This window comes from Fistularia commersonii, chromosome 17 (assembly GCF_037954325.1).
Source record: "Fistularia commersonii isolate RoL2024-O1a breed Wild chromosome 17, RoL_Fcom_v1.0, whole genome shotgun sequence".
NCBI lineage: Eukaryota > Metazoa > Chordata > Actinopteri > Syngnathiformes > Fistulariidae > Fistularia > Fistularia commersonii.
In genome coordinates, this window is record NC_141300.1 from 5,445,001 (window position 1) to 5,561,815 (window position 116,815).

At 43.0% G+C, this 116,815-nt stretch overlaps 3 protein-coding genes across 15 annotated transcripts in view; all 3 read right to left on the reverse strand.

The window, feature by feature from the left end:
- Positions 1–40,515, reverse strand: part of mob2a (MOB kinase activator 2a) — a 64,087-nt gene extending 23,572 nt beyond the window's left edge. Inside the window, exon 1 of one of the 4 annotated variants that reach the window (XM_086162640.1) lies at positions 40,006–40,515. In XM_086162640.1, coding sequence (XP_086018766.1) covers positions 40,006–40,022 — 17 coding nt within the window. In that variant the 5' untranslated portion in view covers positions 40,023–40,515. Of the gene's footprint in view, positions 1–10,265; positions 10,633–13,186; positions 13,408–40,005 lie in introns of those variants that run through there. The other 3 variants (XM_086162636.1, XM_086162635.1, XM_086162639.1) reach the window with 3 other exon arrangements.
- Positions 40,516–56,178: 15,663 nt separating this feature from the next.
- On the reverse strand, positions 56,179–100,155 carry dusp8a (dual specificity phosphatase 8a). 5 transcript variants are annotated; one of them, XM_086163615.1, is made up of 7 exons: positions 99,791–100,155; positions 93,410–93,820; positions 83,808–83,946; positions 60,885–61,051; positions 60,623–60,782; positions 60,137–60,260; positions 56,179–59,866 (listed from the first exon to the last, which is right to left on the reverse strand). In XM_086163615.1, the coding sequence occupies exons 2-7, from the start codon at positions 93,644–93,646 to the stop codon at positions 58,606–58,608; spliced, it is 2,088 nt and encodes a 695-aa protein (XP_086019741.1). In that variant the 5' UTR covers positions 93,647–93,820; positions 99,791–100,155; the 3' UTR covers positions 56,179–58,605. The 5 variants fall into 5 exon arrangements, with proteins under 5 accessions (XP_086019741.1, XP_086019742.1, XP_086019744.1 ...); XM_086163616.1 differs by lacking the exon at positions 99,791–100,155 and adding an exon at positions 99,557–99,668; XM_086163618.1 differs by lacking the exon at positions 99,791–100,155 and adding an exon at positions 96,694–96,713.
- A 1,158-nt stretch (positions 100,156–101,313) lies between these two features.
- On the reverse strand, positions 101,314–115,169 carry ptpn5 (protein tyrosine phosphatase non-receptor type 5). Of its 6 annotated transcripts, none has more exons than XM_086163419.1 (14): positions 114,848–115,169; positions 111,762–111,867; positions 110,133–110,400; positions 109,395–109,517; positions 109,193–109,288; positions 108,720–108,976; positions 108,434–108,626; positions 107,915–107,999; positions 107,623–107,702; positions 107,344–107,481; positions 107,123–107,233; positions 105,830–105,990; positions 105,487–105,600; positions 101,314–103,655 (listed from the first exon to the last, which is right to left on the reverse strand). In XM_086163419.1, exons 3-14 carry the CDS (start codon positions 110,391–110,393, stop codon positions 103,562–103,564), a joined length of 1,713 nt encoding a protein of 570 aa, XP_086019545.1. In that variant the 5' UTR covers positions 110,394–110,400; positions 111,762–111,867; positions 114,848–115,169; the 3' UTR covers positions 101,314–103,561. The 6 variants fall into 6 exon arrangements, with proteins under 6 accessions (XP_086019545.1, XP_086019547.1, XP_086019546.1 ...); XM_086163421.1 differs by having other exon boundaries at positions 110,133–110,416; XM_086163420.1 differs by lacking the exon at positions 114,848–115,169 and adding an exon at positions 114,607–114,711.
- Between the last annotated feature and the right edge of the window lie 1,646 nt (positions 115,170–116,815).

The window sequence follows — 116,815 nt, forward strand, 5'->3', positions numbered from 1 at the left end:
TTTTCCCAGGAGAAATGTTCTTATTTCCTACTTAGACAAACACTGAACTTCAGACTTTCTGGCATTTAAGCTAAAATCGGTGGTGGTTTTTTGATTTGTCGCTTTGCCCCCGATGACATCCATGTTGCTCTTTAACCTTGGGAACATAGCGCAAACTGTCAGGGTCTAAACTCTCTGAATGGAGGAATAAGTTAAAGTTGAATTTTGCAATTCAACCAGCAAAACAACAAATTTACCAATTTTAAAACATACATTCTGTAAACAGCCTCAAGTATCTATTTAATTATTGAGACATTTCAATGAGATCTAAAATTGTTTATTTAAACTGGAATAAAGGACCTGTTTTAAAATATCTACCCAAGAAATATAAAATAGCTGTGACACTGCTTAATTATTTTATATGATTGAACAATAGAGCAGTTGTTAATTAACTTGAAAAGTTCTTAAGGAGAATAAAGTGATGAATATTCATCACTTTTACAAGTGTAATTTATTTGGGGATGTCACAGATGACTGTGTTTCAAAATGGAATAATAATGATATTAATTACCCCCAGGAAAAATACATTTATTTATAAAGTGTTGTTAAAAGAACATGTTTTAAATTGTATTAAATCCTTTAAATATAACATTTTGTCTGGTGAGTATAGTGTGTTGACGTAGTAATCTCTCATTTTTCTAGTACAGATCGTCACAGAAACACCATTACCATAGTAATGTGTTTACAGATGAAAATAAAGAAATACAGGTGTCTCCAATATTGCAACTGCTATACCAGACAATACTTTGTTTGATAATCTCATCCCTTGTTCTTAAGAGATGAAACACTGATTGTCCTTGCTGCCCCCTTGTAGTGACTGCATCCATTCATGCATCATTTTCTTTGTAAAAGCCAGACCACCGAGGAAATCATCATCCGGTGCTATTGCATGTTGATAAATAACTACACTAGTTAGGGTGAGTTTAACTAATCATGGCTAGAGTCTGCTCACTGCAGCTGCGCCCTTGGTCTTTGCGTCAGCCCTGAGCATCCTGTATACATCCGCTGCTCTGCTCACCACCCATATCCATACAAGTAAGACAGATTTGCAAGCAGAGTACAGCCAATAACCCCATTCCAACTAAATTGTTCTCGCTCAATAATCACAATCAAGAAACACAGAAATCATTATTTTGCTTCTGCAGAACTGTTGATTTTGTTCCGTCTTAATGCAGATGACTCAGTGCTGGGACTGTAATAGAATAAAGAATGACACCATCTGACCACCAAGATGACTAGACGAGATCTCACCAATATCTGATTGCACAGGAAATATCTGGTCCATTGTCCGAGTTTGATTAACACTGGGAGTGGATCAAGGCGGAGGAAGTGGTCACACCCGAAGGCTTGGGCATAGTGAAGAAAGGAATGTGACTGACAAGGTCCAATGGCAAAATAAATGGAGAACCAAGCTGGTGGAAATTATGAGCGAGTTAGCGCTCCCTGTAGGAAGTGAGAGCATGTATGACTGTCCACTTCTAATCCGATTCGAGGCAAAACAGCAAAAAATGAGCATGTGCAAGTGTTTGTGGCAAGAACAAACAACTCTTTTGCCAGAGAGGAAGTCTGATCTCTGGAAGGAAATCCCTTTGAAGAAGAAAGGGATAACACAATCTGCCACAGTTGTTTTTGCAGCTAGTTCATACACCAGTGGCAACAAGGACAGTTAGCATATAGACCGGAAAGCTAGTATCCAAACATGTATGATTGGAGGGACTGGATTCCCCTCTAATTCCAACAATCAGCAATCTCAGCAGATCATATAATGCTGTCGGTAAATTTAAGTCTCCTGAGGTTGATCAGAAGGAAAAAGAAAAAAAATAAAACACTGTATGTGTTAGGCCCAAGGTCCAGTCACTGCACATGCGGTGGTGTTGTCGTGATCAAGTGAGGCTAGAGCATCACATGTTCCTGTGCGACTGGGAGGAAAGGAAGGAAGGTGGAAAAGACAAAGAGTAGAGGCAGCACGTGTTGTGAAGATTCCTGGATGTTTTTCTGCCTTAGTAGCTTGGTTTGAAACCACAGCGGGGCCCTGGTTCATTGTCAGAAGCCGCTGCGAAGAAACACACAAGCTGCTGAGAATCAAAGCCTACCTATAGAGGCACACAATACAATTATCTGCTCTCTCAATTCTTAAGGTTGCACAATATACTGTGTACTAGGGTTCTTCAGTTCAATGGTTTAACACCTGACACAGTCCAAACAAAACGAGACTCTTTCGGTGCCTTATCAACATGGAAAAAAAGTTTTTGTTGTAAAGCAAAAATAGAATAATGTTTTATATCAATGCAAGTGCTGTTTCAACAAAAAATATTGACTATATTACAATGTACTTTATTACATTATAGATCGTAGACAAATCATTGACTTATGTTTTCTTGTTTTATAGCCTTTTTTTGCTTTCTTATGTCACACAAATGCCACATTTCCGTGACCATTTAAGGAGTTGGGTTTTTTCTTTAAGAGGGTATCAAGCCTTAATCAAGCTTTGAAGAGAATGGGGGAATGTTCTCAAACATGTATGAATACTATGTTGTAACAGTTGTAACGGGGCTCTTCTTACGCTCTCCTCAGAGGTAGCGGGCAGCAGAAAGCCCGAAGCTTCATAATAAAACTAATTGAAAGACAAACTCTTCATTTCCCCATTCAGTTCCACAGGACAGACCAAACCGAAATTTCCACCACGAATAACAATTCTGATCATTTTAAGATAAAAACTTAAAAATAAAAAATCACTAGTACAATTTGGTATGTTAACAGAAAGCTTTCCATACATGTATGACCCAGTGTGTGTTGTACAACTAAATTTAAAATAATTGCAGCCTTACAGTCTTCCAAATTTGGAGGTCTCAAAGCAATGTTGCAATGCACTTAAACAGCGTTCTCAGTTACTTCCAAACAATACCTTGTTTGATGGTTTGAGGAAATACATTTAGAACCAATGTGGCTTGTTGATAAAAATAAGCCAACAGTTTAGAAATTCTAGAATTAAAAGCTAGTTTATTTGATACACATTTTTTATAAATAAGTCCAAAATTTCCATCAACTACAATTTTTTAAGCGAATTTGCAGGGCAGTCACATCAAATGAATTGATGTGACCTGTAACTCTTATAGCAGCCACAGGCTGGGGATTTGACTGAAAAGTACATTTCTTTTTAATTGCAGGTCAGTTTGTGGGAACTTTGTGACAATTAATGGCATTTGATAGATAACCTGTTCATTGAAAATGTTAAAAAAGGCACTGACAAAGTAATGAAGTCCTGAGAATTTGACAACCTTATTTGGAAACGAGAGAAAAAAAAAAAAACATACTGTTGCCGGCAGGTGGTGTGTAAATGAGCAAGGGAAGGAAGAGGGTAAGGGCAGCTGCTGCCGGAATCAGGATGGGAAAATAAAAGAGATGGATGTAAAAGGGGACACAAGAAAGGTCAAATCAATAGATGTTTTGAAAGTGGCAAAGGAGGGGGCCACTGCTGTAAATACGCTCCACTGATGACTGTCCAGCAGTCTGTCACATCCTGCGGTAAAGGATAATCTGTGAAGAGAACAATCTATTCTGATCCTTTGATGCACTTAACTATAAAATGTTCAGCGTGCGTTGCCCCGAGAGATTCAGGTGTAAGCAAGTCTCTGATTGGCTGGGAGTAAGGGAATAACTGGCTGCCACCTGGGAACATGAGCTTATGCAGTGATATCATCTCTCTTGAGAAGATGATGGGGCAGATTACTGATGCAGTGCACATCTGTCCTCAACACAACTATTCAACCGCTGTCAAGTTTGATGGACCCAACCCATTGTGGCCATGATCCACTTTAGGATAAATCAACTAGAACAAAATTTTGATACTGCGATATTCTAGAATGACAGCGAGTTCAAGATGAGCACAAGGGCAAAGAAGTGTGCTTGAACCTTAAATGCAAAGCTGGCCAGAGCAGCAGCCGTTAATCTAAAAAGAGCCTGGAAATTTTAATGTGATGAAGAGACCTTATTTGCATTGTGTTAGCCACAAAAAGTCCACTGCTGCCTCTTAGCTCCATCGGTGTGAACGTTCAAAGACATGGTAAGTCTTAATTGCGAGTGGAAAAAGAGTTCACCATTTCTACAAACAAGAACCTGCCATAGATTTCTTTGAAGGTCATGTTGTTTAAGCTTAGAGGGTTAATAAATGAGTAATTTTTGTTCGTATTTAGTTGGTTTGCTTACGGATCACATTTAATAGAAAGAAATGTCAAAACAAAGCAATTTTCAAAAATGAGCATTGTTTGTCAATGACGACCAGAGATGTTTGAACTGTACTGTTATGAATGAAAGCTGAGGGATGTCAAAACATTTTAGATTCATTACAGATTGTAAGATCCTAAGAAACAATACTTAAATAGAATACCTATCATTAACTTCAGCAGCCTGACATAAGGACACAATGGAAGGACGGAGAATCAAATCAGTGATACAAAAGAGGGTATTTGAGGTTAGCCTGTGGCTGGCTCACAGCCTCGAAGTTCTGTAAGTCGTTGTAATAAATGGTACGAACATGCTTGTGTCAGCACTCTACAGCATTTCTGTTTGCTCCTGTGCTGGCTCTTCCCCACAGCTAGTCTGATTAAATACCACCTCACGAGGATGGGGTTCCAAGTGTGTGACTCACTAGTATGAACCTGACGGAGATCCAACGGTGCAGTTCAGGGGTGAAGTCTAACGATAATGTTGTCTCTGTGGAAGCTGCAAACTTCATTTTTTTCCTGCCGTCCTTGTCTGTCTATCCTTGGAAACAGCGCCTTGCTAAATGGCAGCTAATTAAAACAAATGAGGGGGCACAGCTGCCAAAGGCACAACAGCACAGAGGAAATTACACAGCTATGCAGGCAAGGGTATGCTTTTTTAGATTTCAGACAGAGAGCAAAGAAGACACACCTACTCACCACCATCTTCCCCATTCTATTAGACTGCATCAGACCACCCTTCCCTTGCACTCTCCTCTGGGACATGCTTGATAAACAGAAAGCAAGGCGCCCAAGCACTTCCTGTCTCCCTTGAAAAGGGCCTCTTGTTCCCAGAGGCTGCACCAAGAAGCCACGGACTGTTGCAACAACCACATTCTCAGCAACCTTCAGGGCCCGTTCCGAGCTTCCAGGCCCGTGTTTTCGTACCACATTCTGTCTAACTCTTTTCCTGCCACCTGACCAAGTCACAAACCGAGCAAAACACAATGAAACCATTATCAACATGCCAACTGGGCCACCAAGCAGCTGTAACGACTTTTTCCATGCCCATACAACACCTGCTTCCAAACACTCATGCACGCCAGACACAAACACAGAGATTACACAAAACATTTGTCATTCTAATATCATTGATAATAAAGGAGATGCAAATGTGTATGATGCTATTTTTCTTAGGTGTGTGCGTGACTGCGTGTGTGCTGACAGTGTGAATTTAAATGCGGAGGTGAAGTTAGTGCATGGCCATCTCTTTCTCCTTCTCCTGAGCCAGCAAGATGAGGCTGCTTCTGAACACACACACACACACACACACACACACACACACACACACACACACACACACACACACACACACACACACACACACACACACACACACACACAGTCAGTGTTATGCAACGAGCCCTGTGTTAGAGGTCTGCAGTGACTGAAGGGCAGGTGAAAGTAGAGAAGGACAAGTCAGTTAAGTCACAGCTGACTGATACACACAAATGCATTGACCAGGACTCCCACTCCCCCAAAATCTAATCTTACACATTTCCTGATTGGATCCAGTTCCTGTTTCAAACAAAATACAGTAATCTTCTCGACTACTGTCAGAATCTCATTCAGTCAGGCCACAGAGCAAAGTGTGGACCGAGGTGCCCTTCTATTGCTTGGGAATAATCTTCACAACTTGCAGAAGAAACCAGATAACCAACCGAACCACTATGAATAAATGTTAATCTGACACATGCTATTGTGAGAGCAGAAGCTTGACGGTGACAAAAGGCATTTATTCCACCAAGCCTTTTGGAATCCTGCTCTACATTTTGACCTATTGTTTGGGTAGAGTTAAATAGATAAATGATCAACACAAGTTCAGTCTGGGGTTACCAGATCAAAAAAAAATATATACAGATTTAAAATGTTGTAGTTTAATATATTTTCCTCGAGTGCAAGAGGTTAAATTTCAGTAGACCATCAAAACTTTATTTGAAAATGAAAAGGATGATATTGTTTAGTTCAGTGTCTGGGCCTTTCCTTCAAAACCAAATGACAGAGCTGCTCTATTGTACAGCTTAAAAACTACAGGAAATCAAACCAACCAGAGGGCTTCAGGCAAAGACTTTTAAAAGGTAATGATTTCATGAGATTTGTATTCACCAATTATGGGTAAAGCCCCAAATTATGATGGAATTTTCCTGAAAGACTAATGCGTTTTAGTTTGATTCTTTTCAGGCCTATCTGAGTGACCGGCAGCCACACAAGAGGGGAGACTGCTTGGCCGAGGGAGGGAGTGCAGTGGTTATTCGGGGAGAAGGGAGAATAGTGTCCTTGTTGAGCTGCATGTCTCTGCTCTATGGAAACAGCCAGGCCTGCCAAAGATAGCTTAATGGGAGACACATGGCAAACAGTATGGCCTACTCTGCTAATAAAACACACACACACACGCTCGCGCACACGCACGCCGAAAGAGAAAGACAGACAGACAGACACAACGAAAGAGAGAATTATGATATAATCTGCATTTGTTCCACACCACAAATTACTAAATTTACCAAATGATGTACTGTGAGTGAACACATACACAACCTTTTGTTGCCTGATGGAACCTCCACCTATGAATCTGCCAGGTCTTCAACAACAAGGCATCAAATAACTTTTTCACAAACATCAACAGTCATAGCTGAGAAGGCAATTTGATTTTCTCTTGAATGCTGCAATTACACACAGATAAACGATGACCACAGAATAGCCCGCTGTTACCGCAGGGGAGAAAAGAAAAGGCATAAACAGGAACTGATTAAAATCCAAAAGGAACTCGATCCTAGATTCAAGTCCAACTATTGTAGTTACCTCAATACTCATCTCTTGGAGGAGGAGTTTGAAAACCAACCCTATGAATGCGTGTGTGCGTGCGTGCTCGTATATGTGTGTATTTAAGACTCATGACCAAGTAAAGGGGATCCAAAGGTTACTATCAAATCTCATTAAGACTGAAACCCAGCAGTTCTTTGGGCCCCTTCAGCAAAACAAATGTTAAATGCTTTCCTGAAGCTGTCTTATAGAGCTGAAAACTTGTCGCAATCACAGGGTAATGTCAATAAATATTATTATTCCTCATCTTAAAAAGGGCAATTATGGGAGAGCAGGACATAAACGGGAAAATGAATCCTATTCATCAGTCTGACAATACCCTCCAAGGTGGTTATATTTGTCACAAGGTTGCCCATGGATGGCCTTCATGTAACAAAGGTAAACATGAGTAAATGTTTAGAACTAAACCATGATCTTTCCCTGAGGCTGACCATTTGTTCCTGTGCCTAAACCAAACCATAACCACAGTCTTGACACATCCTGAAATGTTTCATTGTAGTGGTGAGGTCAAACTGTCTGAGGCTGCAGTCACTGCTGAATGTCTTAACATTCTGCTAATTATGTCTATATTTCTTGCTAGAATAAAGCTTTAACTTGAAAATAATTCTGTTTTTAATATAGCTTACATAATGCCATGCTCACATATTGTTAAAAGCAGAATACTTCTCCTTGATTAAAACAATGTAGGGGTCATCAGCTACTGAAAAAAGACTAATATGTAATACTAAATAGGCTGCAATTTGTCATGTATTTGTTGATCTGAACATTTATACATTGAAAAACATTGGAAATTATGGCACAAATTTGTGATAGGATTTTAACTGTACAGAATTTTTTTCCTACACAGCAGGGGGTAGATTCACTTTTGTGGAACAAAAATAACCCTGTAAACGTTTTAAATGCTGTAGGAGCCACATTTTGATGCACCATTTCACACTCACGATACTGACACTAAGTTTTTCTGTCAGCTGACTCAAGGGGTTTCCATTAAAATTTCAGTATGCGTAAAAATAACATCATACACATTTTCCACTGCAGTGAACATTAGTTGAGTTGGATCCTTAATATTGGTGTCAAATTCTGAACAGTATTTTAGAATTACAGTTAAATAAGGCCTGAATATTACAGAGAATCCAAACTATGCTATATACTATACTAGACTCTGGATTGGTCAATCTGTCATTGGCCAGCAACCACACAAGGTGCATGTGATTTTTAAAGTGTGTTAAAGTAGTGTCCGGCCATATTATTATGAACTGCTTTAATGATTAAAAACTGTATATGACTTAACGTATTTGACTTAAATTGTACCACAATCTTTGCTGGTTAATGACTTGTAAGCATACCTGTCTTCGCAGTTTACCTGTTAATCGCGCCACAATGACTATGAAGAGAGGCAGGAAACTGCACTGAGCAAACCCACTTTGCTCTTGATAGTTCAAAAACATAATGGAGGCTGGAAAACCAAGGTTAAGTGCATTTTATTTTACTTTCAGTGGTATAGTGACAGATGGCTTAATTGTAACCAGTATGATCAACATTTAAGCTGACATGGTTTGGCGTTGCTCTGTACAGGCACTTTCAGTTCCACACAATGCTACTGTTGAAAGTTGAAACACTAGAGCCCAGGGGACGGAGGGCTGGCTCAGGCCGAGGTCAATGAGGACCTATTCCAATGGGTGTGCCTTCAAAAACACACATCAATCAAGCCATATAACATCACTGCCTGGCTGTCTGATTGGCTAACTGTAATGCAGGGGGAATAGAAAAGCTAAAAATAGACTTGACGGCCCATTTTGGCTTAATGAGCCCATGAAGTACCCACACGCTGTCCAGGTCCCTCATCTACCTGGATCATGACTAGGGGAAATAAAACAGACTAACTGCTGCAGTCACAACCCCTGCTTTCACAAGGCTTCTGTGTGTTCCAAGGCCTACAGTAATCAACGTATGTGGGGACTTTTGGATGACACACACACACACACACACACACACACACACACACACACACACACACACACACACACACACACACACACACACACACACACACACACACACACACACACACACACACACACACACACACACACACACACACACACACACACACACACACACACACACACACACACACACACACACACACACACACACACGACTGTTATTCATACTAAGAGTAGCAGTGAAGTGTAAACAAAGCTCTGAACCATAGTGAAGCCTAATGTAATGCAGCTGTGATGTGTATGTGTACTACAATTTCACCCTTACCGAAATGCTCTTTAGAGACCTGTAGAGTTATATTTACACTTTATACAAGCAACACTTTACAAGAGACTCAGGCAGGCTAACCCCACAACCACAAGAGAGGGGAACCAGATCCTTTCTGCTCAGACTGCCAAAGAGCCTTGCCTAAATCATCTACGCTTTCTACTGAGCACAATGGCCAACTGTATCTGTGTCGGCAAGGCTAATCTTAACACAAATAGATGTGATAATGGTCCATCTATATCAAACCCTTTACAGCTGTTAGCACCCATGTTAATACATAAAACAATTAAATAAATCCATAAAAAATGTAAAAAAGAAAAAAAGGAGTCAAGTGTAATGCAGCATTAACAAAAAACAAGGACCTCCATAACTCATTGTAATGGAACACTGTGTCCAAACAAACAGTGCTGCACAGCCAAAGGGCAGCCAAGAGGACGAGAGGAAAAGTTGGGCAAGCCTGACTGACCACCAGTGTCCTTGCTGCATGGCATGTTACTACAACTCCTAACCTGCAAGAAACATTTAGCCTGTCTAATACATTTGCAGTCAGCTATTACTGATTGTGTACAATCCACTACCGTCCCCCTGTCCTTAAAAGCCTCCTCCTCCCCCTCTCCAAGCCAAGACAACCCGCGTCTGACTTCAGCAGAATCACTGCCCGCTACGGCAGCAATGTCCTCAAATGTCTCCTCCGAACTGCAGCACAAAATTGTGAATGAGGTAGAAGGTGAAGTGGAGGAAATGGGAATCAGATATTGGTGGCCACACAGTGACATTGCTGAAGAATCCTGACAAGTCATCATTATTGTCAGTGACAAATAAAACTTAGGTATAAAGACAGGACAATAAAAGACCAGAAACTTGGTTAACTACCTATAGAAGAAGCAGTCGCAGCACACCAGAACCCCCATCCAAGCGGTATTGAAACGCAGCTGGGACCCTTCCTCTCTCCCTCACCTCCCTGTCCGTGCCGTCGCACACTCAGCTACAGGTGCAGCAGGACAGAGGCTCCGAGCTTCAGCATGGCACCTTGTGCGTTCACGGCTGCTGACGAAACCTCGGCTCAGGTCAGGCAGGATGGGTGCATGCAGGCGGTTTAACGACCCGGCCAAACTAACACGCTGAACACTTCGGAAAACAAAAATCATTCACTTAACCACACACACTTCTCAGAGCATGGTTCTCACTCTCTCTGCCTTCCAACTACTGCAACTGCTGCCTCTCTTCTGACACTCTTGTGCGCTCTCTCTTCCCTCCCTGCCTCCCTCGCTCTCACTCTCTTTCCCTCTCTCTCTTTTTCTTGCTGGCTTCTACTTGAAAGGCGGGAAGATTAGCTTGGCAAATAGAGTACCATAAACAAACTGCTGACTGTTGGGCAGCACACGGTGGACTGCAGAAGAGGAAGAGATGGACAGAGGGACAGCGATGGGAGATTGAGGTAATAATCCTTGGGAGACAGCAATCTCAACCATCTGTATACATTCTCAACAAGAAAGGGCTGCACATCCTACCTCCACCCATTGGTCGTGTTAATTTTCTGTCTGACTTCCCATCAAAGTTAATCAGTGCAGTAAACTGCAGAGCTTACACGGTGATGCATAACCAGAATTTAACAGCAGATGGATAATTGTCAAATTTGCACACAATGTTTAGAAGGAAACAAATGTGTTACATAGTTTTGCTCAGGTTGTGCAATAAAGTTACTCTTCATTCACTCAAATGATGCAGAGATATGTGATGGGAGGGGCCTGCACCTTAACAAGCCCCCAGGAAGTGAGCCAATCACTGCAGGCTGACTCTGGCTGTGGTTAAATAAGGTGAAGGACAGGGTGAATTACAGTCCTTGTTATACATTCAGCTCAAAATTCCTTTTAACCCTTTGCAGTGCACACAAGCACACCGAGAGAGATTATTAGTCAGGTAGAGAAATGCAGTCATATAAATGTATTGCCTTTTTCCAAACACCAACAAGCATTTGATTCAGCACACTGAACACACACACACGCAGGATTACCAGAGCATGGTGAAGGCGAACCACAACACTGACAACTGACTGATGCTCAATGTCAAACAGGCCAACCCAGCACTGTCAGCAAAAACAAATCACATCTGCCTGCCAGAGACAGGACTGAGAAACAACTGAGGCAGAGCCGAGTCACCTTCGGGAGACAACTGTTATTTAACAACCATTGCAGGATGCTTGTCTTGTCCTCTCGATAGCTTCACATTATCCTCTCTATCAATCAGATCAATTAACTGATAACCGGATACACTTGGCATTTCAGCAAATTTAGCTTAGAAACGACAGTGTGGTGGCTCGCCCTCGTCTAGCTCCTATGTTTTCTTTTATAGATAAAAGATGACAAAGAACAACTGCAGCAGCCCAGCAAAGCACTTTTGCATCCAATGACGTCAACCCTCCTCCTCTTCCTCCTCCCCCTCCCCGGAGGCTTGTCACCAGGAGCTGGAGCAAATACACCACCTCTTTCACTTTTAAATGACATCAGTGCTCTCACCTGCACACAAAGAGACAAGTGAAGGCACTCTAACAATGGAGCGCACGTGTGACACCATCAGCCGCTGCAGAGTGAATAGAGCCGAACAAGCAAACACTTTTCTTGTGCCCTCCCTGAGTAACAAGAGAAAGGCAGGGGTGAGGGGAAATGCAATAATGCCCTTCTCACATTTTCAGCTGTGTGATGAAGTAGGTGCTTGAGCTGGGGGCCAATTAGCATTGTTTCAGTACCCAGCATTCAGGATGTGGGTATTGTGTGTCTGCCTTACATAGCGGAAGTCCATGTGCCCTGTTACAAGCGAAAGAGGAAAAGGAGTGCCACAGGAAAAGTGCAAGGAGTGAAATGGCTATTAAATCAACTGTCAAGCTGGACAATATGTGCACGTTTTGATCGTGAGGGTTTGTGCGTGTGTGAACTTCCTCAATATTTTAGCCTTATCGCACAGTCCGGACAAACAAGTGAAAAACATCTGTGCGATGAGAATGGACAAAGAGTGTGTTTTTGTGCTGCAGTGCATTAGTTTGGGAAGTAAAACAATGAGTAGAGAGAAATAGAGGCCGAACCACTGGGGGGGGGGGGGGGGGACTACTCGTGACCATGTTTAGAAACGGCAGGATATGAACAGAGGCCGTTGCAATCATGTCGACGGAAAATGGGCTAGGGTGGGGGAAAAGGGCAGATCATCATGCTGCTGCACACATACAAAGTTGCTAGGTGATGGGACTGCAAGAAAGAGTATTTCTCCAGAGGACATGGAGGGGTTCTTGCTCAGGATGTGGAGGAGAAGAGGAAAACATTCAATCCTTAATGTCACATGAAAACAATAGCGAGAGCCCACCCGCCTTAAAAGCAGGACAGACAGGTTTCTCCCACACTAAACTATGCATGGATGCCATAGGGTGGAATGTGAGCATCCTGCAGAGAACAAGGATCATTTTGTGAGCAAAAAAAACTTCACTTCCAGTCGATCATGGAGGTATAAAATCTCAACATGTTGTCTCTTTCTTCAAACAATAACGACCTTTTTTTTAAAAAAAAAAACAACAACAAACAAATATGACTCATGCTGCAACAAAAGTGTCCCCTTCAGCGATATGAATGGGGATACTGTCTCACCATGGAGGTAAAGAGATGAATGGGTGTAGATGAGGAAGATCCAACAAACGTGAGCTTCCCCCGACAAACACACGCGCACACACGCACACACGCACACACACACACCTCCCTCCTGATCCTCTCCATATGCATAACACATGAAGTTTTCCGCCCCCCTCCTACCTATTCAACGTGTAGGAGCCGTTCCGTTTAAACCTCATCCTGGACGATAGGAACCGGATAAAGAAATCCAGAATTGACGATGACTGGGCGTCGAGCGGATCGAGCGTGACAGTGGACTGCGGGACGAACACGCGCGGAAAAACACGGAGTCGGCTCTCGCAGCCCTCCCTCGCCATTCAACACCTTCCTCTCTGTCCCGATCCTCTTCTCTCTCAGACCCTCCCGCTCCTCCTCCTTCTCCGCCCCCCTCCTCAATGTAGTTTCCGTGGGGCAGGGTTTGCGAACCTCCGGGTGTTTCGGTTCAAGGGGCGCGGGGGAGGGGGGGTCTCGGTGATGATGGTTTGGGCGGGAAATATTAATAATAATAATAATGATAATAAAGAAAAAGATCCGAGTTGTTGTCAGGTCATGGTCGCGGGGGGCTTCGCGTCCTCAGCCACGCCGCCGTACACCGGACCGACTCTTTTAAGACGCAACTCCTACATCCAGCCGAAGTCGGAATCGCTTGGAAACACATGGAGGGGAACGGCTTTCTTTGCGCGCAAGTCTCCCCACGCACCGCTCCCGCATTTCAAGAGACACGCACACACACCGATGTCTCCATGGCCCCGAACACAAACCAGACTCCACCACAACCCTTGTCAACGCTCGCAGGTTGAGACAGATTTGAAACTAAGAATAGACCCTTGGATCCATTAATGCCCGTTAAATCCACGGTAGCCTTTCTTAGTGTTCGTGTGCGACTTTCTGGTGGACACGCGCATGCGCTAATCTCTCTCTCTCTCTCTCTCTCTCTCTCACACACACACACACACACACACACACACACACACACACACACACACACACACACACACACACACACACACACACACACACACACACACACACACACACACACACAACGGACCGCTTGGCAGGTAAACATGCGCCAACTCCAACAGAGACCTCAACTCCCACAGTCCCCTGCTGACATCCAGGTCGGTAGTCACTTGTTGACAGGAAATTTCTTGCCAATTTCATGGCAAGTAACTATATTTTTTAAAATGTATTTTTGTTCATCTCGTTATTGTGCATTTAATTTCAGAATAAATGAATCTGTTGGGGGGCGGGTCATTACCAAATAACATTAGCAAACGAAAATAATTGGACATTATTACCCAAAGTAACATCTTAAGTGAAGAGAAGATGATGAACGAAAGATGTGGGAAAGATTTAACTTGAGAAAAGGGGTGGGGAAGGAGTTAACTTAAAAAGAACATACAATGAAAAATTTAGACCTTATCCTTGAGTTTAGGATGATTCTAAAAACAAAAAATAAAAATCAACAATATTACTACTCATGGGGTCTTTCTGGCATGAAACCACAAATTGTTGCCCATTCGGCCTAAGTCGCTCTTCTGTGATGATCTGTCACAAAATAGAAGAAATATTGACCTGCAGAGTGAATTCTGGTGGCAAACGTTGCACTGCTTTTGTTCGTATTTTCTCAAATATCCCTTGAATGCCCTGAAGGTATGTTACGTCATACCATCATTATATGTTGGTGTAAGGCCTTGGAAAATGAGCTGTGTCAGTTTTGTTTCAATGCTGGTTACAGAGGGTTGATTTCACAAATTCAACGTATCATTTGTTTTCACACAATGAAGTTGTGCAGCCTTTACATTTTCTAGAAAGCTGCAGTGTTTTATAAACTGTGGGAGAGCACATCTTCACTTTGGGATCCCCAGGGAGAGTATTAGTTACAAAAAAGAATCCCATGATTTTTTTCTTTACTTTGCCCACACACCCAGTGAAAACCTCGTATCACACTGGGCGCAGCCCAGATCAGCAGACCTATTGAGAAATGAGCATTATAGTCTGCTCTATTATGTATAAAGATATAAAAACTGCAGCTCATGCATTGCATACGGGAGAAAACGGCCTCGCAGCTTCCTTGCTGACAAAGACTGAGGAGTGTTGTGGGAATGTTAAAACTGCATGGGAACAGAGGAAGTGGTGACTATGAGCAGATGCAGAGGTGACACTGGAATGACTTTACAATGATAGACAGTGATCTTTATGCCTGAGTGCATCTGCCCTTGGGCACAGAGGGCTCATGTCCACATGTTGCATGTGTGTACAGTGGACATAGCAAAAGCTCTTGTTTAGTCAAGTTTGGATTTGTATGGTAAGGGATACCAATAACAAGTTGGTTCAGTGCACAGTCTCGGAGGGAAGAGAGGCTGTGTTGGCCCTACCACAAAGACTGAAAAATGGAAGTAACAGATGTGCATCTTCTATTTTTTATAAGCAACCAGTCAGAGACACCAGGCAAAGTCAAAATTGGGAAAGAGGACTCAAGTTCTAATAATGTGCTCTGAAAAAGTACAAAAAAATCCTTTGACAATTAAAAACTATAATTTCCACATTAAATAGCATAAACAATTACAGGGCAAGCAACAGTTTTCTCAGTGAGCACTTGCTCATTTCCAATATCCAAACATCTTAGAATAATTTCAAAAAGGCTAATAAACAGTGTGATTTTCATCTTGTGGGATCAAAGCAAGGAATCAGGCAAGCAGTAAGTTTAAGATTATTTGGGGTTATTCAGCATTACATCATAGGAGCGCAGTGAGGGTTTTGTGTGTGTGTGTGTGTGTGCGTGTGTGTGTGTGTGTGTGTGTGTGTGTGTGTGTGTGTGTGTGTGTGTGTGTGTGTGTGTGTGTGTGTGTGTGTGTGTGTGTGTGTGTGTGATTCCTCTACTCCCACAAACCACTCAGGGTTGGTTTCAATGGCTCTGAGCGCATTTATTACGATAAGAGCAGCCTGGCACCAGAACTGCTGATCAATGGCTGCTTAGCCAGGCTCTGCAGATACAAAGCTGCCACAGGAGAGAAGAGAAGGAGGATGAGTAGTGTAAGAAGAGGAGATCACTTGGTGTGTTATAGGACAGACATGTTGATGCCTTGAATGAAAAAGGAAGGAGAAAGCGAACTCTGCAGACCAATTAGCCTGTGCTTTATTGATGCTATTCACGACTAGCACCACTCTTTTGCGTGCCGTATTCACTCTCAATCCATTCCATTCCCCTGCACTCATCCATTGCCCCCACCTCAGCTGTCCTCTGTTTTATTGCTCCCTTTGCAGCCCCTTCATTAAGCTAATTTGAGTTTTCTTTCTCCTTTCTTTTCTATTCAAGTCCTTCTTTCCTCTTGCATTGCTCTCCGTTCCAGTCTCCCTTGCTTAATACCTTCCTCCAGCCTGCTCCGGTACATGTTGTGCAAGAATGATGTGAACTTCTGAGTATGTGTCCCTGCATACTAATAGCGTAGACGATGCCAGTCAATGCCTCCTTTTTTCTTGAGACAAAAGGAGGAAGCTGCAAATTCCCTGACAATGTGACAGATTTTGTCTGAAGGTGCTATGCCGAGGATCCTGATAATAAAATAAACTCATAAAACATTGTCTTTTGCGTCCCAAGTGGGAGTGGGACTTCCAAAAAACAGTAATCAGTGACTGTTGTGAAACAGCCCTGGCCCTCTTAACTCCCACACATGCTTTCCAGGAATATACTGCACAAGAGGCAAACGCTGAACCGCAGTGCATAAACACACACAAACTGCACTCCGGCGAAAGCAACTTTGGCGAATGCATGAAAGGAGGTGCCAGCTTTTTGCAGGGACTATGTGAACCTGTGTTGCAGCCTTCCCCAGGACAGAGGTGATACTGACAAAAAACACACACAAACACACTCCCGTCATATTGAGTGCTCCCTGCTGTAAAGCCAAAAAAAAAACATTATGCAACCACAGACATGTTTGTTACGCAGTTTAGTGTACAGGGTTTCACTGGCAAGTATGAAGAACCGACTGTTTCTCTCACACATATATTGAGTACACCTTGCAAACAAACCCGGTGAACACAGAGGTGTTTGTGAGTGAGGTCCAAGCCAAGCTCACACACACACACACACACACACACACACACACACACACACACACACACACACGTGTATATATATATATATATATAAATAAAACTGGAGCCAGACAGTCTGTCACATACAACTTGGAGTATTGTGAGAGGCCACGTCTTAATAAGTCCCTGCCTGTCTATTCAGATCATTTTCACACCTATATTCAGACTTTTCAGTTTGTTCTGAACCATTAACTTGGGCAGGAAAGGTGTCTTTGACAACAGGCTGGAGTAAAGGATCAACATTTGGTCACAAGTGAAAAAGGTGGTCTCAGTCCAGATCGGGCTGAACATTGGGGCCATCATTGTCACATATAGTTATACATAGATAACTTAATTTGACCACAGCATTTAACCTATCATGGATAATCCATGAACAGAAGGCAGCAGACGAACAGCGCAGAGTGAGCAGTTCAGTCTCTTGCTCAATAATACTTCCACAGGCAAGGAGGAACCGGGAATTGAACCAGGAATGTTTGGCTCCAAGAATGACGGCTCTAACCCCCAGAGCCACACCACCCTGAGAAAACGAGTTAGACTGCTACACTGAATTTGAGTATAATCACTAAATATTAACTGTTGGAGAGATTAAACATGAGCAAATGGCTGGGTGGCAAAGGAAACCACAAGTCAATTTGAAAAAGATAAGAAATAATTTCAGAAAAAAAATATATATATATAACTCCTCATATTTCTGTCTTGGTTGAAACCACATATTGTTGCCCATCGGGCCTCAGCTGCTCATTTGTTATGATCTGTCACGAAATAGAAGAAATATTGACCTGCAAAGTCAAACTCTGTTTCCTCAGGATGTTGATGCGAATGAATTCTGGTGGCAGATATTGCTCTGCTTTTTTCCCCATTTTCTGAAAAGTCCCTTAAATGCCCCAAAGGTACGTTATGTCATACTGTCATTATATGTTGGTGTATGGCCTTGCAACATGAGCTCTGCCAGTTTTATTTCAGTCATTTGTTGGAAAAACAAATAGTGTTTTTTTTTTCCTTTCTGTGAAGTCTCGTCTTTTGTTCACTAGCAGCAGGTAAAGGGCTGCTACTTGCATTTTTGCCACTTTCTGTCCTGGACACACCAACATCCCTACAATTCCAGGCTGTTAGTTTATTTTTTCATCCCTATTTGACTGTAAGGAATCCTTTTCTATGTTTCTTCAAAGCAGTGGAAAAAACAACAGCAAAGACTATATCTGATTTGTTGTTAATCTTATATTTTATGTAATTCTTGATTTGGTTCGTTTATAACAGACAATTTACCCAATTGTATCTGGATACTAACAGGTTATAACAATTAGACAAAATCAATCTCATAAAGATGTCATAATTATAAGGATGTCATAATTATTCACACAAGGTTAACAAATATGTATTTTCTGACGTTTTTTGCCCTAAATTTACTATCTTGTCAAAAGATGAAAATCATTTTTAAATATGTCCACAGAGTTGATTGGTAGAAAGGGGCAACAATAGGCAGGTTCCCCTTTGAGATACTATTAAAATATTGAGACATAACTGGATCAACCAGTTGGGTCCCTGTTTTAATTTATTTACTTATTTATTTTTAACTTTTTGTTTTAGAACCAAATAAATAAATAAATAACGACGTAAAAGCTCTTAAGGATAGTGGAACTGTGCCACCATCTACTGTTCACCAGGTGTACTACACCATTCATGTAGAGAATCAAGAACTTGGCTCCTGTTCATTCTTTTCCTGAGTGTTGGACTGAAAGCAGTTGGGGTGGGTGAGGGGTTCCAGTCAGAGGTGAAGGCAGACAGACCTCATGTTGAGTGGAATGCAGTCCTGGTACTGCTGGCATTCAATGAAAGTGATGATGAGAGGTCAAAAGATTCTCAAAAAGGGAAGAAGGGGACAGAGCAGCTCTGATGTCTCTATGACATCTGGTGTCGCTGGCATGCAGCGCACAAGGAGAATATCAAATATTGGAGGGAGACAAGTCACTAGCTTTCTCCCAATAGTGAAATAATAAATTGATTGACAGAATAAATTGACAGAATTAATTGCTTGGTGGAGTTGGTAATTGGTAGAAAAACAAGAAAGTGGGATAAAGACGAGTGTTCATTTAATTGAAAAAGACTATAACTGTACAACCTTCATACATTACAATTTGATCATCATCTGGAGTCAACTTGAAAATGTGTCCTTTCAGAAAATAAAAAGCATGTCTCAGAGCTGAGATGAACAGAGCTATTGATCTCTGTATCTGCCTCTAGTTGGTGGCGGGCCGGTATTGCCGGTTCAATACTGCAGCCGCTTGACACGGTCATGTGATACTTGGCTAGAGAGAGCCCAGAGCCTGGTGCACGCTGGGAGGCCTGCAAGCCAGCATTATGCAATAACTAGATCTCATTTCATGCTCATTGGATAGCTCTCTCCCTCACTCCTTTTCTGTTCCTCTCAGCTCTTCTACCTTTGCTTCGCCTTCTGCCACTGTCTTCTGTAATGCTTGTGATTTTTAATTGCTTGCTGTTGTCATTATGAGACAAGCACACACACACACACACACACACACACACACACACGCACACACGCACACACGCACACACGCACACACACAGTGACACACTAAGACACAGCACTCATATCCTGTCATGTGTGAAATTTTGAATAAGATTAAAAAAAAAAAGACAAAAACAGATCTTCTAATAAGATCAGCAGCAAACTTACTCTATCAAGTTGACAAAGCAAATTAACACAAAGTTCAAGGACATTTTCTTATGACAAATGATAATAATAAAAAGAATAATAACAATAAATCCTGCTTTACTGAAACGGACCATCAGTTTCAAAACGGACTGTTGTGGGAGTATTTTCTCAGTTTACAGATTAGTTGACTGGTCTGTGTAAAATGGCAGCAGATCAGTTTTTACCCAAGGCAAAGAGGTCATCTGTCATACTGGACTTAATGCAGAAAAACAAAGAAACCACACAATCTTTCCTTTGGATTCTTGGCTTGGCAACTTTTGGCTTTGATTTTGTGAAATATGATTTAGGCCTAGTATCACTTAGCTCAATAATTAGTACGATCGTTGACGAATTCTCTGATCCAGCTCTACCTAGAACTTCATTCAGGATATGATCTCTGGGGTGTGGGGGTGGGTGCAACCAGCAACTTGACGTTCACCGCAGACACTCCACCCACAGAGCTGTTCGGCTCAGTTATCGTAAAAACCAACCCTTCTGAAATTTTTTTCATTTCCAGTTCATTTAGAAATGTCTTTGGCTTGGCTTAACTTCACTTGTGCTTCATAGAATGAAAGTCCAGGAGCCAATCTGATACCACCCACTTCGTAAAAAAGATCATGATCTTGAGACATGGGTATTTCTATTTCAATTTTTTCGAACTAGTACACACCCAGCACACCGCCTAATACTGGCTCATTTACAGTATGATTCCCTAAACACGCCTGATCTGGTCCAATGTGTACAAAGGGCCAAGAAATCTTCCTGGTATGCTAATCTGGACCAGGTGTGACTCACATGTGCGGAAACAAAATCGGACCACCTTTTAGCCAATAGTGGCAGGAGATAACACAGCGGGGACTATTACTGAACCATTAATCAACATGAGCTGCTAGGTTATTTTAGTATGAGATCATTAAGGAAAAATGGAAAACTAGCATGAAACGTATGGCTTACATGATACAAGTTCTCCCACTTAATAAAAAGATGCCAGAGGCCTGTAATTTTCATCATAGGTATACTTCAACCATAAGAGACAAAAGAAAAATCCAGAAAATCTCATTGTCAGATTTTTAAAGACTTGATTTGGAAATTATGGTTGAAATAAGTATTTGGTCACCTGAAAACAGGCAAGATTTCTGGCTCTCACAGACCTGGAACTTCTTTTTTAAGAGGCTCCTCTGTCTTCTACACATTACCTATATTAAAAGCACCTGTCTGAACTGGTTATCAGTATAAAAGACACCTGTCCACAACCTCAAATAGTCACACTACAAACTCCACTATGGCCAAGACCAAAGAGCTGTCAAAGGACACCAGAAACAAAATTGTAGACCTGCACCGGGGTGGGAGGACTGAATCTGCAATAGGTAAGCAGCCAGTCTCCAGATCTCAACCCATTGGAAATCTTTGGCGGAAGTTGAAAGTCCACGTTGCCCAGCGACAGCCCCAAAACATCACTGCTCTAGAAGATATCTGCATGGGGGAACAGGCCAAAATACCAGCAACGGTGTGTAAAAACCGTATGAGGACTTACAGAAAACGTTTGACCCCTGTCACTGCCAAAAAGGGTATATAACAAAGTATTGAGATGAACGTTTGCTCTTGCCAAAATATTTATTTTCCGCCATAATTTGCAAATAAATTCTTTAAAAATCAGACAATGTGATTTTTCAGGATTTTTTTTTTTTGTCTCTTATAGTTGAACTGTTCCTTTGATGAAAATTACAGGCCTCTCTCATCTTTTAAGTGGGAGAACTTGTACAATTGATGGCTGTCTGAATACGCTATTGCCCCACTGTATGTTTTGGCCTGTAGTCAAAAGAATGAATGCATCAGAATGTTAGTTGGTCCAGTTTCAGAAAGTTGGATTATCTTATTAAATTTATTTTCATATAACCACATTCTCAGACACAAGGTTGCATGACAACTCATCCAAAGCATCCACTGAGAAAATGAAGCACATCCAGCCTTTAGTTTGGCCCTAAGCAACCCTCAGCTGACGCTGGAAAAAGACCTTGACTAGAAGGCTAATACTGGAAACAGTTCCTTTCTCACATGAGCACTTTCACTTACCCTGCTCTCACAAAACACTCACAATGAAGTGTGTGCACATTGTCCAGCCTCAGCCCCATGAAGAGCTTTGACCTCTAAAAACCTTCAACCACAGCGCCCAACTTCTCGGCTCTAAAGAGATTCTATTCACAGAGATAAAATAGCAGCTTCAGTCAAGGTCTCACTCTAATATCCAGAGGTAATGAGGCAAGATCAACCGCTTCTGGCAGAGGGTGCAACAATCAAGAATTTATAACTTAAAACAGAGGATATTATCTAAACCGTGAATTAATAACTCACACGTTTCATTTCACTGTACATTTTGAAAGCTTCTATAGTTTTTCCATACATTTTGCCCTATGATTGATGAAAAAAAAAAAGAAAAATATATAAATATTTCTGTTCATGGTAAACAGAAAATTTGCAGAGCATGGAAATTGTCGGTGACATTGCAGATTGTTTATTGTATAGGTAGAGAGCCAGAAAAAGGCTGCTGTACAGAGACGTGGGGGGATGAAGTGAGCCCTCACAGGCACATTACAGACAGACACGTGTTTAGACAGAGACCTCATGTTGCTGCATTCTGTTAAACCCAATGACAGACGCCCAGCTGGAGGCCGCATGAAGGAAGCAGGGCTTCCTGTGTTTGTGCATTTTATGGTTCGTGCTCCTTTCGGTGAGTGACAAAGACTTCCTGCAAAGCTCCTGCTGCAGACTCTCTGGCCTTACAATGAGGGGGAGACAAGAGCACGCTGCTGCTCGGGATATGCTGGAGAAGGTGACAAAAGGATTGAAAAACAAACATGCGTGTATCAGATAATGCAATATCAAAGGCATGAATACAGGTGTGGTGATGATCACACCCATGACAAACTGTTAACTGTAATATTCGTAAGAACTGGAGGGAAAAAAGGGAAGTGGCACAAAAAACAGAACAGAACACATGAGCAAAATGTAGACAGAGAAGAAAGATTTTCCAGTGAACCCATGACAGACAGTGACTTATGGTCTGAAAAATCTTTGCTTCTGTCCTTCAGGATGAAACACTGTGCAACAAAGCCTGTGACAAAGCACAGATCAGGATGAAAAGCTAACATACTCTAGATCTGCCTAGCATCTCAGTTTCTGACTCTCAGTGATTGAGTTACATCCAAAATATGCTGCCTTCCTACTTTAGCTCCGAGCGATACATGGATGCAACAGAGCAAACCAAAGCCACGACCTACTGTTCCTCTCTGTAATGAAAAACGGAAGTAGGGAATAACTCTCTTTCTCTTGCTCTCTCACTTTCACTCACTCACTCACACACTGTGACAAATAAGAAAAACTCTGTGAGACAGAAATGGCTTTAAGAGCGGATGTCCCATGCATACAAGCATCTACACATAGCCTCATCCAGAGCCGCAGATAGACCCTCGTCACTTCTATTCTTACTCTTGTCAAATCCTGGCTTTTGACAATTAGTCAAGAAGGTCACAGTGGCTTAGTGTTAGAGGTCGTACAGGACTGCTGTAAAAAAAAAGGATTCATGACACTGATGTTTTTGTAGTTTTTAGGGTATATCATTTTTTTACATTTTGCTTGTCTCTGTGAGAGACATTGCAAGGTGTTGGTGTTTTATCACGATTTGATAAAGGAAAACAAAGGTTGCAATTTTTTTGGGTTCAGGATTCAGGGTTCAGGAAAAACAGAAGCCCAGACATGTCTCTAGTTTGAGTGGAAGGAGGCAACCAGCCTAAAAATAAGGTCTTCAGGGAGGATCAACACAAGGGGCAGGAAAAATCTTTGCTTGTTAAAAACTACATTGGTAACATTTGATTTCTGTAAAACAGAGGCATCAAGCCAAAGATGAAGAATAGGGTATTTCAAATAGCACTTGAGGTACAATAAGGAACGTGCAATGTTAATTATTGTGTTGACAATGAGTATTACAGGTTTAAGACTGCAGTACCATAACCTGCATTGAACATTAATTACTTTTTGCAGCACGTGAAACTACTATTTCATAATAATAATGATAATAATAATAAAATCTTACAGTGTTACCAAAAGTTTTTACAAATAGCTCAACAGATATCAAGGCTGCATATTGAAGAGACATGCCACTTCTGTAGTGAGGACTAAGGGGGTTGAGTAGCAGAGACAGTTGCCAAAAGTCGTCCAGGACAGAGGAACAATATGTCAAAGGCATGAGGTCATCACTCACTGCACTGATTTTCTCCCTCCATTGGTCTTCATCTAGGCTATTCTCTTCCATCTAACCTCCCTGAGCTGGCCAGCACACTTAGCCCCATTTAACCAGCTAACATTGGGTGATAAATCAGCAGCACATTTCTGCTCTGCACACTCCCCCTGATAAATGCCTGGAAGAATGTTGGCTTCCAGCACAGATGACACAGAGTTATCCCTTAACCCCAGGAAACTGGAAGTGAACTACAACACAGGAAACGAGCAAAGGGTTATTCATTTACAAAATCCATATTCAACGTTTTGAAAGTCTCTCCCTTTTTTAACATATTGCACCTTTATTACAAGAAAAGCATGAACTCTCAGTAACATTCAAATGGCTCAAATTGATATTTTATAATGCTTGCGATGAATGCAGTGTAATAATAAAATAACTTTTCCGAACATTCTGATGAAAAGGTCTCAGAACGCATGCTGTATCGGACAAACTAACCACTGTCTACCACTACAAGAGGCACGTGAGCATCAGAACTGTCTCACGGAGCAATGGAAGAAGGCGGCGATTTTGCTTTACATAGTGTAAAGCATAGGTCAGGTGCATGTGACCTACTGACTTGGAGAAAATTTTGAGTGAGGAAAAAAAAAAAAAACTGATGGGAAGTTAAAAAAAAAATACCAGCGTAGGCATTGTGATGACTTCGGACAATGTTCTGCATATAAACTTTGAGTCACTATAACTGTCATTAAAACCGTGTTCAAAATTGTCAGAGCGCTCTTAACCAGCTAATGTAATGAGCCACCTCTCAATAATATTACAGTTTGAGTAATGCAACATTGACTTCAATGCCAACTTGGCCTCCTGTATCTCAATTCAAGTACCTGCAGGACGTGCTCAACAAACAAGTCTAAACCTTGGAGAGCCAACATCACAGCTTAGGAACTTAAAAAGGATCTGCTGCTTACATGCTGGAGCTAGAAATCGCGACACACCTTCAGAGGTCTAGGGAAGTCAATGCCTCAACAGGTCAAGACTGTTTTGATGGTGAAAGTGGAAATAACACATGATTATGTAATGATGTGCAAATACATTAGCTATCTTGGTGTACATCATCCTTCTCTAATACACGTTAACATTCAGCTTTAATAATATTAACCATATTACAAAAATGTTTTTGTCTTTTCTCAGGGTTTTAAAAGTTTAAAACTGCACAAGACCACCAAATTGAGTGAATGACAGTGCACTTTTTACATGAAACAAATTTCTCCCGCTGACAGTGAGTTGAATGTGACAGTATGAAGCCCTTCCTTCCTGCCTTCCTATGGCTTCCTGGATTAAACTGTACAAGAGCGAGCTGCTGGCCTTACTCCCACACCTGCACACCAGCTAATCCCCCTGCGCTGTTCAGCAAGACTTTAACACTGCAAGCTTTAACTTTGCCCGACATGTTACCGGGCTGTTGGCTCTGTGTGAGCACTTATCACGAGCCATCCAGCTCAAAGACCACCAGTGATTAAAAGGGCTTTTAGAAAGGTCACGTTTAGCAGGTCTGATGCTGCTGCTGCTGGGAGCACAGATGAGAGAAGAAAGGGCTAGTGTTATGACATCATGCTGAACAGCTGAGTACATGAGATGTTTTTTTTAATGAGGTTCTGTTTGTGTGCGTGTATGTGTATATGTGTGGGTGAGTGTGTGTATGTGGATGCAGGCACGCTGACAGAGCATACTCCCCCACGTAGGCTTTAGGTCAGTCAGTCGTTACACTGTTTACATGCGATGCCTCCTCAAGGGAGACATTCGAGGCTTTATGGGGTCAAAGACTCAGATATTTGTCTTGTTTTTGGCCTAGTGGTCTTGTCAGCAGCTCCCAAACACTGACCTCAACCCAACAGCGGAAGTCACATGACCCTAAACATCAGCTCCCTTGCTGTCCTCCCTTTGCCTTGATTCCGCCTCCTCCACATACTTTGTGGTATAATCAGGGAATTTTCCATAAGATAGCCAGTGTTCTATAAACAGAACAGTTATTAATATATATTCTGTGTAAAAAATTCCCTTACTGACTGCCATCGTGTTATCATACTGATAAACTTCTAATCACTACACTTTTGAATTTTTTTTTTCAGTCTACTTCTATGAAATACGGCTGATACGCTACAGCCTGTTCATCAAATTTTATCCAGCCTTTATATGCATATTCCCATATCTTGTTAAAAAAACTTGCCACTTTTGCGCTCCTTTTAATCTCGGGTTTTCATTCAAAAGGTTGGCTCATTTGTTGTTAATGTCAAATAGCACCAAGGGAAAGAGCATTTGAGTAGTGAATGTCCCAGATGGTAAATAGTGCTGTAAATGTCAGTGGGCGAGATGTTCCATTTCCTGGCACTATTCAGAGGTACATAAAATTTCACAAGGTAGTGTATTTGAGGATCTACAAGCAATCCATGGAGAATGAATGTCCGTCAAACTCTAAGGAAAGAAGCAACAGCAAAAACAACACAGAAAGAGATTTGAGATTTAATTGATTTTGTGTGTGATTTTTTTTTTTTTATTCAGAGCACACGGCAAGCCAAAGAACAGCTCTAGTTATAGTTGTAGCTTGATGTGTGCTAATTTTATAAACAGTCTATCCACACATTAATATGACATGACCATTCATATGATTTTAATAAATAAGTCGTGATGGATATGTCCCAGATCCCAGTTATTTAACTATGTGATGACCAGTTGAGCAATTTATCAACAAATTTCCATGCAAACTATTGCTTCTTATCTGGTTTCAGCTGCTAAAATGTAAGCATTTGTCGTTTTTCAGATTTCTATCTTGTAACCGTAACTCAAAAAGTTTTGGAAACTGGCAACTGGCTGCATAAACAAGTAAGTGAAAACTTGGATTTGGACAGCTCCACCACTAGATGATCAAGACTGGGCGTGGTATTTACTTCTCTGTGCATCCCGATGTTCAAATAATCCCACATCAGAGCTGAATGACCTCTTTCTCTTGAAGCCTGTCCACATTGCGTCATGGTGGCAGTAAGTTGAAAAGATGCATAGGCCATATGGACTGTTCAGACCTGTGTAGCAAGCTTGTCAGCAAACCTATATGAAACATATGGCCGCTAGTGCAAGTCTGTCTGATCTAACACTGCCTCCCCTCTAATCTCATTGACTGTCTCACTTCTCACTTCAATGGCATCCATATGTGTTGTATGAGCACACACGCATAGAATACAATAATATCGGAGAAAATTACATCGTAAGAATTCATTTTCAAAACCGTCTTTACTCCAACAATGTCAAACTTTTGTTTAAACCTGTCTGACAGACCTGTTGCAACGCTCCTCAACACACCCTCCACCAGTGTTCCTGTACAAACCTGACAATCTTCAGAAAGGTTTCTTGTTTAGTGAGTCTTATGTGTCCTTTGTATTTATCTCAAATTTAATGGAACTCACAATTTAATGCAAGATTGTCTAATGAATTGGCACTTTTCTTATTGTAAGTGATCATTCCCCTCCTAACTTGAAATTTGAGCATTTTTTTTTCATTTTAGCTTGCTAATTTTTTCAAGCGCTTCCTCAAAAATTCATTTCAGAAAATGACTGAACACACAGCTGACTGATGGGAACTGTTGTATGCAAGAGACAGGGGACAGTTGTCAGCAAGAGACAGGGGCATAATTACACAACAATTTGACACACGTTATATCCGATGCTTGAACATTAAGTGATTTAACATTCACATTCCTATTTTTTAAAAAAAAAGCATCGGTTGAATGACTAAACCTGGAGAGCCCCATTCCATGCATAAAGTTTAAACAAATAACAAATTAATCCAATAAGCCACATCACCAGACATACTTAACGACTCAGTTTGAAGAAATCAAGAACAAAATAAATACAAACAAAAACTCTTAGCTCCTCCCAGGTGACTTTTCTAAGACTGATTATTTACTTGACACAAGGTTCAGAGAGGGCAAATGAAGCGATAAGGATGCAAACTAACCATGACATCACCTTCCCCTCCCTATGTCAAGCTGATAATCAGGAAGACTGCTCTTGAATAAATGTTAAGCACAACTTCCTCAGCATGTTTTCACATCCATCATGTTCAAGATGAGGCCCCACATCATTATACGTCCCTGATATATACTTAGTATACTTTATTATTCCCTTGTGACACACACACACACGCACGCACGCTGTACAACAGCCAGAAGGGAGGAGTAAGTTGTTAATTACAGGGAAGTAAGAAAATGTAAGAAATAGGGGGATGCTGATTAAAGAGCATTAGACAGGAATGGATGAGGTAAAGGAGGAGGTGTACAACCTCAAGAGTTAGATGAACTAGTCTCCCTAAGGCAAGAATGCATTTAAAATGGATGTGTGGTATGTGTGTGTGCCCGCGTGTGTGTGTGTCAGGTGAGTGTGTGTGCATGCGTGTGTGTGTGTGTGTGTGTGTGTGTGTGTGTCTGGCTAGCCTGATGCAACGCTGAGATCTCTAATCCAATTACAGTTCAGACCAGCCTAGCGGGCTCGCCTAAACCACCAAGGACAAACCTAGCTATCTTACACCAATACTAGCACCCCACTGCCTTTGCAGATTTAGCAGCTAAATGCTCAGCTGAAGCCTCGCCCAAGGGTGCTGATCACATCGCAGTAAAATTCATTAAATCATAAAATCTCTCAAAATTAACTGCTCCCTCCTGCAAGAATTAGGCCTCTTAACTGGTAGAATGAGTACCTAATGCTTGCTGGGCAAACACTGAAATCAGGAAGGTTTGGAAAAATTACTTTCAGCGATATTATCCAAATCACGTAATACATTTTATGATTCATTATTTTATGGCTACCTCTCAGTGTTCTCTCTCTCTCTCCCTCCCTCGTGCTTGATTCTAACCTTCATCTCTGTCTGCAGCAGCCTAGGCCCCTGCTGTTAAATCTCCCTGTCTGTCCTCTATTGTAGATCTTTGCTGTTTCTAATCTAAGGCTCTGACCCACATTGGCGCCTCCTCATTTATCTCGAAAACTCAACTTTCACCTTTGTGTCATTATCGCTTCCCACCATCCTTTGCTATTCACCCGTGCATTTTTTCCATCCTTATCTGTGATCCTCTCTTCCTCTTTACAATATTTCTTTTTCTCATGCTCTCTGTTTGCATTGCTCCATACCCCTATCTTTCTCTTTTACTACAATAATTTAACAAGAAACTTCCCAAACCTTCTGAAAGAGTTAACGGGATACTGGACATATATTGATCAAGCATGACAACCGGTTCCCTGCCTTTTCCAACATAATGTATTAATTGACATAATGAACATATTCCAAAAAGCTTTACAAAAATCTGACATTAATACACACACCATAGAGGAATACTTAGGAAGTGAGAGGAGATAATTATCCTGTATTATTGTTCACGGTGATAAGATGCTTGATAACAAACACCCAAACACCTACCAGCTGTAATTTGAACAGCCCATATGACCTGGCCAGAAAAAAAACAGTAACTGTTCAGCACCTCTGTCTCACACACCCTGTTCCCAACCTTTAAAATAACAAGATGTCCGGGGTCAAGTCTTGCCAGACTCAGGCCTGAGTAACTGCTTTGACAGCTCTTGAAATCTTGTTGGATGAATAAGGAAATGCCTTTATCCAAAACATGTCAACAGACAAATTCATTGATGTTACCACTCAAAGAGGATATATTTTGCAGTCAAAGCTGAAGCTGAAACACTGCATCCGGTCCAGAACACAATGCAGCAAACAGCTCTGCAGTGCTGTCTAGGTGGGTGGATGGAAACAGCAATTCATAATCCTGCTGCAAGGGGCTCCGCTTATTTTAGATGAACTTAAGACCGCATTAGCCAGCAGCAGCCCATGACTATGATACCATCTGACAGAACAGGATTGGCTCTTGGGCCTGTGGCAACCAATCCTGCAACTCAAGAAACAAGTAAATATCCGGATGTGTGTGAATACAGTTGCCTTATATTTAAACATGTTTGAACAGAAATTGATCAGGTGTGAACAAGTATAAATATGAAGACTAACATGTTTACAACACCTCATCCTGCTTTTCCACCTCACTTCATTGACTGGTTGTGCCAGCTGTATGCCCTTTCTAGGCTGGACTGGCCAGCAAGTAATGAAAGCCAATACAGCCATTCACAGCACTGTGTAACCATCCTGCCAAGTAAAACAGTGGTTGCAACATGAAGACACACAAGCATCTGGGGCCATTAGGCCACTTGAGGTAGCACAGTAGTGTGGACAAAATCAGATGAACTTCCTTAAAAGTGAAAATTCCACCTGTTTGAAGCTTCTAAATGTCTGAAAATGTTTGAGTGGTGTTTCATGAGCAAAGTCTAGATTATTTGGGCTGCTTTTGCAGCCTCTTGATCCAACACAGTATAAGGTTTCCCTTTGCTGAACATATGCATATTCAGAAGAATGCAACATGCAGAGTCATTCTGATATCATACTTATTTCTAGGCCTCTCCGATAAAAGGAACGGAGAAGACAAAACGCTAGAGATCTCTCAGGAGATACACCAGCGAGTTTGGTCAGTGTCTTTAACTGTATGAGTGTTCTTGTATCCAGGCTTTTTAGTCTCTCAAAAAAGATTCAATAGAGCCTTTATGCCTCCCTCAATGATGCCTAAACTGCACACCATGATGCTGTATTGTTACTTCAAGCCTGGGGTGGACACAGTGAATGCTCACCCAGATCTGCTATCAAGGCAGCAGTTAAGGCAAGGATGTGTTTAAGTTGACAGCACAACAATTTAAAAAAGGGCTTAAAGTGGTAAGATTTCAGGCAATAAGTCACAGACATGCTGCAGGACATGAAGCACTGTGTCTGTGTGCTGAAACACAAACACTGAAAACACTGCAGGGTTGGAGTCCACGATGTGATTTGTTATTTGATCTGCAGCTAGGTGTACTCTTCCTGAGAAACTAGAAGTCATCAACACCTGTCAACTATGACAGTGGAGCAAATGCTGTGTGACCACTAACTTTCTATGCAGATAAGCTCAAGGCAAAAACTGTAACTGGTCCCAAAATAACTTTGGCTTTTATTAGGGCATGATGACATTAGGAAAGATGTCATATAGGGGAGCTAAGATCCAATTTGTGTGGACTCTGCCCTTTCAGGGTCCAAAACTATGATGACAGTTCACCATACCCAGTCTTATTTTTTGCTTGACAAGCCTCAATAATATCTATCTTGCATTACAAATGTGTGATGGTTGGGTTGGAAACTAATTAATCCACCATAGAATTTCAACGAGTGTTTAAATAATCTTCAAATTAGAAGAGTGTGTCATCTTCTGCTGACCAATGCCAAACATGGGGATTGGTCATCATCTGGTCAGTCATAGCTCTGGGCTAGATGACCTGTCTGTTTGCTGTCATCTTACTTCAAATCACAGGGACAAATTGGCCCAGCATTAAATTCAGAGTTGTACAGGGCACATTATATAAGCCAAAGTACACGTGCATGTGTGCATGCATGATTAGCGTGTTAACAAATCCACTCTGTTTTGAGCCAGTACAAAACATCTGACTACTTCACTTGAGAAGAACAGGCAATAATCCTTCACAAATATTAGGGTGGAATTGTATGATGCAAACTAAAAGTAAAGTAACTGCCAAAGTAAAAAAGAAATAAGTCAACACAAAAAGAAGCATGCACAAAGCCCATAGAATTCTGCTTGTCAAAGGCTGCCCTCCTAAATACCCAGAAATGTTTGCGTCTATGCCAGCGACTCGGTTTAAGCACGGTGCTCATGTTAACAGGATAGAGCATCCACACAGTATCGCAAGGGCATCACATGCAGATAGCAGTGGTAAAGCTAGTTTAGAGGGTCATAGTCTCACTTATTTTTATGTCAATGCAGATTTGTTTTTTGTGCAAATTTAAAAAAAATAAAATTAAATTAAAAAAATAAAATCTTATTACATGAAATATTTGAAGGACTATGCTGACACATTTTAAATGGCTCTACTCATTTGGAGAGGACATGCAGAGTTTACCCCTCAATGGCTGTTAAAGTCAAACTATGTGAAGACAGAAAGCTGGCATCTGTGATCACAGCAAAGAAGCAGCAGTGATGCTGCAACCGAGTGAGCTGGAGCGAGTCACGCAACGCTGACATGGCACAGGATGTGTGAACCTAGCATAATGCTGCTCTAGGTCTTGCTAAATATTTTTTCAAAGAGGCCTGTGGTTGCCCCTGGCCAGTTCAACTCTGCCTTGCTGTCTCTGAGCAAACATCCAGCTTAGGCAGCAGCCCGGCACGCAAATGTCTCTGTGCATCAGTGTCGGGAGAGTTCGAGGAGAGAGAATTAAAAGGAGAGGGAGGAGAAAGACAATCTGACTCAGGGAGAGACAGAGGGAGCTGGATGGTTGAAAGGGACCAACATGCCCTTTAGAGTGAGTTAAATAAGCAGTGACTCTTCTTATCCAGTCAATTTCTCAGCAAAGGCAGCACATCTCAATAGAAGGCCATGAGACTTGCCTCTAAAGCCAAAGCCAAGGCCTTCCTCAGATAAGGATTGTGATTCAAGTAGCCTCTCTGTGTGGGGTTTGCATGCTCTCTGTGTTTGCAATTTTTCCTTAATACGATTCAAAAATGTGCAGTAGGTTAATTGAAGACTAACTTGCTTCATGTGGCCGAGAGAAAAAAACCTGTCTCTATATGTGGCCCGTGGGTCGACTGGCATCCAGGGTGAACCCCACCTCTCGCCCAATGAGGGCTTCGGATAGGCTCGAGCACACACTCAACCCTGAGAGCAGGACAAGCAGTATAGATAATGGATACATTCTCAATCCAATAAAAAGTGACGAATACTATGAACACTATTGTTGGGGAAAAAAGGATTTACCAAAGATAACATTCAGAGGGGGGGGGTGTCAGTGATACATCTACTGCTTAGAAAACAACAGGTTAACAAACAATGCCAACATAAGTGTTCCCTTCAACTGATTTCAACCCCTAAATATGAGACAAGGTTCATGGATGTAATAATTTCAGTAACTACTCCACTCAAAATTGTATTTTTCCGATGGCACACAACACCTCTTTTTAGGGAAACCCTGGCAAGAGTGTCTCTATCTCTATCTCTATCTCTATCTCCACAGCTTCCTGTTATCCCATTCATAACTAACAAGACGGAAGCTTAAAACATTAATAAATCAATTATCTGGATCACAATGTTTTAAGCAGTGAATCAGCAATTTTATGAACATCCAGTCATGTTTCATAGCAGTTGGTGCTTTGACAAGCATTTGTGGGTTGATACTGGGTTAACTGCTATGCAATACGCAAGGTTAACTTGTAAAACTACAGCACATTAGCGCTTTTTTAGGGGTCTGGCTCATTTAGATGGTCTCTGCCCTCACTGCCATGACTTGTTTAGTCGTAAAGTAACTTGGAGTGCCAGGAACAATAAATTGTTTTTTATACAGCAACACTGTTGCTGGTGGCTCTGACACAAAAGAGGCACCATTTATATTTACAGCAACAACCTCGTTCATGGGTCAGGTGGACGCAGGGGTATAACACACAAATTTTAGAATTTATCCTACTAATTTTTTTCAGTTGGCTCAGGTTTGCATGTGTTAAAAGAACAAGTTCACTTTCGCACGGATGTAAAAAGCATATTACTTGCCAAGTGTACCAAGCAGAGCAGAAATGTTTTGTGTTAGTAGACAGTAGTAGACTGTCAAGTAGACAGTGAAGTAAATCTTGTTGAAACCCACTCCAGCATTGACAGCTGGTTAGCTGGTGTTCCTGAATAGGTGGCACGCACATGATGTCGGTTTGACTTTTGCAGCGTTCATCTGTGGACTAACCAGAGGAAACAGCCACCAGGGCTGCATGATCATAAGTGTGTGCACAATGGGGTCATATAAGGACAGGGTTGAAGTAAAATCCCCACTGGGAACATCTACAACCATCTAAACAGACAGCACAAGTCAGGAATATACAAATCAAAAACCACTGGTCCCCAGACTGCTACCACAGCATTTTCTACTTCTTTTACCCAGGACTCAATGTAGCTGTACGACATATGTGTATTTTCGCTTTTTCCTCCCCTGAAAGACATCAGGTGGATTTTTTTTAATCAATCTGCCCAATTTTCTGTTTTATATAATAAGAGCAGAGTGAATTCTAGACTTTAACTTTACATTATTAAGGTTATAGTCACTGCAACACAAAAATGCAGACAACTGTAGTTTGTTTACAGCAGTTAATCTAACAGGAGAGCTTACAGCTTAATTAGAAGTTGTCTTAAAGAACCCATTAGTGTAGCAGTGAAAAAAAAAACTGCTTTGTTTGTTTGCTTGCTTGCTTTTAGACCAACCACAGAACACCACCTCCTTCAGCAGATGATCTCTATGCAGCCCCTGTAGCTCGCTCCCACATCTATTAAAAATGGGGTCCGGTACTTCAGCCCCAATCCTAAATCTAACCACACAATGCGCTCCCCCCCCCCCCCGTACCAACAAACGCAATGAAATATGTGCAATAACCTGTGATAAGCCTTCAACTTCACAGTAGAGGAACTGTGCTCTCTATACTCAGAATTGTTTAAACTCTTCGAAATTGCTAGCTTTTTCAAACAGTAGCTACACGTTTACGATCTTGCCAAGGCATCTCAATCGTAATTCAATTCAGTTCAGTAAAGAATAATCTTAACTTTATTCTCTTGATCCATTTAGAGGTGGACTCGGTTCAGTCAGCCTTAAAACTGTTGTCCTGCTATAAATGTAGTTTGGTCTTTGAAGGAAAAACTGTTTATTTTCAAGTTATAACTGAGCAGGCTGATGAGAATTCAAAAACTTTTGGGAAAATACGTAACCAAAAACCATGTGAGGAGACTCAATTATGGGAAAAAAAGGTGCAAGAACATAAAAACCTCACAGTGTTGATCAGAACATTGTAAATAGACACTGTAGAGGAAACGCAGCCAACAAGAGACGCCTGTGAATTCCCCTTTTCTAACCGCAGGCTGCCATGTGACATGATCTTCAAAATCATTTGAGTTTTTAGAGCTTTTGAAAATAGCAGCTCCGTACCTTGAGTGACACTCGTGTAAAAATCTTCAATTGCTTAATTCATGAAGAAACACCAAGGCCACACCAACAGACAAACAGCCTTTGATATCATTTTTGCACAAGATATTATATTGGATTTTTGAAATGACGGATGAATTTTTGATCACGGAACATATCAACACACTCACAAGACAAAAAATCTTCCTCAATTGTCGGAGGTCTTCTTATCGTTTTTTTCCTCTATATTTCATTCTAAAGATCGACTATGATTGAGGCCAATTCTTTTTACTTGCTCTAAGCAAACAAAAATGCAGGAGCTATATCTATAAATAGGATTTTATTGAACAAAACATTTTCATATCAAAATGCTATAAATGAGAGGCAGTGTAATTACAAACCTGCCCTTCTGAAAATCCTTTCACTAAAGTGCATTTAACCATAAACAATGATGCCAAAATGCTACATGAAGTGAACCTTGTATAATGTAATGTATCTAAGCCCCCATTAACATTTTACAATTTTCCAATTAGCCAGTGTTAATTAAATAACAGATTCTCTCGACTTCCGGAACCTCAAGCTGTTAGCAATAACAACAATAATAATAGCCCTGTTTAGCAAAAGAATAACAACGTTTAGCTTTATAAGACCAGAAAATGAAACAACCAATTCTCTAATCTGAGGAACAACCAGCTGCGATTTGTGGCAGAATAATATTTGATCACCTAATTCTGTTCATTGGGGTCAATAACTTTTTCTCAAATGTTCACACAACCATCACGGGAGGGGCAAATGCCACAATCAACAGAGTAACCTAGCTGCAAGATAACACAAAGCACAAGCATAATCGTTCCTCAAAATCAGAGTACGTGTTCATGACAGATATCCTTTTTATAACTTGCATATTTTGAGCGATCCAAGGCGACGGTACGCTGTTTACCAGACATGAAGCTGAGGGTATGCGTTGAAAGCTAATTGCACAAGTGAAATGCCACTCCTGCTGGAATTTGACAACCTGAATGGTGTGAAGCTCCGGGCTGCCCAAGTTCCCATTCTGTCACTCTGGGTTCAGCAGGCCCAGTCCATCACTCAAAATCAAAGGGGATTAAACATCTGTCAAAGCCTGCCCATTTCACCAAGCAGCAAAAGACACATTTAGGCATTGCGCATCTCCCCTGTGAAATACTGAGCTGTCTGACTCTGGATCCGGACAAATGAGGTCATTCGGCTCTGAAATAATGCAGTCGCCTGAGCTGCATCTAGCTTATATTTTAGGCAAGTAAACAGGAGATACGTGGGCAAATGTGTGAACACGCCAACGTAAGAGAGGTCATTTATACCCATACGACTAAGTCCGAGATTTGTGAAGCCTTTGGCTAAAAACGGTAGAAAAAAAAGATTCTTGCATTTGTCACATAGCATACACTCCCATTTCACTATCTGCACATCTCCTTCCCTCACTGTGTCCAACATTAGTGTGCTGTCATCTTCAACAGAGCTCTGTTTTATTCCCCCAGAGCTTCATCCTTGCCATCAACTACTCCACCCCTTCCCAGCACCTGCTAATTGTTCCCCTTTTTCTGCCTTATCAACCATTCCATCAAGAGATATGATATCCGTTTCCTCCATCCTTCTTTTCTGTGCACCACTCCAAAAACACATTAGCCCCTTTAGATCAGCAAGTCTTTCCCTCTGTCGTTCGTTTATCAATCCATCCCTGCACTGTCTTTCAATATTTATTCTCCATTCAGCTTCCTTCCTCACTTTGTTTTTCACACCTCCTCCATTTCTGACCTCTCATTTATTCCCCTCTTCCAGCGAGTATTGGTCCTGACAGTAGTGTCCCTAGCTCGGGCTCTGTATTCTGCGTGATTACACACTTGGTTAACTCATTCATGGAGTCGGCTCCTCTGCACTCTGCTTATTCACAGTCTTTCCTGCATGCAATCAATAGACAACATGCAGGTATAAACAACATTTTTCACTGTCAACAGGGTATGCTTGCCCCGTTGCAGTTCATACATAAGAAAAACAAACTTTTTAAACAGAAATTTTCATGTAATGTTTGATGGTTGATCAATGCTGAGTTTTAAAATTGAAATGTATTAAGTGCAATGGTATCCTTCATAAAATCCTCTCATATCAAACCAAGTAAGGCCTCTGCCTGCGCTTTCCCTGTTTGGGGGTCTGTGGCTTTCTTCACCTCCTCTGACATCCAGACCAAAGTGGGTGTTGCTCTTGAATTCCATACAGATCAGTGAGCAAACCAGTGTGACAGCACCAACTGAGCAAAACTTTTATTATTTCAAGAGAGTGACTGAAGGGGGAAGGAGAGGGAGGTCAAGACACTTACCTCACATTTCTAAAAGAGGACTGACACAACTTGAGAAAAATCTATGTTCTCCAAAATATTCACTGAGTTGCGAAAAGAAGGATAATGAAATCTAGCACACAAACTACATGAACACCGCCAATACAGGTTTAGACTGCTCCCGAGTTGCCGCATAAAGGGCAAGGTGTTCTAATGTTGTGCAGCAGTAGGATGGTGCAGGCGTGTGGCTGCACCTACAGGGGTTCAGTCAGCCACTGCTGGGTGTGAAAACAATGACAAACATCGAGAGACGTGACTAGAAAAACAGCTATGGCCACTCCTACAGTGCTCGGGTTGTATTCTGCTATGGCACCATTGCTACTAGCAGATATTCCCTTTAATCTGGAATGTCTGTATGGCATGGAATTCCCAAGATGTTAACTAGGGATAAACCATGTGTAGTAACATGGTACAATTCATGCGTAGCCCAGAAGAGTGAGTATTGTTTTTTTTTGTCGCCTATCCTCAGTGAATGTGTACATTTTTAAAACCACCATTTACTGCCTGAAGCTATCTGTGAGACAAAATGATAAGAATTGAATCAAGCTGATGTTCTAGCTCATTAAAATAACCAAATCTGTATTCAAGTAAAGAATCAATGTTACAATGTTATAAATGTTAAGGATTAAAAAAAACAAAAAGGCTAAGTTTTTTAGACCGTCGCAAACATTCAAATAAAAGAAGTAATAAAAATATATGTATAGAAATATAAAAATGTGCTGAAACAGTAATGACATAACACTAGCTTTTAATCTTTTTAATCTTAATTAAGTTGCTGCTTCTGAAAGGGCTTGTCTTGGCTTTATAAGTTGTGTGTAAAAGAGTCATTACCAGTTATTCTCCAAAGTTCACACTGGCTCTAATATTCATTTATAATCTGCATTCTTATCTATGCATATGACAGTTGTCAAGCATTTAGTTTTACAAAATAATAAATTGATATTTATGACAAATTGTTTATTTTGAAATGGCATCATATCATATCAAACAACTAAATGTAAAAGAACATTGTGGATGATATTTAGTCTGCATTTTTTGCAATGATAGCTAACTTTTACATCCTTGAATATTGAAATCGAAGGGGAAAGAACGCAAAGACGTTACATTTTAGGGGTCGTCTATGAGAATTCCTCCCAAAACAGACATTTTACTCTGTTATGTAACTTCAAACCACTGTGAACGCGACCAACGCAGTAGTGAGAACTGGCTGATACTGTTGTTGCCGGCCTCATGTTGTCGTTATCTTGGAAAGCAAATGTCCCTCTGAAAACCACCCCCAACAAGAGGCCTCCACCCTTCTTCTGCCCTGCTCACCCTCAGGCAGCCGCATGCAACACCTGAAATCCAGGTTGGCTCCTACGTATCGGAAAAGCTCCTCATTCACCTGTTAGTGCCATGTGCATTTTTGGACTTAACATCATACAAGCACAGGGAAATTCACTTTTGTGGCTTTAGGACAATCTAATTTAGTAAAGCAGCCACTAACCTACGCCTGGGAATGTGACTTTAATAAGCCTTTGGCTCTTCGCGCAGACATGTTTGGCTCAGTGAATTCATAATTTCATCGGGGGGCGGGAGGGGGTTACATGAGTTATAGAATTGCATCCTTGGCCGCCGGGGCTTTGAAACTGCTGACACCGATGTCACCTGTCAGTCAGTTCTGCACGCAACAACAGTGGAAATGGAATTCGAGCTGGAAAGAAGGTTATCTCAGAGCGATCTAAGCACCGTTTCTGACCACGAACTCGCAGAGAGAGAGCTTCCTCAACTTCTGCATCATCGGAGTTAAAAAAAAAGTCCTTTAAAATCCACTGAGCTGCGAGTTGTACTTTTGTAATAAATATACACTGTCATTGGACAGATGGCACGGAGTAAAAACACTGAGTCTGGGGGAACTTTGGCACATTTGGCAACTTAGCACGGCGTTTGGTAGTCCCCGTGTCAGGAGCCAGCGAAGGCGCACCTTGCACAAGGAATAAACCCAACCGGGCATAGCCGCGTTAGCAAAAACTGATGGTCTGCTAACGTTAGCCCGCTCGCCTTCTAAAGCGACGCTATAAATAAACAGTCCGTAAAACACAGTGGCATCCACGAAGATGGAATTGTGAGCTAACGCGGGCGCTGCCATCTCGGGTCAAATAACAGCAGGTCGTCGAGACACACAAATACCCGCCTGACCGCGGGGAACTCAACATTAGGTCGCCTTGCCGTTGCAGGTGGAGACCGTTGCCAGCTTTGCTACCATGCTAGCCCCGCAGCGCTAGGCTAGCAAGGCAACAAGCTACCCGCTTAAAGGTATATTGACGTGTTTAAGTGCAAATGCAACGGCATTTATGTCGACAGCACGCCAGCTTGATGCTGACCCCGGTGCTGTCAGTCTCAGATCTGTGCTTTTTGCTGCCAACGTAAGACAGACTGCGCAGTTGAGCTGTCATAAGCGAGGAAGCTAGCTCGGCAAGTTAGCCGTCCGTACTCACCCCATCAACCAATCCATGTTTGTTGCTTGCTCGGCTAGTGTTAGCAGGCAGGGGATAATTTCACCAGGAGTCGGAGGCGACCCCCTAGTTTATCCGGCCACCACCCTCGCTGCCCGGGTCGCCTTGCCCCCGAGTCCCGTAGCTCTCCCCGGTGTCCGCGTCCCTCACGGCTGTCGGCTCCTGGTCGGTCACAAACAAACCGCCGCTTAAACTTTGAGCGGTTGTCCTTGTTGTGTTCCCCAGCTAGCGCGGATCATGAAGCGGCAGGCGGACCAGTGTGTCGGCTGGTAGCGGGAGTGAAGCATTAGTGACTTTAAGCACGACGGCGAGCGGAGGGGAGCCGGGCAGCGGCACGGCTCCGTCCGGGATCGCGGGGTCCGGGGGTTGCTGTGGCGCTCAGTGATGCTGGACCGTAGCGATGCCGCCGGTCAACCCAGTAACCTCTGTCATGAAGCCTTGTGTGGCACCCGTGCTAGCTGACAGGCTGTACCGCCGGAGCTGCTGCTCTCTGAGCAAGTGTCTCATTGGAGTCCGGAAGTAAACACAAACCCGACCCTCTCCGTCTCTGCTGTGCGTGAGTCTCATGCACGGATGGAGCAGAGATACCGACCGCGATACATGGACCGCTTTCCTGTTTTAACACATATCTTCTCATTTATTATTTATCATAAGTTTCATAATAATGTGCTGAGCTGTCTCCTTCCGTTTTAATGCTCTATATATTTTTTCTTCTTCTATGTAATTTCTGGTAAATGAAAATACAATTTGGCGAAAGGAGAGCAGGCGACTATTCAAGATAAAAGATATGTTCATAATCTATTCAGTCACTTAACAATGCCATTAAAGTCAGTATATTGACACATCCATTGCCAGTTCAATCAAAGTTAATATTATTATACACGACAAGACATGCTGTCCCAGCTGTGAGTAATTTCCAAATCAAATTCTAAAAATTTTGGAAATTATATATCCAAACAAGCTAAATGCTGATTTTAAGCACAAAGGTTTTAAAGCAAACCTGTCCTTGAGCAAATCTGGGCCCACCAATTAATCCGTCTGTCTTTTCCATTTACTGAACATTTCACAGCGTTCATCGTTATAACACATAAAGCAGAAATATCCTTTCAACCAAGATCCAGAGGAATGTCACTGGAAGCTATATTTCTCTGTTGGAAGCCATTCATGTGCACTGACCTCTCACTGTGAACCCGGGCAGGCAGCAGGCAGCTACAGTAATGGACAATGTATCACTGGCAACATTAATATACACTATAAACCACACTTCTTTCTCTCACAAACCGTCTGTCCTCAAGTAGAACAGACCGTGTTTCATGTCTGGCTATTATTAATACCTCATGCTCCTCTAGACTGCGTTCACATCCACAGATTACAGTGGCATCTTATCCAACATCTCATCATTTTTTTTAACAAAGACTATGGAAGTCATCACAATGCACAGAGCATTTAAAATTATCAGCCCGACAGAGAAACATGTTACGGGGCGGTTAAATTAAAAATATTGGGAATTGAAAAGGCAGCTCCATTCTGCAGTTTTTAGAGTTTAATTATTATTTTTAAACAATTTACATTAAAAACAGACATAAAAAATTACATTCTTGATGCAGATGAAACACAAATATTTAATAGAGGGATGAATTAGCCACTGCATCATAGCTCAGAGTACAAACCAACAGGGGGCAGTGTCAGTAGAGGGTTTCGGTGTCCAAGCCTGATGTAAGAAACACACTATTGCTTGCTGCTTCTGCATGATCCAAAGGGTGCAGCTTTCACTTTGATTATCAATTTTGCTTCAAACCTTTACCTGTCATAAGGGGTTTTAGTTAATGACAGGCAGGCTTAAATCAGTGATGAATGTGACGTGACCTGTGTGCTCCTCTGTCATGGCACGGTGACTCACTGTCGCTGCCCCAGGTGCCAAGTGGCATGACATGCTGGGGCAGATCAGGGCTGGTTTGTAACTGACATGCATTAGATTTTGGGAATTCCATGGGATAACTGCAATTTTGGAATGTTGAGATAATTATTTGTTGCCCTGAAATGACTGTTCCCCCACCTTTCTAATAATTTTAAACCAAACTACATGATTGATTCTCTTCCGCAGTTCAAATGATGAATCTGCTTCCGCATTGTTGTGCTTCTCAGATTCCTTGTGATATTCTGGGACCGTTGGCTCCAAACAAAATATTAGTGCCACTTTTATGCAAATTTTCAGATCTAATTAGTTTAACTGAGTCAGAGGCTGTCTGCAGCCGGAGACTGGAAGAAGGCACAGACTGTGTGTGTTATTCCCTCAGGAGCCTCCTGCTGGTCTGGTGATAGGTGTCTTTGGGGGCGTGATTATGGGTGTGGGTTTTTGGGCATGCGTTGTGCCTCCAAGGGACTAGAATAAACATGCCCACCAAGGTTTAATTATTACATCACTGTTGTTCTGAGGAAGAGTCAAGCACCCGTGACTCTTGAAACAAGGATTAAAATCAACTGCTTCCTTTCCCAGTTTCCCATGAAGTTAGAGGGCAGATGTCACTAGGGAGCGGGGAGGGGGGTTATTCAGTTTTTACATTTAAATCTGAAATACTATCGGAGCAGAACCAGTGATTGCCATCAAGTCCCGACACTCCCCCTTTTCTGTCTCACCCTCTTCTGCTTCCTTCCCTTCCCCTCCCTTCTAGTCCCATGGTTTGCTCTGCATCCTCAGGCTTCTATAAATAACAGTAGCACATAGGCCACAGAGGGCATTGAGAATAAGAGCCCTGTTAACAAGAGGCAGAGCCTCGTGATTGGCTACTTGAAACTCCAGCGCCCTGATGGCCACCAATCAGCTCCACGAGGGGTGGAGTCAAAACTATGATTGACAAGATATTGTTGAACTGCTGCTATCAGATGTAATGCCACATGTAGCCACATGGAGGCAGTGTGGGATCCTTGATGACAAACCATTGCAATGTAGTCTGATTTTAGTTTTGATATTAACTTTATAAAACCAAGTAGTTGTCCACGAACCACTTAATGTCTATCTATCTATCTATCTATCTATCTATCTATCTATCTATCTATCTATCTATCTATCTATCTATCTATCTATCTATCTATCTATCTATCTATCTATCTATTTATCTATCTATCTATCTATCTATCTATCTATCTATTATGAAAAGTTGTCGAAAGCTTTTTGAAAGATTTTTTCGCAAACATTCCCCAAACTGTGAAAGTGTAGCAATATTGTGGGACATGGTTTACTATATCTTAATAACAATGGTTAATAACAATTAACCATGTAAAGAACCAATGTTTAATGTATTTGCACTGACAAGCAGGGGAAAGTCTTTAAATAGTTGTTGGGTTTGCAATAATATTCATTTTTTATGTTTACCAATGCAGTTAAAAATCCAAGTAATCTACACTTTTATTAATCTATTTTTTCCAATGCTGTTAATTTAGATCCTTGAGATCATGTAGATTTCTCAGGCAGATATATATTATGGAATATTGGGTTTCCAGGGGATTGAAAAGTATGTAAGTATAGGTGTTTGCAAAAACATAAAGAATATGTATGTATGATCTGCGGGTATCTCATTTCACACTGTATTCTAGGAGAGAGCAGCATCACACGATTGTTGGGTGTCCATCCACTTATTTTAAGAAACACAGAATTGCTTTTAACTTTTGCAGGAGCTAAATGCTGGAGCACTTAATTTAAGTGTCAATTTAACCTCTTCAGTTTTTTGAGAAACACCCTCTGACAGTTAGAAATAACTTCACCTATTTTTTGGGGAACTGATTATGATAACGTATTCAGGAAAATTGGAGTATAATAAGTTTATTATTTTACATGGTAAATAGTACAACCTAAAATAATCACCATTGTCATGCATTTGATATGTTTGTATCTATAAATATAATACACCACATCAGTTACTAAGAACAACAATAAAGTGGTAAGTTTGTTATACTTTCATAAAACATTTTAATTAGGAAGCAGAAATGAGTAGAGGAAGCAAGATGAGTCAGATCAGTAATTTCCTTTTCGTTACAAACAACGGGTCCCTGTGGAATCCAATTGTCTTCAGTGCATGGCCCACTGCATTCTTTACATTGGTTTACAAAAAAAGTTGCGCAAAGACAGTCTGTTTATTTATCTATTTCTTACTTTTAGTTTTCTCTTTTTTTGGTTTATTTAGTGGGCTTTCAAGAGAAATTTGCTGAATATGACAAACATTGCTTTCAGTATAATCTTTCTGAGACCATTAACGATGATAAAAAAATACATTGTCTTACTGTTTTTTTTTGTATCCGAGACAGATAGTGAATTGGTCTCCATGCTTTCGTCACCACAAAAGTAATGAAGCTGCAAAGTAATGAAGTAAAGCAGTAAAAAAAAAAAATCTGTTTGACAGATATGAAGATTATTTAAGTCTCCAACAGTAACTTTCCAGGACAGAATCAGCATCCCAGTTACTGCAACTTCTTAACAAGCATCAGTATTTTACAGTCAGACTGAACCTTTTACATGGTGGTAAATCATGTAAAGGAAATGGGACAGATATCTGAATATTCTTTGCTTTTCCTCATGAATAAACCAGTTCATCTGAACAGAGGTGTCATCAAAGGTGTCTGGCCGGTTGGAGTGAAATTTCAGTCTCTCCCATCTCCTCATAATCTCCCTCCGCTGCACTTTATGACACTGGGCTTTCACCAGAATAGGCATTAGGTGGTATTTTCAGCATCACATCGCCAGTGATAAGCAGTTTGTGCCACAGATGTGCTGTGTGGGAAAACGAGACGCACTCTGGTCAGGTGCTCATCGAGAGGTAGCCAAGGTCACTTCCTGAAATCCATCCACTTGTCAATAACGGGGCGCCCAGGGGTCGATATTCTCCCATTCCACAGCAGTCAGCCCGGTGCAGTGCCTGGGAGAGACCAGCGTCACCCCACTCACTCAACTGACTATGTAATCTGTGGCAGCACTGTGTGCTGTGTATTTGAACTGGAGTGTAGTTGATTTAAAGAATGACAAAATATTACTCTGTATTCTAACAGCAATTATCATAATTGTTTTTTTCCTGTAAGAGTGTTGCAGAGTGACAGTAATTAGACTGATGGCAGCTTACTTCCAAGTGCCAATAAGCCTCAACAGTGAATTTGAAGAATGCCACACCTGTACACACCTTGTTGAACAGTCAGCTTAAAGTAAAAAAAAAATTACAGTTGTTTATGTAGTTTGACAAGTCACCATGGTTGAGATAGCGAAAAAAAAACTAACAAAGAAACCAGTTGTTTAATTGTTGTTTCAGTTCATGGGAATGAAGTGAGTGTTATGAATTGAGATTTACTTAAATACACATAGTACTGGGGTGAAACAGACATAAAAAAGGCCTTGCACTTTCTGTGTGTGTGAGTGTGTGTGTGTGTGTGTGTGTGTGTGTGTGTGTGTGTGTGTGTGTGTAGGTCTTTTTCTATTTCTGGGCAGCATGGTGGCACAGTTGTAAGCACTTTCTCCTTTCTGCAAGAAAGAACCTTTTTTTGATACAGACAGAAAGCCTTTCTGGGTTTGCATGCTCTCCCCATGTCTGTGTGGGTTTTCTACAATTTCCTCCTCCATTTTTATTATTATTATTATTATTATTATTATTATTATTATTCGACACTACTATATTATACTATATTACATTACTATTATTATTCATTCATTTCTTCATACATTCATTTCTTCATTCATCATCTTCATGACTACATGGTGGCCAATTGAAAAAATTGAAAGTTTCCTTAGTAGAACAATTGCAGAAGGCATTAATTATCTTCAGTGTGAGTATCCTTATATGAAGCACTGTACATGTACATTTTTTTTTTTTTTTTTACTGTTTTTACAATCCTACTTTTATTTATTTTTGTTATGTTTTACTTGAAACTCTGGCACAATAATTCTCTTCGGAATAAATAAAGTTGTTCTTATTCTTATTCTTATTCTTAAATACGTGGTAAATATAAAGGGCCAGGGACACCTTCACGTACCTTTCTTTTGTAACTTTTATGAAAGATTGTGTTTATATTAAAGTCAAGGCTTGTAACAAAACTCCTACTTGATCTTGTTTCATCCTAAAATGTTCAAATTATTACCAATTGTGGTGCATTTTTGTAGTTTGAACAGTAAAGGCATTGAAAGTATCTAGATGCCAACAAAAGAAAACTTTATCTTGGTTACGGAGAAACAAACTGTATACACTGTTTTTCTGCCAGAATCATAATCTTGGTGGTCTGAGGCCTCAAATTTTTGGACACACACACACATGTACACACACACACAAACACACACACACACACACTGACCAGTCAAATCCAATCATACAGTATATCTCCAGCACTGAGCTGAACTATTGGCTGAGCATGACTTATATTATTTATTCATTGCTTGGAGCAATAACTCAAAAAGCCATTAGGAGGCATTAAAATGGAGACGCCTCACATTACCTTTGCATGAATAATGAATGTTTAATAGTGGTAGAGAGTGTGTGAAGTGCGTGTCAGTGTGTATTAGGTAATTTTAAAATCATTATTCATAAAAATACAAAAATATTTTGCTCAGAGATGTTTCAGCCCTTTAACTTTTTTATCATAAGTTTTTGAAATTATTGTATATGTTACATATATTTATTAGATGATGATTTATTAGATTATTACCATATTCTCAAAAATAGCAGTTTAAATAGAGAGAGGGACAAATGCTTTAGCATCCATCTATCCATCTTCTGCTTAAGGTCCATCATGGTTGGCAGCAGTCTGAGCAGGGAGGCACAGACTTCCCTATCCCTGGAGACAGAGTAATTTTTCAAAAAAATCATTATTTACTTGCAAATTCAGCAAATCATTGATTTATTTCAGAAAGTGAAGTTCGTCAACATTTATATAAGATCCATCGACTTTACCACAATAATCAGATGACAACCAGTAAAGTACCACCAGGGACAAAAGATTTATGCCTACATTTAAGAAGCACAAATAAAATAACGTTCAACGTCATTAATTCACAAAGTACTTGATTTCTGTTGAAGTTATAATGATTATTGATTCATTTCATAATAAACAACAAAAAACATCGGACTTGCCGATTCTTTCTTCTTAAAAACAATACTTTGTTTGTTTCCACGCATCATGTCCATTCTGATTTTGTAACCATATTTGAATGTGAAAAAGATAAGTATTTGTGTGTGTGCGTGCATGTGTATATATCTATATAGTTACCGTTAACAGGCTGACCTCATCTTTGATGGATTCATTTGCAGTTTTTTCCTGTAATAATCACATAATATAAGGCGATGATAATAATGACCTCTTGCATGACTGGATTTCACATTGTTGGCACCGCCAAGTCTGCCTGCCTCTGTGTGTATATGTGTGTGTGTGTGTGTGTGTGTGTGTGTGTGTGTGTGTTTGTTCTTGTGTCACTGCTGGCTCCGCTCTGACGGCTGATGTCTTGCTGTATGAGTCAGTCTTCTGGCCACATTACTCATGTCTGCAGGCCTACCTGGCTCCAGCACTCTCCGCCCGGAGAGAGGCGGAGAGGTGCAGGAAAGAGGAGGATGGAGCTGTGAGGATGTGGGAGAGGGACGGGAGAAGAAATGTAATATCTTTTGAAGTAAAATAAAGACGTGAAAACAAAGAGTTTGGTAGAATGACACCAGTCGGGGTTTTAAAAAAGGGAAGTGCGAGGTCGGTGCGCTTCGTGCACAGTATCGCCTCTGGTGCATTAAACCCAGACTGACTAGCACGATAGTCAAAGCGTAATGATTTAATACAGTAAATGTTCCATGATCACAGTGATAAAGAGCCCCCACCCACCCGCCCACCCACCCCCTTCAAAAACATCAGACATGAAGTCATTTTCAGCCAGAAGCAAATCAACAGAAATAGCTTGCATGTGGCTCTGAGGTCATGGGCAGAGCAGAAAAATGATAACACAACAGCAGCAGCCACACACACACACACACACACACACACACACACACACACACACACGGTGTGTGTCAGCAGCAGGAGGTCCGCTGTGATGCAGGGATGCAGCCTTTTGTCTCAACTGAATAAATTTTCTTCTGTCTGTATACCACCAGACAGTTTATACCTGAAATAAAATCATATCGTGGACAAAAACCACCCACACTGACAGTGATTTTGTAGATTTTTTTGGATCTTGAATTACAATTATCTGGGGATTAGGATGGCAGGGAGTGCAGAAACCAAAACTAGGGGCTTGACATGGCAAAATTGAAGAAAATATCATCCATTTTAGGTGTAGTTTATCATCTTAACTGGGGTGGGCAATTATTTTGGCTGGTGGGCCACATTTCATATTTAATTTTCATGTGTGGGCCAATGAGGTAACATGTAAATTGAAGAAAATGAAAATTGCAATCAAATATTTAATTTTTGGGGCATTTAATTTCAACTTTAAAATAATTATTGATCGTATAAATGTGCTGGCATTATTTTGTTTGTAATCATCCATACAAAATTAAACAAAAGGAAAAAATAAGGAGTTTCTGAATTCAGTATGGATTGAGAATTCCAAGAAAATAGTTTGGCGGGCCGGATAAAGAAGCAAAATGTAGCCCACGGGCTGTAAAATTCCCAGGTCTGATCTAAACAGAGAAACACAGAAGGCAAGGCAGCACACATTTTAATTAATAAGAAATAAATGCATTTGGAATTATAAGGTTTTTGAGGCTTAACAATCCTGGTGTCAAAGTCATTTTAAGACCACAAGAATTGTCTCAGAAGCAATATATTTCGATCATTCTGATTAAGTATCTTATTTTTCCTGACAGGCAAACAATAGAAGGTCAATATTATCTATTGTAGCATCTTTAGTAAAGTTAGTGATACTACCTTCTCTGATATGTGAATGAACAGTACTTTATAGAGTTAGTTGAGTAGAGTTGTTAATAGTTCAGACATCTCTGTGGACTTTGTTTTTACCTCTAAAGAAGCTAAAAACAATAAACAAGACTATTAAACCCACAGCGACTAGTTATAATGTTATTTATTGTTTATGAGCTAATAATAATAAAGATTAATGCTGTAAGAAGCTCAAAATGAGCACTTAGCATTATGTAATGAAGTGCGTGGTATATAACGAACAGAAAGAAAGGCCCCAAGATGACGACAGTATCTAAGTGGGACAATATTGGACATGTTACGTCTCCTGCTGCTGATGGGCTGGAAAAGTGGTTCCCACTGTGTCAGCAGCGCGATGGGAACACGCTTTGCGGGAAAATTTGGAAAATTCAGATGTGAAATTTCTGCATGACAGCTGCGCACCCCAGGCCAGTGCCAGCGGTCTGCTCTGCATCGGGTCGTGATCCAAAAACACAATTATCTTCCTCAGATTACTGAAGATGTTAAAGTAACTCTTGGATAAAGATAAGATGTTGTCTTTATGTTTCAAGCGTATCTGCTCGGTGGAACATAGAGGAACCAAGTCGGTTATAAAGAGAGAACTTCATTGGCAGAACCCATTTTTTTCCAGACGGAAATCCCCTGAAATGTTTTCTCTGCACACACATGTGGTCCTGTGGTGTGTGTGCATGTGTGTGTATGTGTGTGTGTGTGTGAGCCCTCCCCAGAACCCACTACATCGCTTCTCATAATTTTCCTCGTAAGTAATTCGGACAAAAGATGTGTTGGTGAGAAAAAGCTTTTACACACAACTGATGAAGTGCTGAAAACTGCTGAAACCCTCCTTCTGTCTGAAGCTGAGGGTCAGATTATTTTTGTTCGATCGTCCAGCCAGATGAGGCAATATCTGACCTTGTCAGCACTGAAACATCCACATGAAGTGCTTTTCTTCTTCGTTGGTGGTCCTGGATGTGGTTTTGGAGGTGCACACCCTGAGATATAGGATACATGCCGGTATGTGCTGCTGACAGCAGGAGTAGAAACTCTATGTGTGTGTGTGTGTTAGTGAGTGTGTTTGACGCATTGATGGGGATTTGACCTGAGCAGGATAGTGCTGATGGAGCTGATAGTGGCAGGGAGAGAGAGAGAGAGAGAGGGCGGGAGTTGCTGTTTGTTCCACCGTTAGAAAGCCAGAGACAGATGTCAGCAATGGCAGCTGCTGCAATCAGCATTTTGAACATACACACAACATGTACACAATTCACACACACACACATGCTCTTACTGTGGAAACAGTGCCTTAATTCTACATAGAAACCTACAGGGAGCCGTGTCACTTCCTTCGTTCATTCATTCATTTTCACTGCCTCTCAGAGATCCTTCCCCATCAGCTGATTCACTTCCAACCTGCCGCTTGAAGGAACAACATTATCGATCTCCCCCTTTCTTTCAAACTGCGGCCTCTGACTTTCATTTTGCACTAGGTGGCAGCAGTCAGTAACACAACACCTGTCTCAATAACGCGCACGTCAGTCTGTCCGGTCATCAGTCAAACCATCCTCCTATAGATTATGGGATGCCTGTGTCCGTCTGCTTGAACTGGGTCTGCGCGGTTGTTGTTACATTTCAAGGGCGCCTCATAGACTTTCATTGTTTTTGAGTTCTTTCCCAGTCTAGACGCCCCCCTCTGCGGTGAGTAACACACAGGTGGCCTTGACAACGCTAACAGCATTAAGATGGATTACAAGGGGCCCACTGAGCGGAGCCAGCTCGGGATTCTTCCTCGCTGCACACGCCTTATTGATGCTCCCTCTTTGATGGCGCCGAACTGCAGTAAGAAAGCGAGTGTCTGCGGGTTGCAGAGAGGGAGCATCCCAGGCCTTTCTCGGTCACACGGCTCAACTGTCTGCCGGCGTGCTTGAGAGACGGGTCAGGATGACAAAAAGGTTAGCGAGAGGAAGAGAGGAATAGTGGGACGAGCAGGCTGCCAGATGCAGGGTTATATAAGGACAAGAGTGTTCCATGGAATAAAAAGGGCAAAAAATGTTGCATGGAGTCAGTCATGCTTGGTGACGCATGGAAAAGTGTGGAATTCTCTGCTGACGCAACTGTCGAGCAAGGAAACGTCGCAGTGGATATGTACTCGTGTGTGAACGCGAACAACGCAGGGCAGAGAAAAACACTAAGTAGGCACGCTTTGTGAAATGTGTATTGAGTAGACCTAAGATGCATATGTGTGTGTGTGTGTGTGTGTGTGTATGGAAAAGCAGAGAGCGCCGCAGCGTACTGACGTAACAGCTCCTAAGTGTTTCCATATAGAAGGCCTGGGAGCAGGCGCCAGGCTGCCCCTCAGCCCGAATACGTCTGGTAGCCATCAGCCAGTGCGAGAGGGAGGATACACACTCGGACACACACGGGCAACACGCACTCGGGAGTGTTCAAATATACACCGAGAATGAGCTTCATCAGCATGAAGCCCACTCCTGTTGTGTATTCTGCGCACGTAAAAGTAGCAGACACACACACACACAGACACACACACATGGAATCTACTAGGTGAGATTTATCAAAAGAAATGATAAACGTGAAATAAGTGCGTGACGTAAATCCCTTGTGATTGCCTTGGGATTTCTCTCCATTATTGTAAGCAAACATGTAAAATGAAGGGATGTTTTCCTGAGTTCTTGGAGGTGCAGCGAGAGCGGCCGCGCACCACCTTCTGATGAGTCTATCGTGCAAATACGTTGAATTAATAATTTGAAACGCAATAAAAAACGAGGGGCTTAGTGTGCAGTCTCTCTCTCATGACATAATGTTTGGCGTACTTTCCCCGGACAACTGGTGCAGACTTGCAGGATCTGTGAGGGTTAGACCGTGTTACAATGGCTCTTTCTGTCAGTGGGAAAACATCGACTTATTTTAGGGGCTGATATTCAAGAATTTTCAAGCTGTCCAACACACCGTTTATCATCAGTAACACTCCTGCGCTTTCTTTTATTTTGAAAACAAGTAGCTCATATTCCAACGCAAATGAAATTTTACTAACAAGGCTGGCGAGGAAAGTCTGCGGGATTATGTTCATATGTTAAAGACGCTAGTCCGATACATTTACCGTTTCTCTATTCATATTTAAAAAAAGACTTGTTGACAACACTGACTGATCGTTCAACGGCAACAGAACATCCAGTTCGGTGAATGTTCCGCGCAATCGGAAAAAAAATCATTATCTTACACTTCATCGACTTGTTTTAAGGATGGGATCGGGTCTTACAGGCGGGCCAGATGCATGCATGAGGCTGACGGGCCACCCATGCTGTCTGTCTGGCTGCTGAGCGTGCCAAAAAGAGTTACTGGTGTCTGGAAGCGTTGAATTAAAGAACAGATATTTTAATTACTGCATGTGATTCAACTCATATACGGTATCTAACAACAAGCTACGTGGACGCCCTGCAGAGGTGCTGCCGTGGGGCTCTTTTTTCTGACTCAGGAGCGGAATACACCGAGCAGCCCGACCAGATTGATTTGAAATATCACTTGGTTGTTTGTCAAATTCGGTGAATCACCTTTGTAATGATAGATTTATGACTTTCCATTTCACGTGTTGCCAGAACGGAGAATTTCGACATGACTTCATTGCGGCGGTGGTGGTATGAGGCAGGTACACGAACACATGGCCCGTTTTTCCATCGTTATCGATCAGTCAACCGACAGTAAAGATCTGTGCATGAGCCGTGCGCATGTACCGATAGCGGCCAGAAACAGCAGCTCATCTGATCCGTGCAGAAGACGTAGCGGGTGAAAAAAAAAAAAAAACCTCCTTGTTTTTATGATGTAAAAAAGCAAGCGGATGAGCCACCTACACACAGAGTATCGTGACATTTTGCGAAACCGCATGGAACGTCAACAGACAGCAGCAGACAGGAAAGCTCTCCGCTGGGTAATAAACACATTAGAAAAAAATAAGTGCGCTCCCTCTGCCTCTCCCTCACACGAAGATATTTACAGATCACACTGCCTCCGCAGAGACGGTAACATCCTGAAGGACATCGCTCTTCCCTTTCAGCAACTCTTCTCTCTGCTGCCAAAGTATCAAACACAGATTTTACCTGGAAGCCATCAATAACTTAGCCCTCACTTGGGGAAAACTAATTAGATGCAGAATTTTTAAATCCATTTTTTTTTTACTGTCTTACAAAAAATATTCTTAACTGCATTTCAGTAATCTGGGGACTTTTTGATATTCAGAATGTAAAGGACTTTGATGACTAAATAATTTGAAAATAATGGAGGACTACCACCGCCATTAGACCCGTATGATCCGTCCGTTATCTACTGCTTATGCAAGGAGATGGAGGCTGGAGCCGGCTGTCATTAGGAGAGAGGTGGGATACACCCTGGATCGGTCACCTGTCAATCACAGGGCCAGCCTGTATCATTCATTCATTCATTCATTCATTCATTCATTCATTCATTCACTCATTATCTTAACAGCTTATCCTGCACTCATGGTCATGAAAGCGCTAACCATTGTGATGTCATGGCACCCATTATAATTATATTATTATTGTTATTATTATGATCGTTATTATACTTACACCTTCTTTTCAAGATGATCTATGCTGGTGGACCTCATTAGCTGAGGAACCAGAGAGTCATAAAAAGATGGGCATATAAATGAACACACCTCATTATCATGACAGCATGACTGACTTGGGGGCCCTTTCTCTGTCTGTTTCATCCCTCTGTGTACATCACACAGCACACGCAGACACAAACACACACACACACACACACACACACACACACACACATCACACAAAGCCAGATACCTATTATTACATATAAATGGCTAACATGCTTATAACAGAATATGCACCAGTCACAGAATGCAATACGGCCAGATCAACAGAGGAAAAATTATTTTCACTTTTATAAACATCCAGAGGGTTGACGAGGAAGCACACTCCATTTATTCACGTGGTGCAGCTTTACATGTGTGGGGTGATGTCATATAAGAAGTGTAACAATACAGGAGTAAACATGATACTGCTGCTTGGGAACAGATCTAGGTAATAAAGAACTTTTCTACAGGGTAATATGTTTAACATGAAGAGATACAAGATAAGGACGATGCAGGCTAAAAGAAGGTGAGGGAAAATTAAATCCAGATATCTATTTCAGTGTGTTGAGATCGCACATGGACAACAGGACACCTGCACAGAGGAGGAAAAGCAGGTTATCTGAGATGCAGGCCTGTAAAAGACAAGGTGAGGGCACCCTGTCAAACAAAAATACACCGTCAGAGAAGACATATTGTGACAGGATTATCCGTTATGATCCAGGCGATAAATACACTCGTCCACATGCTGGGAAGGCTGTTCGTGCTGTTCCTGCCGCATGTTGTGCACGCGGTATTGAAAGCGAGAGTGTGCACACTGTCATATCATGCAATGTATTCTTTTACTGGTTCTGTTTTGGGGGAATTCCCATGGCGGTCTTAAATTAAGCATCTCAATACACACACACACACGCACACACACACACGCACACACACACACACACAAAAGGCATGGGTCTCAGCTGGAGATGCTGGTAATGCTATTACCTCTGCCTGTCTCCTATTGGACTCACTGACATGCTCATTAAGACAGCATTGTGGCACCAGAAAAGTTCAAGGGCTGAGCGGTTTTGAGTGTGTTTGTGTGTGTGTTTGTGTGTGTGTGTATGTTTTTAAAGGATTTGCTCTATTTGCCAGTCCCAGAACAACACACTGGTTGTTCTGGGACTGCCAACCATTGCTTTGTTTGCGAAGAGATGTTATTTGGCTGGACAAGGTGAAATTCCATCATGACATCATGAAACTAAAACTGCTTTTGTTGCCGAGCCCCCATTGAGGGGGATGCAGCGGTTTTGCCGCCCCCTGGATTTGGACTTTTTTTTTTTTTGTAACCTGGGTCTGCACTCTGTTCTCTGAGGGCAAATACCTCTCTTTGTCTTTCTCTTTCTCACACACGGCTCCGTCACTTCATCCTCCCATTCCCCGGAGGTGAGAGCAGTTCAAACACATCACATCATTGGCAAACAGCACTCTGCGAGCAACCGCCCTCACATCCTTCTGCCCATACACACCATCTACACGGTAGAGGTAGAGGGCTTTAGACTTGGAAACCTGCACGTGTGTGTGCGTGCTGGGCTCCAAAAGAGGAAGCAGAGGTTAATACCAGACAATGAGTCAATCTGACAGAAGACAGGGGAAAAAAAGAGTGTGATGATCCTCAGAGGTGTGGCTCACACCTCCCTTTATTACACATGAACACACTGCCCATGTCCCGTTCCCCTTTCCAGTCCTTCTATTAACTGTCTGTCGATGACGGGGGCTCCAAATTTCCTTCAACTCCATCATTTCAGTGAGCTGTCATAAACCGTTTTTATGAATGTAGATTACTTTTGAAATAAAAACCACCAAAACTCCCAAAAGGCTCGTCATCAACAATGAGTGTCTTGTCATGGAATATTGCGATATCATAATTTTAGATTAAAGTCTAAAAAGAGAGTCAAGCTGTAGCTTTTCTTTTCTTTAACTACATTCGACAGGATTTAGAACAAGTCAAAAATATCACTCCTGCAAGAAAAAAATTACTGATTTATTAGCCTCCAAAAGTTACTGTTGAAAACCCTGGTATTAGCCTGGAACTGGGAACGCAAGTTAAAAGTAACAAGAAACAGGCAGGTTATATTACCAGAGAGGCACCGGAGCCTTTCCCTGGAAATGAGGAAAAACAAACCAGAACAGGAAATTTGGAGTAATCCTTATCAATTTATATGCATGTTTTTATTCAAATTGTGATTTGAATATATTTTAATGTCAGACCACAGGGGCTGCTGTCAGAAGGCAGCCACTTAAATAAAATTGGAAATATAGTATTCCTTATTTTGCTAATGACCTGACAGAGAAGTCCCGGCTGTAGTTTGGTTCAGAATAACGCTGAGCTCGTCTCACCGGAAAGCAATTCTGAATTCATCATCTGCACTAAATAATTCACCATCCTGTCCGCGACGGAGCCATGTGGCGGTGGCTCTATTTGAGGGGAAAAAAAAAATCAATAGTCTTTGTTTTGTGGTCGTATCGGACCTTGTTAAACAAAAAAAAAATCAATCAGAAGACCGCGGGACGTAGGTTGTCGTAATGAGGCGAGTTTCGCTGGAATTCCCAGACCCGAGTTTCACGCGAACACACAAGAAGAAGAAGAAGAAGCAGAGGAAAAGTTTGTATTTTGCCATGTCTGTATTTTTGTCTCATTTTCACAAAACATGTACAGGGGAAGGAAAAGCCTTTCAATAGAACCTGAGGTATTTTAGCATCAAGCAGCCAAGGTATCAGGATTTTCTTTTAAAAACTCACCTAAATTCATCAGTGTTCTTAGATGTGTTGCTATTTACAACAACAACAACATAAAAATAATAATAATGATCATCATCATAATAATAATAATAATAATTCAGTAACAACAGATTTAGCAAATGGGACAGCCTGCATCATCTCTGTTACATGTCATAAATAAGTCTAACATTTTTCAAAAATATATGGTGGAGGGAGAGGAGAGGTTGATTGAGCCGGGGGTGGGGAGGGGTTGGGGGGCATAGGTATCTAGCTGAACTTAACTGAAGCTGCAGCAGCACAAGGTCAAAGGTCACCAGGAAGAATAATCTACTCGATGGTCAAAGGAAAAAACACATTTTACATTAAAAAATAAATAACCATCTCGCACCAGGAGGGCAACATTTTCATATCTCACCCCACAACATGAAGATCTGTGAAGAAGTGTTTTTTTCTTTCAATTTTATTAAGCTGTTTTTATCAAAGCTTTGGGAAAAAAAGAGCAATAAAAAGACTGAGAAGAGAGAAAGCGTGGGTGCTTTACATGCATTGTGCTGATGTACCAGCAGCTGTGTACCCAGTACCGGGCTTGGCTCACTGAAAGATCCCCTGAGAATGAACAAAGGGTGTGTGTGTATGTGAGCGTGTGTGTATGTATGTGTGTGTGTAGGGTCTACGCTTTACCTGTGTGAGTATAGGTGTAAGTGCTAACAATGTCGGTGCGTGAGTTGGTTTTTCGGCTTTGGTGGGGCACGCCGGGGGTCGTGACGAACTGGTGCTGGCTCGGAGAGGACGCTGCGCTCACACGTGAGAGCGTGCATTTGTTTGCATAATGTTGTTTTATGCGGAACCCTCGTGAAACTGGCAGGAAAGGTTTTGCTGTGAGTGAGTGAATAAATTCTTAGATACACACAGCGGAGGAGCCAAAAGGAGATTCAGTCCTTTAAGATAAACGCACCAAACAGTGGCTGTCCACACTCGGAACCTGGCTTTCAGAGCATCTTACGGTGATGGTGTGATCGGTAACTGAACGTGATTACCAGAAAGCAGAAAAGTGCATTTTAAAGTCATACATCACTCTCCCCGAAGAAGGAACAGCACATATTGCTTGCTTGAATTTCTTGAATGTGTGTATTTGTATGAGTGTTTATAAATATCATACAGCAAATAATAATAATAATTCAACAAAAGAAAAACAAAATAAATCCACAAAACATTATATTATTTCTCATTACCAGAATGAACCAATACAATAAATTAAAACTATAACCGAACAAAAATGTCCATGAAAGTCCATTAAAATTGCTATATATATATTCATTGTATTCATTGTATATATAGTATTTGTCTGTCCTTTTGTGGTGCATGCTCAGTGGCGACCATTAGTGGTGACTGGAGGCATGGGGTTTGAGGGTGGGGAGGGTCTTTAAAAGAGGGCCAGTAACCTTTGTCGCCATCCCAAAGCCTCAGTCCAACCACGCTGTTAACACTGGAAAGACAGGGGGCCGGAGTCTGAAAGGACTTTTCTGTGGGAGTGGAAGAGTCTTCAAAATAAAAGTCTTGTTTTCATCATTGCTGTTAAAATGCAGGCTCCATCCTTGTATTTTTTTTTTTTTTTTTTTTTTTTTTTGGACGTGTCACTGCTCCGGAGTCCTTGTTTAAAGGGAGGGATTCAGCGGCTTCTGTCTCCGCCTTGTGCTGTGGTGACGGAGAGGACACGGCTAGTGTTTTACCAAAGTCAGGTCAGGACGCAGGCGGAGCCGTGCAAGGTTCTGAGGCTTTCTGACACGGGGGCAAAGCGTGAGGGGGGGGGGAGGGGGTCAAATCACGAGCTATACACTCACTGGAGCTACTCTACATTTGTCCACAGGCAAGCAGTTTGCGTCAAAACTCCGTCAATTTTTTAAAATATAATTATGATGCAACAAGACACGCGATCTGGGTCGTTCTTTTATGACGTGACAGATCTCAGTCAGATAATGAAGAGTGTCAGTACCTACAGCCACCCTCCAACCCCCCCACCCCCACCCCCCCCCGCGTGTTCCTTCAGATTTTTCCGAGAGTCCGGGATGGTCATGGTCTGCCGCGCACCTCATCTCACTGTCCGTCCGGGTGCCGAGGCAAGTTTGCCCGCTAACCTCTTCACATTTAGTCTCTGCTTTGTCCTTCCCTCAGCAGGAGTCTTTAACACTGTCTGTATAGCGAGCACAAAAGAAACCCCTCTCTGGCTCCCCTTTGGATGACCTTTTCATGCGTCCCTTCTCGCAGAGTCCATTTTGCTCCTGAGGGTGGGCACCGGTCAGATCCATTATCTGTCAGGATACCTCGATGATCTCCAGGCTCCCGGAGAAGCTCGACTGCTTTCCAATCTTCCCCAGTTCTTCTCTGGATCGCGTCTCTGCGATGCTCTCCTCGAATTCCATTTGACAGCTCCGTCGCTTGAACTGCTTCTCTGTCCCGCTGTTGTTCATGCTGCTGGACATGGTCACCGCGGGAGACGACGTGGTCTCCCGCTTGTCTCTCAGCGGCGCCGAGGGCTTCTCCTTCTGAGGCTTGTCTCGTAACCGCACCCCTTCGCTGCACCCGAACGCCACGTACGCCGAGCTGCTACCGAACCTCACCGACGATTCCGTTCCCCCGCTTTCCCCACCTCCCCCGACCTCCATCACTCCCTCACCACCTTCCTCCGCCCCGATGTGCCACGGGGCATCTGTGGTGGGAGTGACGGGTGTGACGGGAGTGGTGGCTTGGACAGTGTCTCTGTGTTTGGTCCACATGGCCCCAGATCCCACAGTGGGCAGAGAGGGGAGTGACAGGAGGAGGGAGCCCTTTAGGTTCTCATCCAGGCCGGGGCTATTGTGCTCCAGCGATAAGCTGAGGGTTTGGGGGGGGTGATGGTGGTGGTGGTGGTGGTGGTGTTGTTGGAAGTGGACCGGGGAAGTGGCGGCGCTGTGCTTGGGTTTTCTCCTGGTTCTGGATGACAAGGAAGTCGACCGATGGACCCCTTCGCTTCCGCCGACCCCCAAACCGCCGATGCTGCCGCCGGTGCCCGGTGAGGGGAACGGGGAGTCAGAGGAGCAGGGACTGTCTAGGACGGGAGACTGGGAGCAGACGCCGTTGGAGGTGCCTGTTCCCGGGCTGTCGAGTTTGCAAAGTTTGGGGACGTCTTCAGAGTGCGTGGGAGCTATGCTCGGGCAGTGGGGGCTGTTCGGGGAGTAGACGGACTTAATGTCCAGAGAGAAGGAGCGTTTGAGACGGTTCGTGTCCATGATCCTCTCTGCTGAGAGGTGCAGGCCGTTAAAGCCTTGCTGGAGGGAGGTGGGCGACAGCAGCTTGGATTCCGTTGGAATTTGTGGCTCTGCCGCGGAGAAGTCACCGTTGCTGTGGTGACCGTTCAGCTCGAAACCTGCGTTGACCCCGTTTAGTTCTGAGTTTTGCTTTGAGTTGCCTTCAGGGATCTTGTCATCAGAGCTTGAGGTTAAAGCTTGGAGTAGCCGCAGGTCCTTCTCAAACTCTAGCAGCTGACCCAGGAAGTTGAAGTTGGGTGATATGGACGGTCTTCGGTCCTTTACAAACCTGACAGGAAAAATGGAACACGATATGAGGGTTATTATTCGTCACCTGTTGACGAATAATTACTCAAACATAGAATTTCCTGTTTTATTGCACCACAGTGAGTGGCAATATTGCCAGGGTTTTGTAAACTCCCTAGCACCTATTAAACAATTCATCAAGCCCGAGAAGGTGAAAAGGTAGCACTTTAACGCTCGTTTCAACAGTTAGTTGACATTTTCCTCTGCATGACACCTTAGCTCGACCGGTGGCGGATGGGAGGAACACACGTACCTGTAGGCGTCATCTGATGACAAGCCCATTGTCTTCATGATGTATGCGATGGCGATGGTTGCCGAACGTGAGATTCCAGCCAGGCAGTGCACAATGACTCTGCAGTTTGACACCTTAGCTTTGTCTGTTGGGGAGAAGCATCATGGGATGAATACGCATGCACACAACACCGCGCACACAATGTGCGAAAGACAATCGAATACCGTTGAAAGCAAAACTGACATTTCCTGGAAGAGTACTGGGGGTCATCTGAGCGGATGTGTTGTACCGTCTGCTATTGTTACCTGTGCTGCACGTGAGCGGTTATCAAGTGTGACAATGTTAGGATGTGAGGTTTTGAATATCATGGGATTCTTCAACAAATAACTTTAGAAAAAGTTCACTTCCTTTAACTATTGTTGACCGTGCTTTGTACTGCTATGCTTATCTGTTAACCTAACACTGCGTATGTTGTTACATTAATTTTTGTTTCTGCCGCTGTCTTACCAATAAATTCATTTGTTTTGTCCAGCCAGGGAAGCAGTTTCTCGCAATAGTTGTCGTTGACTGGGATGCGCATGAAGTGGCTCTCACTGATGAAGTCTGGCTTGGGACAGGTGTTGCTGGCATTAAGCACATAGGTGATACCATTCTGGGCCATCAGGTCCTGCAAATTTAGAGGTAAGTCATATTGGTTGCATGGCAACATAATGAGGTGTTCAAAGTTATGCAAACTGCATATTTTCTTCGCATATTACAAGACACAAACCTTGTTGAGGACATCTTTCTGTGAGCCCAAGTACAGGTGGGGTAGGATGCGAGTCGGCCCTACATTTGCCACAGGCAAGCAGGGCTGAGACAAACTCATAGGCAAAGCAGTGGCCGGCTTTCCTTCGCACAGGCCCGGGAAACAGGAGGAGAAAGCGGCAAAGCCACCTGATTAGAAAGAGAAGAACAAGAGAATTGGTTAGTTACGCTAATGGTTTTCTGCAGGGTGGGCAGACATAATGTCTGCAAAGCATTCATAGTGGAAAAAAAACAAGGCACGACCATTTGCAGAGCGAACAGTGGCCCTATAGACGATCAGAGGTGAAAGTGGGCTACAATGTCTGAGTCCTGTGTAGTGCAACAGGAGCAAAAAAAGGCTTTCTTGTTCTGCTGTGTGCGAGTTAGGTTAACTGCCGGGTGGCCAGGAATGTGCGTGCCTGGCCCTTTAAGAGGCAGGCGGCTCCACTTTTGGCATATGTGATGTGTGTATGTGTATGTGTGTGTGCGTGTGTGCGTGCGTCCATGCGTGTGTGTGTGTGTGTGTGTGTGTGCGTGCGGCTCTGTTTCCTGCATGAGCTCATGTCCTGTAGAAGTGCATTGCGTCAGGCTGGGGGAATGAGAGAGGCCACAGGTGCAGGGCCAGGACAGAGGCCCAGTATCATCCCCCTGACAACCACACTGCCTTGCAAGTACACACACACACACACACACACACACACACACACACACACACACACAATTCCAGACTGTGCATGCACATGCACGCACACACATGTGCACACAAACACAAAGAAGACAATCTGATCACATAATCTTCTCGGCATCAGGTGATTAATATTCACTTACACTGACTACAATTCATTTTAATTCAATTCAATACGCACACTCAGCTCGGTCAATTTTTTTTTGTGCACACATAAACACACACACATACATATTCAAATACCCAAAGTCATCATTACTTTGCTGAGCTGTGGTTGTATAACTACAGGGTGGGGGTGATGACCTCACTTTGGAGTCTGGAGAAAGGAAGCTAGTGCTTCAAGGAAACCTTGAGCCCCAGAAAGGAGATTAGAACCTAATCTATGTTCAGCACTGCCTGAGCCAATCTGGAATATAACACAAACACACACACACAAGCACACACATACACACACACACACACACACACACATACACACACACACACACACACAAATACATGTAAAAAGTCACAGTAACAGTGTGTGTGAGACATGACATCACTGGACTAAAGTGGCACACACAGCACACTGGCTTTCGTTGAAACACACACCCAGCTGCAGTCCTCATGCAGCGAACGCTGGCTGACACACACAGAACTCAGTGTCAGCAGCATGTATTGTGTGAACTCAACAAATACAACATTGAGAATACGGGCAGTGTGCAAAAAAAAAGGAAAAACTAGTGCAGCTTTGGTAATATGAGGAATTTTGCAACAACGCAGCGTCTGAGCCACATGCAGGCTGGATGCATCCTCATGACCCAGTGCTATTTTAGATGCACTGTCCCTTTAAGAGCAATGTGAAGAAGGTCTGTTTGATTCTAGCTATTAATGGCAACTAGCAGAGCAATGACATCAGTGCTCCTTGGGGTCGGGAGGGTTGAAGAGATGCACAAGGAGTGATCAGTTAACTTACAAGAAACATGGCAGAAGGTCAAATGGAAATGCTGTGATAGCACAACTCTGATCTATCTGTTTGGCCTCAGGAGTGTAGACTAAATAGTTTGCAATTGAACAATTCGATACTGGATGATTTCCACCTCTTCTTTGTGAACCGATGGCTAATTGATAAAACAGAGGCGGATTGGTTCTTGCTGCTGTTTCCTGAAATGTTCGGGTGGAATGCGTGCGAACCTCAGAAAGTTAGGAAAATAAACGGTGCTGCATATAGCCAGGGCCACAGGCATATACTGTACGGGGTGTGAGGAAGTGGTGTGTTCCGGGAGACAGTTAAATCAACAGGAAACTCCTAACGTCACTCTCTAACCATTTCCTTTTCTATATGAGGACATTGTTAGAGAGTTGTTAGAAGGACTCAAGACAGGACGCTCCCCAGCGGGAGAGGAGAAAGTGCGGTTGTAAAGGGGAAGTGAACACATGAATGAACATACTGTTTAAAAATACCAACCCGCTGTTTGATCCTCCTGCGTCTGGATTAATAATTACGGGCATGATTAATGTAGCTGACCTCATCTGGCGTCAAGCAAACACAGAAAAGAGCAGGAAAAGTGGCGAGGCAAAAGTGGAAGAGTGAGTAAGGGGTTACTGGCATGGTGGGAGGCTGAAGTCAGAGATAAGAGATCGGCATGCTTGCTGTTCTTAGTGCTATTGCATTTCAGTGACCTTACGTCAACACCATCCTTGCAGTCTGCTCGACGTGGCCGATGCTAATGGACATTAGTCACACAGAAGATAGCATGTTATTGTCACCCCATCACCCAAGCTGCCTCGACTTTAAGTTGCCATGACGATGAGTAAGAACAGTGATGCTGATGACAGTTGGCTCATGTCACCTTGAGCTTTGTCAAAATGGAACAGAGTACAAACACACACACACACACACACACACAACAAAAAACACACGGACACACACACGCAAACACGCACGCAAACACCCACGCACGCAAACACACATGGAAAAAGCTCCAAAAGCACCAGATGACACAGGTGTCGATTTCAGCGTTTAGAACACAAAGCAAACACACAATCACATGGCACACTCACCCTGATGTCACCAAAAATACCCTGTGACACACACTTGTACAGCTGTCTATGAAGATGACATCAGAAAATCAACTGGGAAGGATGAGTTCACCTTCAGTGAAGCATGATAATAAGCAGACAGAAACACGTCACCTTGAATTTAAGAGATAAAGCCAATGTTAGTGAGGAGGTGTCACCTTGCGAGACAGGGGAACTTTGAGTAGCGACAAGTTTACTTCTCTGAGAAAAGTTTCCAATCAGCTATGGAACTCCTGCTATTCAAACATTTCCTTTAGAAGAATGCCTGAGCCATTTGCATGACTGGAAAGTTGACTTGCCTTGGATGCGAATGACCAAATTCGGAACAGTAAAGCTACGGAAAAAAAAAAAGGAGGCAGCAAACAGCCGGGAAAGAGGGCACTGTGTCGCCACTGGCAGCTCTAGCCAGCACTTACTTCCTTTTTCCGTTTTCCTCTGCCCACTTCATCACTTATGCAACTGCTCATTTTCCCCCCACCAGTCAGAGCAGCAGAGCACTTGGCCTCCTTTGTTCACTGATTTGAGCGACTTCAGGATCCTTTTCCCTTCTTACTCATTTCCCTATTTTAAAACTATATTTTGCTCTCAGCAGTGCCATTTACATTCCTGGACACTCAAGTTGTATTTCACAGGAGGGATTCAGATTAAAGTTAGGCCGCTCGGCGCGCTCGCATTGTATCAGTTGAAATAGAGAGCCGAGTGATGAATGGAAGTGGAATCCTGGAGATAGAGTGAATGGACAGAGCAACACAACACCTGCCGGGACGTTAAGCTTAATGGGAGCTCTGCTGTTACATCACCGCTATTGGTACAATTGACCGCCTCATCAATAAAAGCTCACCCCCCCACCCCCCCCCCCCCCTTCGTACCCGCCTCTATGTGTTCAATTTCTGCATACAGCTCTCAGTTGCCCTCTTTAACTCGTCTGTTAATGGAGTGGAGACACACACACACACACGCACACACACACACACACACACACACCTCAGCAGCCTGCAGGCATTGATCTGCCTGAATGACTACCCCTGCACCCCACCATCGCTCTCCTCTCCGGTTCATATCGGGGGAGACATGACGCCATCCTCTATGGCCCTCCAGCTGTCCCTTCAACTATGAGGGGACATTTGCATCTCAATGTGACCCCCCCCTCCCCAAAACATGACATCATTGCACACATGTCCCACTCAGCTCCACAAAGGCAGCCCAGAGCCATGAGGGAGCGTGTGTGTTTTAGGGGGGAAAAGAGTCGACAGTTGTTAGTCACGTCTGTCAGAAAGCCTTGGATTGACACACTGGATGAGATAGAAGGGTGAGGTCATTGCTTATTATGCAGCCATCACGTTGATGACTGTTGGGAGGAACTGTATGATTAACAAACCATCCTGGCTGATGGTTAAACTGTTTATTGTTCCCCTATCTTTGTGAAGGGACGGTGGTAAATATGTCACTGAATGACTGCGGTTGCAACAGGACGTTTTTATTGCAAAAACGGACAATCCAGCCTGCTGTTATGTAGACTGTTACTGTTCGTCTGTGCTGCAGGGGCGATGTGTTCGAGTGCCTCGGAATAACCTGTAACAGAAGCGGTTCTATTTTCACCTGCGAATGGCAAACACGGTGTATTTGCTTTTTTTGGAGTTTGACACATTCAGCAGCAAAACGCTGACTGTGGGGAGGGAGGGATGGAGGGTGAGGGAGAGAGAAAGAGAGAGAGAGAGAGAGAGAGAGAGACTTTAAAACCACTCGCTGCTAAAATGTCCTAATTTATATGGATAATTCAATTTTCAGCATGCAGATGTGTGACTGCGCCGTTTCCCTTCATTGCCCCGTTGCTCTGTGGGAAAAGGTGTTATGCTGAACACCTGCAGTGCACACTGCACACATATTGATAACATCATCTCCACAAGACACCAGTGTGCAGGGGTGGGAGAGCCAGAGGGAGTAAGACAGATAGAGCAGGAGCAGACGAAAAGAAAGAGAAAGAGTCTTTGTGATAGTTTTACATCTCAATGACCGCGGGCCGAGAGAGCATGAGCACTATGTCATACCGCGGGTCACAGCCTTCATTCTTCCCCTCTGAGCCCTTTTTCTCTCCTCTCTTTCCTCTTCACTGCTTCTCATCTTCATGATGTCATCCTCCTAATCCTTCTCCTTCCTATTCTATTCCTAAACACATTAACTGTGCAAACAAATACGTGAGAAATCAATTAGCGCCTTTGGCCCGTTCCCCGCCATGTATTCTTTTGGCCCGGTGTAGCAGTAAATCCTGCTATTGATCCTGGTATACAGCCTTAAGATTCGCTTCACATCTAACTTTCATTTACAGCGTGCCTGTGCTAGAATACCTCATTACCTGGGATCCCATTTGTAGTCAGCAGTGAATTGCTGCTGTGCAGGGTTTTCCCCTCTATACACCCCTCTATTTTCAGCTAAACTTCTGAAAAAGCATGCCTTTCTATGTGAAAAATTACAATGTTTTTTTTTTTTGTGTGTGCAAGTTAACATTGCTAAATGTAAGACCTTGATATTCTAAATATGTACCATGGAAAAGCACATTATCTCGCAGGTCTTTTCTTGCCACACACACACACACACACACACACACACACACACACACACACACACACACACACACACACACACACACACACACACACACACACACACACACCACTCCTTGTGTGTCCAACGGGGTACACACCTCGTAACTCTCTCCCCTCCTTCATCCGACGGACCCTGATCTTCAGCCTCATGTCTGAGTCTTGCAGCTCTGGCCAGAAGCAGTCCTCCGCTGGGGCAATCACCACATCCAGAGGCATCCCCCAAAACACCCTCCGCGTCGTGCACATACACACTCCCGCACAGGGAAAAGTTCTGGTGCTCCTTCTCACAGAGATGGAGCGACGCTTTGCCACAAAAAAAAAGTCAGCTTAGGTGTTCCCCTTGGCGGGTACAGAGAGAAAACCCACAGTGTGAGAGTTAAAAAAAATAAGAAAAATCCCTAAGTCCACACTTGAGAGGTCACCCCTTCAGAAAACGGACCTCGTGCAAAAACAAAATCAAATCAAAGCCCGCTTGTGTAAATCTATCTGCAGCCACTCCTCGAGAAGCCCCGAAAGAAGTCCACTTGCGGTCAAAATCCTACATGAATGCAATGACCACAAAAATTCCTAAAATGCTCTTAGGCCAATATTTTGTAATTCTGTGGTTTCGTGACGGTCTGCCGCCACAGAGAGCAAGAGGATGGACAGAACCCAGTGCTCTGTTGTGCCTCTGCGCCAGCTGTATTCTGCCTGCAGCTGGTGTGGAGCGCCTGTGTGTCTTGCTGAGTGGTCTCTCTGTCTCTGTGCATCCACAGCCAGAAGAGCAGCCCACTATTGTTGTGCTGTTCCACTCTGCCCGCCTCTCATTCGCTGGCTGGCTGCTTTACACTCCTCCCCTTCCCTTCCTCCCTGCCTCCTCTCCGCAATGAAGATGACGGAGCTGCTCTCTCTCCTCCGGCTCGGGGGTGAATGAGCTCACTTGACGTGAGCTCAGATCTGGCCCTCCCTCCCTCCTGCACCCTCCCTCTCTGTGTGGAGCCAGCGCTCCGTCATAGCTAATGTCTAAGGCATGTAACCACATTCCTTACTCACCCAACAAATATGCGCCCACCTCGGGGGCCTAGCTGCAGATCAGGGAAGGACAGGGGCGAAGACACGGCTATCGTGTCGTTCAGCAGATCCACGCGCGCGACAACAAGGATAAGCTGTCACCACGTGGTTAATCAGAGAAAGGACACCGTATGACAAGAGGGTTGTCTTCACTTCATATGAATTACAAAGTCAGAGTTTTTTCCCCCGACAGAAATTCGAAAGGTTGAAAGGCGTCATAGCGTCGGGTTTTCAAACCCCGTCACCCAGACGGCGTCTTTAAATTTAGCTGGGTTAAAGGCTGATTCGCAGAGTGTATGTGTTTCCTGCATTGGTCGATGTATTTAGACGAGATATTTCTATCTTATACAATTATAAAGGAGAGAGAGGAGCAGAGGAGATGAAGAGAAGGAAATAAGAGGGAAAAGGGATGGAGGGAGGTGATGAGAAGACCAAACAAGCTTGTGGTTCAGCAGCTATTATCCATTTGACAGACCACAGACTCTTGGTACTTTACTATGGAATGACAAACATGTAGGCCACAAGTCCAGCTATGGAGGCAAAGCAGCAGAGGACTTAATGTGTCTGCTGGAGAGACCGACTTTTACTAAGACAGAAAGTTTTCAAAATGAAAACAATACTCGACGTTATGTTCAATTGGATTACATTTTGTACTCGAAAAAATAAACTAATAAAAAATCCACTCAGGTTTGGCTCTGTCGGGACATTCTTCTGCTGCGATTCTAAGAAAAATCGGTCTCTTCCAAGTCTGTTCAGTTTCACGTTGAGACATCACGGTACACTGAATGCATTCCAGGAAGGTCAGATGCTCCTCAGTACATTAAGTCATTGACCACAGCTCCAAAGATATTGGCAAATAAGCTTATACAAGATGTTTAGATAGGGGGGCCCAGCCGCCCGCTGACTGACTGAATGACCTCATCTCCTCACTGTAGACCCTGAATGATGACAACCGGTTGAGAGCAATCTTACGTCAGTCTCCGTTCAACTGTGGGTCACTCAGAGCAAGTGCGAGAAAATAGGTCAGTTGTTAAGGATAAGCTCTAAAAATTGCACCCCTTGGTCTTTTATGAAGTTAAACACGCACATTAACACACACTCGCAGACACCCCCACCCCCACGCAAGCTCAGAATACACTCCTCGGTCTGGAGTCTTTCAGCAGGACACTGTGTCCATTACGACTTGGTAGTACAAAAAACTCTACTCAGGACAGCTTCCTCTATAGGAATAGGCACTAAACCTAAAAGACCCTTTAGGAGAGGCAGGCGAACCAGCAGACATGTGAGAGAAACCCCTCTACAACTAAAGGACAAAGAGGGTGCTTTTTATACATTAGTAATACAGTACAGAAAAAATTATAGCAGTTATTATAGCCTTATTACCGTCAAAAGTTCTGCCATGTCAATAATAATGTTCTGGCACATTCCATTGGATCATACCTTTTTTGTTTTTAACGTTATGAGCACGTTCCTCTAATTTGCACCTTTCTGCAAAGACAATTTGGGCTTTTCATGGATATGTTCAGTGAGCTATTCATTCGCAGGAGCGCGTATTTGCCAGCCGGTGAAACGAGGGGGCTCCCCTGCGTATTTAAAAGGCGGATTCTCCCTACAATCACCTCAGTCAGTCACTTCAGGTCGTTCTGCCTGTGTGGCTCCAAGCCATAAACCTACTTTGAAACACACGACTTCCTAACACCTGTGAACCCCATGCTGGTGTGAGCCAACAGCAACAACACAAAATAGCCACTGATGTTTTAATGGTCAATTTGCCAAAAGTTTGCACCCGTTCCTTTCCTCCCACCATCCCCCCAGCCCGGTCCTCAGCAGGGTTACAAGGCTCAGAATAGTAGGTGTGTTAATTAGAGGATTAGAGCCAAGACACTATAAATGACAGCCAGGCCTTCTTATTGACTGCACATGTGTTCCCTGCGGCGACAGAAATAGTTGCTACGGTCACTGTGGGCACCCCCCGCCCCCACCCAACCCGGACATCTCTTAGATTTACAGCCTACTTTTATGGCAGACAGATTGTTACTGGGACAACGCGAGGTGAACACAAACATACAAGCAGAGAGGTGTGTAAAGGCCAAAGTAGACTTGCGGACCAGAACAACACCGTCGGCAGTCTTTAAACTGGAAAGGTGTTTGAGCGGGGCGGCAACGCAGCCGACGCTGCCCATGTACATGACGTTGGGTGCTGTCATTTATACAAACTGGCTGGTTGCGGCTGCAGAAGGAACACAAGGAACAAGGAAATTCACCACTATGACATCTTATGCGGTTTATAAATTTAGTGCCGTACACTCGTGGATGAAAATACATTGGGTGCTAAATGACATCTTTGAGACTCCGATGGTTCCTGCAGTCCTTTCTCATGCTGCTTCAAAATTATGAACTCACTCAAAACACTCTAGATCAGTAGTGAAAGTCCTTTCGCCCCCAATTTCCTATTCAAGATTCTGTTTTCCAGAAGTTCTGCTTTTCACTTTGCTTTTTTTTTTTTTAAGTTGTAGCATATTCAGTTCAATTTGTTAAATTTGGCACTATCATAAAGAGTTCTGTGCTTTTTAAGTATATTTTTTACAGGTCTTTAAAAAAAAACAACGCAGGGATTATAACTTATCACTAGAATGAAAAACAAAAGAAAACAAAAGACCAAATGTGCACAGTTGACAGTCATTCTGAAAGTTTGGTCTGAAAGAGCAAGATTGATTTTTTTTTTATACATGTTATGAAATGTTTAAATTCTTGCTTATTGAGCACATCGGGTGAGGTAATACACCTGTGCTTCCCAGACAGTTATTTTGTGAAAGCGTAATCTCCATCAGTTAATAAAAAAAACAACACCTGCATGCACACATGAATAAAATAATGTGAGTTTCTTTTTTTTGTTAGTAAAGAGAAACTTTTTTGGAAATGCATTTTCTTAATGCATGACCTCTCGCTCCTCTGCCACGAGACAGGCAGTGACAGGAGCGTCATCCAACACCCCCAGATCATCTGTCAGGATATCATGGGGAGGAGAGATGTCATCCTCCAGATAAGGGCGCCTTGGATGATGAAGACGTGAGTTCGTGTGTGTGTGAGTTCATCTTGGTGTGCGCCGCTGCCACGAGGGACTGAATGAAGCGAGGTCGTAGGAAGACAAAGGAGACAATGTCGTGTTTTGGGACTGGGTGGACAGTTCTCTCCTCCAATAAATGTAAACAGGGGAATGTGTGCTGACATGTAAAATTGTGTGTGTGTTTGTCCATGCACTTTGGGGTGTGTTGATAGTGCGGGTTGTCAGGGGATCAGTAACAAGACTGCTCTTGCAGTGATGTAATGCCTACAGGAGAACACAGCTGCCATGCCTGGGGGGTGAGATAGTTACCAGGGGAGGATGGAAGTAGGGGATGAAGAAATGGATGGGCAGATTAGTAATGGGGGGGTGCTGATATGATGTGGTCAACTTGCAGGGGACATTCATTGTGCAGTAGGTAATGGTGTGTGTATGTGGCCAGGTGTTTTGCTCTGTTTAACCCTAAGTTGATGTTCTGCATTTTGGCGTTCGGAAGTGCAGGACAGGCACTTCAATAAACCCATGACTTCCTCCAAAGGGCTGTGAGGGGAACCAGAAGAAGTGTCAGAGCACGGCTGTGCCGAACGTCAAACTTCACACACATAGGTGGCGTGTGGGTTGTCGCCATCTATTCTTCCTGCACCGTACAAAATATCTAGAAACCCACAGCGGGCTGCAAATTTAGCTGGAATGAGATGGAAAACTGTGGCAAGATGTGTTTACTCCAATCTCATAATCTATGTCACTTTTCAGTTTTACACAGCGGGATGTGTAAAGAATTATGAGGATGCCTTTCTATAAAAACCCAAATGGGACAGGAGCAAAGGTTGGGGTTAATAGTCAGAAAATGTGAGTCCTATTTGGTCCTGCTTTTGAAGGAATGGAAAGAAGCTCTGCTCTTTTAGAAGCCTTTTATTCCCTCTTATTGTCGATGCAACCAAATCAACCAGCGGGCAAACCAAGGGATATCAAGGTGATCAGGGTAAGATTATAAAGCCTGATAATTTATGATCATGAATGTCTCAATATGAAACTATTCAAAACCAGATCCGTCTTATTTTAGCAAAATCACCGTGATGTATTAAACACATGTTTTCATTTTCAATACTACAATATTTCCACAGTTTTTGTTTGGAAGATTCTATCTTAGAAAGTCTTTTCAGACACTCTGAGAGGTCCCCTGATGTGAAGATGAGGTCAAAGCTGGAGTGGGATTGAGGAAAGGCTTCCTTAGAAATGGAGAGGGAGCAACAGAGGTGTGTATGTGTGCGTGTGTGCGCGTTAGTGCGTGGGATCAGCGGAAGCAGTTAAGAACTTTGCTGTCATGTGTATATATGTGTGTGTTTGTGTGTGTTTGTGTGTGAGCGTGTTCATGCGTATGGTATTTTCATCTCTATCTGCACAGCCTGCGGGGAGGCCTCTCACATCAATAATGTTGCAGACCCCCTGCCCTCAAAACATCTTAACCCCCTGGAGGCGCTCAGTTCCTGTGGCTACTGCACCAGTAAAACTGGCTCGCTGGAACAAGATTAGTTTCTACACACGGATACACACACACTCACGCTCTAGCATGTATAGAAACACATGCACACACATGGAAAAGGGGATGGTATGCTATCAAACTTGCAAGGGGGGGAGGGCTTCAGGACCTGAAGGGTCATCATAAACTAGAAAAATCCTTAAGTTCAAAAATCCCAGCTGGAGATGTTCGGCTTGCATGTGTGTATGGAAGGGACGTCACGGCAGCGTGTCCGTGAGCACAAACAGGTTGAATGCTCATTTTATCCCTGGGTGTGAGGGATCTGTTTTTCCACACGTGTTCATTTGAGCATAACGCAGATAAGAAAACAACAATGTAGGTGACACAAGAGGCACCCTCTTGCCTACTCGCTTGAATTGAAGCCATCTGGGTGACCGTGTTCCCGTCTACTTCATTATTCACTGGAAATAGATCCAACAGCAGGTAGCATGGCTAAAAAAAAACCAAGCTGGATGACAGGTTATTCTGGGCTGGATTTTATGTCCAGCGTAACTAGTGTTCCCTCCCTACCTTTTCCATTTCATACATAATCTCTTGTATGTGGGTATTGGTGAATGTGTTAAATGATTAAAAACCTTGGCTTTGGGCTGCAAACCAATACTGGACTTAATGAAATATCATCCTATTAGTAATAGTCTGGTAGTGCATTGGGAGGTAGTGCCAATTCGTGGGAGAGAAAAAAAAAAAAAAACCTTCCCCGACCCTTACAGTTGGCTGATATTCTTCCTAAATTAAAATAAACACGGTTTGTACTTCAGTATTACAAATATTAAAAAAGTACCAAAAATACTACATAAACTTATACATTTAGTGGAACTGTCTCACATGTAGAACACATGTGGTAGAGTAATAACCACATCACTTCTACAGAGAGAAGCTGACAGCAGATCAGTTTAGTTTTAATGAGGTGGTGCTGCTGCTACATGCAGCCTGACAGGCAGGTCTGAGATCAGCTTAGTGTTAATTAGCTTCTATCAGCGTAGCAGGCGGGCTGACTGACACACTGTCGTCACAGTGGAGCTGAAACTTAAGCCATGCCATCTGGTCCTTAGACGGTCACACACAAGCACGCACACGCACGTCACCGCACACAAATGTGTTCACACATGCATATGCAGTCAAATTCATGCACATGCACACACACACCCCTATTGTCCACCTGTCTAACAGTTAGCTCAGACAACTTGCTTCAGAAAACACTAAGGCATTGCCCTGTGCCTTACTCAGTGTTGTCTTTTTTTTAACCGAGCTGCTCCCATCGTCATATTCACATGCAACATGACTCAAGGCACACAAAAATGCGTGAAATGTGTATAAGAAAGTGAGTCACTTTTTTTTTTCCAGTGACCTTTAATTTCAGTCCTGGGGCAATAAATTTCAGAGATAACGTTTTTCTGAGTTGGATTGGAAAAATCATAACTCTTATAAAGTGTAGAGGAGAGTAAATCAAAAGTTGTTTTTTTTTGGCAAATTCAGGAGAAACAGGACACAATCCAGAACTTCATTCTAAAAAAAATATGATCATGTTACTCATCACTGAGTCATTCAGTAGTGTCCTCTCATTCACTTCTATACAACAGGATACAGGCGTCACGCCCTGGACATCCAGTCTGGGCATGGTGACAGCGGCTGTTGCAACACCCATACAGGGTTAGCTTTCCTGCCATTACAGACCTTTGAGACACATCTGCCGCACATATGTGTGCATGTGTGTGTGTGTGTGTATGCATGCGTGTGCGTGTCACATTCACAAGTCAGAAGTGACTTCATTTACAGAGGAACAATGGAGGTCGTATGAGACTGTACCGGGAGAGGAACTGGACTGGGAGGTTCTGTGCACGCCTTGCTGACACCTACAGGATTTTCAGTGCTGATGGTGCAGCATCTTTAGTTTGTTATAATTCAAAAGTTAAACAAATGCACTACCAAATGATGTCATCTCATTTGAAGTAAGATATTGTTACACAACAGAAAGGGAAGGGGACTGTCTTTGCACACACATATGAGAATCTGTTTGTGAGTCTGTATGAGTTATTGTGCATGTGTGCGTGTGTGTGTGTGTGTGTGTGGTAGAGAAGGAGATATCAGGAGGACAAGGAATGATCACATTCCTCAATCGGAGGCTTTGGGCTTGCCTGGATCTCCAAAATTAGCCTGTTGCCATGGTGATGGAAAATCTCCAGTCTTTATCAGGAAACAGAAGTGGTTCCAGCGATCCAGCCCAAAAGTTTATGTGTGGTCAGTGTGTATTTACTGTAAGAAAAGCTATGTAACAAAAGTCGGCATTGCATACCAGGAGACCCTTTAAAGCGCTAAGGATCTGAACTCTCTGCTCTCTTTCACATAACTAACTACCTCTAATCCCCCCCCCCCACTATTGAGCAACCTGGATATTAAAACAGATTTTCCCTCCTGCAGTTACACACAGCAAAATTCCTGCAAAGTAATACAACCTTTGCCACAGGGTGGAATGCAAGTTTAAGTCTGATAAAAGTGTATGAAAAAAAAAAAGGGGGGGGGGGGGGGGAGTGCTATCAAATATGTAAGTTAGGAAGCGGTGCTGCGGTATGCCTGAGATAAAGTGCATCAAAGACAGCACGGTGAGATAAACAGGAATCCACCATTGTTTCACCAGATGACGTCATGACGGGAGACGGCGGTGGGCAGTCCCAGCATGAATGGAATGTGGTGGATGAACGCCAGTGTCGGGTAGGATAAACTAGCCTAATTGTTAGCTACCCCTTTCCTTTTTCTTCTGCCTTTGGAAATTTCCACTCCGCATGTGTGTCAGAGTCATCAGGCTAAGCGGTGGGAGTTTATAAACTCAACTACCGAGGTCTTGGCCTAATTCGTGGCGAGGATTGAGTTATGAGGCGATGATGGCGATGGGGATGAGGAGGGCCTGCAGTGCGGAGAAACCAGCCCCAGTGTTAGCATGCTGTTCAACTTCAGCTCCTGTTGACCTGATGTGTTGACACTGCCTAGGTAACCGTTTAAACAAGCTATTTTTATTCCATGCTGCATGAATGCATGACAGGGGTTAGGATGTTCAAAGGGCCTCTAGATAGAGGCAATAGAAGCCAGAAGGCATGCACTATGAATGGACTCTATACACAAAGAAGCTTAAACAAATGGGGTAAAATATTTAGGGCAGTGCGGCACGGTGGTTTACGTCTTATAAAACATGAACACAGAGGAAAAAACAAGACAGCGGCTATAATTATTTATCTCATCATGCCTTTTTTTAAGTTTGTTATTGAACTTGTTCTTTTTCCGTGTATCAGATAGAGTTTACAGTTTGCGATGCTGAACAAACTGATTCTGGCACACTGTTACTTTCCTCCCCTCTTGCTGCTACAACTGTAATTGTTTCCTGAGCCTATGGAAAGCGATGTCCGATAAATATGTTTTGCAATATCACAAATATTCTGAATCCAAGTTGCATCCAGAATTAAGAAGACTCCTTAAGCCTCCACATCGCTAGTAGAGGATACTGACTTTTGGAGATTTTAATGTTGCAGCTTAATGCAGCTAGATTGGGATTTTGAGAATACTGACAACATTGTTCCCTGATTTATCATCCGATGCTGCATTCAGACTGAATCCAGTAGATTGCTGACTGCAAACTAGATGTCCTTTTTATTGGACAGCAGCAGTACGGCTAAGAAAGGTAACAACATGCAGCACTGATGTCTAATGTTGCTCTAAAAACCGACGTTACAATCCGACGCTACGTGGCGCCTTCATACAAAGACGACACAGATCGTCCCTGTGAATTCAGTTGGGTTCTCTGAGAAAGAGAAAGATAAGAAGTCCAATATTCCTGTTGCTCATTCAATGTACAGGTTGGAAACAAATGACTTCCGGATAATTATTAACCTGGCAGTAGAGTATGACAAGAAATCTCAATTTCATTGGGATATGCAATACTTGATCAATTACATTAAATAACAAGCAAGAAATAATTCCATATTAATCTCAGTTCTGAATTTCAAAGTGGCCCCTTATCTTTATGTTTGTGTTTCATCAGACAATTGGTTCTTATCTACATTCCACCAACAAGGCGTTGTCTGCTGGATTCCAAGTGAAAGCAGAGTAGCTTACTTCTGTCTAATAAAGTCATTTGTTTGTGTGTCTGTTTTATGTTGTTCTGCTTTTGGGACTCACTAGATTCTAAGGACTCATTCTGATAAGTGGGGGGACTTCTTTACTTTCAAACACTATCCAAGTATCTTTTATGACATCAACTTTATCAATACTGCTATAAAAACAATTAAACTTAAGGATCTTTTCGGGACTGTAGTCTGCATTCTGCCTCCCAAATGCTCAAAAAAGAATCTCTTCAAACATTATTGCATCTGCGGCTGAAATATATCAGCCCGAAAAGTAATAAGAACTGTCTGCTGCCTTAATAGCAATTTTGGCTGCTGTCAGTGTTTAGTTGAGAAACGGTCAAGAGAGATGACATTAGTTACGTTACATTTTGAAACGGGCTTCCTGCGTTTGAAGATATAGTAGTTTGTGTTTAGTCGGTTTGCAGATTTGGGAGTTGAAATGATCTTCAAACGAGAAGTGATTTTAAGTTAATCATCGACGTGTGGTGTGTGTATTTCTTTTTCGCGAGGTCTTCAATTTTAACCTTAATCTGAGGTAGTTATAATTTATGCATATCTCCAATATGTGTTTCTGGCAGAGACTCCTTTCCTTTGCATGCAAATGTATACTTGTGTGTGAATGTGTGTGTGTCTGGCCCATTTACAGCAGGAAGGGTCTGTGAGTGATGGAGGAGAAATGGAAGAGGAGCAGGAGGCGAGCAGAGCCGTAAGATCACGTCATGGTGGAAACATTTGGCAGAGGCTCACATAAAAATACACACAGAGAGATGAAAACGCACTCACAGAGCACAGTGTGCGCACACACACACGCGCGCACACGCACACACACACACACACACACACACAGCTAGTTTATGTTCTCCGCTTTTTGAGGGAAAGAAGGAGAAAATGACATCAAGCTAATCATGTGAGGCCAATGAGACGGACAAGGGAGGGGGTGAGAACGCTGGCAAAAACAGAACATTGTTACGTAAAACTCAACTCGGCACAGGCCTCCTATGGGCCCTCTTACCGTCTGTGTGTCTGCATGTGTGCGTGCACATACATGCATGCATTTGCCTGTTTGCCGGGCTGTTTGTGAAGCAATTGTACAATACCTCATCCAGGTGTGAACCCAAAAAAAGGAGCCCATTAAATACCTGCAGAGTGACTGTTTGCAGAAAACAGCATTATGTCAATGTGCTGCTGCTCCTCAGAGTCAGTAACACTTACACAGAGTGCGGAGGTGATGTCATAGATATTTTTGCGGGCCATTTTCTTTGACCTTTGTGCTCCCTCGATGCTGACTAGGGTGGGGCGAGTGTGTGTGTGTGTGTGTGTGTGTGTGTGTGTCCTTGTGTATCTACGGGTCGGGGTGAGAGCACCGAGGCTACTGGCGCCAGATGTGACGACCGCAGGAGTCTGGGCCTAAAAATAGAGCTCTGTTCTCAGCACCGTGAAACAGAAGAGAGGAGGAGGAGGAGGCGATGGGGAAGGAATAGGAGGGGGTGCGGGGGGTCGGTACTGAGGCTGAAGGAGTAATGGAAGGAGGGATGAAGAGGAAGAGGAGGTCATTGAGAATAATGGGTGAGATCTCCCCGGGGAAGGTGAGCTCACCTCCTAATGGCACCAGGGGCCCCTTCTCAATGAAATCATTGATCTGCACGATCTCCCCATGGCGTAATGGAGATGGCAGGGGAAGGGGGAAGCAGAGGGGAAGGAAGGGGCAAGAAGGTGCAGAAAGGGTCAGTCAGGAGGCTAAGGTGAGAGGGATGTGACAGAGTGGGGAGAGCGAGGAAACGGACTTTAGGTAAACACCAGCTAAAGTGGAACCTGTCTGCCCTGATCTGGGGGAGACCAAAGAGAACTGGAAAGCAATGTCACTTGTCAACTGGGATCTCAGTGCAAGTTTCCGTTTTGCCCTAAAAGGCCCTCAGATGGCGCTGTTGGCAGTGATACACTATGCAGCATTCCTGGCCCTCACAAGAATGTAGGGGCACAAAATGTTTAATAATAGCATCAAGTTGATGATTATTATGCAATCAGCCCTTTGTCATCCCATTTAAATTAGCGTTTGGACACTGCTGGAGCGTCCAAAAATGCAAATGGTCTGTACTACTCTGCAGGTCTGGTGATCTCCTCGCACAGGACAGTCATCATCACTCACGTATGACAATAAATTAAAATAATTTTTTTTTTCTTTGAATGTATCTATTCCATGGCAGAATTTCACCTGGATAATCTCAAAATGAGAAAAACCTTTTTTTTAATACATGTCCAATATTTTATTTATGTTAAAGGTTATCACTTTTTGTTTGCAGATACCAGAGGCCTGTGAGCGCACTCCTAAATTAAATTTCAATAACAGTGCAAGCTGCTCCACAACGGTCTTTGTGCACTGAGGGGTGCGCTAAGACACACACACACACACACACACACACACACACACGAGGTGAGCTCACATAAATGTATTCATCTGAACACTGTGATACATTCAGAGGAATATGAGGACTATTACCTCATCCCCTCAATAGCTCTCCTTCTGTTTTGTCTTTTCGTTTTTCTCACACATGTACTCTAACATTGCCTCACAGGGGTGCGCACACTACTTCATATGCACATATTCATGCAGACACACACGCACACACACTGACACAAACAGAGCTCCTTATGTACCTCATTGTAATGTCTCCGTGAACAGCGGCATTGTGAGTTTTGGCCTCCCATGATTACCTCACCTCCTCAGCTTCTCTCTGATGCTAACACGCATGCGCACACGCACGTACGGACACACACACACACACACACACACACACACACGTGCGCGCACACACACACACCCGCCTGGTTGTATAACTACAGAGAAGAATGACATATAACTGAGCTGACCTTTGTACCTCTGCTGTCACACCCTAACCTGATCTCATCAAAGCCCTGGGGCACACAGCGGCTCCTGTGTGTGTGTGTGTGTGTGTGTGTGTGTGTGTGTGTGTGCGCTTTCAGTGTATGACAAACAAAGTATAAGCGAAAGAAATGAGACAGCGGCACCTTTCATCTACTAATACCTCTCATCAGCATGTCAATACAATGCTTTCTCATGTATGTTTTAGCTTTTGAGCTGGCATGTTGACAGCGTGGGAGTTAGCGTGCTAACCTGGAAGAAAAACACTAAGTCCCGGTTCCATGCAAACTGTCAGTGTAATATTTATTCTTTTTTTATCATGTGTCGTTCAGTCAGACTGTAACTTTGGAGAGAAAATTAGAAACAGACTGGCTCAAAAAGGCTCAAAAAGAAGATGCTTGATTCATTTTCTTTTTTTTTTCCCCCCTCCCGCTTAAAAATTATTCATACACTCGATCAGCCCGGGGCCTGAGAATCCGGGCTTATTCAACCCTAGTGTCTCTTCTCTGTCTCTGCTCTGGGTTCTGCCAGTTTTTCTCAGATCCATCTCTGGGAACCAGTGGTGTGACACTTTTGTGATCCTGCGAAAAACAGCAGCAGATGGTGCCACCAAAGATTAGGCGCAGTCCGTCACATCTGTAAACTGCAAACACACACACATACACACACAGAAAGGATCACACACCTGCAAACATACGTTCCAGCTTCTCCATCATTGTTTACTCTTCCATGACCCACTCTTCCACTTTTTCCAAGAAGTTTTTGAAAAAAAAAAAAAAAAGTTAGAATCTGAGTGGTTTTTTTTTTTTTTCCACAGTGCTCTAATTTCTAGCGATCATGTTTTACAGTACTTCAACAAAACCGGTGTTCTATGAATAAAATGTTATTTTTAATCACCATCTCCCGTCCTCTTGAAACTATTACCGACCTCTCTCTTCATGTGCAGAACATGAGTACACATTCCACTCCAGTCTGTTTTGAATTTCAGTCTTTCTGTTCCGTTCTCTACTTTCATCTGCTGAAAGTAGAACACGGGCTTCAAATGCCAGCGTCAAAATGTTTCAACCTGGCAGGCCCACATCAGCGGCAATGCGATGTGATGCAACCACACAGTTGGCATCCGTGTACATACCACCTAGCTCCAGACTAGCAGGCAACACTGCCTCTGGTTTGCCTCTGCGCTGCAGATTGGTGGGAAACATGCAAACTTTAGAGCCACTGGGGAGGCAGCTGGCTTGGACCAAATCATGTTCCCCTCTTTGACAAAACACACACGCAGTCACAACTCTCAAAAAGGCAAGACACATCAGCCTGAGCTCCAACCGGATGAGATCATCGCTGCGGTAAATATGGCTCTCCTAAGAGAGACATGTTTCTCACAAACTCTTTCGCACAGTAATAAGTCAAATGTGTACACATGTAATACACCCTCCCGTACGCGTAAACACAAACATTTTGCAACCATCGCCACATCCTGTGTGAAAATACATTTCAAAAGCAACACGGGGTGAGTGTCATTCACTGTCCAGCACACTCTCATTCCCAAAAACAATGGCCCTATTGGGACATGGCCTGCTGCATGACATCACTCACATATAGGAAGTGGTGTTCTTTCAGAGCCAGAGTTATTGATCATTAAGTGAATGGACCGAAACCTTCCAGCAGTCACAGACTGTTTTTTTCCATCAATATGTTTCCACCATGTGACCATAAGTTGCATGACATCACATTCAAGCTGCTGATTCGCCTTCTTGCGTACATTAATCCCCGTAACGTGATGCTCGGCTCATCGGGGCAGATTTTAAACATACAAACCCGTTTCAGAAATGTATGTCTTCACAAAGCCATGTGTTAATCTCTACTTGGCGAGCGTCCATGTGAGAAACAGTTAAGGCAGAAAATCCTACTCCTCACCGACAGTAAGCTTAGCGATCATTCTTCTATTCAACCGTGTCCATCCCATTTAAGGATTCTTTTTATCATTCAATCTGACCATTCCTTCTGTCCCCTCCCAGCCACACTTGACTTGCAGCGAAGTTATGGTATGAGCACTGTGTTAAACGGTATTAACAGTGTGTGTGTGTGTGTGTGTGTGTGTGCCTCGCACATGTGAGGCTGAAAATAAGTCATCAGTCCGAAATGAAGTCATTGCAGAAATTATTAGGATCATAAATCAGAAGTTCAGTAAAGGGGCAGGGGAAGATGTACAACGGGAAGGGAGGAGAAGAGGGAAGGACTACTTCTTTTTTTTTTTTTTTTTTTAAACTTGTGCTCCCTCTTGACAAATATGAGGGACGGCTATAATGCCAAACAAGGTCAAATAAGGAGGACCGTAGCTGTAACTAATTATTATTAACCTCAATGATTCATTTTTAGCTTCGAAAATGTCAGATTAGAATGAAAAAAGCCCATCAGTTTTTCTAGAGTCAGGGATAAGTTGCTTCACAGTGTTGGCCCGCAGACTAATAATACACTCATATACACATATCAGATAAGGAAAGTCAAATTTCAAACCACACAAATTGTAAAATCGGACCCAATCAGCAAATGTACAAATGCCAGCACATATTTTGTCACCAATTTCCCAATATAGTCTCACTCATAGTTTAAAGTTGAATATGATCATTAGCAGTGCAACTGTCAAAATCCACACAAGATATGTGACAGCAACCTAAAATAAAGAATTGACCTTATAGCTGCAGTTTTTGTCATCCAGTCTTGCTATGTCCTACCTTAATCCAAAAAGCTGTTGACAACTTTCTGTGAGCACAATGACTCAAATGAGCAAGAGACATCTGACCTGACCTGACAGGTGGTTTGTTACACAGCACCACCTGGGATTGGACCACTGTCTGTCCACTGTTGTGTATAAACCTCGTTCCTACATGATTGTGATCTGGGGACTTCAGTTGTCACACATAGTTTAAAAAAAACATCTCCATTCAGTGTGAGTACCTCTTCTTTGTAATCTTTTAAAGGCTATTTAGAATTTGCAGTATCGCAACATGGGGTTTTCTCATGCACAAATTGTAAATGTCCATTAAAAAAATTAGGATGCCTCATTTGAGTTAACCTTTGCCCTTGGAACCCCATGGAAGGGTTATTCTACTATGGTAGTCATTTCTGTGAACAAATCAGCATATAATTGATGGAGTTACGATCACATGTGCTTGAAATTGACCCCTGATATAACCGAACGGATAGAGCATGGAAAAGTAAAGGCTGCAGTAAAGGATGTTACTGACAGGCAAATATGAAAAGAACCCTGGAAGATTGCTGAAAACTTTTCTATGCCGTACAACAGTGCACTATTTTTTCCCAACAGAGTTGTATACCAATCTTAGAAGCTGTCTTCTTGTAGGATTTGACACTACATTCTTCCTTGTATATTTTCAAAGTAATATCAAAAACTGCATTCGGGGGCAGTTTTTCAAAAAGTCTTAAACGTTTGTTGACATATTTCTTTTCAGCCGTCACCTCATTCGCTATGAGAGCTCTGCGGCTTTCTGTCACATGTGCACATCCTGCGGCACTCATCTATATGAAGTCCCAGTACGTGGGTAAATGTGTGCAACAACCTTCGACTGCCCATTCACACACATGCAAACACACACACATTTGGTAGATGCAGACACTGACTGCTGGCACCACTGACCTCGATAATACAACCACCCAAACAACAGTAGATTCCATTGGCTGAGCCCTTCTGGGGATTTTTTTTTCTGCCACTGTTGTCGTGGAAACAGCAGAAGAGAGAGGAGACCAAAATGAACGTTTTTTTTTTTCTTCCTCTTTTTTTTTCCTTTTGAAGAAATCTACAGAGTGTGCTAAAGAGACCGACAGAGTGGATGGCGAAGGAATAGCTGACAATCGGGCTTTTCTTAAAGAGGTCTATGACATCTGATCACAAAAGATGAAAAGGAAAATCCCAGATTTGAAGGGCAAGCAGAGTATTTGTGTTCGCATGAAATTGAACATGACTGTGTCTGTATAAAAGATACACGGGAATGCCCGGCTGAAACATATGCTCAGTATATCCCTGTGACTAATTGCGGAGTATGGTTGCTTTGAGGCAATCCTCTGCATCTATGAATGACTCATGAAAAAGCGTTAATCTCCCAGCAGAGGCAGAGAACCGAGTGGAGGAGAAGAATGGGATGTGGGGATGCGGGGAGGGGTGGGGAGCGGAGAATTATCTGTGCGGCATGCCTCCACTGTCTCATTTCCAATCCTGACTGAGGCAGATTATGCTTTCTTTTGGTGCTGACACATTTGGGATGGATTCATAAGCCCCCTGACGGCGTATGTGTGTGTGTTTGTGTGTGTGTGTGTGTGTGTGTGTGATGTTGTCTTGTCAAAAGCTGCCACCACTGCAGCCGAGAGGTTATTAGCTCAATGAGACTATTAACAGGCTTGCAGGGGCTCAATTATAAGTCTTAGCGTGCTTGGTGGACACTATGACGGGATGATAATTGTGGTAAATACGGAGGATTGAAAGTTAAGCTTCAGCGTTATTTCGGTTATCGCAAGTCAGAGAGACACCCCAGGGAAGCTTAGGCATCAAAGATGATCGGTATCCAGGCGGCACTTTTATGTTTCCCTCTCTTCTTCCTGTCTCCATACAAACCTTCGGACCCAACACAAGTACTTTGGACTAGAGAATGACCTTTATAAAAAAAAAAAAAAAAGGACAAAATAACAATCTTCTCCTCCTCTGACTTGTGAGGTCCATCAGTGACATCCACTGACCAAATTGCGTCATAACATACAGCTACAACAGCTGTGCAATGGAAGGTGGGTGGGACATAAGGAGGCACGAAAGCATCGGGTCTATTTTTGTTCGTGAAAAGTTTTCTCATCGTCATACTCGCCCATATTTTCTAGTGCCAAAGTGCAATATTGCGTACCAGTGAGCAAGGAGACCTTGTGGAAATTTCCCTCCAGCTTTCCCATGAGAATGTGCACGAAGCCGTCTTTAGACAGATGACCTGCTTCTTTGGAACTCTGGTCATAAACTACCACTTCCTGCTTCCTGCCGAACTCCACCTGAACAAAAAAAAAAGACAACAAGGAAGAGAGAGCAAATGGTTAATCACTACACCGTTTATACAACGCACTGCAAATAAATAAACGCAGTTCACTGATGATCTTGTTTTTTCATGTGTGTGTACATGTGAGAGAGAGCTGGTTATGTTTACTTTGTTCCAGTAATAATGATCATGATTGAGTCACCATGTGAAGCCGGATGAAACTAAAATCCAAGTGATCATTTCATTACATAGTATTGACATGTGATGTGATTCTCACGTGAGAATGTAGGAATGAGAATGGACAACTCTTGTCATCATGTACTTGTGTTCATGTAACAAAGCAGTGACTCCAACAAGTTCACATTGCAGTAATGACAACATAATACTCCTCCATGTACAAATGATTGTTGAGTAACTCATACTAATTTAGGACTGACTGCAAATGTTATAATATAGTCATAACTGAGGATGAATGTTAATCTGTGGGATTAAATAGTGTGCTTGCATAAATAGTAATATTACAAAGGATCACAACAAAGTCATGACTTATAATTGCTGGACTAACAATGTCGCTACAACTATTTAGAACTTATGGTTATTAATGTAAACATGCTGACTGGCAAGTATAATCCATCGCAGGATGGGCTCAGGTTTATATATATAATATGTTTGCATTACACATATACCCAGCACGTATAATATAGACAGACTGATCCTTAAAGGCTTACAGAGAGAAGTAGCACGCTGTCATAAAACATCGTAGCAATAAATGCAACTGTGGGATTCAAATCGGTCTCCTACAATAAAAGACCAGATTGCGGCTCTAACAGCCGCCCGGGTGCAGAAGCGGGAGAAAGAGAAATCATAAACACACTGGATTTAGCGACGCCACTAACTGCATGAGGAACCACGGTGCACGACAGGTGATTCCAGGGGAAGTAAGGAAGATAAAGTGCGAGCCGCATGAATAATGAATGAGGGCTGAGTATTGCCCCGTGCAACAATGATGGTAACATTTATGGTGTAGATACTGCTGAGATGAGCTGAGAGGCTGGGATGAAGTTCAGCAGGCGGAATAATAAATGCTGCCTGAGAAGGCTGCGGGCATTTAGATCAACACATGCTGCTCGTGTAAGACTGCAAGAGGAAAAGGGCTTGAGCATGCGCCGGGCGTGACGGAGAGTGCATGTGCCTGGACCCAGCGGCGCAGGCCGTGTTGTTCTCCGTGTTGTCAGGCAGGGTTTGGTCACATGACGGTCCGGCAGCTCCTACTGCAGCTCTGAATCACCGCATCACTGAGCCACCACTGGACGGAACGGAGGAAAGGGACTGGGATGAAGATGAGCGGAAGAGAGGGCAGCGGTGGTGGGGGGAGGGAGAGTTGGTGGGCGGGCAAAATAATAAGTGTAGAAAGATGCAAAGGGAGGCTGAAGGAAAGAAGGAAACTGGGGAAGACAGCAGGGGATGGAGGCGAATCGGGCATGTCTTCACTTATCTCTTACACACTGTACAACACCCTCAGCTGAAAACGACCAATGAATTAGCTTCTGGGCAAAACTGCACTTTCCTTTACCTCGACATCACTCGACACACTGAAAGGCATACTGAGGATGGGGCCATGGCGTCAACAGCTACACTGTACTGACCCCGGCGGGTATATGTGTATGCATGCCTGTTTGTGTGTGTCAGAGGGGGGACACAGTGTGCATAAAGTGTGCCTGATTATGTTTCTGCTGACTTAGCACCCCGAAGCAGAGAGCCTTGGCAGACAGCCTCGCAGGTGATTTAGTCAGGGCAAGGTCGGTTAGTGTGGGGGCTAGAAGTAAAATTCAGCACGGTTCTGGCTGAAAGGTACCAACACACAGACCCTCATTCCAGAAGGGACAAGCTGCAGCCACAACAGGGCCTTATCATTTAATGTTTTTATTGTTTTTTAATTCAGTTTGCATTGCTGCTTAGAAACTCAGATGCCATGTGATGTTGATGGGGGCAGGATGCACTAAAAAAAAATCCAGGTCATAAAACTCTCCAAAAAAGCACTGTTCAAGAGAGTTAAAAGCGACCAAAGCTATTCTGTGTGTTAACAAGAAATAAAACGAGGATATAAATACCACCGTTCCCACTGTGTTTTCTTATTTTAGTCTTTACCTTGACACTTTAATTTTTTTTTCTTTTACTCAACTTTTCATCTTTATCCCATTTTGTTTTTTTTTCCGACTCCCTCTTCCTTTATCAAGTGTCAATCATTTTGTCTGATAATCCTAATGAGATTAGATCTAATTTAGGGGCATGGGGATTACGAGCCTTTAATAGCGCCCGCGCACACACGCACAATTAAACCTCAGTTGTTTTATTTCTCATGGGGAGATTGACAAATGAGTGCTATGGTAAAACACCACAAGTCCATCACAACAATCATAATTTAAATGCATATCACATGGCATGGCGACGTGTGCTGTGTGTTTTTCACCTTTTTGAACCTTGTTTATCGGGAGTCCTCGGCATCTATAACGTGCAGCCTATGTTAGCCTTACTGGTTTTTGTTTTGGACATTATCCACAAAAACAAATTTAATGTTCCCGGTGTGAGGGTCATAAGCCCCCAAATCCAATCCTGTCCAAAACAGACCCCCAGTCTCTCAAATTTCTGCTTACTTGATAAAACAAAACACAACAACACATGTCTGCCATATTAATTTGCATCAGACTATTCATGTTGGCAGCAAAGCCCCCCCACTGAGGTGTTCTGGCACAAGTCCTTTAGATGCTCCAAACAGAGATGACAATAGCACCTGCTTTTCGTTTTTCCACTTCGCACAACTGAAACAAGCTGCACGATGATTTTATGGAATGTATTTCTCTCTGCATTTTAAGCAGTTCATTGAAAATACATTCTTTTCCAGCTGTTTTTTGTATTTTTCAAATCCCATTATTTTTTATAGTTTTACCATCTTATTCCCAGCACGTCGCTCGTGTGCATGCCCCACACTTTGTCATGCAACTTTGGTCTGATTGAAACAGTTCACACTGCTTAGTGTGTGATGTGCATAGACTATACTGCAGTGCATGGGGTCGATGACCTCCGAAGGCACAGAAGGCTTGTCAGACTGCAGCAGAGGCACAGAGTCTTCATCCCGCCGCAGTGCTGGCCTACACTCTGACGCATATACACTGCAGGTAAATAAGGAATGCCCCTGGCAGAGAGGCGGAAACAAGGAGGGGCCATGGAGATGAAGGGTGGGAGACAACGGCGGAGCAATCGTAGAGGAAAAGGAAATAAATGACGAGAGAGGGTGTAGGGTGGGTGGACGGGTGAAATGAGGAACAGGAGGTGGCACCAAAGAAACAAATGCAACAAACCACCTCTCGTGCTTCCTTGGATGTGAAGGCTGGCGTCACTGCAGAACGTTTAAAAGGAGTGGTCATACAGGGAGAGCTTTGACTGCTCCTGACGCGTGCAGCCAGGAAAACATTAAACATCATGTGGGGATGGAAGGAGAGACTGCACTTGTATATTAATTGAGGGGGAAAAAACGGGAAGTCCAAAGAGAGTGTTCCAAACTGAACTATTAAACTGGAACTCATAAAAGCCTGTACGATCAGCACATCTCATGAAACATAAACTGGATCGTAGCTCATGTCACTAGGCAACACGTGATATTTGAACCTGCCATGCTGAAAGTGCGTTTAACCTCTATCATCCCACTGACCAGAGACAAGGTCAGTGACTTAGTGAACTGGTCCGTGATAGACTACGAGCTAAAAAAAAAAAAAAAAAGGTCCACAACCCCAATTCAGAATGTGTCCTTGCTGGGATGTCCCTCGGGAAACAATCAGAGTGTTGTTAGAACTCTCCCTAGCTGATGCAGAAAGCAGCATGGAGCCTGAGAGTGGAAAATGATTGAGAAAAAAATAAAACATGTATAATATATATTGCTAATATAACTAATAGTGGCTATCCAAACAACTGAGACATACAGCTCATTACTCTCAATATTTGTTTTGGTGGGCCACCCCTCCTAAATCTTTGCATAAACCCCGGCAGCATATTTACCAAGAGTGTGGAATGATTGGTAAATAATGTTTTAAGGAATGGTGGGAACAAAAATTGCTGTAAATAAAAAAAAAAAAAAAATTCACATGAAAACCCCTGCAAATGATCTCGGGGCTTGATCGGAATTGATCAAACCCGCATGGCCAATGATCTTGACAACAAACAATGCTGAGTATCCAACATCTGCAACCAAGAAAAGTCTGTTTTCAATATTTGTACTGTAACTTTCTTGCATGTAGCTTGAGCCACTGGTCCAATAGAACATTACATAGTGATAACAGAACCCTCCAAACCGCCAGTGACTTCTTCTTGCAGTCGATCTGTCAGTTTAAGGCTTTGCCACACAGGGCGTGACACGTATCTCTCACTGTGACTGTTGGCTCAATGATGTCATTGACTGGCACGGACAGCTGCCACTTCCATGTATGTAGGTGTGGTGTGTGTGTGTGTGTGTGTGTGTGTGTGTGTGTGTGTGTGTGTGTGTGTGTGTGTGTTCTCAAAGTGAATGTATTTCTGTCCTTGTGTGGACCAATTGTTCCAGGCACATAAAGGGGAAAGGTGTGTGGAAAGTCCGTAAAATTTCTTATCGCCTGTGTTTCAGCCTTACATTTGGCATTTGGACAGGGTGGTTTGTTGAAAGTCCACAACTTGCCTGCGCATGCTGCGCTGTTCTTCAACACCTATCATTTCTGAGATATGGTCACCTGATCTGGTCACACCGGACATTCACACCGAGCATGTCTATATTTCTCTCCATGCGAAGACACTCGCAACCATCAATTATTCTATAGACTGAATATAAATATTCCCAATCCATATAAAAAGTAGCATTTAAATCCAATTTTTTTATCTCTGATGAGCCTCTTTGAGCAGGGAAATATAGTGATATACTGAATATCATCTCACGTTGGTATTTTATCATTGACTGTTTCAGAATTGAAAAGTAATGAGTCTCTAATCAAAAGAAAGATGCTTTTATTTTTTGGCATTTTCTTACTCTTCAAATACAAAATTGCAAAGACATTTTCCTTTTTTTTAAAAAAAATAGCTTAATAATTTCCCTTGCAGCTTCAGAAGATGTAACAAAAATTAAGGAAAATTACCAAAGAAATTGGGTAGCATTTACAAAAAAATTACCATGGAAGGGAAATTACATTTTTATAACACACATTAGACTTCATGTTGCCAAGTGGCTTTTGAAAACAATGACCATTTGTATCTCAGATTGTTGTCGATGAAAAGAACATCCATTCTCTCTTGCTAGTTAAACGATGTAACCCTCTTTACTCAAATAAAAAAACTTTTCATTTCCTTAAATCATCTGTGAATCATTCCCTCCATATTCCTTGTACATTTATAAATGAATACTTTAATTGCAGATGACTATTAACCCTGACATGGCAGGCATTAGGTTATGTCTATGTGTGCTTGCGTAATTAAGAAGTATTATTCAAAACACCCAGTGATTCATGCACTGACCTCATCAATGCAAACGCATGACATATCTTGCTTTGCAGAAAAAATGGACACTGCCACTGGCTTAAGTCTATGTTGGGACTTCCTGAAGGGAAATGTGAATGAAACATAATTGAAAAAAAAAAAACCAGAGTAACATTGCTGGTATTTTACGAAACAATGCCAATCATGACTCAACCGACAAGTCGCGCCGCAACTGTCAGGGAAGGTGACACATGAAAGTGTCATGTGCCATTTTGAAACACTGGAAACATCTGCATCCATGGCTGTACAACTGCAAAAACTGTGCGGGGGTTTCCAAAGAACTCTGCCTCAGGCTCAAATCCATGGAGACATTATTTCTTGGCCTGTTCTGTCGAATTCCGAAAAACGGTTCGCACTTGAGTATTCAAATTCTAAATGTTCCTTGATCTTTCATCAGAGACTTACAAGGAGGAAAAACGCAACCCATGATGCGTCATCTGCTGAGTGGATAGACCCCTACAATTCCCATTCGCTGGGTCACGTGTGGTCGGGCTGGACCTGTGCCGGCCAACACGGCACCAGTCTTCTCAATAAGGATCACATAACCTGAGTCTAATTAATGTGCCTTGCTCAAAATGATCAAACAATTATCGGCCTACCATTTTCAATCTGATTTCTGTGTCAAAAAAGCAAACATGCAGCATTTAATTGACTGTGGCTTGACTCACAAATAGAAATGATGTGTCCTATTACTGATCAGATTATTTTCTTCTTTTATTACTGCTTGGAACCATGGACTGCAGAACACTTTGACAAACGCGTTGGCTGACAATAAGTCTTTGCATCGATGTTATTGGGTCGAGTTGTGTTACTCCTTGATGTTCTTTTTTTAACCGGGAAACAAATGACGAATTTCATTTTCTTTTTGTTTGTTTTTTTAAGTTAAGCAAAAAGGTGATGGTGACTGGATTTTATACAGAATTAGCCGTTGGTAATAAAGAGAAAAAAATTCCCATATTTACATGCCAGTCGATACTTTTTACTGAGGAAAATGTGGGATCTAAGAATTAACATGGACATTGTACCGGTTTAGAGAGCTGTATTTATCATTTATCACCTGTAGTTCATATGAGCAGCAAAACACGGGGTCATAATGTTGAGGGGTCATATTCATCTATATTTACATCCATACATCATTATGGCTGGACTCTTACCTGCAGTTATTCTGCAAGTCACTCCAAAACTAATGGGTAATGTTTATTTGTTTTAACCTTCTCTACCAAAAACAAATGCTCGAAAGATACTTGGCATGTAGATACTGGAGATCACTCCATGCCAGGGGGAAGTTTCAGGTGCCCTGTGGGTGCCATTCTTCAGAGGCCTGAAGTCTGTTCAGGCTCTCTGCCAGGCAGCCAGCCTGAAGTGAAAACCTCTGGTCCATCTGTCAGGCTTGCTTGCCCGGCTGTTCCCATCACAGCAGTGGGGATTAGCAAGACTTAAGCCAAGAAACCAGCCGCTTGCCCTCTGCTGTGTCAGAAACAGCATGAGGAAGCACCAGTGCAGACAAAGCCTGTGCCATCGAACTATCAGCAGAGGCCCACCACCAGGGCTGTCTGACCTACTGACGGCAGAACATGTCAGAACAGGTTATGATGGGATCCACTGGGTAGAAGAAAGAGGAGCCCATTTTGATGGCTGCTGTACTGATCTTGGGCTCATTCGGCTCAGTTAACCGAAGCTTTGGGCAGTTCTATGAAAAGGGTGAGTGCAACGCCTTGGGGAATGCAGGCTATTAGTACTCAATGGGATGTGAGGCAAGAAGCGGTCGGGGAAGTGGTAGAGGCAGCAGCCAATCCATGAATACCCTCAGCGCCGCTGTCCCGCTTCCTGCATTCACTTCACAACAAAGAGCCACAATGGTGTCCTTTGCTGTCTTGGCAGACTGAGGCGGCTCCTGGCGATGCTCAGAGCAATGTGGGGGGTAGAGAGGATGGCGTATGTGTTTGTGTGTGCGTGCTGGGGGTTAGCCGGGAGCCGGCTTTGACACTACGCAGCCGGTCTGCACGTGCCCAGCCCGCGGCCTGCCAGTGGCCGCACAAAAGGGATGATGTCATGCTTAGCCAATAACAAAAGAGTCGTGGTCCTTCGGGCCCTCCTCTCTCACCCGGCTAGTTCCAGCTTTATCCAGCCTAGCACTAATCGCAAGCCTTATCCTCTTTACTGGGGGTGGGGAATGGATGATGACAAACCAGCGACGGGGTAACAGTGCGTCGGAAGAGGAAGATGAGGAAGTGCTTCTTGAGAGAAGCACAGAAGTGCCCGGCAATTTAAAAGTCAGGGAAGTTTGAGGGATAATGTCCTAGTCTGAGACCTGCCAATCACACACTCCCCCGCAGAGATGGACCTGCGAGAAAGTTTTGAAGCTCAACGTCGGGGATGTCATTAAAGCACACAGCTCTTGAGCTTTTTCCACCTCCCCACCCCCGCCAATGTTGTTTTCCTGACTAAATTTAATTCCGCACCTCAAAATAAAGCCCTTATCTGAGCAAAACAGGGTCTTTGATGAGAGTGAGTCACACGTTTAAAGCTGCAGGATCTCCTGGTCTGGCCTTCTATCCTGGTAAAATGCAGCTCAAGCTGGCAGCGAGCAGCAATACAAGAGGTTTTCTAGAGGATCCATGTCCAGTTAATAGTGCTGAATTTTGGGCTAGCGCTTTGACACGTGGGTGTGATTACCAGGGGCGCTTTCAATATAGCAGAATTAAAACTAATAGGTATACCAGAAAATTGGTGAGAAAGAGCAAGCACATGGGGGAATCAAAGTCAATGCACCAATTATACAGATGCTATTAGCTGAGCTAAGGGTCATTTGCCTGGAGAAAGGAACAATAACCCACAGTTCTCGACCGTTTTTACCATCTGACCATGTGGAAAGTGTCCGTCACCTGTAACTGTTAACTGTAATTCAACAGAAGCGGCAAGGCAGTAATTATCAGTTATAATGTACAATTACTTAGCATTCGGTAGACAGGGTGTGTTTAAGTGATCTAAGTGTTAAGACTCTACCAGATGGAAATCTAAAGCCAGTTCATCACCCTCAGGACTTAAATAGTACCTGTGCAGCTAAGTAGGTTGAACAGAACGAGATTCAGGACAGGTTAGAGAACCTCACTTGCTATTGGCAACCAGGAAGTAAATCAACAACAAAAGGCAAAACCTGCATAGAGCTACATTCCAGCTCACTGCGTCACACCCTACACAAAAATTTCAATCACCTACGCTATTGGACTTTTTGGAATCAGTGCTTCCTTCTCTAGGTGTAAAGTGTTGCTAAAAATGCATGTTAAAGTATAAGTGCTTTCAATTAAACAAAGACTTTTGCCATATTCCCCGGGGTCTGTTGTTGTCCAGTCATGTTTGAAGATTTACACGCACCATAACTACATGAGCACACAAAAACATCCCACACACACAAGATGCTAACTTCATCGCCCCTGCTCTCTGCTTAGGTTTCCCTTCTTCGAGTTCCTTTTCGTTTCACACAGCGACTAAAAATACAGGAGTCAACGTGCCACTGGTAGACGGGCTATGGAAAAAAGGCTGTCATATACAGAGGAGAAGTCATGGAAAACGGGAGGATCCAATTTCAGGGCCACTGATAAGCAACAAACTTACTGTACGCCCGCCCGTCCACCAAATATAACACCTACTGATGTGGCTCAGGCTTGTCAGAGAAATACAGCCTCAATCAACACTGGCACTTGGTCAAAGTGGCATGAAGTCAGTGACCTGCTCACGTGGGCAGGTGAACTTGAGTCCCAAGTTCCTTTGGGGCTTTGGGAGTGAGTCTAGCTTGTATGAACTTCTGCACGGCTGAATAGCTAATAACACAAGGTGTTCCTTCTCTTTTCAGGCTTGACACACTGAATCAATCAAGGGAAGATAAAAAGGCATTAATTGTCAGGTCCTCTGTGCTTGTTACTCACCTTCACTTTGCCATTGGGCTGCAGTAGCTCAGTGACAGACACCTTGTCCTGCTGCAGTCGCCTCTTCACCAGCTTGGAGCAGCAGACATTGACTGCGCCCTGCACATGGGAGGCATTGTACTCTGAAAACGTCCTGCTGTCGATCACCAGCAAGCGGCCAGTGCCTCGCTGAATGAGGCTTGCCAGGCGCTTGATGTCCATGGCGCTTCGCTTAGAGGGCCCTTTCTCCCCTGCCATGATGTAAGGGGGCTCGGAGGTATGCTCCCTCAGGGTCACCGACTCAGGGTTGCAAGGGATCGGGGTGAAGGAAGAGGGGTAGATGAGTGGAGGAGGAAAAGGAAGAAACGGGGAGGAGGAGAGGTCAGTGGAGGAGGGCTGCCACCAAAGCAGGTGTTGGAAGGTTCATGGTGCCTGAGGAACAGAAACAGTAGAAAATGTGTGTTAAAATCAAATCACATGAATTCCTTGTTTCAAACACTTTGTATTTGCTAGTTTACCAGTTTACCATTATTGGCCAGGAGTGACAGTGACATCTTCATTTTTCAATCTGGAAAAACATAGAAGCCCCTTGTGGACTTTACTTCAGCCCAGTCATGTTGACATGAAAAAATGGACCTGACTGCTATAAGATGACAATGAAGAGAAATCATCCCACCTATTCTGTGCACGAGTGATTGTTCTGCATTTGTATTGTACTTCATAGGTAGCAGGTTTTGTATTAAAATAGCCACAAAGCAAAAGATATGAATTACAATTATTTAAAGCCTCAAAGGCCACTTGGATCTATTGGTCCAGAAATCTGAAGAGATATCACCTGTCCAAATATAAAGCGAAAGACAAGTTAGATGTGCATGAGATAGTGTGTATGTGTATGGTATGTACATGTGTGCGTGTGCACACACGTGCGTGCAGGCCTGTTAATGCATGCGTGTTCATGCGAAGGTTGGTTTGTTTATCGAGGGTTTTTCTTGTGTGGTAACTCATGAAACAGGAAACTGAGAGTGTGAGATAAATTAAGCCGGGGGAATTCAGAGAACAGGTTTGGACACAGGCAACTGGCCTGTGGAACATCCAGGGTATATGTGTGTGTGTGTGTGTGTGTTTCAGAGAATCATTTATAAACTTGATGGAGTGCATCCCCCTCTCTATCACTTTTAATCAAACCAACATTCCTGCTCACATTCACCACAGCAGTCAGGCATTCAACCCCAGCCATGTTCTCATTTATTTCTAAAGCTTATTTGTGTGAATGTCAAGTATCCGTTAATGTGTTTGTGCCTAAGAAATGGCCAACAACCTCCCCACCCAAACTTCCACCTTCACAAAGGTGTTGGGCGACAAGTGAGAAGGTCAGTGTGACTGCAGTCGTGTTTTATTCATCTACCTGCACGCGGTGTCATGAAAAATGAATTGGTCTCCTCTCATTTACCCCAAAGGCTAAATGGGGGTTTAAACCTCAGCTGGAAAGGGAGAGTACGAGAGACAGGTGTGTAAACCAACGAGAAAGAGAGACAAACTGAGACAGAGACAAAATGTTTGCTTCTTCAGGTACATCTTTGCAAATTAAGGCTTCAGTCATACACTATGTTGGATTTCCACCACATCAAACACAGCGCTAATATAAAAAAAAATAATAATAATTTGTGACATGCAGAGAGAAAAGAGAAAGAGAAAAAGAACAGCAAATTGTTGTTTTAATCAGATGAGATTGGGGTCAATTCTATTATGTTGGAGTAACAAATCTGTCATATCAATTTGAGGGCACATGTTCTTTGAATATTTTCATTTTTCATTTTTCATCTGCATGTAAAAAAATAAATCAGTAGCATATCAGTATTACTACAGAAGATTACACTTAATTGATTTGAAAAATTATTGAATATACAGAGAAAGCCAGCAGCCCCATATGCTAAGGTCTACTATCATCAGCCTCATGTTGATTTATTTTGAATTAACAAATTCCTGCAGTTGTTCTCTCTGTCCAAACAGCACCTCCATGGACAGTGTAGGTATTGTTAGCAGAGGAAATGAATAATTTCAACAACACCGTCAGCCCAAGGTGAGATGGCAGATGGGACAGCAGAAGTGAAGAGAAAGAGTGAAGAGTGCAGTGGAAAATGGGAAATTGAGAAAGACCTTTCTTGCACAAACTAACTTGCAGTAGACTAACTTGCAACATGGGTGCTGAAAGAGTGTTGCAGTGACTCCCACTGCAGTATATAGGCCCTGCATCCTATTTGCAACTCCTTGAAAAGAAAATCCACAGTTTGCCAGGTTGCTGCCTGGCAACCTGCCTGATTCAAGAGCAGCAGCACAGTCAGGAACATGGAAGGAAATCTGGACAGACAGTGGCAACTGCTGGAAGTGTAAACACAGATGCAGTGCTGCTGAACCAGAGGAGTTGCAGTACGGGGTGTACAACACACAAAACAAAGCCACGAAATACATCGAGTACTACCAACAACTATGGAAAGATACAGTGCATAAACACAGTATTCTGCTCAAACATAACCCAGCTTGTGTCGCATCTTTAAATGTAACACACCGCATCCAGTTAATCTATAACTATCTGACCATCTTTTTTATAGTAATGAATGAATACAATATTCTGCAAAGTACTATTGAGGGACCCGCACCTACGAAGCACATAACCATACTGATAGTGACATCCTCTTACTCTGCCTTGATTAACTGGGCATCCCAAAGGCCATTCTGCCGAACACACCGTACTATCAGTGCTCCCCAAAGACGAACAGCCACATTATGATCTGACCCATCACCTGTTATACTATACCTTATATGGCACTGAGCCCATCAGCTAGCAACACGGCTCCAAGGATGCGATTCTGCCTCTCTGTTGCTGAGCACAACATCTGACGCTGCGTAAGTCAAATGGCGACAGCTACTCAGCCGCCCAGCCCGTCTGACTTTTTCTCTCTGAATCCCTCCTTCCTCCTCTATCACTCTTTCTTGTTCTTGTGCAGCGAACAGGGCTGGGGAGGGGAGGAGTGTGCAGCTTCACATGTGTGGATGCAAGAGGGGGGAGACTGGTGCAAAGCATCCTTCACCGCGACTATAATATCATCCCGCCGACCCTCCACACACTGTGGATCTTGGTTTGTTTGGACAAGAGGAGGAAAGGCGAGAGAAGATGGGAGGAATGGATTGAAAAAGATAGAGGTCATAAAGTCATAGATAAATAATACAGACAGGTAAACCCATATTGTGCTTATTCAGCATAACTAGCAAAACCCATCACTAGCATATTCATCATGCAAAGCTACCTTTCATCCTCCACCTTGTATCCAGGCAGGAACAAGAAGAAGAAAAAAACAACAAGCTTGTCAAACGTAAATACGCAGCAGCTCCCAGCTCGCAGGAGGTGCTGGCTGAATGGATGAAAACAAGCTGAGAGGAGAGAGAGAGAGAGGGAGAACAGAGAGACAGAGAGTGAGAGTACAGGCCCGGAGCAGATTTTGTTGTTGCCATAGAAACAACCTGGCTGGGGTAATCAAGGGCCACAGGAAGAGCGATGGTGATGGGACGATACGGGTGCTGATGCTAGATTAGGACGCGGCGGGGGTGGAGGTGCAGCGGAATCTGACAGTGCTTCAAAATACACTGAAATCCTTGAAATACTAATGAGTGTCTGGCTGTAGGACTATGAGGAAGTGATGATGGTTTCTTAATGAACCACTGAAAACAAGCTGCAACATAAAACAGAAGAAAAAAAAATCTACAAGTCAATGGCAATGATCATTTATTTCCTGCGATTTCTGTGGTTCAGCTGTGGCAATTCTGTCGTACTCTGAGACAACACCTCCCCCCTGAACTTCTCTTATACAAACAAGTGCACAAGGTCAGAAGATCGAGGCAGATAAAGTTGTACAACTTAGTGCAGTCAAAACAATGTGGATACACCTTTGCTGTGAGAAGAAGAACAAGAGGACGTGGTCAAATTTTTATCTAGGTTCTTTTTCTGTCTCTGAGTTTTCCTTCATGTACCACATAAATACTGCGATTTCCAGCTGTGCTTCATCATTGGAACATTCATGAATGCCATCTGTAACAGTATCCGTATCCTCTCCAGTGTACATTCTTACAGCTTGCATGCTGGCATGCAGGGCAGACCTGTTACAGACTGCCAATCAAAACCTTGCTTGATAGCTCGGGTTAACATGATTTTCCTAATATAGCCAATATGGACATGCTAGAAGTCTGGACAAGTGATACAGAACAATTTAGTGATACCTTTCAAACAATCCAGGTGAGAAGCCATTGAAATTAGGACTTTTCCCTTGTCACATATCAATAACATATGATTTATTCGATTTGACTTGGCAGCTCAAGGCAAAGTAGGTTATATTGAATGTAACTGTGCTTTTACTTTGACGGCTGATTTCTGTGTCAGCTCAAATTTGAGGCACCAAACATCATAAGATTTGCTAAGAGCGTCGATTAACAAATAAGATAAGCAATTATTCTGTACATGGCAAGAGCAATGACATGAGCTATATGCCTAACGTGTCATGTAAAATGAAGACAAACAAATCATCGAGAGCTGGTAAAGACACTGAGACAGAGAGATTCTTGGTTATAAAGCTAACCTGAGGAAATAAATCCACAAATCGGATCGTTCGCTCGGTGGGGGGAGGGGGGGGTTCAGGGGCCCTCATACAACTGCAGCCCACGCATGGTGGGCCAGCTAAATAATGTCATATCTGTCGTCGGAGAGAGAGACAAACACAAAGAGAGCAACTGGAGGGCACCTGGAGCTGATGTTACACCATCCAGGTTATTCATTCACTAGCTACATAACGTCACTACCAGCCACAGTCTGCTAGGCTGTCAGTGAATTGTAGACAATAAGAGACGTGTTGTTTGCATACACCGGAGCCATAATGTAATCAGAGCATCATCTTATGCCCTTTACTCTGAAATGCTGGATTCTCGTGAAAAGTTGCCTTCAAGCGTGTAAACACACAGCTGCTGATTGCAACAGTGGCATTCTCCATGAGCTCTGGCAAATATTGGAAAAATTCCAGACAAGTTTGTTTAGAGTGCTTGTAATTTACTGCATGATATGATTGAAAACTATGGAGGTCCAATATAATTTCCAATATCATTAATCCTCCCGTTTCTTTTCTTTCAGTCAACAATTAAATGCTCGAGAAGACTAAAAACTCTTATTCTTTCAAACAGCCCCGGGCACTGTCTTGATATAGCTTGTTTTGTCTGCCTGGCCAACAGTCCTTAACCCAAACAGATTTTGTTTACTATAACATTAAGACACAGAAAGCCATACAGCAGTGAACGCAAAGGTTGGAAATATGATCATGCAACCCCGACTCGATATTCTAAAACTGCAACTAGATCTTGCGGAAACAGTTTATTCTTTAACCATATAACTGCGGCTGCAAGTGGTTTTACTCTGTATTATGTTCATAGCTGGATTCATTAGTCTAGGCTTGCAATGTCATTTTTCCACGCTATTTATGTTCAGATTATAGCAATAAACATGGAGAAACGAACACATAGGGAGTGTGTGTCACTGTGAAAGTCATGCTAAACACGTTTCAATGTAATGTATTTATCGTATGCAGCTGGATGAAACTAAGCAATGCTTCATCACGAGGATATAAATACCTACATATAAAAACAAAGGCATGAGCTCTATCCCTGCTGCTCAACATGACGGGATCACATTGTACAAAGAAAGCAGGCACGGATATGTAAATCTACTCCAGGTTATTCTCTCAGTATGCGTGTATTAATAAAAAATGTGAGATAATGAGTATAAAGATGCACAACGTGAATCTCGACCAATGCGGAGTCACGCATAAAGACATGAATAAATGAGGCCTGTTGGATAAAAACAATGATGGAGGCTGAGCGCTCATAGCGCACGGAAATAAACCGACATAAATTAAAAAAAAAAAAAAAAAAAAAAAAAAAAACAAGATCAAAAACGCATCAGGGGGAAAGGGGGTTATCTCCCCAGATACTGCATGGAGCACGAAATAAACGTTCATGAGAGGCTTCAATGAGCGTGGGCTGAGGGAGACCTGCGCCGTGTTGTTATGACGCGTGGATTTGTCCGCATGCGGAAAACAGGACGCTCCATTGATCGGCGGTCAACCTCCCTACCTTTTAAAAGTCCAAAAGGAGAGACGCCGACTTGAGGGTCTTGCTCCATTGACATCATAAGACCACGGAAGGAGTATTTGTGTGTGTATGTGTGTGTGTGTGTGTGTGTGAGTGTGTGCAGGGGGGGAGTGCGCGGCACGCTGACGGCAGCTGGTGGCGCAGCAGCTCGTCAAACCCGGCCAGCCGCGGCGGCTAACAAGAGTTAGCAATAACACTGTGACCGCGGACACTCACCTCCGCGGCTCCTGGCATCCCCGGGTTCACTCAACTAGCCTCCATTGGCGCGGGCACGGCGGCGGGGTCGTCATGGGGTCTGGCCGGCGTGTCGCGGGGCACAGCGCGGCTGACAGACGGTGACAGCGCCGGGGACGGACGAGTCATGAAAGCGCGGCTTTAAAAGGAAACTAAAGAAAAACAAGAACAACAAAAAAATCCTTCTGACTGCCCGGCTGAGGAGATAGTTTAGCTTTAAGACAACGAGGTAGCTAACAAAGTGTATGTGTGTTGGGGAGGGGGGTGGGGGGCTAGTTACAGAAGGTGCACTTTAGCACTTTCATGAACTAAAGCGATGAGGTCATGGTTTAGTAGGGTGAGGAGAAAAAAATAGGAAAATATGAGGTTTACGTCACCGACAGCCAATCAGCGAGGGCGGCTCAGGGGCTGAATGACGTCAGGGCCAGATACGCGGATTAAAGGGCCAGTTCGGCTTTTTTAAAGGAGACGCGCTTTTCCAGACTCCGCAGCGACAAGGACACCGGAGCTGGATCATATTTGGTATTAAATATGCATTGCGCGGTGCTTTTCTCACCCCTGCTCCAATAAAACCACGAAAACACTCGTTTATACGAAATATTCTGAGTTTCTTTCTTCTTTTTTTTTTACATTTTACAGAGGCACAAATAGACAGCTTCTAATTACGTGTATATCCTATATACAAATTGGAATTGTTAATTTTGTGAAATGTAAATTTGTGATTTTTTTTTACCGCTTTTTGAGGATCAGTTAAGATGATCACCTGAACATCTTCCCTCTGCAGGTATGCTTAGTAAATGATGAAAGCAGCTCATGCAAATGGACAAAGCCTCGAAGTCAATCTACCGCAACTTCAAGTGTTTCTATAAGCAATTTCGAATAGTATTATAATGTTGTGTCTTGATGGCTTTTGTTTACCTCAAGATAATTCCTGGCAAACTAAATTGTGTTCACGCGGGACAAATAGCACTCCTAACTTAAAACATCCTTAGATTGCACCCTCGATCTTCCCGGTAGTACGTGTATAAGGAAATGAAATGAGAAGAAAAAAAAACATCTTCAGAAGCGCTGCCAATCCCTTATTTCCCTATAAGAGTCACACATGCATGATTTTATTATTTAACGGAGATAAAACAATTACATCAAAATAGTTAGTTATAATTACAAAAATAGTTATAATATATATATAAAAAAAAATAAAATATATAAAAATAGTTTTAGTTGGGTATAAATAAACAGCCTGCTATTCCCCCTGGAATAGGAACTGAGTATTTTATCAGTTTAATCCTTTGACTGACAGCGTCTCTAAATTCACTGCGGTGGTTGGCCGGTAGTCGGCTGCAGGGCGATGACAGTTTCAACAAATAAATACTGACACCTTGTGGTGCTCATGCAGAGTGTCGTCCGACTGTATGCAAAGTGGAGTTCAACGCAATTGGGCTTTCTGCTTCACTGTGCATATTCTTGTGAAACTTAAATCGCCAGAAGAAACACCAAAACAGGTTCATGAAAATCTACCTTTATTTGAATGCAAAAATTTACAACTCAAAGCAATGCTGTTGCGGAGGAGAGGAATTCTGATTGCTGGTCAGTTGTATTTCTATTTGGCTGTTTCACCGTCCCCACTATGATCATCAGAGTCAGACCGGTTGAGCAGTGAGAACAAGAAAAGTAAAAGCTTCTCAGTCAAAGTCAGGGGACATAATCAGAGGATGACATGTGGAGGTGGCCTTCTAGATCAGATTCTCACGATTCTGTAAAAGGTGACAGCGGCAGTTGAATTTGCAAGATGTTCATATATCGGTCTGAACCACATAGTTCATTGCATCCTCTAACAATGTTCACGGCTGCTGAGTCGACGTTCGGGATCGAAGTGGTTTGAGTTCCGTTTTGTTTTTGCTCGGAAAACAGTCTTAACTGTTTTAGCTGCCTTACATATAGCCATTATTTGTCATGTTGTCAACTGAGAACAGGCCTGGAGTCATAGATAGAGGACAGCGGGGACTGTGTTCAAACTCAGCCTGAGGTGAAAAATAAAATTTCCAAGAAAATGATAAAAACATACACTGAAAGCAAAGCGTATTAAAGCAACCGCCGAAGGCATAACGTAATAATACTGAAGATTGAACGTAATCTTTTTTTTTTTTCATTTTTTCCTCTACTGTCAGGTAACATTGGCGGGTGTCATATGTTGTGTCAAATCTTGCAATATAAACCGATGATCTGATCCACAGTATGAGCTACATACATCATGGTGTAAACGCAAATGTACACAAGGCATCTACTCAAAAGGATTGTATCAAAATGTTCTAAAAATATCTCTGGTTGGTTTCACAAAAGCAAACTGTATCAAAAGCATTGGCCTAAAGCAAGCAATATAATAGGCTTAAACCCTTTTACACAACAAAAAGCATGGACAACCAATTACAACGCTTTGATTGTGGACCTATGGGGTCCCATACAGCACATGCAATCCATTAAACTCAACACAATCAAAGCACAATACGGAAAAATAACTTTTACTGCTGAACATCAGAGGGACAACCTTAGTTGGTCTATTGTGCTTCATACAGATTAGGGTTGACCTGTCTATACAACAATCATGGGTGTCTTACAGATGTGTTGACACGGCGCAGAGGCATCACAGAGCAAGTGACTCGAAGAGCGTCATGATAGGAACGGGACATCTACGGGATGACTCGGTGACCTCGGTGCAATTATCAATACTCCTGCTTCCCGCGAGCGTCACACCTCGATGTGCACGAGTTTCTCCACCAAGGATTCTGCGTACGGCATCATTCCCCTCGGTCCCGCTGGCTCTGTGAAACCTCTGAGAGTAGGTCTGTGCGGCTTCGATGCAGGAGTTGTGTATTGTAAACACCATGGGCCATGAGAACTGCACAGGCGGCATGGTAAAAGTGTAGTACTGTAGATTGCACAGAAATCCTAATTAGTTAATAACCTAATTGTTTTACATTCCTATGTTCCATAACATTGCACATGCCTTTAAGGAACACTTAGCACCATGCAACCTGAAGATGATTTGGCTCCTGAATGCATCATAAGTTGAAACAGGCCTTCTGTAATTATTTCTCTTACATTGAAAGTGTCAGCGAGAGTGTATGAGCGAACGCAATGATTTAATAATGAATTTCATATCTATCAGTGGAAAATATTTAGCTGGCATTGGATCATTTCTTTAGATTTAAATGATGCTGGCATATTTGACAGTAACTCAGGGAGACTGAACTTGCAATTCACAGCAAACTGACACACTGCAGATACTTTGATTCCACTTCGGTTCCGGCGTAACCCCTTCTAATACTTTACACTCGTCGTCAGACCGAGCACTCGGTGAGGCCTTAAGACCCGTGCAGTTATGTGATAATACCTTCATTATACTGATGAATTTTTGTCAGGAGTGCGTGCTGGGATTATTCAAGGTCTGATTATTGTGACTCTCCAGGACCGCAAGGATTAGTGACAAGGAATAATATGATTAAGATGCTTTTTCAGGGGGATGGGTAGCAATCTCAAATCTCACATCTGTTTGTCCCACGCAAAGACAAACAATTGGCGCAGACTTGAACCGAGTCCTGTCTGAGCAACCCCGACTTAGGTGATGAGATTACGGTGGTCTGATAGTGTTAAAGGGTGAGATTGGAACGATGCTAGGTACAGTGGTGCGTACCGCCTGAGGCGGCACAGTGTACAGTGGTGTGTCTCGGTCTGCGTGTGGCGGAAGTGCTCGCTCTACTCCTCAGCGGTGTGAGACAGCTGCTTTTCATACAGGCTGAGGACGTGATGCACAAACTGGTACTGCTCGCACGTCTGGATCATCCCACCCCTGATGCACAAACACAAGCACAATAGTGGAACATATTTAATGTTTTGAGTAAATATACACATGTGTTACAAAGCCATATCCAATCAAAATACACCTTAGAAATCTGTTTCATTTTCCACGTGAGATTTAATTACTTTTTTCACGGTGAGACAAGTGCACTGCAAAAAGGAGAAAGAAAGTAAAAGTTGTGACCGGACTGTCAGATGAAACGTTAATGCATGACCCTTAAGGTTAGACTGGTACTGCGTGGACATTGTTGCATCTGATCTTGGGGTTTTAAGCAGTTTTAGTCTGTATTTATATTCAATTCACTCCTCCATTTACTGTCTCCTGTTTATTTTTGGCCTTATTTTGTGATCATACATTTGTTGCGCTGTCGATTAAATGTGTCCTTCCTAGCAAGCAGATGGCTTTAGGTTCTGGGATCAAACATGCTTGGACAGGTTAACTGTGATTGAGGGTAAGAATGACTAAAAATAGATTGTTTTTTATTTCAAAGGAGTTCAATTAATAAAAACACAATGTTTCCAGGGCCCTTTGTTTACAAGAGAGCCAAACCTAGGGCACTGGATTTTCATAAACAGATTCACGAGGAACAAGGGTGTCAGAAACGTGGTGGAAGGACTGCAGTCTTATAACTGCAGTCTCAGGGTCTGCGGCAACGTGTTACGAGGAGCGATTTTTCTCTCTTCCACTCCAGAGGAGCCTCCATCCAGCATGTTTTTGAATGTTTTGCCATTCCAGTGCTGCAAAATCCAAATGAACCGTCAAAACCAGACAGACGCCTTAGAATGATTTGATCGTTTGAATCAGGTGTGCCGAAGCAGAGAGCCATCCGAAAACGGACCATCAAAATCATTATATTGTCTGGAGCTCGTGAAAGTCTTCTCAAACCTACCAGTAATCAAACTTGTTATGGGGCCGGTATTAAAACAGTATACAAATGTGGTGTAAAGTCAATAGCCATAAAAAAACAAATTAATAGATATATGAGTAAATATATTTCCACCAAGTTTTGACACAAACACTTGTCATTAGCTGACATGAATACGTGTTTCTGTGGAAAAAGAGGACATACAAAATATATGGTTCCGGGATTTGGCCTCTGCTCGGCCTGGAAATCATTTTGTTTGCGCTCTTCATTGTGAAATAGGGAAATAGCATTTACTTACCAACTGCTAGAACATAATGGTTTAGAATGTGGGAGGCAAAATGTTAGTAGGGAAGTTCGTAAACATGTTGGACCACATGCCTGACAGGGTCACCCGCTCTTCCAATTTATTGATCATCTACTGACATTTCGCACGGTGAATTTGGATCATCATCTCAGTTGCTTTTGCTTGAAATACCACCAGTGAAAGATAAGTTCTCTGTCTGAACAGACAGTCTGAACGAAACCGACAATGACACCTTGACCAGTGAATCAGAGGCGAAAATAATAACAATTATTATTGGCAGACCGACACATTAGCTCACCGTGAAGAGACCCCACAGATACCAAATTGCAGTTAATATTATTTTTTTGCACCTGTTCCGTTCCCATTGCAATGAGCTAAAATGTGTTTCATTGCCAGGATTTTCTCATTTAAACTTAAGAGAAGGGATTATGTTACTGAATGAATTAGCTTTTATGAGTCTTGGAAGTGTAAAATGATGGATTTAACCATTAGGGAGATGGTGCTATGGGCAGACCGCATGGTTGGTATTCAAATAGTCATCTATTTTCATTAGATTTAATCTTAAGACTAACCCTGTGGATATTTAGCTTGTGAATTTGACCCAGATCTATTATTGTAAGAGTTCAGCATCATTGTGGCAAGTCATAGCTCACCTGTCCAGACGGAGCTGGCAAGTGGCTCTCAGGATGTCGACCACTCCCTCGGTCCTCAGCTGCTTACAGAGGATGGAGGTGGCAATGAAGCATCCAGTGCGACCAATTCCAGCACTGCAAGCCAAACAATCGAGGTGAGAGGTTGGAGGAGGAGAAAACAGAAGGATCAATCATTTGATCAGTTAATAATTTGATTGGAAGGATTGCCAGATGGCGTTTGATCTGTTCATTAGAAGACTGCCAAGTGGCTCTTCTGTCCGCACCAGTGTTTTCATGAGCCTTTGACTGACAGATTACATTTAATTTGTGCAAAGCAGGTGTGTAACTCTTCTGGGGAAGGTACCTGCAGTGCACAATTATAGGGCCGCTAGAGGTGACGGCTTCCTCTCTGGCTCTTTCCACTTCCATCACCAGTTCCAGAAGAGGCGGGGCTTTATCCGGGGTCTTCTGATCGGGCCATGAGGTGTACCAGTACTGTCGCAGGCTCCGCTCTTCATCTCCACACTGAAGCACATGCACACAGATGATAACATACACCGACACACAGCCATGAAATGCGCTCGATCATATTATTTACACGCTGACATGTCACTGAGTGAGAGACGCAGTGGGAAGGAATATTTTGATTAGCCTGATGCTCTGCATGTACATCCACATTGTTACCTTGGTGTTAGTTGCCATGACAACAATGAGGAGAACAAGACACTAAAACAGAGTCAGGGTTATAAAAAATAACTTACTTAGTGTATTCCCCCTTTGCTGTTACTGTAGCCAACATAATGACACCACCTGGCTTGCTCTGTTCCATGAGTTGCTATTGTCAGTCTGACAGTACCAGTCAATCCCACAAACAGACGGAAACTGAATAAACAGCAGACTTTTGAAATCAACATACTTTTTAATTAGCAAGACATCCGCTGGTGTAGGAAAAGGTTGCGGTGAATCATTTTGTGTGCCTTGACAAACGTGAATGCCCATATTAATTATGAAAACAACATTAAAACGTCATGAATGCGTGAACGTGAAAATAAACAAAATCCAGTGCCCCAATAGACACATCCATGAACGCCAGGTGGGCCCTACAAAAATATTCCCTACAACTCATATGGCCCTACAGCTAACATTTGTGAAGAAGGTTGATGGATTTAGTCTAACTTTAGGTGTAAGTTTAACTTTCCTCATTGAAAATGTGTTAAATGGACCTGTGATGGGTTTGAATTGGTCGCATATTCAGCAAGCACAGAAAGTTTAGGCCATGTTTTAACAGCAGAAACAGATTGTTCACAGATTTGTATAATATGGACATTAATAGAATACACATATCAGCAAATTGTGCTGCCATGAGGGGTTTGTGAAATGTATGGTTTTCCATATGAACAGTTATTTTTGCTGTCTTAATATACTCTTTTCAGGCTGTTCTTCACTATGAGTTTGCTGTTTTACGGAGGTCAGGGTCAAGGCCTTGCAAAAGTTAAAATAAAATAAAATAAAATAAAATAAAATAAAATAAAATAAAATAAAATAAAATAAAATAAAATGATCATTGTATTGTATTGTATTTGTACATTTATTTTTATATGTAACGGATTCAAATTTATTGTGCGTATTGTTCTTCACTATCTGTTGTGTGTCTTACCTTCAAAGTAAACACCCTCAGACTGTAGTCATCCTTCTGTGTTACCGTGACTACCATGATTTCGATGCCCTCATGGGTCACAGTGTCTTCAGGCCAGTATTCTGCACATTTCTGTGAGACAGACACACAAATGGACCAAATATCCACTTATCTCTTTTTCCTTCCATCAATGCATCCATGATCATCATCACTGTTGTCCCCTTGTATGTTTCCAGAGTGACCTCATTTTTCTCCTCCAGGTTGGTGATCATAACAACAATAGGGCTTCTCTCCTGCCACACCATCCTCCAGAAGTCTCCCACTGTGTTCACGGTCGGACCCTGAGTGGCGATGTAGACACGCTCCTCGCCCCCATAACCCTACATGCAGTGCAAGCAAGCTATTATCATAACCTTGGCCTGGAAAGGTCCAACACTCTAAATGTCCATAGAAAATAAAACAGGTGACTTAATATAAATCGGCCGGACTGTTTTCCTCACCAATGGACATCATAAACTTACTTTAAGATAATTAGCGTTGATGTAGGTTGTCAGAAAGTCATCCTCATCCTGTGACGTCAAGATAACTCTGCTGTGTGTGTCTGCAGACAGGTAGGGCAGTAGACGTCAGCAGGGTATGGTGGAAAATAGTATTTACATAATTGTATTTGCTGTGTTTCAGTTTGTTGGAAGGTGATTCAGTTTCATGGCAAAGATCAAGGGAGATATGATACAATGAAATGGGGGTTCCCATGACGAAAAAAAGCACATCTTGTGAAGGAACCGTTGTAAGTTGTGTCTCTGCGGTACTCACTGGGCAAGATGGTTTTGTAGCGGTTCTTTCTCACCAGCCCCGGGTAGTTGTACTCCTTTGGGTCCACAAAGTTCATGGGAGTTTCCTGAGAATGGACAAAGAACAATAGGTGATGTCGGTGCAACAACAAGCAGCCAGCGCTGTACGGGACAGAGAGTACTGCCCATTCCTTCGACAATTTAAAAAAAAACATCCGAGACATTAAGTCATATGTCACCTGACAGTAAACTGTACTTTTGGTCCAGTACGTGCCTGAGAGAGCCTGGACTAATTGTGTGTGATGTTGAATACCCATCCTTAGAGTGACAGACGCTGAAATCCACTGTAGGTTTCATGAGCAAATATGGCAATATCTATGTCTCTTTCGCCTACTAACAGGCAGCGGGAAAGCTCACGGGTGTGTGCAGAGCCCCACTGGGCTCTTGGGTGTGTGGGTGTCTGCAAGTCGGTCTGCGCCTCTGATCGCCCTCTGTGTATATATGTCAAGCTGAAGGGTACAAATGGGTAAATCGCACTCACGTAAAACTCAGCCTGCAGGCCCTGGTCGTCCATGGCCCGTCTGTGCAACATGGCAGGGGACAGGATGTGCGTTCCCTGCCGCAGGTACTCCTGGGCGGACTGGTCCCTGGGGGAGAGCTGGGCTCCGTAGCCATAGGGCTCTGTGCAGCCTGGTGTGCACATGTCCAAGGTGAGGGAAACATTGGAGCCCCTCCTGTGTGATGCATGATGAATCAAACAAACGCCTATGTACACATACAGCATGCCCAGTATGAGTTGGAGATATTCCCAGCACTTTAATGCCAACCTCTCCTGGAGCCCCACTGGTGTGACTGTGAGGGTGGCGGCGTCTCCCTCCGGCTTGTTCTCGGTGCCCGTCTCAAAGACTGGAGTCTGGGGAATAGGGTCCAGGTCCAGCAGATCCTCCTGAGCGTCCGTCCACTCCGACAGCGTGAAGGAGGGCTGACGGCTCACAGACTGACGCCGATCACCGATGTCCCTTGATACGGCTTTCGGTGACCGCAAGCCAGCGCCGTAACACCACTTACACACCATGTGGACGACCTGAGGAGACACCAATGGAGAATTTAATAAGCATCATTCGACTTCAATCCTGCAGTCAATAAATTTACGATTTAAATGACAAACCATCCGTCTGACACTTGTAAACTACACTCGAGCTTGCTTACAGTTAGCTCAGTGAAGGGACAAATACTTCAAATTCCCCTAAAAACAAGTTTTCTGATGATAAAAAAAAAAAAAAAAAATGCAGGACGTTACCATGCTAACACAGATGGCCACACCGATGCCCGCAGTACCGTGCACGATCCAGTTGTGTTGCGTGGTGTCTATCACCTCTCTCATCAACGCCATGGACTGGCCAGAGCAGAAAGAGACACACAGGACAGACAGATAGACAGTGGACACATCACATCCTCAGATTCAGACTTTTTGCTATCTATGATCCATGACTGACACTTACGTCCATTCCAAATATTGGGTGGCAGGGTAAGACAAAGCTAAGGTAGAAGTCAATGACCTGGAGGGCTTTATAGATGGAAGAGAGTGGCCCATTTCCCTCCACCACAAAAAATACCCAGTACCCCTGGGAGGAGAGAGGGAAGGCAGATTGTCATTGTGCTGCCCTCCAGTCATTCATGCACTAGTAATCAGGCTCTCAGGTGAAAAGAGAAAGAGAGAAGAAAAGAAGATGTCTGATTACACAGGCACAAAAAAGCTGCAAATTGACCACATGCAGTCGAGTGTCATAATAATGGCCACAAGACCCCCCTTTTTTTTTTCCCCTTTTTAAACGTATGGTAATGTTGCACCTGTCAGTATTTCTGAAATGAATCAAACATGAAACCGGCAGAAAGAGCGATGGAAAAAAGCGGATGCATACTAAAAAGGTGTCCAATTTTAGCCAAAGTACACTGTGGGCTGAAGCACCTAGAGGATATGACGGGGTAATGATGCATATGTGAAGAAAATCTCAAAAATAAGGGTCAAGTTGAAAGAATCCTCCGAGCGCTCGCGCTGAGGTTTCGATGGCGTAAGTGATGCATCTAATATACGGGGTTTTTCACATTCTGTAAATCCATGCTGAGTTGAAAAGAAGTATTTCAAGTAAAGCGCAGTGCTACATTCTGCCATATGAGACATAACAAAAGTAATGGAAACTTCTGGCTCATTTCCCACCCACTCACATCCACTCACGTACCGTGACTTGGGAGACGACAAAGAGGGCAGCCCAGCAGTAGAACTCAATCACAAGTGAGTACACTTTGTGCATAAACACTTCCGGGCCTTGTGATCTTTGGCCGGACCCGTCTTTACATTCTTGCGGCCCATCCTTTTTGGGGGCTCCGTCTATTTTTTCAACCTTTGTCGGCTCATCCAACCAAACCGGGTCTTCATCGGGCCTCAGGAAGATGGAGTCCTCGGTGTGGGAACGGGTGGAGCTGCTCAGCCGGCGGGTCATGATCCTCCTGTTAAATGAGGCTCCTGTGTGTTAAGGGTATTTGACACATTAATCCTCTCTGCAATCACAGGGCTTTCAAGTTAGATCCTAATTCTGTTGTCTGATGTAATCTGTTGCTTAAACTGTATTGTGTTAAAGTGGGGGCGGGATTTGGAGTGTGTGATCTCTCGGCCTATTCAAAAATTGTATTTTTAAATGAATCGGTTTCACGTCAGGTGTCGTGTGTGTTGTTACCATTAAAACGCACTGGAAAAAAAAGTTCATCTGACCTTGGATATGAAAACACACGTCACACTGAAATGGTTTTTACTAATCCCATTATCAGGCCTTTGCACAAAACTGACAGCAATCACTTTGTTAAATTACAATTTTAGCTTGTTCTTGATAGTGTTTGTCAGGTTGCGTGTTTAAAGGAATATGTGTGTATGTGACAGACGCACTTGCATTTGTACCACAGTCCCATTCAGAGCAGCTTGGAGTGGCCCTAATATCCGGACCCTGTTGTCTTACATAGATAGGTGTGTGTGTGTGTTTGTACGAGTGTGTGTGTTTGTGCGTGTGCCAGATTGTGTCATTTATCCCATTCTTATGTATTTCTTATTCATGAGAAACATATCTTTATACAGTTACACAAACAGCAAGTTAATATGATATAAATCATTCTGTTTTTATGGTTAAACCTTGAGTTGAGCCGGAGCTACAGAATGTTTAAGGCTGTTGCTAAAGTAAGGAAATATATGTAGAGAGAAGCAAATATAATTTCCTCTGAAGTGTGTGTGCATGTGTGTGTGTGTGTTTGAGAGAGAGTGAACGAGTGAAAGTAAGAGAGAGAAAGAGAGAGAGAGAGAGAGAGAGAGAGAGGTTCTCCTTTGTGAAGAGATGAGTCAGGGGGAACATGTTTACAGCCCTGTCCGTTGCCTTGGCAACTGAGTGGCTCTCATCCCTCTCATCCGTCCTGAGCATTATCATCTACTCACAACAAACACACACACACACACACACATACACACACACACACACACACACACACACACACACACACACACACACACACACTGTATCAATCACCAGTGAATTCAAAGCCCTTTTCCGCTCTGCTCTTTTGTCCTTCAACCATTAATAAAGCTTTTTTGTACATTTGGCTGTTTACCACACACGCTTTGTGTGAAACTGTGAATGCAGGACTCCGTGGAAGTAATTGGATCACATTCCACTTTCGTCTGAATTAGTTGGGAGCGAGTTTTCATCAATAACCTCAACCAACGATGCATGTGATCGACCTGTGAGCATTATTTTTCCTTTTGCTCATTGAGGTGATTCTAAGAAAAAAAAGTAGTATTTAAGAAATTACCCATCACAGTCACTCACCTTTAAGAGTGCGGGATCTGCTGTAGGAGTAAGATCACATGATCATGATAAATCTTGTATCTTGGAGCAACCGGTCGCTGTCAGCCATTGTCTGGCAAAGTCACATCTGGAGGACAACAGGTGAACATTTCCCTTCATTTTTTAACTTTAAGAGAAATATGGGGCAACATGACAATTTTTCAAACACAAATCATCTTCAAATATACAGCAAAGTACGACTGGTCACTCTCCTGATGCAAGGATGGAGGATGGATGGAGTGGGTGAATTTCAAGAAACACCTGTGCCTTTTTTTCTTGAAGTAATGCTACGTTACAAAGTAAACTGTCAATACATCCACCCTCTTGATGGTTTGGTGGGAGCCCAGCTTACCAGATTACCTAGATACCCAGTTTTTCTCCTGCTGATTCAGTATGCGTGAAGTCATTCACTCCCTGCTCATCTCCCCATACTCCCTCCCTATCCTCCTATGCTGCTGGACCTTGTTGAATGGACAGGGTGAGCTCAGTGGAATATGAAACCAAAGCAGTCACAAGAGCTGCGGACAAGTGTGTGTGTGAGTGTGTGTGCGTGTGTGTGTGTGTGTGTGTGTGTGTGTGTGTGTGTGTTTGTGTGTGTGTGATAGAAAGAGTGAGAGACTGCAGGTGTTGAACCAAGGGGGAGCTGCTTTGAGTCCTTTTTTTCTCTCTCTGTTTGCTGTGAAGGAGGTTTTGAAGTGATGACGCTAGTTTGCCCGGCTTGTAGCCATAGCAACATGCATGCATACAATGTACACTTCTCGTATATACATGCTATAGACAGGCACAAAGACACGTATTGGGTTGTATAGGAGAAACTGCGAAATTTCCATTTGCCAGTGTTTTTGAGCAACAGATGGGCAGGTGAGTGGACGGAGGAAGGAATGGGAGGTAAAGCTGCTCTTTTTGTTTGAAGGTTGTCTGAAGGGATGACGCAGTAAGGATGGCATTTTGGTTACTGGGGTACCCAGGATACTGTATCGCGCGCACACACACAGATTGGCTCTGAAAATGCGAAATGAAAAATACAAAGATATTTCTTCTCTGGGAGCAAAGTGACAATATTTAAGTTTGTCTAACAGTTCGGCGCATCTTTGATTTCACTTTCTGTGGTTTGTTTTTCAGGTTCTTTTTTTATAGTTCTGTGAAGAAACTGTCAGTCAGGGCATTTGGAAGGCCATGGACGTTTTCATTCACGATTCCCTCAGCCCTTATTTCTCAAATTCTATGGTCAGTATATCAATGATATTTAAAATGGAGATCCAGTAATTATTTACTATAACTTGGCCAAATAGATAAAAAATTATAAGTGTCTGGCCGATGTCCTTGGAACTTACTGCAGGAGAAGGCAGTAGATATGGACTCGGTCCCTTTGCATCGATGCCTCTAACTTTCTTCTGTGCAGATTTTTTAGGCTACAAAAATGAATGTGTTTCCTGCTGCCAAATTATTATGACTCATTCATCATTCACGCCTGACATATTTTGGCCCAAAACTTATTGAATGCACATTATATATTGCTCAAAATTTCACCACATTAAAACAATCTGCAGTATGAAACCAAACCTGCCAGGGTGACCGAGCCTCTGTCCTCGCTGAAGGTCTACTGGCTTTCGGCCCTTCCAAACACGAACCCCCTCCGTCTTCATAGATCATGCGCTGAGTATTGTTATCGATCCGCGTTCATTCAAAGCGTCCACCATCCCCCCTGAGCTTAAACAACAATAATCCCATGTCCTGTGTCACAGTAGAACTGCAGGACCAGTGAGCTCGGCAAAGCTCTTTCCAGCAGCCAGCAACAAGCCAAAATAATGATGTTTTTTTTTTTTTTTGCGGTGGCAATTGGCCCATGTTTTCATGGATAGTCCCGATGATGGAAATGAATGCTGTGTCTGGATCAACATTTAGATTCTATTTTCACATCTAACAGGAGGCTGTTTTTAAAAACCTCATCACCTTCATAGCAAAATAAAAAAATAAAATAAACACATTTTTTTAAAAATGAACCAAGTAGCATTTCCTGTATCCAGCTGAATCAATGTCAAGAGTGAAGTGTCGAGTGTGTTGGTGAAGTGCTCATGTGGCAGGGAGATGAAGTAAGAGGAAGCTCTTACTGTAAGTGATGATGGAACAGTAACATGAGATAAAGCAATGAGGGCCTCATCAACCTTTCTCTCTCTCACTCAGTCACTCGCTCACTCGGTCACTCACTCACTCACACACACACACACACAGAACACACAATCTTGACATTACAAACACAAGCTCACACTGAATCAGTGAATGGCTGAATGACCTTAAAATCAAATGTCCAGCAAGCCCGCTGTATTTCACCCAGACAGATAATCAATCACCGCTACTTTTTACATACACTTCTACAACCTCCTGCCGCAGCTCTATTTCAAAGGCAAATCTCATTAACACCCGTATAAAATAACAATTCTGCCTAAGCTATACTGTATGAATAATTGAAATGTGCTGCATAGCGAATTGATTCACAGTCTGCTGGAGATAAATCTGGATTGCCAGTGACAACATATTGTGTTACATGATTATAATACATCGCAACATCAGTGCAGGAATCCCCGGCAGACATTCAGTCTAAGACAAAAGACCATTCATATCACATACGTGGCTACGGTGAGCCGGGGCGGCCACACCATGCAGAGCTGCATGGATTAGTAATGAATCACCCTGGGAGGTGGACTGTTGCATCTCTCTCTGGTAACTCCCACATTGTCACACAGACATGATACAACAAAGAGGAAATCAAGCTTCGGGTGATCAGAGATGAATGAAAAAAAAGGTATTCCGGCATCCAGACACTAACCTGTTGTCGGCTTGAATGTGGAAATGAACACATGCAGAGGCTTCATGATGGATCACTACCTTTTTACAGCCAGAAAAGCGCAGTATCTATATTAACTGTGGGGGCTTTACTGTGGAATTGGTATTCACCTCATGTCGCACAACCACGGAGGGGAAGGGAGGGAGAGACAGAGGGGAGGAGAAGAGGGCTGGAACACTCACTTGTCCAGAGCCTAAAGTCTGGTTAGGATAAGTCGTCTTACCTGACTGAGCCTGTCTTCACGTCGCCATCTGCTACACTGCTCCCTCCGAGCCAAAGACCGGGAGTCAAGCACTTCTAACCACGCCAATCCCTTTACTGCTCCTCTGTCTGCCAGGGGAAGGTGTGAGAGGGAGGCAGGCTGACGGATGTGTGTGAGGGTTAGGGGAGGCAGAATCCAACGAATGTGGGTGTTTGCATCTGAAAGGGGAGAGATAGAGGCAGAAAAGTCTTATGATATTTCTATTGTTTGTATCCTGGAGGAGAGAGAGATCCACAGGCGGCAGCTTCGTCTAGGTATATGCAGCAAGAGGCTGTGCGGTAGCCTTGGCAACAGAGCCAGGATGAGGGAGAGAAGGCAAGGGAGCTGGAGAACAGGGGCATAGAGAGAGAGAGAGAGAGGGAGGGAGAGAGAGAGAGACAGAGAGACAGCATATCAATCTCAAGGTGGGGACATACATCTTTGACATTAACTTCCCCCATTGTAAACTGAATCAAAAACATGCTATTCTTTTCTCTACGCAAGGGAAATGTTTATACTGCAAATGTTATTTCTTCTTGAGCATTAATACTCTGCTGTATTCCTTATCTGGTATTAAAATAACATACCAATATTTATGCATTGCTATCTTCAAAAAATTAACTGATAATGTTTACAGATTAATAAAAGATATAGTTTCATATTTTATTATCCATCCATCCATCGTCTGCCGGTTATCTTGTGCTCAGGGTCGCGGGGGAATGATGGAATCTATCCCATCTGTCATCTGGTAAGAGGTGGGGTACACCCTGGTCAATCACAGGGCGACATACATTGACGGACAACCATTCACTCACTCACTCATTCGGGGCAATTTTGGCGATTTTTTCCAATTAACCTGCTGCATTTTTTACACTGTGGGAGGAAACCGGAGGACCTGGAGGACACCCACACAGACACAGGGAGAACATGCAAATTCCACACAGAAAGGTCCCCTCGTCGGAACTTAACCAAGGTCCTTCGTGCTGTGAGGCCGAAGTGGTAACCACTATGCTGCCCAAATATTATATTATATTATATTATATTATATTATATTATATTATATTATATTATATTATATTATATTATATTATATTATATTATATTATATTATATTATATTATATTATATTATATTATATTGGTGCAGTGCGAGCTGGCGAGCTGATCCTCGGCTCTTGGGACATGTACTGTCACCTTTGACAGGGAAAGAGCCTGAGTTGGGGCACAAGGCTGAGAGATTCCGACTACATACAGTCGGACTCACCTCACCTCTTTTTTACACTGTAGTTGCCCAAGTGTGAGGCGTCGGGCAGGTGTGGGCATATTGAGTCCCCCCTGACTCGTCACTTGTATGGCGGGATTCCACCCCGTGGACCAGGTGGTAGCTTCCCTCCGCCTTCAGGTGGGGGGACAGGTTCTGACTGCTAGAGAGCGCTCATACCGGGGACTCCCTCGTCTTATTGGGAGATTTCAATGCTCACGTAGGCAATGACGGTGTGACTTGGAAGGGTGTGATTGGGAGTGGTAATTTGTTACTGGACTTCTGTGCTCCTCATGGATTGTCCATAACAAACACCATGTTCAGGCATAAAGGTGTCCATATATGCACTTGGCAACAACACATCTTAGGTCACAGTTCTTTGATTGACCTTGCGGTTGTGTTGTCAGACTTGCAGCCACATGTCCTGGACACTTGGGTGAAGAGAGCGGCGGAGCTGTCAATTGATCACCACCTGGTGGTTAGCTGGCTCCTATGGTGGGGGAGGATGGCACTCAGACATGGCAGACCCAAACGTAACGTGACAATCTGCTGGGAATGTCTGGCAGAGTCCCCTGTCAGAGGAAGTTTCAACTCCCACCTCTTGTAAAGCTACAACAACGTCTTAAGGGAGACGAGGGACATTGAGTCTGAATGGGCCACGTGCTTCCACTGTTGAGGCAGCAGACCAGA

Excerpts from the sequence above, each read along its gene's own strand:
- dusp8a (XM_086163615.1), bottom strand. The coding sequence starts at position 93,646 with ATGGCAGGGGAGAAAGGGCCCTCTAAGCGAAGCGCCATGGACATCAAG. Across the intron at positions 83,947-93,409 it reads AGCCCAATGGCAAAGTGAAG|GTGGAGTTCGGCAGGAAGCA; the intron begins GTGAGTAACAAG and ends TTTTTTGTTCAG. Across the intron at positions 59,867-60,136 it reads TCATCAGATGACGCCTACAG|GTTTGTAAAGGACCGAAGAC; the intron begins GTACGTGTGTTC and ends TTTTCCTGTCAG.
- ptpn5 (XM_086163422.1), bottom strand. The coding sequence starts at position 110,393 with ATGACCCGCCGGCTGAGCAGCTCCACCCGTTCCCACACCGAGGACTCC. Across the intron at positions 109,518-110,132 it reads TTGTCGTCTCCCAAGTCACG|GGGTACTGGGTATTTTTTGT; the intron begins GTACGTGAGTGG and ends CTCTCCTCCCAG. Across the intron at positions 105,601-105,829 it reads CCTATAATTGTGCACTGCAG|TGCTGGAATTGGTCGCACTG; the intron begins GTACCTTCCCCA and ends TTTGGCTTGCAG.